We start from the raw sequence: 143,609 nt of genomic DNA on the forward strand, positions 1-143,609 counted from the left end.
ACCATCCAGTGCCCTTGGCAGCTGGCTTAGAGCCGCCCAGAAGCTGCCAGCCCCAGGATGGAGGCATGCATGAGGGCAGCTGATACCCTCCTCTGCCCCCACACCCAAGCGGCACTTAGTATGCAGCTCTGGATCTGGCCCTCTTCCCTGAATAATCCCAGAGACGATTAAACCCAGGTCACCAGGCTCAGCTACTTGGTGCATTTCCCTCGGCTCTGATGCACAAACACACTTGTCAGTTTCATTTCACTCTACGGCATGTTTCGCTTCCCTGGTCCTTGTGCTCCGGCCCAGCCAATACCACTGGGGACGAATGGTTTGTTTAAAGAGACTCTTTCCCTTGGAATGAAAAACAAACTCTGCACACATCATGGAAACATTGCTGTCCAGCTCTGCCTCTGTGACAGCTTTCTACAAAATCCCAAACGTGGGTGTAAATTTGACCTCTGAGTGTTGCTTTAAGTGCTGTTATTGTTAACCATTATTGTTACACTGCAGCTTTCCAGCAGGCACAGCTAACTAATGCTCCATCTTTTCATGGCCTAAGACCATGTCTACACTAGAAATGCTACTGTTGTAGTGTAGACACTCCAGTGATAGGAGGCGGGGGGGTCTTCCAAACCCATCTCTCCAAGAGGCAGTTGCTACATTGGTGGAAGAATTCTTCCAGCAACCTAGTGGTGTCTACACGGGGGCTTAGGTCAGCTCAGATGTTGCACAGGGCATGACATTTTTCACAGGCCCGAGCAATGCAGTTACGCTGACCTAACTGTGTAGTGTAGACCAACCCTCAGAGAAGTTGTGGCTTTCGTGGATCTTTCCCATCTGTAAGTCCCTTGCCCTGCAAACGCAGCAGCATTCCTTGTCTGTGCTCTCGTCACGTGTGTTATGTCGTGTAATGTCCGGAGTAGTGAGGATGCAGCCCTCTGGGTTACTGCCCAAACTCCCCCTTCTTCCTGGCTTTATTAAGAAACAGCAGTCCAAGCCGTCTGCCCAGGCATGGCTGTTTCCAAGGGCTTCAGCTCCAAGACGAAGCTGGGGCTTCCCTGGGGCAAATCCCACTCCTTTTGCTTAGCCAGCAACTACCACCTGCCCCCATGAGCCAGCAGGGACCAATCTGCAGCCACTGGGAACAGGGGCAGCGTCTGCCTTGCATGCGGCAGACACACAGTGAGGGTTACTGCATGACCTTAACCAGAAGCAAAGTCCTGTCTCATCACAGGAGAAACAAACAGCAGGCAGTGTCCTTGCTCAGGAATCCCCAGGCCTGCCCCTCCAGCGAGCTTTGTGCCCAAGAAGCCCACTCCCGCTGCTCCGATGCAGGGTCACATTTCTGCTGGCTCTCTGCTTCTAACACACACAGCCTGCAACCTATATTCTAGCCCCCACGTTTGCAGCCAGGGAAACTCCCGTTAATCTGCCTGGAGTACCTCTGACCTGCCATGCAGCCCATAGGCTTGGGCCGTCACCTCCCTTGTCTGCAGCTGTCTTTACTACCTAAAGGGGCTTGAGTGCTCCTTCTGGTGAGTCTGATGGAGGCGGCTTGGCCAGATCCATTGGCTTTAACGAGGTCTGTGGATCCAGGACTCCCCAGATGGCCATTCGCCCCTTCCAGCATAACCATATTAACAGTTAAACTGGAACTCTCTCTGCTCCTTGCTGAGGGTGTTCTGGGCTGCAGGATGTGTGGTTTGCTCACAGGGGGATTGTTTTCCCATCACAACAGCTCCCAGCTGGGCACATACCATCCACCTACTTCATCAGGCGTTATCTGGAGCAGAAGGGCTGCCGTTGAATAAGTCTGCCCTGAATATGCGTCGGTCTGTGCCTTGCAGACGCCTCCCGCCCACGTGCTGCAATGTGGTTCGTCACTCCCGCAGGCTGCCAGCCTGCCGACCAGCGCCCCGTCCAGGAGGCGCTCTGCTGACCCAACACGATTGGAATTAGTTTTTCAGTTAAGCTGTCATGAGACACGGTATCAAATGCTTCAGTGCGATCCAACGTCCGCCACCCGCAGCCTTCCGCTGTGCTCTGGGGCTGCGAGTCTACCCAAAAAAGCACCCTCCTTTCTAACCCCCCGTATAAACGCAATGCAGCTGAGGGCTCACCTGTTCCCCTGGGGATGCTCAGCGACTCGCCGCGCGGGGTGGCCTTCCCCCAGGGCAGCGGGTGTCAGTGGTTAGTGATTTGTCCCTTGGGCACACTGAGCTCAGGTTAGATATTGGGAAGAAGAAAGATGCCCCACTAACTCTGGGTATTCATGCTCCGACTCAGCTGGGAGATATTGATGGGCCCCCCCAGTGGGGCGAGGAGGCGCAGGGGGCGCAGTCTTGGCTTGGGAAAGGCTGGAGAGGGGAACAGCTGAGCTGGGAACGCTGGCGGATGACGTCACTCTGTAAACTGCTGGCACCGACCCAGCTCGCCTCAGCTGATGGGACACACCTGCCCCTTCGAAGCATGTCAAGTCAGAGAGGCGCTGGGTGGGGTGGCAGTGGGGGAGGGGCACCGGGTGGCAGTGGGGGAAGGGCAGAGTGTGTCCCTGCACACAGGAGAGTGGAAGGGGAATAAGGATCCCACCCCTGTAGGGCGGGGGAGCTCCCAGCCAGCCGCAAACACTGCAGAGTAATAAGCTGTGCAATTGTATTCCTGCCCGGTGTGCAGCTGGGGTTGGCATGGCATCTCCACAGGCCCCTGGGGAGCCCCGCCACGACAATTAGAAAATGCAATTTAAAAAAAACCCCAATGCTTAAATGCTGCAGCCACGGCCGAGAGCGGAGCCTGCGACTAACACGGCCTGGCTCAGTCCGTCCTGTGACCAGAGCTGGGTGACGCCCAGCCTCAGCCCAGGCACCGGCGACCAGCAGTCGGTACGATGTCAACGCACTAACCCGCCCACTCTGCCGCTGGCTCTGGGGGCAGGCTGTTGGTGCAGAAAGCAAGATAATCCCGCTGCCTCGTCCTCCGGACCTTGGCACAGATACCTTTCCTCTGGGTACGGCCCACGCGCGCGCCGCCCTCGCTGGGGGACTCAGGAGGAAATTCCTGAGTGTGCGGGCAGCAGCAACCAGGGACCCCTGTGAGAATGGCACTGTCACGCTGTCTGGATAAGGGGGGCCCTGAGGTGTATTCAGGAGCTCCGATTACTCCTTTCCACACCAGTCTCGCCTTGGGGGTGTCATGCAGGCTGGCTTGAGTGGGGGGGCATTTAGTATATTGGGTGACATCCGTATGGCAGAATCATAATGATCCATGTGGGCTATGCCATGTCAGGTACTGTTCGGAAGGTTGTAATGTGCTAAGTAAGATAATAATACTTGTGTTCATGTGTGATATTTGAAATGGAAGTTATAGATGTATTGGAGATATCTGTATTTCAAATTGTGCTGCCTGGGCAACACCCCAGCTAGGAAGGCTGCAGAACAATGGCCTGCATAATGGCCCATTAAGGCATTCCCAGGTGCAAGGGGCCCTGAGGGAGAAGCCAGCATCACCACTGAGTCACCAGAACCTGCTTACGTGACTCTGGACTCCATTGCAGGCGGCCTACCTGATGAAGCATCAGGACTGTCCCATGTGACTATGGACCCCAGGCACACTGGAGGAGTCACCAGGATTGGCCCATGTGACTATGGACTCCATTTTGGGTCTGGTGACTGCCCACAGGCTGCATGGCCGGAGGAGGGGGTTTATAAGGTCAAGCCAGAGAAACCATCTTGTCTTTGCTCCTGTCCAGCTGCAGACACACACCTACCTCTGGATCTATTCATCTTGCAACTGAACCGAAGGACTCAGACCCATCCAGATACTGGATGTGAACCAGAGAGAACTACACAAGCCTGCAAATCCACATTTCTTCCAGAAACCTGATATATATGGACTTCTAATCATTTGTAGATCTGTGATTTACTTTAACCCTTTAACATTTCTCTCATGGTTTATTCCTTTCTTTTTACAATAAACCTTTAGTTTAGACACTAAAGGATTGGCTGGCAGCGTGGTGTTTTAGGTAAGATCCAAACTTATATTGCTCTGGTGCTGTGGCTGACCCTTTGGGGTCAGAGGGAACCTTTTTAGTAGAGCAGAGAGTTTAAATAACTGGTCTCTTTGCTGGACCTAGTGCTGATTTGGGAGCCAGGAACTGGAATGCAGTAAAGGGGGCTGTGGGCATTTGTGGACTGGCTTCGTGATATCCAGTGTGGGGAAATCAGAAGCAGTTCGTGGCTGGTTGGGAAGCCGGGCTTCAGTGTCACCCACCAGCGTGGGGAGAATCTGCTCTCCTTTTGCAGCCTGCCCTGACCTTGGCATTCTCAGTTGGCAACCCTGGGCCCGGGTCGTATCACAGGCACAGCAGTGTCAAGATGGGGGGATGGAAGAGCCGTGGGGTCACCTGCTGACAGTGCCATGTTGTCGGGTCTGCTTGATCCCCGGCACCCTCTTCTGCTAGGATGTGGGGGGCATTCATTAACTGTGATCACTGGGGTTAATTAAATAACTTCAAACTCCCCCGGAACAATCTCTGATGCTGGGAACTACTTTATTGTGCCCCATTGAAGTTACTCGGGGCGCCTGTGTGAGAGCTACAGAGGAGCTAACTCTCTCCTTGCTGGAAACCAGCTTGAGCCTTTTCACCCTGCTACATGGTGACCTGCACGTGCTGCATCTCCCAGCGCCCGTCTCGCTGACTATGCTCTCCACACCCTGTGCTGCGCTTTGACACTGAGCGCCTCTGACGCCAGGTCTCCATCTCCGCTCGGGGGGGCTGTTACGTGCACTGTTCACATGTCTCTGACTCACGCCTGCACAGAGTCAGCTTTGGACACCATTACACGTGCTGAATGTCTCCGTTCTCGTGTCCGGTTCGCACCCTGGACAAAGGAAATGGGACTGAGAGGCTGTTCCAGGGGCAGTTTGTCATTTCTTAGGCCTGATTCACATCCTGCTTGGAGAGAGCTCGGAGGCATTATTACGTGTGATTAATTTCCCACTTCTCAGACTTGGCACGGGGCCACGCGGCATCGTGCTGGGACTTGTGATGCTCTGCCAGGAGGTGAACAAGGCGACGCCACTGAAGAGTGGGAGGTTCTCACTGCCCAAGTCTCTGGCACCCGTACACCACAGAGGGAGCGTGGCTGCAATGCTATTACATGCACTGAGTGTCCCAGTGCTCTCGTCTGGCTCCCATCCTGCACATGGGCAGCTGCAGTGGTTGTCCTGTGCTCTTCTCCCGCACAGGAGCTAGGCATGTGACATGTACTGACCTGGGAGAAGGCTCTAAGTTTCCCTGTTTTCCACAAGGTGATTTATTCTGAGTCTGTCCCCCCTGTCCGGAGTTTCCCAGGCCCCTTGTGACTGGCTCGTGGCCCACACGCAGCGCGTAAAGCCGGGACATGGCAGAGTGGGCCGCGCTCCCTGTTCACCCGGCGCTAGCAAGCGGTTCACTCTAAACACTGGTCTGTGAGCTGGTGCTCTCTGCGCTCACGCTGGGCTGCTTTCTTGTGGATGAGAGCGTGCTGGGAGTTGACTAGCCCAGTGGCTCAGCCTGGATAGAGAGCGTTCGATGGGCTGTGTCCCAGCGCTAAGGGCACACGCAGGGCGTGTGGCCGTGACCTGTGCTGAGTTTCTCCCTTGTCTCACGTCTGGTTTCAGCACGAGGTGTCTCAGCTGTGCCTGGCCCCTGTCATCCGCAGAGGAAACGATTCCTGCCGGATGAGTCAGGGCCTGTCCTGTGCTGCTCTCAGCACACTGCTCTGTGGAGCACTCACAATGTGGGCCGGGATCCTTTCACAAAGCCAGATTCCCAGTGGGCAGGGCTGGCTCCCATCCTGCAGGCTGGCAGCTTTGCTGTGCCACCTGGGCAGACCCGCCCCTTGGTCATTGCCAGCACGGAGGGCCAACCCCCTGCTGGTCACACCTCTGGCTTTTATCCTGCGCAGCAAGTGATGGTGGGACTCTGTGAAACATCCTGAGCCTCTCGTTTGTCACATGCTGCCCCGGGGAACGGTGAAGAGCACACGTGTCTTCTCCCAAGACAGCCATTCATTCACCTTTCCCAACATGCCTGCAAGCAGGCAAGCAGGCAAGAAAATACCAAACACTTCCTGCAGCACTGGAATGCGGCCACCTCTGGGATGGAACGTACCAGCTGTGAGCAGCGTACAGCAGCACCAGGCAACGGTTAACGGGCAGGAAGCGAACACACTAACATTGGAAGTGCCGGGAATTTAGGGAGGCGACTGGAATGGAGCTGGATTTTGCTCAGGACGCAGTCACCAGGATTAAGGCCTGTTCCCCTACAATACAGGATGCACCGGGGGATGGGGAATGACCACGAGTGGTCAGGATCGTTAGTTTTCCTGCTCAGTCAGGAGGTGGCATTTCTGACGCTTTGTGGGGTTCCATGAGGTGGCTGGGGGGACTCCCTAGTACCTGCTCACAGCAGGAGGGAGCCCTGTCCGTGCCCACCAGAGGAAACACTCCCCGCCCCCGAGTGCTAGCAACACAGGCACTCTGCTCCGGGCTCCAGGAGCCCCGCTTTTCCAATGCACCCCCACTTTGCTACCTGGTGGCCGTCCAATGAGAAGTGCTGCAAGAACTCACCGGTGGGTGAGAAATACCTCGTTAAGCAGAGAAGTAACTTGTTAATAAGCCCAGGCTGGAGACTGCAGCTTAGCTTTGACTTTTACCCGTAACTTTGTGTTTCCAACCCCTTCTCCGGGCCGTTCGGTGAAGCTGTATCTCACACGCTGTGAAATAAACTTCCGTCTGGTTTTACTAGAAACCTGTCTAAGTGCCTTGTGCCAAGGCAAGTGTGGAAGCGAGGTGGAACCGGTGAACTGGGGGCCCCTGTTTCCATGGAGGCAGCGTGGTACGTGCAGTGCAGGCTAAGCCCCGGGGCACTCAAGTGTAACAAAGTGGGCTGTGTAAGCTGCTAGCCGGCTGGGGGAAAGAGCATGGAGCTGCAGCGATGCCACGGGCAGCAGGGACCACTGTGACCACCGCTGACCTCCGGTATGGCCCAGGCCAGAGAGCTGCCCCACGCTACTGCCTAGGGCAGATCTTCTCGTAAAGCATCCCCTCTTGATTTAAAAATTGCCCGGGATAAAGAATCCACCACCCCCCCGGACAAAGTGTTCCGGGGCGGACTACCCTCCCCGTTAAACATTCACGCCTTATCTCCAGCCTGAATTTGTCCCGCTTCACCGTGGTCCGGCCGCGGCAGCGCATTGGACCTTGAGCGAAGAGCCCGTTAGCGAATGCCTGTTCTCCACGTCGATGCTGATCTCCTGCTAGCCGCAGCCGGAGCTGGGGAGTTTCCTGGGCCTGGGCAGACAGGGCTCCCTCCCACGGTGGTGCCTCACCCCAGACACCTCAAACAACCTCTCAGCACCTCTAAGGCGGCTGGGCAGTGGGTCTGTGCCGACTCAGTGGTAAGAGCGCCATCTACTGGGTAACTAGCACCCCTTCCTACAGTACCAGCTGCGCCTTGGCACCCCGCAAACTCTAACTCCTGCTAAGGGACCGGCCCTCCACGGCTGTATCGCTGCAGCTCACGGTTTGACAAGGGGGCGGAGGTAATAGCTTTTCTTGGACCAGCTTCTGTTGTGCTTCCACAGAGCTCTCCCAGTCTGGGACGGGTACTCGGGGTGTGCTGACGACCTGAAGAAGAGCTCCGTGGAAACTCAAAAGTGCGTCTCTCTCGCCAACAGAAGTTGGTCCAAGAAAAGATCTTACCTCGTCTCTCATATCCTGGGCCTGACACCGCCACTGCCCACCGGTCACGGTATGGGCAGGGTAGATGTGCTGAGCTGCCCAGCTAGCAGAGAGAGGCGTGCTGCTGAGTTTCTCATGTATTCCGTTCCCGTCATGTGCTCCAATGAGTTCTGGACCCTCGGTTGCACCATGGATTGACAGTGCCAGGCTCCTGTCTTGTGTCCTGCCTGCACGGCTCTGACTTGTTCCCAGAAAGGCTCGTCTTCTGCTCTGCCTCTCATTCTTCTTGGTAGAGAGTCAGCACAGCCCCCATCTCCCGGAAGGCGGGCAGACACTGGGGGCACGTACAGACATTCCACGGGGCGACTGGATGGTAGGGCCCAACCCTACAGTTGCTCAGCATCCAGATCTCCTGCTGACATCAATGGGCAGGGGAGATGCAGACCCAAGCTCCCTGGGGTGTGAATTGTGCTTAGTACAGCGCTGTGCGCACACAGTCCCAGGGGTGTCATTCTCACCTTGCACTCCAAGGAGCCTATGCTTCCCACGAGGGGCGGCTGGAGCCAGGGCTCAGAGGTCCCACCCTTTCTGTGGGAGACCCCGGAGTTTCTACAGATTAGCACTCACAACTGCAAGAAAACCTTCTGCATGGGACCCACTGCAGGCCTGGGGCTGCAGACAAACTGGAACGATAGCTCTGAAAGGCGGGAGCTGGCGTTAACTCCAGAGCCTAACGATGATGCCACAGCAACTTGTTAACTGTCTTGCGTTAGCTCTGGGCAGAGCTGGAGAAGAATGGTGCCACTTTCCCCCTTGCCCTGCCCATGCCCAATCTGGGCCCTAGCTCTCAGCCCATGGGCAGAGCACACCCAGGGCCGGCTCCTGGGGCCTGACTCGGGGTGCGTCGCCCCCCCAGCCCAAAACCAACGTCAGGCTCCCACTGCAGTTCCAGCGGGCTGCAGCCTCTGGCAGGGAAACGACTCTTGCTCTCCCAAGTACCGCACAAGGCTTTGGCCTTAAATGCCTTTCGCTTTAGCTGCCAAGTGATTTTTCGTAGACCTGACATTCCTGAGAGGAGACTCCCCCGCCTTGTCCATCACCCTGAAGGGTGCACACGACTATTTCTCCTTTTCAGGTTACCTTTCGGCTCTCTACTTACCTCCCGGAGCTCAGAGAGCATAAATCACAAACTCTGCTATGCCCAAGAAAGGAAGGCTGGCCTGGGAAGTGCTCAGAGAGAGGGACGAAGGGGTTAAGGGAGGCTAGAGCGCCTGACTGCTAATCTAGAGGAGACAAGGATCCCACATGTTCCCAGGCTTCTCCTCATTAGCCCTGTGGGTGACCTTTCCACATGAAGCAGCCTCTGTTAATGACGCAAGCCGTTCTGCGCTGTCCCCCGCCTGCCAGAGGCCCCAGATTGTATTTTCTGCTGTCAGGCTGCCGCCGCCAAGCCAAGCACTAGGTTTATTAGACAGATCTTGAAGTTTTGTAATAAACACAAATCTGGCTGCATTCAGAGGAGGGGAAAAGCTGCTTTTTGTGAAGGGAGGGGGAAAAATCCAGAGTCACACGGAGGGTACAGAATCATAGACGATGAGGGTTGGAAGGGACCTCTGGAAGTCATCTAGTCCAGCCACCATGGCTAGGTGTGAAAAGGGAAATAACTTTGCCATAGAAAAACCAAAGCAGAGTTCTGCCTCGGATGCCCCTAGAAACCCCTACCATTGACTTCAGCAGCTTTGGACCTGGCCCGAGCCTTCCTGGGATCTGTTACTCAGCCATGCTGCAGGATGGGGGCCTGCCAACGTTGGCAGGTTCCTTTCTGCTGCCGTCCCCCCCCCCGGCTTGCCAGGGCTGAGGCTCACGGGTCCCGCTCAGAGGCCACGCATCTGCAGGGGAGATGGAAACCGAGGCCCAGCTCAGCCGTGCAAGCCCGATCACTGTGATGGCACCGTATCAGCATGCAACAACCCAGCGCCACACGAGGAGGATGGAAGTGCCATGCTGCAGGGCCACGGGCGTTAGCGGGGCTTGAACTCAGGGCCTGCAGCACCAACTCCCCTGGCTTTTCCCACTGGCACGTCCTTAGCTCCGAGGGGAAGTGTGATAGACCCCCAAATTCCTGGGCTGTCCCATCAACATGCTGCACTCTGCGCACAGGGGGACTGGATGGGATGGGCAGGCCCAGAAACACTCGCTGCTTGGGAGGGAGAACGGAGATTTACTGCAGTGAGATCAGTGGTTCGCAACCTATTCACCATCGCGGGCTGCCTATGCAGCTCTCCATGTGTTCCCTGCGCTGCGTCCATGCGATACAGACACTATCTGTAGGGCTCTGAGGATGTCACATGGGCCGTAGCTGTGTGCGGATCGGGCCGCAAGCAGCCCACAGGCTGCGGGTTGAAAACCACTGGGTCAGACAAGCCATCGCATTCAGGCACTTCCCCAGTGGCCTCCTTTGCCTCCCTAGGTTGGGTTTTCCTCTCCGCCCAGGGCTCACCCACATCGCCCGCTGCTACCTCTCAGCTGGACTACAGCAATGCCATCTCTCTGGGCCTGGAGAGTTCAGCACTTGGGAGACTCCAGCTAGCACAGACCCCGGCAGCGCATCTCCGCAGCGACCGCGAGCACATCCACCCTGTCCTCCCCTCCCTGCGCTGTCTTCCCATAGACCAGTCAAGTTCATGGTCTCAGTCCTTATCTCCAGGGCCCTCATTAGCCTGGGCCCAGGGAATCTAGAAGACAGACTAAGGCTCCAGGAGGAAGACTGCGGCGGACAACGTCACTCCTCTGGCCCCATGGAATAAGCATAAAGCTTATCTGTGTGAGAAACGGAACTTCCTCTGGGGCCAGTCCAGACAGTGCAGCAAACTTCCCAGGAACAAAGGACCATCCCACATCTCCCCTCCTTGCTCCACGTGCCGTAGGCATTCCTTTATCTTCTCTAATATACATATAGCAACGTGGGGGGGGTGACACCCCTGCACACACTTCTCTCCCCAGGGAGAGGCAGAGAGCACAAACCCACGACAGATGTTCAGTCACTTGATTAATACAGGCTGGGAAGTGCTCAGACATTGCGGCGGTGAGCCTCATATACGGCCGCTGTCGGCCAAAGACCCGCACATACATCCCACTTTGCACTAGGCTTCTCTGACTCTTCAACAGCTTCCCCCACGACGGGCAAAAATCCCAGCGCAGGGCTCAGTCGACTCCTCCACGCCTCACTGTCAGGCTTCGTTCTCAGAGCAGCGCTGGGTCTCCTGCCACAATGAGCAGCTCTCCGCTCTGGCCCAAGGTGGAACAACAGCTCCGAGTCTAACGGAGACGCCACGCTGCTTCCAGCACTGCCTCTGGGATCTGAAGCTCACCGAGCTCTGCATGAAGAAACGCCAGCGTTGAACGTCTGACTGCGTGCCTCCAAGGCCCTACGTCACTGCCTTCCTTGTGCAAACAGCGCCCTCAGCAGTTAACATGACATCACACAAAGATACCGTTTTAAACCTGCGATTTTATGGGAAATCGCTAAAGTTTTCATCTTGGTCCTGGAATCTCCAGCGCTCGTGTGATTGCCATGAGGAGGGTTCCCACCCACAGTGCTACTCTCTGGTGGCAGCTAGAATTGATTTTCAGGCTAATACCCTAATAGCTGCATCTGTATCCAGCTACCAGCATCTCCATCTGATTCATCTTGTTGGATTCCTCAAGCCCGATATCTTCTTTGCCCCTGTGGGCTGGGATTCTGGCTGGGTTCCTAGCTGGGAGCACTCCTAAGGAATTAGAAGATGCTGGTGAAGGACTTGACTTTAGTTTGCACCTGTTCATCTTTCAAGTTTCACCTTATAGACAGGATTCTCTCGCCTTCTCTCCCACAGCGTAAATTGTGCCCTTCCAACACGACCTGAATTTCCCAGGGCCACCATTGTCAGGCAGATTTCTTAGCAGGCCCCTGTCTCCCGGGTGCGAAACGCCACTAAGAGTTTCCCCCTCCTAATAATATTTTCTTCTTGATGCTGATTTTCTACTTTTCCATAGCAATTTCCTAGGCTCTTTGCCAGGCATTCTGGCCATCAGACTATGTAGCTGGCATGCCTGTTATCCGCCTTGTTCTGTATGAAGTAAAAAAGGGTAGTCTATGGAGAACAGCCATGCAGCAAGGGCAATGGAGACTAATTTGGACTAGTTTATATAGTCCTTCCCAGGTGACTGCTGCTCCTCAGCATCCAGACTATTGCTTTGCTAATACTGTCTGTCCTACTGTAGCCTTGTAGATAGTGGGTGCCATGGGAGCTGTGCGTCCCCCACATGCACACAGCGCCTTGAACAGCTGACCCTCAGATGCCCACCGGGTCTCAGTGGAGCTTTCAATGTGAAGGAGAAAGCCTCAGTCTGTGTTACAAGCAGCTGTTCTGCCGGATTTATTGGTTGTTGGACAGGCCTTTGTTAACGGACTGAATTGTGCTGTTATCACTGCAGCGGATTCACTCCCCACTCTCATCCTGTCGGCATGTGGAGACGCAGCGTGGAGGAGCGGGAAGGTGGCGCTGTGGACTGCTAATATAATGACCTCCTTCTTCCTCCAGGGCCTACAGACTCTCTCTCTCTCTCTATGAAAAATCCACATTCATGCCTGACGTGAGCCCTTTTCTCATGTAAATGGTGGCAGCCCAATAGCCTAGGTGGTTCATGTAGCACACACAGGGGTTTGGAGCCTACCAGTCTGTATAGAAATTCTCCCTTCCTAATCCTAACTTTGCCCTAGTCTTGCATCAGGTGTCTTATAGCTGGGTTCCCCTGATATCTCAATATCCCGCTGAGCTCCTCAGCTAAATTCTTCCCTCAGGGTGGGGCTCCTCCCCCTGTGTTCTACTAATTGGCTACAGGGGGTGGGGATGAAGTGAGGGACATCCACCTTTCCTTCTTCTTTTGCAGGGACCCAGTGACGTTTCCCCTCTTGCTGGGCTTGTATAGAAGACGAGCATCCCTGAACTCCCCTCGGTGCTCTGCAATATGTGTTCCTCTATATTCAGGGACATCTGGGAAAGGAGGTATGCGCTGATGTTGGCTTTCCCAGGCCTTTTTTCTGAAAACTGAAATCTGCTAGTTCTGACACCCACCAACAGTCTGTGACATTTAGCGTTGCCATAGTCATGATCTATGTAATGGAGCTATTGTCACTGTAGATGGAAGAGGGCAGAGCAATAGTAGAAGCATATCCTAAATTGTCCAAAAACAGGCTGTTTCAAAGCCAGGCTTCTAAGTGCCCTGAACGCAAGCTGCAGCTCCATAGGTGTGTGCATGGGGTGTGCCTAGGCACACCCTAATGCAGGGGTGTCACATAGCAAGGTACAGAGAGATGCCGCCGAAATGTGTGGGTGTGGATCAGCGCGATTTTTCGGCAGTGGACAAGAGGCAGTGGGAAATAATGAAGCGAAATTGACAAGCTGCCACCAAAATTGAAGGATCAGGGAGATTTTTCGGGGAAAGAGGAGATGGGAAATTGAAATGTGAAACTGACAAGCTGCCGCAGAAATTGAAGGAGCTGGCAGATTTGAGGCGTGGCTGAAATTGACACCCCTGAAAATTCCCCAGGTGCACACCCTAATCTCTGGGTGCACACCCTAATGAAATGTGCTGCGCACGCCTATGTGTAGCTCTTTTTTGCATGGGGAAGTGTTCATAATCTGTAGGCTGTTACTCACACGCTATCCCCTGGCCACTGACACAGCATTGCACCTAACCCTTTGGAGTAAGCACTGCTGTGCGAAATAAATAGTTGGTTGAAATGGGGATAGGTGGTGACTGGAAGTTGCGTGTGCATGTGTCTGTAAACTGTCCACCAGCTGAGCCAAGGCCTCCTGGTGGGTTTCTGTCCCATGGATTTTCTGAATCAAAGGTAAAGGGCAAATGTCCATTTTTCTTTTCTTCTGACTCTTCTCCTATTCATTAGGTCCTTTCAAAAGCTCACAAAAGGGTTTAGCAATGCAAGAAACTAGCCTCATGGGAATATCCCAAGACATCCATTAGTGTTTGTATTTCTTGGGCTCTGTCTGGTCTCTTTTTGCTGCACACTTTGAATGGCCACCACACCTCAAAGGTCAGCTCCAACTCCTCCACGCCATATAAATCTCCCCAGGAGTTAGGTGCTGTTTGGAAGTGGTCACACATACCCAGGTTTAATTTTACCCCACAGCCTTGCAATTTCTGAAGCACTTTTCTTACATCCTTCACACTTTAGTCTAACCCCTTGTTATGTACCAGGATGCCATTTTTCATTCCAGAAAGCCCTCAGGCACTCATTCCAGCAACACTAGAAAGCTGCTGGTGTATTTGCCAACCCAAAGGGAATGCAAATGCACTCAGAGTCCCCATGGTGTTACAAATGCTGTCAGCTTCTGGACAACATCACTCATGAACCCTAGGGGATAAGTTTTACCTTGATCAAGTCCACTTCTCCACAAAAAACATCTTGCTTGGGTTCTGGCTAGCGGATGCGTGTCTGGTATAGCTTTATGGTGTAATTCTTTGTAACCAACACACAACCTCATTGTCCCGTCCTTTCCCCAACCCCCACGTCTCTCCTCATTAGAAAAGACTGCCAGACGCAGAACCATTTCTGAGGATTAGCGAGGGACAAATTGTCTCCTCATTCCCTCACTTGCTTGTTTGGGGATTGTTCATTTTAAGGCCTGACTCATCAGTAAACACTCCGTAGAGTGCAGCGAGGGATAGGGGAACCTTGTGGAGTCCAGGGCAAAGCTGTGCAATCAGCAAAGCACCAAATCTCTGAAGTCAGTGGATGGAAGCACTGAGCCAAATATTTAGATTCAGTGACATACTGGACAATTACAATATATTTCTTTATATAAAACATTTACAAGGACATAAAAAATAAATATTTGAGAATACAATATACCAAAGCACTGAGTCACCGCAGTTCTAAATCTTTCTCCCATTTTTCATCCCCATCCCCTGGGCAAGCAGCTTCCCCATTTAGGGTTTGGAAAAGGGATCTGCTATTAATGAGCTATTCGCTAATGATGCCTGGCTAAATCCAAAGTGCACTCACAGATCACACGCTGCTTGAGTGTTGCGCATCCAAGCGGCATGGCGACATTGTAGCTGAGCCCAGCAGGGAGTACCTCCTGCTTTGGGCAGCCACATCAGGGCTGCCGTGGAAATCCACAGAAGTAGTCTAGCTGCTTTGTAACACTGTAACCCCAGGAGACATTTTGTTCCATGAAGGGCCCTGCACGGATGCATGGAGCAGCCAGAGATGCACCAGACTGATGAGGAGGCGGCTGGATTCTGTTGAGTTCTTCAGTGCAGCACACACTTTGCCACTGGAGATGGAGGAGATAAAAATAAGTGAAGTCTAAGCTATCACCACAGATTCTCCCCTCTCCCTGTGTCTGTGCCCAGTCTCCTCTTGTGATGGCCAGGAGACAGGGACCCATCAAGGAGGCTACCGAAGCAATAAATAATGATAGTGCAGTTTCCACGAGCGCTTGAAGGGAGGGGCTGGATGCCCTCTTTCCTCTTCTCCTGCTCCAGCTTTCAGGAGTCTGGTTTGTAAGCTCAGCCTGAGCATGCCAGTCCCACCTGCCCTCAGCCCTTCCTCAGCAAGACAGGCACCGCCATGCATGCACATTTCCTCGGCCTTGCTATGTACATGTGCAGCAAGCGAAATGTTGGGATTTCATGTTTTCCCATGGAGCTTTGATGGTTTTTGCAGCATGTGGCCAATTTCCTGGTTCTGGTGAGATCTGTGAAAACAATACTGACTGCAGAGCAAAACACTGAGCAGCACTGCAAAGTGACTCACAATTACACAGCCGTTATCATGAGGATTCATATTAGCAATGAAGGTGAGGTGAGCTCAGCTCTGTACAAGACACAGAAGATCTGGTCTCTGCTCTAAGAAGCTTTCAAGCTAAAGAGACAGAATTTAGAGGGATGCAGAAAACAAGTGCCAGCCCATTCGTTGTATAAATGGGACCCACAGGGAAGGTCCCAGCAGGATGTAGCAATTGGTGATGGGACAGAAGGATTGCTGAAAATTCAAGAAAAAAAGGCTGGGAGAAGATGGTGAAGGAGAGAAGTGGTGACTACCACCACAGAGAAGGGGCCCACTCTGTTACCGGGGGTTGGATCTTGGCACAGAGAAACTTTCCTTGCAGTTAAGAGGAGAAGACAGACATCATGAAATGCAGACAAATGAGCCATTGAGGACTGACTTTCTCTCCAGTAAACAGGTTTCAGGGCATCTCTATTCTGAAAAGTTTGTGTAACACCAATGGGACTGAACACGAGCAGGAAGGCATCTCGGTTCCAGGGCGGTGGTCTCCATGCCTGTGGAGACTGTATATTTAACCCCCCCACCGGACCCGAAGGAAGCACTTCCAGCAGCAGCTCAAAGCTCAAGGACGTAACGGGGCAGCTAGCTCCAGTGGTCTTATTTCTTCTGATGTTCAGGAGCCAGGTCCCCAGGCATTTCCTCGTTGAAGGGTCACAGGCTGACCCAGGCAAAGGCAGGCTGGAGTTTGTCACCCTCCACAGGGTGAATTTATAGATTGGGAGAACCTGAGGCAGTGATCTGGATATGAGGGAGGCAGCGGTTACTTAGGGACAGAGGAGACAGTTTGGAAAACTGCAGGCAGAGGGCCCGAGTGCAGCAGGGGAGGCCTGCAATGGGCAGAACCACCTTTCAATGGCACTGTGACTATTTCTCAAAATACTTAGGCTTATGCCACAGGGTTTATGCATCCTACCCACACTCATCTCAGGGCACAGTTTGCAGCAGTGATGAGGCCAACCTCAGACCACAGGGACTAGCTGCCAGACAAGCCAGGGCACCTAGTAGTGCTCTCCATGAGAATCAAAGGGCCCCCTCCACCCTATGGCACCACCTGGGTTACAGCACTTCGGAGACCGGCCAGGTGATAACAGGGCAGGACCAAGCTTTCCTTAAACCCGGGGAAACAGCTGGGGCACAGTTGCTTTGTTTTGCAGACCCCGCTCTGGCTTGGTCCAGCCTACATGAGGAGCCCTGTGCTGTGCTAGCCTGTCCTGGTGTTCTCACTTATTGCAGGTGGTGCCTCCTCCTGGCTGTTCTGGGGATTGGCTCCTTCCAGATCCGATGCCTCCCCTTGCAGTCTCTCCCCACATTGTCCTCCCTCCCTCTCACACTGCATCCCCTCTCTCACTTCCTTTTGTAACTCAACCCTCTGGCCTGGTCACTATACGGTTTCCCCTTCCGGGGTATAGAGCCTCACTGGACCCGCTGTCTGAGCAATGCCACTCCTTCAGTTGCTGGGAGGGGACTCTGGGCCTGCCCACGACTCTGGGTTCCAGCCCAGGGACCCTACAACACAAACCAAGGTCTGTTCAGTCCTGTAAGCCTTGCTGCTTACTCTCTGGGCTGCTTCCTACTCGCCTCCCACAGACTCTCTTCTCCACCCTTCTCTCTTCAGGATACGCCCTTCCCTCAGGGCCAGAGTACCAAGGCCCTACTCTTTCCCTGGGTTCCCTCCTTCCCTCTCTAATACACAGAGGCTGGCTGCAGACTTCCTCACTGCAGCCCTTTCTGTTGCCAGTTTCCTGGGTTTATACTAGCCCAGCCCTCACCTGCTCAAGTGAGCTTCATCCTCCTATCAGGGGTCAGCTCTCACATGGGGCCTATCACACTAACCTGAGCTTTCTTAACCTTTTCAGAGTTGGTTGGGGGTGAACACCCCATCACATAGCCCCAGCAGTGCTTTAACACAGTGTTGAGGGGCCCTGTAATGAGCCGTGGTCGTCCCTTGGCGTCGGCCCCTGGAGGAGGCCACAGCTCCTTATTGTCCAAGTGGTAGGGGAAGGTTCCAGAGAGAAAAGCAGGGAAGGAAAGTTAGCGGCAGTCGATGCACCTGGACCTTCTGGCAGGGCGGGGCAGCAAACAGTTAGGGCTCTGGCCTGCAACCAGACAGTCCCACAGCAGTCTGTAAACCCAGCCCCTCTGGCAGGGCAGGGCACCAACAGAGTCATGGGGCTCAGGCAGGAGTGATTCTGCCACACCAGGGGTGGGGGGTGGCAGGGGTTAGGGGGACCTGGCCCCACCCTACTCCACCAGCTCCCAGCCCAGGGCCCTAACAGCAGCAGAGTGTTCTGCCACTGAGTCAGCGGGGTTCCAGACAAAATGTGCCGACCGGGGCTCAGGCAGCACAGCCGGTCGGCACTCAGCTATCCCTGTGCTACTTCCTACACCCCCTTTGTGATGTACTTGCAGCGTGGGATTCCATCCTCTGTCTCCCGGGGTACACGTTGAGCAGCAGTCCTAGCAGCTCCTCAGCATCTGTGTCGTCTGGCAGGTCAGGCAACAGGCATCCACTCCAGCTTCCCACTCTCACAGCGGGTGAGACACATCATCCTCCTCTGCTGGCTTTCCCCTGACTGAACTGCAGGGCCTGGTTTTTATACCTCCCCTTCCTGCCCCGCCCCTCCACTTCTGGTGGGCGGGTCATGACATACTCGGTTCTGCCCACCAGATGGCATCCATTGGTCCCTCAGCGTCAGCCTCTGGGGGAGGCCACGCTTTCCTGTTACAGGTCTGAAAGGAGAATATGCCTTACGGGTGCAGCTGCACAGAAATCCTGCTCAAACAGCAACAGAAAGGTTTGCGGGGATGGCTCTTTCACAGGCAGTGGGACATAAGAACATAACATAGCAGCTGTGATACTGGGTCAGACCATGGTCCACCTAGCCCAGTATCCTGTCTCTGACAGTGGCCAGTACCAGAGCTTCAGGAGGGGTGTGCAGAAAAGGGCACTTATGGAGTGATCCACCCCATCTATCTCCAGTCCCAGCTTCTGGCAGTCATAGGTTTAATGTCACTCTGAGAGTGGGATTGCATCTCTGACCATCCTGGCTAATAGCCATTGATGGATCTATCCTCTATGAACTTATCCAGTTCCTTTTTAAAACCCTTTGTATTTTTGGCCATTGTAACATCCTGTGCCAATGAGTTCCATAGGTTACTTGTGTGTAAAAATACTTTCTCTTGTATTAAACCTGCTGCCTATTAATTTCATCAGGTGACCCTTGGATTTTGTCTTGTGGGAAAGGGTAAATAACACTTCTCTATTCACTTTTTCCATATCATTCATGATTTTATAGACCTCTATCATACCCCCTCTTAGTCCTTACTCTTCTAAGATGAATTGACCTAATCTTTTTAGTCTCTCCTTGTGTGGAAGCCATTCCAGATCCTTGATCATCTTTGTTGCCTTTCTCTGAACCTTTTCCAGTTCCACTATATCATTTTTGGGATGGGGTAACCAGAACTGGACACCTTATTCAAAGTGGGGGTGCATCATAGGGTCAAGCTCCCAAGGGACGTGGTCAATTCCCCACCTCTTGACGACATCACATTCAGATTGGCTGATGCCTTTCTGGGAGATGTGTTTTAGCCAAACACAAGTTATTGGGCTCAACGCAGGGATAAATGGGTGAAATTTAAAAACTTAATGGCCTGTGCTGAACTCGAGGTCAGACTAGTTGATCTAATGGTGCTTCCTAGCCTTAAACCCTACGGATGTATTAATACCATGGGTGGCGCAGGTAGTGGCACTATACTTAAGGTTGCCCAATACTTTCTATTATATCATGTTTCAGTTGCTTATAACTTTGCCATATATAAACCATTTGGGCTGAAATCTTCCATGCCAGGTACACGTGTGTGTCTCAGGCGGATTGTAAGTTTCAGATAAAGTGGTTCAGCCATTTCAGATAACGAGGTTAGTTAGAAAAAAAAATGCATCGTTTTGTCCATGTTAACATAAAATTCTTACAAACGTTCAGTTGAGGAGCTCTAGTGCTCCCACGCTTTGGAGCAGAGACTTGAAATTGGCAGGTCGAAATGCCCTGGTGCCAGAGATGAGTCTTTTGCCATGCCTGTGACAAACCACCCAAATTGGGTCAAATGTTAAGCCATTTAAAAATCTGTTTGCACTTGCTCAGTTGAGACGTGTTAGCGTTTAGCAGCTAAATTTGCCAACGATTCCATCTGCACTGAGCATGCTCCATCCTCTCCCTGCTCCTATGTACACCCAGACTGTGAATGAACCATCCCCACAAAGCGACTGAGCATGCTCCACCCTGGTCTGCAAAGGGCTGAGCCGCAGAGCAGGACTTTCCTGTGATTTCCCCTCCTGGCTTCCAGTGATTGCTGTCATGTCAGACTGCCTCACCCTGGCTCAAGAGTCATGCAGTGGATTGTGACGGGGGTGTACTCCCCACACTCACCCCGAAGGGGTTAATGAAGGCCAGATGGGCCAATTAACCTATTAGGCTGCAAACTGGAGAAATTAAGGCTGAGAGGAGAGCCCTACTTAGGGGAAGCTCACCTGTGCGGGAACAGGCAGAGCTTCTTTAAAGCCAGGGAGCTGGCAACAGAAAGAGGCTGCAGAGAAGTAGTTTGAAGTCACTCCCTTCTTCTTCACTCTGCTGCTGTCTTCCTCTTCCTCCTTAGTGCATGAAGCAGCTGGGCCAGACAGGCTGACATATTCCAGCTACCTTGATTTTCCTGGCCTTTAACTCTTCCTTGCTTGGCCCATACCTGTATAGACAGGCTTAGGAAAGAGAAAAGATTGTGAGTCTGACTTGTCCCAGGCTGGCCTCAGCTCAAGGTCTTCTTGAGTTCATACCATCGCAAAGGGTGGTTCCACATAGCACTTTGCAGAAGAGAACTCCCTGCTGGTATGCCCAGCCATGGTAGGATGTGGTGTGGCAGATTCTCCTCATCTAGCACCTGCTGCCAACTGCCACTCCAGCTCTGCAGTGGTTTGTCTCTTCTTGTGACTCAGCCCTCCCACCAGGTCATTTGAAAGTCTCAGCTCTTCTGGGGTAACAAGAATCTAACAAACAGAAGTCCCACTAATAGTTCAGTGACATGTCAGGTCTTTGGCCTCTGACTCTGGGCCCAGAGTCTCAGCTACCCCCTTGTCTCAGGGCTTCATGACTGTCCTCCCAGGCTCCAGGTTCACCCTTCTTTCAGAGATCCTGGAGTCCCCCCAACAAATCCCAAATGAAAATATAAACTTTAAACCATGACTGCCCTCCTCAGGCTTCGACTTTCATCCCTCCTGAGTTTTCCCCATGCTCTGTTCCCTCAGCTGAATGCCTCCCAGGAGTTCTTGCCTGGAAGCCTGGGCCCCGCCTTTTTATCAGGGCTCACCACCAAAGGTTGCTCCATCTCAGTGGCTTCTCCATGTCTGTCCTGGCTCCACTCCCTACTGTCAAGAGAGGCACTGAAGAGTTCTTTCCCGCTCTCCCTGTAGTGCCCTTCGGTTCTGGGCTTCCTCTCTTTAGAGCAGGGGTGGGGAACGTCCGGCCCGCGGGCCGTATAAGGCCTGCGAAATCATTTGGTCTGGACCTGGCGGCGGGGGGGAATTCGGCGGCGGCGCGGTTTCACGGCGGTGGCGGGGTTCCGTGGGGGGGGGAGGGGTCAGTGAAACCGCGCCGCCGCCGAATTCTCCCCCGCCGCCAGGGCCACCATCAGGCCCTTGACATAAAAAAGGTTCCCCACCCCTGCTTTCGAGTAACCACAGAGCTGGGATTCATCTTTAATTGGCCGTATCCTCTAGGTGCCCCCAGGAGTCCCAGTGGAGCTCTCTCAGCCCTTTGTGCAACCCTCTCACTCTCTCAGCTGGATCCACTCATTATCCAAGGCCACCTGCTCCGCAGCCAGCCTGTGACACACTTCCTGTCTCTTATTTCATGATGTTGCTTTGCTTATTGGGCTCTATAAAGTGTACCAAGTGAACCTGCCCAAAGGCAGTTTTACTAAGCAGTGAGTGTCCATCGGGACTTCATGCGGAGAAGCTAGTGTGCGGTAAATTCACATCCCAGCTCGCTGTGCACTAACTTCCCTGGGAAGACAAGCTCTGACTGTCCAGCTTCCACTCCACAGCAACACCTCCTTTCTGCGTTCTTCTGTCGACTAGCTTCAGAACAGTCTGTATTTTCTAACACTCGCTTTTGGCAGCCAGTATCTCAATTTTCCACTCTTGGCATCTAGACCAACATTTCCCAACCTGGCTGAATACAGTTAGGCACCTAAATCAGTAACCTGACTGTCAGAGGAACTGAGCGCCTCCAGCTCCTAGTGAAGTCCACACTCAGCACCATGGAAAGGCCCTCCGGCTTTTATTTAGCTGCCCAGCCAAGGATTTAAGCACTTGAGTTTATTCATTCTGAGCTACGTGTCTCATGGAGAAGGCTCTACTGTCTGTTTGTGAAATCTGCTCGTTCTAAAGAGGAGCATAGACAGGAACGAAGCTCCGTGTGTAGAAGAAAAGACGACATTTCCATTGAAGGGGGTTTCATGGTATTTCCCCTTTAAACTAACCTGCAAATATAAGCTGCTGCCCTGGGCAGGCGAAGGTAGCACAATGTTCTTTAGGGAGTAGCTGGGCAGACATGCCTATAGATAAAAGGAATGGGTTCGCATTCACCCAGCTGGGGCAAAACTCCTCATTAGCAGCAGTTGGGGGGAAACACTTGGCTCTTCTAAATTTCTGAGCTCACGTACAGGATTCAGACAAATCCTCAGAGATCCCACATGTGTCACATAAACTGCAGAATGTTTTCACTGAATGCTAGGGTTGCTAATTTTGATTGGATGTATTCTTGGAGGTTTCATCACATGACATAATCTTTAATTAAAGCTTAATCTTTAGTTCTTAGACACTCCAGGAGAATCCTGGAAGGCTAGCAACCCTACTGAATGCTATGGTTCATTTCTATGGGCAGAAGGGATGGGCACTGCCCATTTAAATAATACAAGGCAACCTGGGCTGACTTGTGGTATATAGAGAGCTGAGTAGCACGTTCCACTCTACGGAAGAGTTAGATTCCAAGAGGAAAGGACCCAGAGGGGATCTTGCAGCGAAGAAACTGGAGTATGGCATGACATCACGGGAACAAGTACAGCCAGAGCAACACAAGGCTCTCACTCTTTAATTATACTCCTTATTGGAGACCCTTTGAAGTTCCTCATAAAAAAATCAGGGAAAGTGAGAGCACTTCCACTAAGCTCTTCAGATGCCTGTGGCTGTGCCTTAGTTTCTCATGGGAAAGACCTTGTAAATGAGGTCAGCAGAAAAACCGCATGGGACCATAACTCTTACAACACCTACCTAGGTTCTTCCAGGAGCTCTTACATCCAAAGCCAGAGCATTAGATCAGCGATCACACTTGTGGAGAACGTTTGTGGATTTTTCAACACTTTTAATTAGTAGCTTTTTCTTTTACCTAGGTATTCTCTGTAGCACAGGCTTTTTTAGTTTAATTACATCCTTGAGGTTTAGCTATTTCAGGGTTAACCTGTGCCTTTCCTTTATAGAAATAGGTTTTTTCCCGTTTTTTCTTCCATGGAGTTTTGAAACCTGGGCTGTCTGGCCTAACAGAATCCATTGCTGGCTAGGTGTGTCTCCTTCGCTACCAGCTCTGGGCAAACCTCTCCTCCCCCACCCCCAATCAGTCAGGTAAATCACATCATTACACACATACTAGCTTGTTTACTAGCTTGTGTCTTTTCAACCATTACCAATTCCAAGGCAGGACTCTGTTTTAAAGAAATACCAACCCTTTTCATTCACATTTTGGAAACTGCGTTCTGATGTCCTTTCACTACCAATCTCTGATTCCACATGAAATCAGAGTTTGAGTCCACTAAGAGACTTACCAGACACATCCGAAGTGTCTAGTGGTAACTACACAGCCGCTCTGCTCTGTAGATCCAGTTACCCAGTTTTTCCTCTGAACCTGAGACACAGACCGTTCATTTAGAGTCAGCATGGAGACATTCATGCTCCAACAACATTGTCTCCCCAGTATACTGACCAAACACAGCCACCTGGCCATAGGGCTGTTCAAATTTCCTAACCATTTTTATTCCATAAGAAACCTTCTCCAAGTTATCCACACTGAATCCTTTTGAAACAAGGCCATACACATTTGAAAAACTCTTGCAGTTAAGAAACTGAACCAAGTCTCTCTCCACAAAAACTGTTGCTTGCTACATCCTGAGCTAATTCAATCAACTCATTGTCATGCCTTTCAATTGTAGCAAACTGCTTGCAAAAGCCACCAGGGGGTTTTATTCCTTGAGGAGCATTTTTAAACAACAAACCATTTTCCACAGAAATTCTGTCCTTTCCCTGATCAGCTAGGGATTGCTCTAAAGAAACATCTTCCTAAGCCACAACAGACTCTTTCTGGGTTTCAGTGAAGTCCAGAACCAACTCTGAGACAACTGACACATCCTCAATCAGCAGAAACTGACATATAATTTCCGCCTGCTCCACAGACAGAACATTGGAGACAAACTCTTCCCCAGCAGATAAACGGCTTTTCTGAACAGACAAGCCGCAATTTTCCACAATCCCAAAGCTAGAGAGACACTCTCTTCCTTGTCACACTGACTAAACACAGACAACTTGGAGTCATAACCTCCCTTCATAAATTTCCCTGTTGATTACCAACAACACAGAATCACATTTATTCTGGGTCTGAGTTATGATGTTACATGTATGTACCATATTATTATCTGTAATAGTTTGGGGTTGGCCCGGGGTGGCCCTCAGTCAGGGCAGGGCAGACGAGTCTGTAGCCCTGGCCCTTCCAACAAGGCGGAGCAGGCAAAATACAGAGTCTCTAGCCCAGGCCCTCAGTCAGGGCAGGCATGCAAAAAAACACAGTTTCTATGGCCGGGTCCTCAGGCCAGGGCGGGGCTGACAAAACAGAGCAACCGGCTACAGTCTATCCAGGCGTAGCAGGCTGAGGGGGCAGTAATCCCAGGGTGCAGATGGCCAGGGGGAGGGGGACGCAGGCCCCCCTAACTCCATTGCATCCCAGCCCAGGGCCCTACCAATGACAGGGCGTCCTACCACTGGGTCAAAGGGGCTCCTGCCAAAACACGCTGACTAGTGGCCAGGCGTGGGCAGAACCAGACCAAAGCTGGCTATCCCTGGGCCACTTCCTTCCCCCCCAGTACCCATAGCCCATGTCGCAGTCCAGCTCCTCGGGGTAAATGGCAAGGGGCAGCCCCAGCAGGCACTCAGGGTCACCAGTGTCCAGCAGCTCCTCCAAGTCGCTCAGGGCAGATGGCTCGGGCAAGTCACAGGCAGTTCCTCTGAACCATGGGCAGCCAGCCACTCTCCCAGTGACGGGCCACAGGCAGCCCTTCCCAGTCACTGGGGCCTGGGAGCTCGGGCAGGCCCTCTAGGCTCCCGCTGGTGAGTAGCTTGGGTGGCCCTTTAACGGGGTCAGGGTTTTGGTCCCAGCCCTGGGGAGAGAAACCTCCTTCTCCTCCGGCAGCTTTCCTCTGACTGAGCCACAGGGCCTGGCTTTTATACTTCCTGTCCCGCCCCTGCACCTCCAGTTTGCAAGTGGTGTGGTACCCGGGCCTGCCCACCAGGTGGCGTGCATCAGCCCCTCAGTGTCAGCTTTGGAGGGAGGCCACGATGCTTTGCTACATTATCAAACATACCAAAATTGTTATAAACTGGACAAATCTCTTCCAGTCTTCGCTGTTGAGAGGAGCTGGACTCCCAGGGTGATACAGTTGCTGCTGTTCTTTTATTACTTGGTGTGACGCTAGGCCCAAAAAAGCCAAGCAACTTTGCCAGTTGCATGGCCCAACTCTGACCTTTCAAGATATATTATGGGAAAATACAATGGTAGTGAGGGTCATTCCTTACAAGTAGACTAGAGCTTTGATATGCAAGTGTATTGTTGGTAGTTATTTGATGTTATTTACATATCTCTTGTTAGAGGTTAGCAATGTAGATAAACTGCTTTCCTGTCTATCACTGTTCCATTGATTAAAAGTTCAAAAAGAACATATGAACGTTTAGATGGAACTTTGTAACAATACTATTGTTTGTATTTCTCTTTGATGTTTAAGTAGTAAATACCTGTAAATGGTGGTAAATGGCCAATTACCTTGTGCTAATGTAACTAGTTACTGGTGTGCTCAGGACATAGCAGATGGTACTTCAGAGTCCCAAGTAATCATCTATTAATTGTTCAAGGAGATACCTGCGGTCAAGAAAATATCCGTCAGCCTGCATGGATCTATAAAAGACTCTAGTGGACTGATCCTTTTTATCTCAAATCTGTCCAAGCTTGTCAGGGAAAGTTTGGATCGCAAGACTGAGATCCCAGCCCCAGCCTGGAATCACCCTGCTAATTCTCATGGGAGAATTTGAACAAACTTTGCACATGGACTGTTTAGTCTTCATTCCTCTGGACTGGATTACTAACAAAGAAGCTCTAAACAAGGACTGATGACCTCCAAGCTGTTTGGGTAATTTCAGAGACTTTGCAATTCAGTTATCTCTATTCTGAAACTGACCTAAGAGCTTTATTTTCATCTGTGTATGTACACTGACCTTTTAACCATTACTCTCTTTCCTTTTTTTAAATAAATGTTAGTTTAGTTAATAAGCATTGGCTTTCAGCGTATATTTGGGTAAGATCTGAACTATTCATTGACCTGTTTGGTAATGTGTCTGATCCTTTGGGATTGGTAGAACTTTTTTACATATGATAAAGATTTTCAGCAATCCCCATCATATTTGACTTGGCTGTCTGGATGCTAGCCAAAGGGCTGGACAGTTTTAAGGGAACTGTGTTTTGTCTACTGAATGACCAGTGAGGTGATCCGAAGCTGTTCGTTGCTAGATTGGTATATCTTATGGAAGAAAAACCACCAGTGTTTAGGGCTTTGCCTGCCCCATTCTCTGCAGTTTGCCCTGTTTATGCTATCTCAGCATGGCTCCCCTGGAGGCTAACGTCACACTTAGATTTGGAGTTTAAGCGTGGAAACTTTTGCCTCCGTTTCCAGTTCCAGCCTTCTGCATTCCGGGGCTCTCTCTTCGGCTTTTCTTTCCATTCCAGCTATCGTTTGCCTTTCCTGCAATCCAAGTGCTGCCGTTCTCTCACGCTGAAGATGCAGGCTCTCTCTCAGGGCTTGCAGCTTGATTGCTTCATCTGAACGTGGATCACTCATCGTGACTAATTTTAACTTTAATAACACGCTCGGTATCAAATTTGAAATAACGTGGGGTTCTGATCCAAAACCCAAATGATCTGGTTCTGTGGATCCTGCTAAGACTATGCCACTGTGACCTGTCCATGCCTATAAATGCCAAGGTCAAGGCAGGCTGCAAAAAGGAGAGCAGATTCTCCCAAAGTGGTGGCTAACACTGCCGTTAGATTCCCCAACCAGCTACAAACAGTGCTTCTGATTCCCCACACTGGTTATCAAGAAGCTAAAACAAAAAAATTACACAGCCCCCTTTATTGCATTTCAGTCTCTGGCTCCCAGTCACCAAGTAGGTCCAGTAAAAAGATAAGTTATTTAAAAAACTCTATTCCCTTTACCAAAATATTCTCCTGATCCCAAAGAGTCAGCCACATTGCCAGATCAATACTAGTTTGGATCTTACCCAAAATACCACGCTGCCAGCCACTCCTTTAGTAACTAAAACAAAAGGTTTAGCATAAAAGGAAACAAACAACAAGAGAAATGTTAAATAGTCAAAGCAATCAGACACATACAAATGACTGTAGAGTCCATATATATCAAGTTCTCAGCAGAAGTGTGGCGTTTGCACACTTGGACAGATCCTCTGATGTACATCCAGTACCTGGATGGGTCTCAGTCCTTTCTTTCACAGCTTCAGTTGCAGATGAGTTGATCCAGAGGTAAGAAACAGTAATGAAGACCAGATGGAGATGGTGCAGCTCCCTTTTATGTTCCTTTGTCATGTGGCTTGTCCCAAGCACAGCAACCAAGCACATGGCCCTCACCTCAGAATGCCCTGTCCATAGGCATGTTCTTATATGTCCTGATGACTCATAGGGTGCAGCCCCTGGGACCTTTCACCTGATTCACTGTACATTTGAGTTCTGTTGATGGGCCATTAATCAGGCTTAGTACTACTGCCATCCTGTCTGGGGTGTCACCCAGAAACACAGCACAAGTTGAAATGTAAATATGCCAGGCATATTTAGAATTTTTAATACAAAATTGACATACTTATAAACGTGCTGATCAACCTTTCCAATGGTACCTGACATGGGCTATCTCATACGAATGATTGTAATTTCGTAATATTGATATCAATAATGTTATAAAGGGTCATCCCAATCCCAACAGTGTCACACCAGGGTCATGTGCTGGTTATTATTTGTGACCTCACGTGACATTCTTTGGTGAACTAGAACGTGCATACTAGAATCAGCATATTCCTGTAACTCCCTTGCCAATTGTTAAGAGATTCTTGGATTACATAACCTTTGGACAAGTGTCATTACCAGTGAATGAGACTCCAGTGGAATCTGCTAAGACCATCTGGCAGACTCCTGCCATAGCACCATCTGTGTATAAACTGGCAGGCAAGAAGTATTATATCTCAGCAAAAAATTCAGAATTTTTCTTTTCCCACCTGCCACCAAATTCTTTAGTTGCAGAAATGGATAACGAATGTGGCAGGCCGCACCGTGTAAAGTCTATGCCTTATGCTAAAGACCAGAAATACACCCAAGGAGATCGAGTCAAGAGCTACTCCTCAGCAACCCTGTAATTCAGGACTGCAAATTATCAACCCGTGATGGCAAAGCACACTAATTATGGTAAATTGAACAATTTTATTGAACAATTTCCTGAGGAAATTTGAGAACAGTTCAAGTACATCACAGCTGAGGGTCAGCTCTTAGCCAGGATGTCGTTGCAAGCTTTCCTACATACAGCTGACACTGTGGCTCGATCCATTTCCACTGCCATCATCATGCATCAAGTGTCATGGCTGCAGCAGTCTGGTTTTCCTGGGGAATTCCAAAATACCATGGAAAAACTCCCCATCAATGGACAAAGTTTTTTTTCCAGAATCTACAGACAAGTCTCTTTATACCTTTAAGGACTCAAGGGCCACACTCAGGTTGCTTGATATTTACATACCTGCAAGTTAGAGGAAATTTAGTAGATCTCAAACCGCACAGGGATTCTGACTGGCTCAGTTCTCTAATTATCATAGATCTATAGAACCACCTAAAGAGAGACTGAGTTTTAAAAAGAAAAGACCTCCTACCCATGACTGCTACCACCACCCAACTGTCATTTGTGACCAAGTGTCAATTTTGATGGTTTGGTCAAGGGCCCACAACATCCCTGCTTTGGGAATCTTCAGCTGCAGCCTACGTACCTCTTGCCCTTCGGAGATCAACTTTCCCATTTCCGACCTGCACAGGAACAGATTATGTCTGACAAATGGTTTCTGCAGATTATAACATCAGGTTACGCCATCCATTTTAGCTCTGTCCCTCCTCCAGGACCCATCTCATGATCATTTGCTGAGGCATAAAATCATCATTCTTCTACGCATAGGGTCATAGAACTAGTTCTAGTACAGCACCAGCGTAAAGTGATTCTATTCGCAGTATTTTCTGGTCCCCCAAAAGAACAGGGGATAGAGACCAATATTAGAGCTCAGATGCCTAAATATCTTTGTGAGATCACAGAAATTCAGGATGGTAACTCTTGCAGCTGTAATTCCTACACTGTATTCCAGGAATTGGTTCATAGCCCTCTACCTTCAGGATGTATATTTTCATGCTGCAGTTCACTCCTCTTACAAGAGGATTTTATCATTTTTCTGTCAACCAGGATCACTTTCAGTATTGAGTACTTCCCTTTGGCATCTCCTTGTGAGCGTAAAAATGCCAAGATCAGGGCAGGATGCAAAAGCAGAGCAGATTCTCCCAAAGTGGTGGCTAACACTGAAGTCAGATTGCCCAATCAGTCATAAACAGTGCTCCTGATTCCCCACACTGGTTGTCAAGAAGACCCAAAAAAGAAAAACACAGTCCCCTTTATTGCATTTCAGTCTGTGGCTCCCAGTCAGCAACCAGATCCAGTAAAGAGACAAGTTATTTAAAAAACTCTATTCACTTTACCAAAATGTTCTCCTGATCCCCAAAGAGTCAGCCACATTACCAGATTAATATTAGTTTGGATCTCACCCAAAATATCACACTGCCAACCAATCCTTTAGTATCTAAAACTAAAGGTTTATTATAAAAGGAAAGAAACAAGATGAGAGATGTTAAATGGTCAAAGCAATCAGATACATAAATATGACTTCAAAGTCCATATTTATCAGATTCTTAGCAGTATCGTGGAGTTTGCACGCTGGTACAGTTCCTCTGAGTACATCCAGTACTTGGTTGGGTCTCAGTCCTTTGTTTCACAGCTTCAGTTGTAGAGCAGTTAATCCAGAGATAAGAAGCAGGAATGAAGACAAAATTGAGATGGTGAAGCTGCATTTTATCGTCTTTGCCATGTGGTTTGTACATCCTGTGTTTCAAACACAAACTCATAGCCCACGGGCAGGAAAAGCTCTTAGAATTCCTGTCCACAGGCATGTCCCAACATATCCCGATGACTCATAGGCACAGCCCCTGGGTTCTCTCCTTGGGCTCATTGTATAGGTGGCCCTTGATGAGTCATCAAGCCGGCTGGATAGTGCTGACCTGAATCTGCCTGAGGGATGTAATCAGTAGCACAGCACAAGTTTTTGGATAGATATAACACACACATGTCCATAACTTACAATACAACGATGATACATACACAAACAATATTATCCTGCTTAACAAATTATAACCTTTCCAATGGCACGTGACATGGCATATCGCGTAAGAATCATTGCAATTTTGTCATATTAGTATTAAATATTATAAATAGTCACTCATATTTCAGACAGCATCACACTCCTCTGCTCCCTAAGGGTGTTCTCAAGGGTCATGGCTCATCTACATAAGCTAGGTATAATCGTCTTTCCTTATTTCAACAATTGGCTGCTCACTGGCTGGTCATAAGATGAAGTTCCTTCCAAAGTACAGACATTCATATCACTGTTCCACAGGTTAAGTCTTCAACTCAAAATGGAAAAGTCCACTTTGACCTTAGTATAATGGACAGATTTCATAGGGACTTCTCTGGAACCAGGGCTTATCTACCTGTGGACAGATTTATGACCCTAACTAACTTCATTTACAAGCTTCAAAAAAGCTCCCAGATGTTGACGAGAAATTGTATTTAACGCCTCGGTTATATGGCAGCTTGTACTTTCATAACACAACATACCAGGCTACATCTTTGCTGCGTCCAGGAATGGCTCAGAATAGCCTATAATCCCAAACACACACTAAATAAGGTGATGTCTGTCTCATGCTGAGTACTGGACTCACTCAAGTGGTGGACAGACTCATCTAAAATCTGTGCCTTTCCTTTCACCCAATCTCCTCCTGCCATCACGATCATGTGGGATGGGGAGCACATCTAGCCATGAACATTTTTCAAAGCAAATTGTCTGCCCAAGAGTCTATTCTGCATATCAACCTCCTGGAACTAACAGCAGTCAGGAACATCTGTATCTACTTTCTTCCATAAGTCAGGGGCAAATCTGTCAAAGTCATGACAGACAATATGGCCTGCATGTTCTACATAAATCATTTGGAGGGGGAGAGAGCAGGTGAGATCATCCTCCATTTGTACTGAAGCAATGCAACTATGGAATTGGTGTACAGCCAGTCACATCCTCACCTCAATTTCTTATCTTCCAGGCATACAAAACACCATAGCTGATGACGTAAACAGATGCTTCTCCCAAGGTTACAAGTAGGAGCTGGACTCTTGAATTTTCAAACCTGTTTCCCTGTTCTAGGGGCTTCCAGAAGTTAACCTCTTTGCCATCACCACCAATAGGAAATGCAGGAAATTCTACTTGAGAGGAGGACTGGGTTCCAAGTCTGTAGGGGAGGCCTTCCTCATTTCTTGGATGAACAGTCTTCTTCATGTATATCCACTGACATCATTGAACTTCAGAATATTGAATAAGATCAAACAAGGCAAAGACAGGGTCACTCTAGTTGTACCAACCTGGTCAAGACAAGTATGGTATCCTTACCTAATTCACCTACTTCTTGTCCACCACTGAGACTTCCACCCACGCCCCATCTGCTATCTCAGGACTCTGGTCAGACTTTTCACCCCAATCTAAGAACTCTTCAGGTCAGAGGTTGGTTCTTCAATGATTCTCAGGGATAGACTTGGTACTCGGCAGAAGTGTAGCAGGTACAGTTAAACATCAGGAACATGTCCATGCAAAACACACTAAAAATGGAAGCGATTCCACCACTACTGTGTTCAGCAACAGTTTCTGCCTGATCATTTTTCCCTCTGCTGCTCTCTTGATTACCTGTTGGAATTAAAAAAGCCAGGTCTTTCCATGAGTGCTGTCAAGGTTCACCTGGTGGCTACCGGCACTTTTCATTCACCACTAGAAAGATTCTCAGTGTTTGCCCACCCCAAGACAGTAAGAGTCATCAAGGTAATGACAACTCTCCTCAAATTAAAGAGCCCAACCCCAGTATGGGACTTAAATTTGGTTCTAATTTGCCTCCTTTTGAGCTATTGGTTACATATTCCCTGCTTCACCTCTGAAGACAGCTTTCTTGGTGGCCATCACTTCTACCTGGAGAGCTGGAGAAAAGTGGGCTTTAATGGAAGATCCTCCCTTTACAGTATTCTTCAAGGAAAAAGTTTCTTGCAGCCACATCCTAAGTGTTTATCTGAAATTTCTTCTGAATTTCATATTAACCAGGTTATTCATCTTCCATTTCCCCCCACCCAAAGCCACACTGGACCTGGGAGGAAGCTGCTTGCCATACCCTGGATGTCAGAAGGGCATTTAGCCTCCTGTGTGGATAGGATCAAATGACTTAGAAAGTCTCCCAGACTTTTTCCTTTGTGGACAGATCCAAAGGAGCCACTATTTCCACCCAAAGGCTCTCAAGGTGGATCTCTGTATAATCTCTTATTATGAGGCTGCCAACATTCGACCTCCTTCTAGAGCACTAGCCCATTCTACACAGTCACAGCCTACTTCAATGGCACTAGTGAAAGATGTTCCAGTTGTTGACATTTGCAGAGCTGCAACCTGGACCTCCAATACATACTTTCTCCAAACTTGATGCTTCCAGATCAGATCCTGTGGCTGGCAATGCAGTTCTATCCAGTTCTATCTATGTGTTAGATCCAACTCTGAAGCTCCCTCTTCCTTCTGGGAATACTGCTTGGGAGTCATCCAAAGTGGAGCACCCACAGGGACACAATTTAGAGGAGAGATTACTCACCTTGTGACGTAACTGGAGTTCTTTGAAACCTGTGTCCTTATGAGTGCTCTACTTCCTGCCCTCATTCCCCTCTGCTTTGGAGTTTTGTCCCATGGAACTTTGAAGCAGAGAAGGAACTGAGGGTGGTTTACCTGTGCAGCTCTATATATACTCTGTCCAGGGCATAAGGATATCTGACACGAAGTGGAGCACTCATAGGGCCACACAGGAACTGTATCCGACGAAGTGGGTTTCTGCCCACGAAAGCTTATGCCCAAATAAATTTGTTAGTCTTTAAGGTGTCACAGAACTCTCGCTGTTTTACAAGAACTCCAGTTACTGAACAAGGTTAGTAACCTCTCCTTTTTAAAACTTATTATTTTTCTCTGGATCAATTTATTTTTCATCAAACCACCATGAAAAATTCAAATAGTGTTCAACGTATTCTATAGTCTGTTTTTTGCTCTTTCAGTGAGATATTTCCAAAACAAAGTGTTAAAGCTCATGTTAGAACTGAATTCTGTGACACAATCTTAACTATAGCTAAGCTTTGGCAGAATTCAGTATTTGGTTGTTGATAATGTTGATGGATAATATGTTTATTTTTAAGCATTTTTCCAATGTTTATCAATCGAAATGTTCATAGTTGCACAAAATTATGGATTTTAAGCATTTTTAATTTTTGAAATTTTTAAATTTTCCATTGTGAAAAATTACGGGGAACGGACAATTATTCAATGACAGCAGACACAGATTCAAAAAGTTAAAGCTTTCTAACCATTAAAACAAATTGTCAACAACACGTCAAAATATACAAAGTAAACAGCCTTAAATCAAATTCTAAAGTGTTCTCAAGCAGTATTTTTTTTTTACTTTGCCTAAATTTTTATATATTGGCGGAAATATTTTTTCATCAGTTTGTGTGCGTACAGTGAGTTTGACATGTACTAACATAAAAATCTAATCCTTCTAAGCCTAATTATAGTGTAGGTACCATAATGTTTGTCTGGCAAAATTTGTTCTTTATACATCTGTGAAGCCTATAGTTCCTAGATCTCTAAAAATTTAATGACTATTTTATGATTTTACTAGAGATAAGCAACTACAGGAAGGTAATGGCCAAACCCACCCTTCCAAAGATCAGAACATTTGACTTTCTCTTATCTTCTTGTCCCTTTCTAGTTCCTCACAAATTTTCAAAAAATTATTAGCAGTGTAGTAGTGTTAATATTTTCAGATTCCTGTCATGGGGTTGGTCCATGTATGCTTAATTTCTTCAATTATGTCCTTACCATGTCTTTCGCAGTGGTTCTTTTTAATCATCCAATAAAATCTTTAATTTCCTAAACTACCATACTCTTCATTTCTTGTTGCAGACAATGACAGGGGGAATGGGCAGGGGGTGATGCAAGTGAAAATGTTTTGTAGCAAAAGTCGAAAAGCTCTGAAAACTTGGTTCCTGGACTAGTCTGGACGAAGCTCTTTTCTGTTTTGGCGAGTCCACGTATCTCTCGTAACTATTTGGAGATGGCTATGTGAAAACGTGTTTTTAAGGCTATAGGGTCAGTAAGAGCTAAGGCCCAAACCTACTGCCATTACATCCCTGTGACTTTTGCCATGGACTCCACCAGTGGGACAGACCCGTCCAAAGAGAGACGGGGTTTTTAGGATCACGTTTGCACCCCGCAGCAAAGACTACAGCCAGGATGGCAGGCAGCGCAGCAGGCGGCGGGGGACACGTCGGCGGCGGAGGCGGCAATGCACAGCCAGGCGTGCTGGGGCAGGGCAGCGTAGGCAGCTGCAGCACACGGCCAAGTGTTTGGGGGAGGCTTGCGGGGGGGGGGGGGGGGTGGTGTGGAGGATGCAGCCCGAGGCCAGGCACGTGGGAGTTTGGAAGGGCGACAGCCCCAGGAGGCCCGTGCAGAGCGGGCTGCAGGGCAGCCAAGGCGATGTCTAGGGCAAGCAGGCAGCTAACCCGGGGTGGGGGTGCGGGCAGCAGCGCGCAGCCAGGGGCGCTCCCCGGGTAAACATGGGGGGAGGGACCGGGCCGCAGAAGCAGCAGCGCGCAGCCAGGCACGTGGAGCGGGGGGGGGGGCAGGGGCGCGCGCGCCGGGGGGAGGGGGGCCCCTGAAGAGGCGGGCGTGGCGCGGCGCTATAGGTCGGGGCTGGCGCCTGCTCCCAGCCAGTCGCGGCGCGGCGCGGGGGTCGCCCCGCCCGGGGTCGCACACTCACGAGGCCGGGGCGCTCCGGGCCCAGCCGCGCCCGCCGCGCCCAGCAGGGGCTCCGCGGCTGTTGCGTGGCGGCTCCCCAGAGCCCCCCGCTCGGACGGACGCACGCACACACACAGGCGCGGGCGCGCTCCCCGCACCGTCTCTCTTTAAAGGACCAGTCCGGGCACGTGACGAGGGGGGGGTGACGCTTCTGCGGCGAGCGCCATGCCTCACCTGTCACGTGGCTTCCGGCCCAGCCAATCCTTGCAAAGCGGCGCGAGGCCCCGCCCAAGTGGGAGGCGGGGCCCGTGCGGGTGCGGCCTCCGAGCGCGGCGCGCGCGCGAGCCAGCCCCAGAGCAGACAAAGCGGGGCCGGCGGCGGCGGCGGGGCCCGGCTCGCGCGGCGAGGAGCAGGCGGAGGACACGCGGCGGGGCGGGGGGAGTCGCGGCGGGGGGAGTCCTTCGGCACGTGGCGGCGGCGGCGAGCGGGAGCGAGGCTCCCACGCGGCGGCGGGGGTTGCGGGGGCGTCGGCCCCCGTCGGCGGCGAGGCGCGGGCTCGGGCTCGGGCCCGGAGCGGCGTTGGCGTGAGCGGCCCCGCGCCGCATGGCGGCTCCGCCCGGGGCAGGCGGTGCCCTTTGGGACGGGCCGTGAGGCGGGGCGGGCGCGGAGGCTTCGAGGCTCCTGGCGAGGCGCAGCGCGGCGCCCGCAGAGGACGTGGAGCGGGGCCGGGCGCCCGCCACGCACGGAGGCCTTGACAGCGGGGCGGGCGGCCCACGCGAGCGCGGTCGGCACCACCCAGCGCCCTCCTGCGGCGGCCTGGGCTTTGGGGGAGGGCGGGGGGGCTGCCGGGCAGCCCTGCTGCAGCCATGGCCTTCACCAACTACAGCAGCCTGAACCGCGCCCAGCTGACCTTCGAGTACCTGCACACCAACTCGTGAGTAGCCGGCCCAGCTGCCGAGCCCTGCATGCCGTCGCCCGGCCCGGGACTGGAGGTTTCTTCTCGGCTCGCCATCGCCCCGGGCGGCCCACCTGCGGCCGCTCGTGGCCAGGCTTGAACTCTGAGCGCTCGTATGACAAAAAACCGATGCCAAATTGCCTTGCTAATCCAGAAAGGGGCCCGTGAGATTTCCTGTCTCCACGGGCCTCGCCAGTGTCGATTGAACAGAGGCCTCAGTGAGCATGGTTTGTATCCACTATAATTCAAGTCAGCTGGATCCATCTAGATCAAAACCAGCTGAGACTCAGCGGTGGATCTGAAGGAACTGCATGTTTCTGCAGTAGTCTACTCTTCTTGATCAAACAAACCACCAGCAACATAAAGGCAGAAGCCATTAGAGCTGTTTTGAGGAAAGGAAAAGAAACAACAGTTTAAAGCAATTTGCAAGAAGAATGTTCTTTGTCTCTGATTCCTGTGCAGTTGGTTTTCTCCCAAAAATAGCTTGTCTGCTGAGGAAACTGATTTTTTTCTTCTTACTAAAGTGCCTGTAAATCACAGGGGAAGGAGATATGAAATAATTTTGGCACAGACATTTGCTCAAGCACTTACAAATATTAAGTATCACACAGCTCGGAGAGGTAGGTAGGTATTATATCCATTGTAAAGATGGGTAAACTTAGGCACAAAGATGACATGTCTGAGATCATACAGTCAGTAGCAGAACTAGGAAGATAATCCGAGAGTCTTAACACCTAGGCACCTGCTTTATATACTAGGTGTACTCCCTCACTGGAGCATTTAGTAACAGGAATTGTTATGTATCTGCTTATGTATGTATTTTTGTTTTAGAAAAATACAGGCACTTTCCTACAATATCAGACATTTTGGTATAGCTGTTGGAGAGTGCAGTACATGGAGAGAGACGGTAAAAGGTGGACTTTCTAGAGTTTATAGGATGTGCATTTCTGCAGGAGGATTTGGATGAGAAATCGGTTTTCTTCTTGCCTCTTTCTTGGTAATGGCTGTTTCTCCTTTATAACATCTCCTTTGGTTCATACGTGCATATTTTGTTGTCATATTTTTAAATGTGATGTTACATTTCCTTTCTGCTCCCAATTTGCCTTCAGGGATTGTTGTCTTTTAGGACAGTGCATTGGCTGTCCACAAAAAGAAAATGTTCTGATAGCAGTGAAGAAGATTCAGCTCTTTTGAGTTTGGCTATTTTCATCTAGGTGTCTAGAACATACTCAGTTTTGCCCCTGGAGTCAAAATGACATATTGGTATTTTAGGAAAATAAAATATACCGACATCTGTTGGAAACTTCCAGGATGCAAGTAATTGGTTGTGTAAAGCTGTGTAGGAGAGAGGGAATTCTATTACAAGGCGTGAGGTTTTGTTATCCTTACAGTAACATGCTTGGGCATAACAGTGTTAACTAGTGATGGATTCTGCATTCTGGTCATTTGGCCATTGGAAGAACTCTTGACTTTATCGCTCCTTTGTAGAAGGGGGAAGAGGTAGAAGAATTGGCTATTCCTGGTTGTGTTAATAGAAATATAGTTCAGACTTAAGTTTTGGTGGTTTATCTCCTCTGGTACCTTTTTCAAATACTGAGGCAAAATGGGAGTGAGGAACCCTCAATGGGATGCTATGACATCATTTTGGTTCCTTTAGGCTTCTACTGATAGAGCCAGAGCACAGAACGTTGGCTGAGTTTCACATTACGTTTAGTTCTAAATTAAATTGTGAAGGTTTTTTGTAAATCGTACTAGGTATAATGGAAGAGATATGGACTAGTTGGCAAAGTTTTGCCTATTTATAAATAATTGTTCTTGGCAAATGGTAATTATTTTCAATCCATGGATGAAAAAACAGTAGTTATATCTCTTGGCCACAGGAAAAGATAGTAACGGCATTACGTAATCTGAGGGACAATAGTGCTGTGGTTCCAGTCATTGCTTCGATCTATAACTGCTTCAAGTGCTTTAAATGTTGGTAGGTCTTCTGGTTGGTGTATGAGAAGTTGGAGTTGAGACTCATGAGTTCAGTTCCTAGTGCTGTCACTGACTGACCAAGTGCCCATGATGTCAAGTCACTACTCCTCTGTGGCTCAAGTCTTACAAATCATGAAATAATTAAAATACCCAAGTCCATGGCAAACTGGATCTAAATTGTGCTGTGAGGTCCTAAAATACAGCAGTGCTTCAGTGTGGCTAACTGAAAAGTTTGCAGCATCTGCATTTCGGCTACAAAATGGAGACTTCTAATAAATATGAGATTGACTAGCACAATCTTTACAGTGATGCATGTTTATTTTTATATTAAAGGAATTTTATTCTGTCACCACAGTTTCAATTTTTAATGTGTATGGATTTTGCAGTGCATAATTGCATAATAGAAGTTGTTAGGCAGGAAGATGGAGATTTTGGAAAATAGATAAGGTACAATTAGGGCTTTTGACAACGAAGGGTTGAGAAGCATTTTGAGATTGTGGGATAAGTACTTTAGGCCATGTCTATGCTAGCATTTATGTTGACAAACTTTTTGTTGCTCAGGAGTTTGAAAAAACACCCGAGTGACATAAGTTTAGCCGGCATAAGGACTTGTGGGCACATCACTATGTTGGCGGGAGATGCTCTCCTGCCAACATAGCTACTGCTGCTCATTTAACTGGTTTTATTATGTCGATGGGAGAGCTCTCTCCCATCGGCATAACACTGCTATACGAGTGCTCTTACAGTGGCACAGCTGTATTGGTACAGATGTGCTGTTGTAAGCTTGTAAATGTAAACATGGCCTCAGTTGGAAGTTTCTCCTAAAATGATCAGTAGTAGAATAATTTAAATAATGATATTTTAAATTTTAATCTGTTTCCGCATTGGTTCTGAAAGATGAATGCCCCATTCATCTTAAAGAGTTATAGTCTCAGCGAGTTGCAGGCTGAGAAAGACAATATCGCATTTTCATGGTTGTCTTCACAGCCACAAAAGCTAGAAACTTAAAATGACAGCTTAAATTTTGAAGCACAATCTATAACCTGTGTAACTGCAAAATACATGACACTTTGATTATAGCTATTTACCTCTTAGGTTTTGTCCCCTGGGAAAATGAGTTGTGGTTTTAAAAAAAAGTCCTAATCCTACATTAACTAGTATGTTTTAATTAGCATGTTGCTAAACACTACTTACCACTTCACATAGTTGCATGTTTTAAAGTGTTAGCTGGTCACCGTGATCCTAAAGCTCAATCTTAGGAGTCATGGCTAATAAGTTTTTAAACATTGGCTGTCGTATTTGACAGTTTGCTAATTAACACATTTAAGTTGATATGTTTTTAAGCACAACTAATTTTCCCTGTATAGACAAAACCTAAGAGTTGTATTAAGACTTGTAAAAGTCCTTTGATATCCTTTCATGAAAAGCTCTATGTAAGGGATAAGTATGATTATAATTAATATTTAATTATGGATTGCTAATACACAGATGCTTTAAAACCTTAATAAGTTGGGTGTTTTTTCTGTTTTTTTAAAAAAAAGTTACAATCTATTACCTATTAAAAACTATTGACTAACCTGGTACAAAATTATATTTTAAAATGCTTGTAGATTTTTAAAATGAGATGAACAGAAAAATGCACATGGACCTGGCTAGTTTGTCTCTATGCTTGAGCATGCTTGTAATGCATAGTTGGCTGAAGCAATTTGTTAAAATTTGTCTTATTAAATTATCTTCGGAAATAAATCTTCTAAGTACAGCCCATCATCAAGAGTAAATGTTTGTGGCCAAGTTAAAATAAAAGCTGTCCCTTTAACTAGAACTGACTTGTTGGACACAGAATAGCAGACATATATTTAAGTGGAACAAAATCTTTATTTTTTTCTCCAAAATAGCTGTTGACTAGGATTGAGAAATAATAAATAAATAAATAAATAAAAATGCAGCTTTTTTAACTATTAAAAATACTTTCTGCCCACAAGTGAAGGGTCTGATAAACCAATGGGGGAAAGTTGTGTTGCAGTACTAACAAGAGAGGACTGCTCTGTTTGCTAACAGGGCGCCAAACTCCCAAAGTAGAATTTGGTGAGTTGCTGGGATCTCCTTTGATACAGAGAAGTTGACAGTGTGTGGTATTAATAAGCACCTATCACTTTTTCATACCTGTGGAATCAGGAGTCAGATTGGTTGTTGGGTTGGGTGGGGTACTTTCCCAAGCTTAACTCACAAAATAAGCCTGTTCACTTCAGATGTTGCTCTCAATAGATTGTGCAGATGTTCAGAATATGATCGATCACATAGGCTCTGTTGGTTCCTTGAATTTGGCTTCACTTTAGTGTTGTCTGACTAAACCACACCTTTAACACTGTTGGGTTCCTTAGGGTTTGGCTCCCTCTTGGTAGTGCTCAGATGCCCTCCTGGACTTGGCTCATTTTTGAGTGGGAGGTGGGAGAAATATTACTTTCCTAAGCCCACCCATTCATACTGTCAAAATGAATTGTCCTTCAGAGTAGATTTTGTAGATCTTCATAATATACTTCCTCTCCTTGCATGATTTGACTGAGCAGTGGAATAGCTAACAATGAAGACACTTAAGTAGAGACATCTGAGTAAATATATACCAAGGTGAACTGGATAGTTCACACCTCTCAAAGCTATTGTTTCAGACTCTTTGCAAACTTGAGCAGATATCACTGTATCTTAGATGTGATTCATGTTTTCCAACATGATGTTTACAACTGAAACAGTTCATGGGCTTTTTTTGGGTGGGCGAGAAGGCATCTTGAAAGAGAATCATTACACTGTTGAGCCTTGCATAGGACAGATGGAAGTTAAGTACTTATTTGTGGGGGAAGTAGGCATGTTGCTATGAATGAAGATATTCATTAATAACAAAGGAGATCAGCCTCTTGGCTTGGGTTTAAAGTTAACCTGAGATTTTGTAGCGATCTTTTAAGGTGATTTTAAGAAAATGCCAGTTCTGAGAGAGATAGCATGCCTTTTTTATACACACTCCAAAGAAACCTACATGTTTATATACCCTAGTTAGTGATAAATATTTTTGGACATCACAGTTTTACCAAGGTTTTGTCTCTTTTCCTCAGTTGATATGAGGGGACTGCATTGTTGGTAGACCTTCAGATACCACTGTGATGAGTGCAGTGGGAAAAAGTTATTTAGCAAAAGATTAATCATTTTGTCAGCTCCTTACATTATGGTGTGATGTAGACATAGATCTGGTTTTTTTCAGCCCTTTCATTCCTGTGATCCTTTTGTTTCTAACTCCATATTTACATCTTTTCTACTAACATAGCTTATTCTTAAATATTTGAGTCACTAAGTTTTAGTTTGAAGTGTTTTGGGATGTGTAGTTTGAAAGGTGCAGAAATATAATGTATTTAAGTTTGACTCCTCCGTTTGCTTGATATATGCACTATATGGAATGTTCTCCAGATGTATTTCCAGCAGACTGTTTGTGGGTTTTTGTAATTGTTCTTAAACTGATGGGGCAATGGAAATCTGTGCATGTGGGAATTTCCGCACTTTCTATGGATTTAATGTTTCAATGCTACTGCTATTCCTGTGTTTTTTGCAGATTAAGCTTTCATTCTAAAAAAAAAAATAAAAAGTTTCTAGCTCTTCTGGTTATGAAGAGAACCTTGCAAATATAAGCCGATACAGCTCTCTTTTCCTTAGCCTACAGGCAAACTGAGACCATATCTGACAGACGTGAAGGGCTCCATTTGTGTAAGTGCAATGATTTGTGTGCAGCCTGAATACTACTACTTTTATTCTAATCGGAGTTCAGCTGACTGGTTAATTTTAATGATTTTTGTAGTGGATGTGAAAGCTTACGTTTGGGAGACTTATTTGGACAAAGTACTGTTATAATTAATATTCTTGTAAAGTTGAAAGTCTGAGTCAATAAACATGAATTTCTAGCTACACATGTGGCGTAGTTACTGGTATTCCTGTGCAATATGTAGTCCATATGTATATCGGTCATTTAATTTAACCTGGTGAAGAACACCATTTTTAGAGTTTGTGTTTCCCATAGTTTAGATGAAGTTATCACAGGGACATAGCTAGTCTGCATTTGAAAACTGATCAGCTTTTGAAGATGCATCACCATGTTGAATGGACAGTGGAGATTTTGCATCCATTGGTCTTTGACAAAAATGTTCCCCTTTTTTTTAAAGCTTTCAAGAACCAGTAAAAGATTTTGTGGGAAAAGACCGCAGCAGAGTAACCACGTGGAGTGTTACAATTTTGAATTGGGCACCTCTTACAAGTGATGAAAATTAAGAACTTTGGACTCAAATGTTCTAGTCTTCAGGATTGTAACAAACTGGGATTCAGTCAGCTGAATTTTGACATTGAATTCCTCAGATCCTGTGATTAAACCTGCCATGCTACTCACGACCACCTTTTTCTGGATTAGCAACGGCTGCAGCCACTGATGTCGCTGGAAAATATCATCTGATTTGTCCGACGGTAGTAAGCATATGAATGCATACCAAGTTCATATTTATCAGAAATTTTACTCTTGGAATTTGAAAAGATTTTTTTTTTTAAGGAAAGGAAACCTCCAGTCCTGTGCAGTTTAATCATTGCCAGGGCATGTTTTACTTGTTAAAATGATTTAATTAGTTGTAGTTTAAAAGAACCAATTAATGTGGTAAGTAATCAAGGAGTCACATATACACATAGTCACTGTTATGACTCCTGGTAATGCGGGGGGGGGCGCTAATATAATAATTTTCTCCTTAGCTAATACTCTTAATGCCACTACACAAAGATCATAGTTTAGATTTTATTGATTCAAATGGTTAATATTATTTTCTTTGATCAGTAACTGTTTTACTGGTCTCCTGTTTTTGACAGGAGCAAAAAGAAAATAGTGAACCACTCATTTCTAGTTTTGTTACATTACCTGATGGGGAAGGGAAGTATGTTACAAATTAGTTAGACTTAAAAAAAAAAAAAAAAAAAAAAAAATCAGCTTGACATGTATATGAAATTGAGAGATCCCGTCTTTTTCAATATTGCAGTAACCTTGCTGACTCTCAGTGTTTGACATTTCAGAACCACTCATGAGTTCTTGTTTGGTGCCCTTGCTGAGCTTGTAGATAATGCCAGGTATGTATTTGAGATTGTATTTATATTGGGAGCTAATTAAATTGCTGAGGTTTAACCAGCCCATGTATTTAGGGTAAGCAGCTGAGTGACCTTCACTTCCAGTAGATCTTAAGAAGAAAGATGCAGAAGCTTATACTATAGCTGAATGGTGAGGGTGCACCTGTATCCTGCATAAGATACAGACCCTGCCCAAGAGGAGGACAGGCTCCCGTCCTTGAAAAACTGATAGTCTAAACAGCTAGAAAGGGCATTGGGAAACCAAGGAGGAGGATCAGTTTTCCCCTGGCCTTTTGATGTGTTTTGCATTGTTCTTTGCAAAAGTGAATTTCAAGGTTATTTGAATAGTTAAGGCATCTGGTGCATTGAGATAGGAAGGGGGGTTCCAGTTATGAAGGGGAGTACAGACTATAAGAATGAGAGGAGATGAGGAAGGGAGAGAAGTAAGTGGAATTGACAAAGAAGAGGTAGAGGTAGGAGTGGTTAAAAGTGAGTGCTGATATAGAGTCATAGATTCTAAAGCCAGAAGAGACCATTGTGATCCTCTAGTCTGATTTCCTGTATAGCACAGGCCATAGAACTTCTCCAAAATAATTCCTAGAGCAGATCTTCTAGAAAAACATCCTATCTTGATTTTAAAATTGTCAGTGATAGAGAATCCACCATGATCCTTGATAAATTTTTTCCAATGATTAATTACTCACCATTAAAAATTTGTCTTATTTCTGTCTGAATTTGTCTAGCTTCAACTTCTGGACATTGTATCATATTATACCTTTCTCTGCTAGATTGAAGGGCCCGTTATTAAATATTTGTTACCTGTTTCGGCACTTACAGACGTTAATCAAGTCAATCCTTAACTTTCTCTTTGTTAAGCTAAATAAGTAGACTTGAACTCAGTCACTATTAGGCATATTTTCAATTCTTTTAATCTTTCTCATGGCTCTTCTCTGAACACTCTTCAGTTTATCAATGTCCTTCTTGAACTGTGGGCACCAGAACTGGACACAGTGTTCCAGCAGCAGTTGTACCAGTGCCAGATGCAGAGAGAAAATAACCTCTCAGCTCCTACTTGAGATTCCCCTGTTTATGCAACCTGAAATCACATTAGCTCTTTTGGCCAAAGCATGATTTGGAAACTCATGTTCAGTTGATTATCCATCACAACCCCAAATCTTTTTTAGAGCCGCTGCCTCTAAAAAGCTAAGAGAAATAAAACTTATTTTCATCACTGAAGTGAGTGATTGAGAGTCAGAAAACAGAGGGCAGATCTGTTGAGTATATAGAGATGGGCAGAAGAACTGATGGCCAAAAGAGCTAGGATGATTCTGGGATACATAAACAAGGGAATCTCAAGTATGAGTAGAAAAGTTGTTTTACCTCTGTTTGGCACTGTTGCGACCGACTGCTGCTGGAATCCCATGTTCAGGTGTGGTACCCACAGTTCAAGAAAGATGTTGATAAAGGTAGGCAGAGTTTTTGTGACAAGGTGAAGAATCTTGATAGGGAAGTTGAAAAGAAACCTATGGACTGGAGGGGAATAATTTGGGACTTGAACACTTTAATTAAAAAAAAAAAAAAAAAAGCTGGAAGAACGGCTGCAAGATTTACAAGGCCTACATTAGATCCAGAAATTTGAAAATAGTCTCTTTTGCGACTGTATTTGTATAGCAAAGTATTTTTAAGTCTTCATGTTGAAGCCTCATCCACTTTTTACAAGGTTCTTGACTAGTAAATGAGCTAATGAAGTGTTCCTGTGCCTTAGCATTAAGGCAATACCGTGAGATGTGAGAATGAAGGAAGATAATTGCAGTGAAATTAGGCATTCACTAATATGGGGAATTAAGAATGAAACAGATTACCATGCAAGAACAGATTTGCAGTCCAATTAGCCCAGTAGTCTTATGGCTGTAGCTTATACTGATGTTTCAAAAAAAAAAAAAAGAAGATATATTTTACCACATTTGTTCAGTTAAACCATAACCTTGACAACATTTCCAACTAATACTTTAGTTTAATGCAACTACATAAAGGCCCTGTCTGCACTTACCTGGAAATTCGACAGCAGTCAACGGGAGTTTCCCAAGCTACGCAGAGTAGCTTGCATAGTAACTCCCATCGACTTTGTAACTCCTCTTCTACGCAGTGTCGGCGCTGCGCTGCGCTGGCGGGAAATGCGTTCCCATTGACGCAGTGCTACGCCACTTGGCGTGGTTTTAATGCGTTGACTTCCAGATCGATTGAGCGGGTCTCTACTGACCACTGAATCGATCCAGATAGATTGATCTGACGGCAGCAAATCTCCTGCCGTCAGTGAAGACATACCCAAAAACTACTCTTATTTACTCGACAGATCTGTTGTTTTTGTGTATTCTGACTCAGTTACTCACATCAGTGACAAACATAAGTCTTATTTCTCTTAGCCTTTTAGACCAGTAGAATTATAGGAGTTTGTTTTGGCTGTCATATCTTCAACAGAATTGTTAACTAAATTCTGGTTTCTGAACGCTTTACTGGTGGTCATGACAGCTAGAGAGAACTTGGATTGAGTTTGCAAGACTGGCTGGTTTTAAAAAAAAAAAAAAAAAAAAAAAAAATCTCAGCTTGTGAGGTGAGCACATTGATATGAACTCATTGAGGGACAACTGGAACACTACAGTGCTCCTTTCCTTCACAGACTGTAGCTGCACTTTAAATTCACTGACTGATAGAGCAAGCATAGGTGATTATCTGGCTTAGACTCTTGTGTGTCTAGCTCACTGAAGAACTCTTGCTTGAGGAGAAGGTAAGTGATGTAACTAAAGTATTGATGTCTTTCAAAAGCTGAAAGCAGCTCAAAGTTTAAGGCTTATTCCATCATGACGTACAAAGATATTTTTTTTTTCATGCTCTTGTTTCTTCTATGAAATCAGTATCCATGACGGAAGAGTTACTTGCATTGTAACCAGGTTTAATTATGCATGCAGCATCAGTGTCTTGTGGTGGTGTTTGGATCCAAATAATGGAAGGCCATAAATGGAACAGGACACAAAAGCTTCTTGGATTTTTTTGAAGGGTGCTGACACTTAGAGCCTTTGAGAGACATGGTGGGTGAGATAATATCTTTTATTGGACCAACTTCTGTTGGGGAGAGAGTCAAGCTTTCGAGTTTACACAGAACTCTTCTTCAGGTCTGCTCCATTACCCCACCTGCCTTGTCTCTCTAATAAGTTGGGACCAACACGGCTACAACAACACTGCATACTTAGAGCCTTATACGGTTTTTGATCCGTGCTCCTGGTTCCTATTGAAATCCTCACTCATACATGCAGAATTCTCTTGCGCTCTTAGTGCTTCACCTTCATTCGCCCTTTGGATGCTGATTTTGTTTTTGTTACTTTGTAGAGATGCTGATGCCACAAGAATAGATATTTATACTGGTAAGTCAGACTCTTGTCTTTTCCTTAGCTGCTAGCAATACATAGTAACCAGGAGGATTGCAAAATACACCTAGCAAATTATGGTTTTAGAAGTCAATAAGGAGTTTTGGTGTCCAGTACCATTTTAAGGTCGTGTCCTGTTAGTAATACCTTCAAATCTATTACATTTCTAACATCAGAAAATCATCCAGATGGAGAGATGTAGGAGGGTGGTGAGGGGAGTCTTGCATTGTCTTTAGATTGGTCTGGAATTGCATCTACTAGAGTCCTGTACCAGATTAGAGGCATTTTATAGAGTTTAAGGCCAGAAGGGATCCCTAGATCATCCAGTCTGACCACATGTATAGCACAGGCCATCAATACCACTGAGCACCTGCAACTAACCCAACAACTGAAATGAGACGAGACTATCGTGTTATAGACCAAGAATAGGAGGGACCAAGATGCATTAATGACAGTCCTCTGCAGTGGCAGGGAAATGATTCCTTGTGATAAGCCCAGATAATTCTGGCAAATGACCCACACGCTACGTAGGAAAGCGAATAACCTCCAAGGTCACTGCCAGTACTGACCTAGGGTAAAATTCCTTCCTGTCCCCACATACGATGATCCGTTAGAGCCTGAGCATGTGGGCAAGAACCAGCCATTCAAGCACCTGAGAGAGAGAGTACTCAGTGCCATCTACGAGCCCAGGACCTCCCCCCAAGGTGACCCTCTTCTGATGATTTAGAGGAAGGAGACTAAAACCCTCCCAGAATACATTGGGGGAGGGGCAAAAAAGCCTTCCTCCCTGCCAGTGGCCAGATGAAACACTGAAGCATGAGCTTTAGGAACCTAGGACATAAACGGGATGTGAGCTCCAGGGCTGCCGAGCTCTGTTCCCCACCCTGACAAACAACCCCATAATATAATTGCACTCAAATTTGTCCAGCTTGCTCTTAAAACTAATTGTTATATGCCCCTACAGCTTCTATTTAGAGGCTGTTCAAGAGCTTCACCTCTCTGATGGTTAGATATCTTCTAATTTCCTAAACAATAAATGACTAAACAAGCCAAACTCTGGGGCCCCCTTTCCCCGATCATCCTAGTAGCTCTTCTTTGCACCTGTTCCAGTTTAAATTTAATCTTTTTGGAACATAGGTGACCAGAGTTGTGCACAACTTGATATTTTCTTCTCAGAAACTTAAGACAAAAGTTTCCTCTACTTGCTTTGATTTAACATGTGAGCTTAGGCTACCTTCCTTCCCTGATGAAAGAGAGTAGTAATTTTTCTGTAATAAAAACCCCTACAACCTTATCTGCTCCTGTTTTTGTACTAAGAGTTCTTATTGATTGTGACCAACCATTCTGTAGTGGTACCACTCACAAATCAGCTTGAGTCCGGTTTGCTGTGCTGCTCCAGTCATGAAAACTATTTGGACACTTTCACGCAATTTTTAATTCCCCTTTGTATTTGAGTGTAATGGTTTTGTTAATTCTTCTCTTGTAGAACGACAGGAGGACCTGCGAGGTGGATTTATGTTATGTTTTTTGGATGATGGAGCAGGCATGGATTCAAGTAAGTGACAGGCAGGTGTATTTGCAGTGTCATGCTGAGAAAAATAAATTTAACCTTTGCTAGTATTCTGTCAGTGTTACATCCCTATGGTTGTGATGGGGCTCAATAGGTGATGCATGTGGAATAAAAACTTAGACAATTAGAGCAGCAGAGGCACAAGACGGAAATTGAATCGGATAGTCACAAGGAGTCTATGCAAATCCATGTCACATCTGCAAGGGAGACGAAGAGCCACTTTTTCTTCTGCCATGGAATCAGTGAAACTGACCAGAATAATTAAACCAGACTGCCTTGGATCCCTATAAGTCCTGCTGTGAGGAGCTCTCTGCCTGCTTTGCAGAAAAGTCTGGCTAAACTCAGAAGTGTTTCCAGGACCAAACAGATGGATTCTGAAGACTCTGTTTCACAAGTTTGACTCAGTCACATCACTACAGGATCTCTAAGCACTGTGGGAAGTCCATGCCTCCACATGAATGAATCCTTTACTGTCATGATTAGTGACACCCACCTACATCTGCTGCTGATCAAAAGCATAATGATACCAATCTTGACCATGGTATTGCCTGCCATAAAACTTGCAATAGTTTAACTTGGGCTGCAGAAGATCTTCCCAGTTAAAGCCCCATGTCTTCCCTTCTTTGGACAAGGTTATTAAGAAAGTGGGGCAAAAAAGACTCCAGCAGCATCTGACATATCAATAGCCTAGAAGTTTCTTAGTCATTTATTTGATTAGTTGAGGTTTGTACTAACTGCATAAGGGCATCCATCCCAGGCACTGGGTGTTCTTGGCAAACTCTTTACACAATAACAGACTCAACAGTCGACCTAGTGAGGATGCTGTTCCATCAGCAACGTAAGCATAATAAAAAGGTAATTATAAGCCCTATCAGCAAAACTACCTCTGGAGTCCGAACCTCAGCCTTTCTATCAACTCCCTGTGGGCCAGGGACGCAATTTGGGTCTTACAGTGTGTCCTAAAGGTTAACATATGTTGGTCTTTTGGTCATGGACAGAAGGCAAACATCTGTGTTAATACTCCAAGATCTACCAGCAGCTTTTAACACTGCCTCTTTGTATTACTGCCTTGACGTGGTGACCTGATGGGATGGGTGGACTCACACTGAGTTGTCTAAACTCATTTCTTGTGGACATATCTGTGAGGGTTATGGTGTTTGGATGCTAGTCTTCCCTGAGCTCTCATCTGTGGAGTCTTGCAGGATTTAGTCCTGTCTGCTTTTTTCAACATTTATATTGAACTACTAGAAGATATTAGAACATTATATGGGTTTCCATGGTAGCAGTTCATGACATTTTGCATCAGGCATGAATTATGTCCTTTGCCAACTGACTTGGCGCTTGAGTGCAAGTATTAGTTCAACCTCAGTCTGGGAAAGATAAATGCAATGCTTGTAGGAAGGGCTGAAGTGCTTTGAAGAATTGGATGGAACCATGTCTGTGCCCTTTGAGGGCATCTGCCGTTGGATTGTTAAGTTGGTATGAAGTTCTTAGCAACTCCTCACTGCCAGAACATGCATCTTCCTATCTTCAGCAAACCAGAAGAGTATGATTCTTTGTGATGCAGGTCTAGTCACAGTGATCTGTGCCTTCATTGCCTCCAGGCTGGGTGATCACAGTGGACTCTACCAGTAATGAAGGCCACATAGGAGCCATGTAGAAGCTCTACCTAGTTCATTATGGAGCAACAAACCTGAATGGAACTGCAGAAAAGTGCATGTTGCTGTGCATGCTGCATTGGCTCCCTATCCAATTCCGAATCTGCCTGAAGGTCCCAGCTCTTATAAATGATGGTTTAGGATCTAGCAATCTGAGATGATCTCTCTGGCATTTGCTCAGGGTGGATGTTGCAGCCAACTGACTTCAGATGAAACTTGCAAGGGCCAAAGTATAGTGTAGAAGGTCCTCTATCAGACGTCCCTACTTCCAGAAACCAGGATGAGCCTTATGTGCAGTGTAAAACACTCCTGTACAAGCCTTCCCTCATAAAGGTAGTCTTAGAATGGCTTGGCAATGTTTTCGCTGTGGACAGACCAGAACAATCTCACTTAAAAATGGAGTTCAGAAGGGAACATACGATGTGTTGGGACAAATCTTTGGCTTCCTTGGCTATTCATGTGGTTCCTCAATACAAAAGAGATGAGCATATTAGAAATATCTTCATTATTCTCCATACTGATGACGTTGCAGCCCAGATATACTTCATGTACACATTCAGCATCATGGGGAACGGAACAGAACCCTATTGAACTCTTATTCTCAGCTAGAGCTCTGGCTTCAAGTGCCGTTGTGGGAAGACTTTTTGGTTTTGGAAAACCATTCTTGAATCCAGTTAGTTGCAACGTTGTAATACCTGGCAGATATTTGGCAAACGTGGCTAAGGCAGTGGCAGATGCATCAAAAAAGCCCAAGCAATCCTTGCCTCCCTTTAAACAGACAAGAGAAGACAGGACATTCCAAAAGAACAGTCTGTTTCTCTAGTGCCTGTTCTTGTCCAGGTACCATAGACCTTGTGGCAGCAGCTATTCCCAAGAAATATGAAATAAACATGATAGGTGAGGCAGAAGTTAGGGAAAACTTCAAACCAGCTCCCTCCTCCAGAAAATGTCACACCTAGTTTGGATGTTCAGGGTCGGACGCCCCAGCCTACTTTGAGGAGAGGCTCCTAATTGTGGACTGGTGGGTGCAAATGACTTTGACAGAGGAATCCCAGAGAATGAATCAATTACTCTCTAGAACTGGCTCTCTATCCTTGAGCCATGATTAGTCTTTTTCCTTATGTCTAAGAACATCCAAGAAAGTCGAGATATGCACAAGTTGATTACATATCTTTTTTTAAATTGAGGCTATAGAAGGAGTTTCTCAAAAGAGGCTCTATTCAATTATATTTGTAGTCGCCAGAAGTTTAGTGGCATTTGGATGATGTTGGACTCAGTCCTGAAGAGAGACCTGCAGAAACAAAGGGCCGAGCTACACTGAAAACTTACATTGACATTGATGTGTGTCTCAAGGATGTGAAAAATCTACATCCCTGAGTTATGTAGCTATGTTGACCTAATCCCTGGTATGCACAGTGCTAGCGACCTAGCTACTGTCTCCTGGGAAGGTGGATCATCTCCAGCGACAGCAGAAACCCTCCCTTTGCTGTTGTAGCTACAAGAAGTGCTACAGTGGTGCAGCTGTGCCACTGTAGTGTTTTAAGTGCAGACATACCCTGAGATGACGTATGTAAACCCGGAATCCACACCCCTTGCCATCACTGTGGACGCATACTCAATTTTTACCCATCCCACCATTACCCACTTCTTGAAGGAACTGTTGAACACCTTTCCACCGGTGATCATGCCCTCACCCTTCTGGGATCTCAACCTTGCCCTCGCTGCCTTCAACAGAATCCTTTTGAGGGCCTGGCCATGAACTCCCTCTCCCATTTCTCCATGAGGGTCATTTTTCTTGTGGCTATCACTTTTTTGTTCGGTGGGATTAGCGGATTGGCCGCCATGATGGCTGACCCAATATATTCAGTCTTCCATTAGGACAGGGTCTCCTTTCGCCTTCACCCCAAATTTCTCCCAAAGTTGGTTTCAGACTTCCACATCAACCGGTTGATTTACCGCCCAGTCTTCCATCCTAAGCCATATGCCACTCCGGTGGACAGAATCCTGCACACTCTTGATGTCCGCTGCACCCTCGCCTTCTACCTTGACAGGATCCATGCATTCCATGCTTCTCCACCCTTTTCGTGGCCATTGTGGACAGATCCCGAGGTCAGGCACTCTCCTCCCAACGTCTGTCGAAGTGGGTCTCTGCCTGCATCTGTGAGTGCTACGAGCTTTCTAATACCATGCATATATAGATTATCACTTGATGAAGAAGAGGATGTTAATTTCCTCTAATTGGAGGTTTTGAGATGCATGATCCCTATTTGCATTCCAGTATTCACCCTTCTTCCCCTTTGCTGTGGTCTGCATTGCTCGGCGGTAAAAGGGTGACTGAGGTGGAGGCATCATCCTGCACAGCCTCATATAACCTCACCTGCAACACAAGTCTATGTACAGCGCACATGCGGACCAACAGACTGCTACAAAAATCTTCTGGTCCTGGCGCATGGTGCACATGTTTGGAATACACATCTCAGAGGGACCGCACATCTCAAAGGACCTCCAGTTGCAGGTAAGTAACCTCCTCTTATCTCACAACTGAATCCCCAATAGATTATTTAATCTCACAAAAGAATCAGTTGTTGAGCCATTATCTCTTGGACTTTCAGAAGCTTAAAACTTTGCTTGTTAGTTGTAAAACTGGCTTACCGTCTCATAAATAATGGAAGACCTGAAATAACATGGTGGAAACAAACCAAAAAGTCCCCATACCCTACAACCTCAGAATAATATTCTCAGTTATCCCATCACATCCTTTCCATTGCACTGTGTCCAGTGCTAATAAAGAGTATTAAATCTTACAATTGTGATTACATATTGGAATGATACCACTGTAATACCATTTAAGCATTCTACAGCCAGTGCTTTAGAAACCTACCAATGAATTTACAATGGTTTTATCAGCATACTGCTGGTTAGTAGTACTGTTTTGTTAAAATGATCATTGTTTCACAGAGGAAGGACTTTGAACTGGGTGTGTGGACTTACGTGGAGTATTATACTTTTGTATGTTACAAAATTTTGGTATTACGGAAGAAGGTTGCAGCAGAATTTGCGCTGCAATTGTCCTGCTGGGTACTTTTAACCCAAAGGTATTTGGAATTGTTTTGGACCCAAGAGCAGAAGAAGGATTTCTCTCTTCTGTGAGAGAGGATAAGTATCTTTGTAGAATTCTGAAGTGACCTGGGTCTAGTCTACACTAGAAAAGGTTTGCTGATATAACTATATGAGCAAACCCTGCTAGTGTAAACGCAGCTTCAGCTAACAGGGTTGTACTGTTTCCCTGAATGAACTAAGCGTTACTGGCAAAGGTGCTTTTTTGCCATTAGGATTGCGTCTACATTATTGCTTTTGCTGATCTAAAAATAGCTTTAAAAATCACACCCTTAACCAAACTTTTTCTGGCCTTCAGCGTTTGGACTGTGTAATGTAATCTGTGGCTATGTAATGTAATCATGATAATCTTATACAAATGTGTATGTGTGTAGTTTTTTAACCTACTTAGTAAATACCTCTCACTTTCTCTGCCTGTCATTCCAGGTGATGCTGCAAGCGTGATCCAGTTTGGTAAATCAGCCAAACGGTCACCAGAGTCGACTCAAATTGGGCAGTATGGGAACGGCTTGAAATCGTAGGTATAACAGAAGCCAGCCTTCTGAGATCTTGGGGTTTGGCTAACAGAGGGCTAGCAAATGTTGAGCTTTATGTACTTTTGTAAAAAGGAAACACTTAAAAAAATTACATTTAAAAAGCTACCAACCTGTAAAGGAGTTGTGGGTGGTCTCATTTATTATCTTTGGGTACACTCTGTGTGTCTTTCTCTCTCCTTGTAACTCTTCCTCAGGCAATGAAGTTGGTCCTAGGTCTATGACATCACAGTAACTTACTCTCCATGGCAATATCATAATGATACTGAGACTAGAGGTTTGAATGACCATTTTCAAGTAGGCGGCTTCGCTGGTGACCTCTAAAGGTGAATCCTGTAGATATGTGGCTACCAGTGCTGGATTCCTAAAGACTCTTCTGGGATGATTGTGAATCTTCATTGGGAATGAGGTTCTGATTTGCTCAGAACTTGCCCTTTTGGTTTGCGGCACATATGAAAACTTATTTTGGGGGCACCAAGACTTTAAAAGTGACTACTGGGTGTCTCAGTTTTGGGGGTCTGCTGGGTATCTAAAATCACTAGTCACCTCTGAAAGGTGTGGCCTGGACCTCTCATTTTTCCACTTTTTTCGTCTCTTAAAGTCTGTTGAATTTGGGCAGTTGGACAGGGGGAAATGTCTGATAGGATTTAGATTAATAGATTTCTGCATTAGAGTAGTTCCTAGAGGCCCCAACCAGGATCAGAATCCCATTGTGCTAGGCGCTGTACAAACAAAAACAATAGTAATAAATGGTCCCTGCTTTGAAGAGCTCAGTCTAAATAGATAAGATGGACAAAGGGTGGGGAGAGCACAAAGAGAAGTAACTCACCCAAGGTTATACAGCAGGTCATTGGCAGAACTGGGTATAGAAGCCAGGTCACTGGAGTCCCGTCCAGTGCCATATCTGCTGGACCTCGCTGCTTCTCATTTGAACAGTTTTCTAATGCAAAGACAGATGATAGAAAATCTAGTTTTCTTCTTCAAGTGATGGTCCCTATGTGTATTTCATACATGGAGATTTTTAGTAAAATATGTCCATTGGTCTGCACATGTGCAGTTGCTCTCCTTGCGCTCTGAACCAAGGGCAGTGTGGACCAACCCTGCTCCAGTTCCTTTTTACTGTCACATGGCCTGAGTTAGAATATTCTGTGTCCACAGCTTCTTCCATCATTTTCTTTAATTTGTAATTATATATTGTAAATAGTTATTAGATCCCTCCCTGATTCTGTCCAATTCGAGCGAATCCTTGCATGTGGATCCTAAGGACTTAGGCTCAGGTAAGCCTCTTCTACAGAAGAACATGGCATGCAGGAGTCATTTTTACCGATCTTGGTGCTGATATATAAACCAAAGGATAAGCATCCAGACCAGATTCTCCACCGATACCAACACAGCCCTGAAAGGATCCAATGTCCACTATAACCAGGAAAGTCTCAGATCTGGCAGCCCAACCACTGATACACCCCACACACTGAGGTGGGCTGAGACCTGTCTCTCTCGAGAATGTTTTTGGTCTTCCTGTCCTCGGTCCTCTCTCCTCTTAGGTCCAACCTTATTTAGATATAGCATCACACCTAAAAGAAACCACCTCAAGGACACCGGCATGATCTCCTCTTACATCATGAACCTGAGTAGCCATCCATAGGTACCAATGGTTCTGCTGGCCAACTGGGAACTAACCTTTTGATGTGATGAGTCAGAGGCTCCAGATGAACCTCTACCCCTACATAGGGAGGTGCGACTGGACAGAAGATCCAGGAGATTGGGGTCCTGTCCTCTCCCAAGATATCACTTTCCAAGGAACTGATGGTTCCCAGTGCCATGGGGTCAGCCCTAACTTAACTCCTCATACTGGCATTACTGGGATCCTGGGACCCTTACTCTAGGCACTTCAGATCCATGCATGAGCCTCTCCTAGCTGACATCAACTGGTTCCAATAGAGTATGAGGAGGAGGAAGTTGAGCTGGATTCAGGAGTTTCGGTGACCATCTCATTGTCCTTGCCAAATGAAGCAGTCCTCCCATCTTCACTATCTCTGCCTGATTATCACAGAACTGAACTGACTTTGTTAGCACTTGCCCTCCCCATTATGTTTCTTACCCTTGGATGTGTATATATATCTTTTATCTGTGATTTCCACTTCATGCATCTGACAAAGTGGGTTACAGCCCACAAAATCTTATGCCTGCAGAAATTTGTTAGTCTTTAAGGTGCTACACGACTCTTGTTTTTGTTTTAAAATTGTACAACGTTTTGGTTGGGTTTTTTCAGTAGTTTTATTCTTTGTGTTAGTTTTCAGGAATTAAGAGATTTCAGGGGACTCTGCTTCTCCCCCTCCTTCCATCCCACCACAGCACCCATGCCTGTGTGCTGGGATTATGCCGATGATATAAGGGTTCAAGATCTGTGTTTCCTGCCCCGTTTGTTCTTGGTCTGTGATGAGCACCAACGCTGCCTGTACTGCCTGGGAGATGTCCACTTTTCATCCAGATGCAGTATCTGCCTCTCCTTCCCAAGCCGCACTCAGGAAGGGTGGACTCCCCGCCTCAAGAAGCACCTCGAGGAGGTTGTCATGAGGCCGCAATTGGATCCAGGCTGGGAACCCCCTTACCGCCCCAATACATTGGCCTGAGAAGCTCAGAAACACCTCCAACCACAGAAAAATGCCAGTTCTGCCGGTACCAGTACTACAGACCCTGTGCTGGGGCCTAGTCAGGAGGCAAAGAAGCATGCACCCAAGCATAGCAGTAAGTCTTTCTCCAGACCCAGTGAGGATGTGTCTTTCACGAGTTCTAGCCATGGAGAAGCAGTGTGTTCCAAACTCATAAGCATGACAAGAATTGGCACAAACTGCCAGATCCACCGGTTCTGTCTACTAAGCCACATACATCTTCCAAGTCCGCGCCCCCTAAGTCAAGGGAACAGTCGGTCCCAAAGCAGTCCTCTGTTCTGCCTCTGGTTCCAACTGGGGAAGCATGCCACTAACACTGGAGAAGTTGGAGTTGGCGCCTGGGCCCCGTGAACTTTTTGCTTTGGGAGAAGCAAGGTCTCCATGCCTTGCTCTATAATTGGCACCTAGAGAAGTACGCTCTCCTACCCTGGACTTACCTCACTTGAATTGTGCTTCCGCCCACTCCCCTATGGTTCATATAGTTCCACTGGTTCTGACAGTACTGCCTTTAGAACCGGGCTGTGACTTCTTGTCATCGGAGAACTTGGATGGGGCACAGGGATCACATTCCCTTACTGGCGATATGAGCACCTTAAGGCTCTGCCGACTTGGTGGCAGTACTCTCCTTTTTCCCAACAAAGGGGCTACTGGTACCTCGCTTTCCGCAGCATCTGACAGATCTGTCCTGTTGGCCATATTGGGGATCCTGGCTGCAGTATCCACCTTTGGAGCCTTCAGAAACAGAGGATTCGCTCCTTCCCCACTTTGGCTGTCGAGTGGATGCTCAGAACCAGTGTTGGAGGAGGGGAACCTCTTAATCCAACTCAGACAATACCACTGGAACAAGAATGATACCTGTTGTTGTCTACTGACGGCTCTGTGTCCTCCACTCACCTCTGGATGACTTTCGTCAGTTCCAGGATCTCTTGCGCAGGGTGGTTGAGGACCTCCATGTTCCACAGGAGGAAATACGAGACAAACTACATCAGTTTCTTGACATCCTGCATGCATTGGTACCGACCGGGGTTGCTATGCCAATCGATGCCATCCTTTAACCTGCTCAGACTGTCTGGCACACCCCAGCTACTTGTGCACTCAGTCCAAAGGGGGCAGAGAAGAGGCTAAGAGGTCTGAGTTTCTGTACTCTCGAACCCCCCCAACCCAATTCTCTAGTGACACAAGGATCAACGGAGCAGACCAGATAGAAGCCCCCATGCTCCACCCCAGGGGACGAGGACAAATGAACAGACTTCCTGGGACAAGGCTTCTTGTTGGCTAGCCTTCCGTTTTGAATTTCCAATTACTAGGCGCTTTTAGCTATGACTTCTCAATTGTGGCAAGTTAGTAGGCTTTACAGACAAGCTTCTACAGCAGGACTGTGCCTGCTTCCAGGTTGTCTTGGAGGCGGGTAAGCTGTTGTGAGGACAGCTCTCCAGTCCATGATGAATGTGGCAGATACCGTTTCATTCACAGTGGCTATGTGAATCATCCTGAGGAGGGAATTGCAGTTGTATTTATCTGGTTTCCCCAGAGAAGTGCAGAATACTATAGAGGGACCTTCCTTTAGATGAGTCTCACCTCTTCAGTCAGAAGACTGATGATTCCCTCCACTCCCTCAAGGATTCCAGAGCCACTCCGATTCCTTGGCATCTACACCTCAGCACCCAAGTGCAAGTTCTTCCATCAGCCACCTGCACAGCGGTTCAGAGCTCATCAGTTCTTCCATCAGTGGCCCTACAAACCTCCTCACAAGTAGCAGAAGACCCAACTATCTTGTCCTTCAGGTCCATCATTGCAGTCTTCAGCATCACATCCTCAGCACTTGCAGAAGCGAAATCTGAGTGCATCTAGAGAGCCACTAACCGCCTTGCCTCCTGCCATTCACCCCACCCACCCCCTTTGGACAGCATCTAGCAGTCTTCTTTTTACCAGTTAGAAGTGTGATAACAGACAAGTGGGTCCTGGATGCCATTCAACAGGGCTATACAATCGAGTTCACAACATTTCCTCATTTAAAAAAAAACAAAAAAAACAACTTCCGACCCCACACAGTCCCTAGAATTCATTGGGGCATCCATCAATACAGTTTCAGCCCGAGCCTACTTACTGAGGGAAGGATTTCAGACCCTGCAAAAGCAGTCATCAGTATTTCTGCCCTGGTCAACGCTTACCTTTCCTTCCTTGGTGATGTTGTGACCTGCATGTATGTCACTGCCTTCACTCATTTTCACTTTCGCTGCCTTCAGCTGTCACTCCAGAAAGTCTGTTCTCCCACGCAACATACCGTGGACCTCCTGCTGACAGTGTCCCCCAGTGTACTCTTATCCCTCTGATGGTGAACAGATGCTGGTCAGGTCTGCATTGCGATGCCCTTCCTTCTGTCTTTCCTGGACACAACGATCATCACAGGCACATCACTCGCCGGATGGGGTGCCCACATGGGTGAGCACATGACAAAGAGGACTTGGACCACTTGGGAATCTAGAATGCATATCAACATTCTGGAGGGTGTCATGCATTTTCCCCCATTTATTTGCTCTCATCGTGTTGTCATTATGTCGGACAACACCGCCACCGTTTATTACATCAACAAACGGGGACACATGTTTGCAGGCACTTTATGCAGAAGCGCTCTGGTTGTGGGATTGGTGCATTGCCGACAAGCTCCTGCTTTTGGCAGCCTATCTTCCAGGGACTCAGAATGTGCTTGTGGACTGTCTCAGCAAGAAATTCGTGACCAACCATGAATGGGAGCTCCATGACACCATAGTCAGTGACATTTTCAACCAGTGGGAGACTCTGACCAGGGATCTCTTTGCCTCCCATTCCAAAAGCAAATACATCATGTACTGCTCCAGAGGGCGGGGTTTCTGCACCCATTCCCAAAGCGATGCCCTCTCTGCTGGTCAGACCAGATCCATTACGCCTTTCCCGTGCTACCACTGCTGCCGTGCGTCGTCCACAAGATAAGGTGGGAGGGAGCCACGGTTATTCTGATAGCCCTGTTCTGACCTCGCCAATTCTGGTTTCCCCACCTTCTTTGCATGTGAGCACATCTTCCCCCCACAAGACCTTTACCAGTTCAGAGTCCTCCTGTTCAGACTAGCTACAGCACCTAGGGTCTTGACAAAAGTCTTTTCAGTGGTGGTGGCCTGGATGAGAGAAAATGGCTTTACCATCTTTCCAGATTTTGACAACTGCCGACTGATGGGCAGATCCAACATGGAAATCAAATCAGTGACCTCATTTCTACTCTGCCTATTGTCTTCCCTTGGAATCTGCATCAATGAAGAGAAGTCCACTCTGATTCTCACAAGGACCCCAGATTTCATAGAAATGATCCTGGATTTGACTACAGCAGGAGCGACCTCCCGATGGAGAGATTCCACACAATGAGCAATTTGATAAGACAGGTCTCCATCAGACCTCCAACTCCAATCAGCGTCTGGCCTTCCCTTCTAGGCCATGTGTCTTCATGCATCCACGTAACACCGTTTGCCAGGTTCCATCTCCACTGCCTACAGTCTCCTCATCAGACATCAGTACCAGAATAACAATCCTGGCCAAGACGATGGCTTCTCCTGCCTGGTGGACAAACCCAGAAAAAGTTTGATAGTTTTTTCTCACACCTACACCTGAGGTGACTATTGTCACAGATGCTTCCCTCTTAGGTTGGGGAGCCCACATGAACAATCACATTCTACAAGGCACCTGGACCCTTGAGAGACCAGAATGGCTATCAACCTACTGGAATTAAGTCCACCTCACAGCAATCAGTGCCTTTCATCCTCTGATTAAAGGCCATACTATCTTCACTCATCCAACAACTGGATTCTGAAGGGTCTTACTAGACTCTCCCCACCGGTGGTAAACCCAACACTACAATGGGATCTTAATCTCATCCTTTCAGTATGTATCATGCCTCCTTTTGAACCAATAGCCACTTGTTCCATGTTCCACCTGTTGATGAAGGTTGCCTTCCTAGTTGCCATTACATCAGTCAGAACAGTGAGTAAGCTGGGATCACTCATGGAAGATCCATTCTGTACCATTTTACATAAAGAGAAGGTCTCTCTTCGCCTCCACCAAAATTCATCCCTTGAGTAATTCCTGAGTTTCACATAAATCAAATATCCACTTTTTGGTATTTTTTTCCAAAACCTCATGCTTCTGATGAAGTGAGATGGGCTTCACTCCTAGATGCCCAACAGGGCACGGGCATTCTATCTGCAGAGAAGAAAATCAATTAGGAAAACAGACTATTGCCTCAGCAAAAGTGATCAAGGGTCAAGCATCTCATTATTCAGACTCTCTCTGAATGGAGCTCAGACTGCATCATCCTTCACTACCAGCTGGCACATATCCTCCCTTCAACCCTGGGAGGGCATGAGAATCCACTCCATTAGAGCGCAAGCAACCTCTACAGCATCTCTACAAGACATACCTCTATTAGAGATGTGTAGGGTGGCTACCTGGAGCTCTGTCAGTACCGTCACAAAACATGCGTTGGGCCAGACCTCTACTGCAGATACAGTAGTGGAATGACAGTACTGCAGATATCCATATCATCTTCATCCACGCACCCACCTCTGTTTGACTGCTGTTTGCTAATCTCCCACATGTGGAATACACATAGGGGCCATCTCTTGAAGAAGATATTGAGGTTACTTACTGTAACTGGAGGTTCTTCAAGATGTGTGGTCCCTCTCTGTATTCCACTACCCAACCTCCATCCCCTCTGTTGCGTATCATGACTGGATTAGTGGTAAGAGAAGGAACTAGAGAGTCATCATTCCACACTTTCTCTTCTATCCTTGGTTCAGAGCATAAGGAGAGCAACTGTGCTTGTGCAGACCAATGGACACTGCTTACTAAAAATCTCCAGACTCAAGCGCATGGTGTGCATGAGTATCCGGGTGTGGAATGCACAGAGGGACCACACATCTCAAAGAACCTCCACTTACAGGTAAGTAGTCTCCGTTTTCCTTTATCAGGGCTGTGGTTGAATGGTGGGAAAAATGTGGAAGTAAAGGGGGAGAAGGAAAATGGCAGAGAGCGGTAGAAATGGGAAAGGAGAGGGAAGCATAATGGACAGGGTGGATAAGGTTGGGCAGGGCTGCTGGGGAGGCCACTAGGGCCAGTGCCCTGGAGCTAGTCCTGCCTGCTGTGGGCAAGAAACGCTAAAGGTTGTAGGATGCCACAGTTTGTGCCCTTTGAGCTCTTCTGGCTGCCGCTGCTGCTCCCCGTGTGGCTGGGAGAAGTGGTGCCCACTTGACCTGGTGCTGCATATGCATGAGCTGAGTCTGGAGCTGGTTTTGTGTGGAGCTAGAAGGCCCTATCTTTGACTCTAGCTGGTGCTGGATGTTTTGAGGTGCAAGCCCAGAGACCTCCATTTAATCCTATGAAAATATGTCCTTTTTTGGATTTTCATTTTGTGGGTGAATCAGGTTTATTAGGACATGAATGATTTTGGATTTTAGTTTATATAGCATGGTAAGATCTTTCTCTTAAGTCATTTTGAGATATTTGAATATTACCTCATTTGTTTGGTATTTGAAAATTAATAAAAAATTTATAGGTGGTGGAGAGGGACCCTGGCCACCAGGACTTGTAGTAGAAAGTGTTGTGTTTTTCAAACAGAATTTCCACACCATTAAAATATAACACACACTCTGAAATCTTCCTCCAGGGGTTCCATGCGGATTGGGAAGGATTTTATCCTGTTCACTAAGAAAGACACCACCATGACCTGCCTCTTCCTGTCGCGCACATTTCACGAGGAAGAAGGCATCGATGAGGTTTGCATGTCCTTTGTCACTCTAAAATATAGTGCTAGGTATTTTCTAAGATGAGCCTTTTTTTCCTCTGTGCCTCATCTGAATGTTTAAGAGGAAAAGAGCCTGTACTGAAGATGATTTTTCTTGTGGTTTACGTTGTACTTGGGGTAAAATACCTTGGTTTGAGAAGATAAACTGTGTAAAGGTAACTCCGAGGGGGTGGAAAACAAGGGGTCTTGGTTGTTGGACACTGAATAAATATTCAGCTATTGGAAGTGTAGGAAGGGGATCAATGCTGTATGTAGAGGTCATTAGAAGGAATATCTTAACCCAAGCTTGGGAGCCAATGAAGTGTCCCTTTCTCAAGAGAAAGGGTTGGAGCTTCCCCTTAATCCCCATCCAATCCTTTCCACAGGTGATTGTCCCACTGCCTACCTGGAACACACGCACCCTGGAGCCCATGACAGACAATATGGAGAAATTTGCTATTGAGACTGAGCTCATTTACAAGTATTCCCCCTTCAAGTCAAAACAAGAGGTGATGGAGCAGTTTAAGAAAATCCCTGGGGAGACGGGTAAGTGTGACCTGGTGCTGGGCATGGGGCAGTTGGAGATGAAATGGGAGAAGGAATTGGTATGGCATTAGATGGCGCTAACCTCAAGTTTGTTACCTACTCAGGGACCCTGGTGATCATCTTTAATCTCAAACTGATGGATAATGGGGAGCCAGAGCTGGATGTGACATCTGATCCCCAAGATATCCAGATGGCAGAAACGCCCCCCGAAGGAACGTAAGTGCAACAGAGACATCACAGGTTCTGGAGTTGTCTGTGTGAATGACTTGTGGTGTTTGCAGGTTATGTCCTGTTAAGGCAGGTGAGTTGATGAGAATTCTGCAGTCTGGAGTGCTTCAGGTTGGGATTTACCTTGGCTCTTCTGCTACCTGACGATGGTGCACTTAACAACTCGTAGAAGTTATTCTTGAGCTCTTCATGGAGGGGAGAGTAGCGTGCCCAAAGAGGGCAATAGAACATTAGCAGACGTGGCACTGACACTTCGTTAGTTCAGCTTGGGGGGAAGGAGCGACCTAGGGTACAGAGTGAGTTTATAATCATTTGAAAGAAGGAATTACTGGGATGGAAAAGCAAATCTGTAAGCTTCCCCCTTGAACTGTTTGAGTGTGATTGTGTTGGGTGGCTGTCGACACATTGTGACCAGACAGAGTGCTGCTGAGGCTAGCTGCCTAACCAAGTTGAGGGGAGGGGGTACTGGATTTGAATGGCGGGGGTCTCTGTTCAAAGGCACGTGAGTGGGGTCTTTTTGGGGATAGATGGGACCCACTGCCTGGGGCAGGGGTCAGACACACATGGTCAGAGCCCTCCCCTCAGTAAAGGGGAGCCTGTGAGGTGGATGGACAAGGGCTTTCTCAGTGAAGGAGAGCCTGGGGCAGGGCTCAGGGTGGCTCATCGGTGGAATGCAGATACAAGCTAGCTATGGTGTTTCATCCACCCTGCAAGCTGGTTTGTAGCAAGAAAATAAACAAACTGGTCCTAAACCAACAAAATAGAACCAAACCAAAAACCTCCAGCTGGGGGACTCGGCAAACCTAGGCCTTCACTCAGACAGGCTTAGCATGCCCCCTCTCCAGATTGCCTGTCTCCCACAGAAGCCCAGCTGCAAAGCTTGCTGAAGCCTGTTATAGCTGCCTCAGCTACCCCAGAATGCTATGCTGTCTCATTCTGACCTCACCCAAGTTCCAAGTATATGAAAATTCTGTCTTTGGGGAAAGCTTTGGTGGAACCTCATAACTTCAGTTGCCACAGTGAGTCCTGTCCTCAGTGGAAGGCTGTGTGGGAGGTGCTTGGGGATGGAGATGGGAGCTTTTCTGCTTGGGTAAGCAGAGTAGGGGACAGTGCATGTGAAAAGATGAGGTCTCTATTTTGATGAATGGGAACCTGGAAGCACAGGGGCCAGATAGAGAAGAAAGTTCTTCCTTGAAGGGAGTGTGCAGTGATACTTGTGGACTAATTACATGCAAAGGAGCTGTCTCCTCAATGAAGGAGCTCAGGGTGAAGGAAAGATGGATGAAGACAGGATCTCTGCTTGATTAAGAAGCTGTGGGGCATTGCTTGGCAGATGAATCAGCATGGGCATCTGTGCTGTGCTTTCTGGACCATGGATATTGGTCAGGGTTGGATTGGGGAGGGGATGGAAATATGCCTTGGTATGGGGAGTGTTGGGGTGATGCTCAGGGTTGGATAGGATGGGCTGTTTACTCTAGTAAGTGGTGTAAGAGACACTGCTTGGGTTCGAACAGACTACCTGGTTTCTGTAAGTTCTCTTCTCTTGCAGGAAGCCAGAGCGTCGCTCCTTCCGTGCCTATGCTGCTGTCCTTTACATTGATCCCAGAATGCGGATCTTCATTCACGGACACAAAGTGCAAACCAAGCGACTTTCTTGCTGCCTCTACAAGCCCAGGTAGGAGCCATGACCTAGGGGACCATATTCAGCCACAAGACCCCTGTGGCCCCATGAGATCCCTGGTAGCTTGCTAGGTGTGTTTGCCCTGTGTACACCCATGTAGAAGCCATACAAATCAAGAGACTGGCTAATCTGAAGTCATAGGGCAGGATTTTCATTAGCGATCAGTGTTTGCCTACCTCTGTTCCCATTAAAGTCAAGGGAAAGGCCAAGGCTTCTGAAAATCCTACCTGGAACTGATGGGGCTCAGTTCTCTTTAAGGGCATACAAAGGAATGAAGGCTTTTTGGTCATGTTCTTGGCAGTGTCACAACTCTTGATTTCAGACAGCAATAACCAGTTGGGTATGGCTGGAAAATTCTCACCCTGGGTACTGTGAAAATTGTGTCATGTGGAAATGAAACTAGGCCGAGTGTCTAGAAACACTGTGTGCTGGTGTCCTTTTAAGATACCGCAGTTTTAACTTCATATGATGTCTGGGCAGCGCTGTGTTTTCCTCATTTTAAACCCATTCAGACATCATGGATTTGAAAGTTGGAGTCCGACAGTAGGGGGAAAGAAAAGAGGGTTTCATGGTAGGCTCTACTGTCGACCACCAAATCAGGAGGAGGACATGGATGAGGCATTTCTAAAACAAATAACAGAAACATTCAAAACTCAAAACATGGTAGTAATGGGAACTTTAACTATCCTGACATCTGCTGAAAAATTAATGTGTCAAAACATAAAATTTCCAATAAGTTCTTGGAGATGCTGGGGACAACTTTTTGTTTAAGAACACAAGAATGGCCATAATGGTTCCTGTCTTTCGAGAGTTGCTGGTGCTAGATGCTTCAGAGGGAATGAACAGAACAGAGCAGTTTATCGAGTGATCCATCCCCTATTGTCCAGTCCTAGCTTCTAGCTTAGGGACACCCAGATCTAATTGAATACCAGTCTCTCAAGTTCACCCATCTTAGTATTTAGATTTCTTGCATTTATATACAAACATTTATAAAATTTGTCAATATTTAGTTGTCTGCCTTCATGTGCTGTAATTGAATAGGACTCTTTTTTTGTTTACCTGTTTCTCTTCAATTCCTATGTGTACTTTAGCAACTTCTATCCTCTCCTCTTCACTAAGATATAGAGTACCCCTTTAATAAATGCTCCCCCCTAAGGGATGTGTTTTATCTGAACCATGTGCTCTTCCACACTTGTTGGCTTTCCCCCAGCCCTTAGTTTAGAAACTCCTCTACAACCTTTTTGATTCTACATGCCAGCAATCTGGTTCTGTTTTGGTTTAGGTGGAGCCCATTCTTCCTGTGTGGGTTCCTCTTTTCCTAAAAGGTTCCTCAGTTCCCAATAAATCTAAATTAATCATCTGAACACTTCTCATCCACGCATTGGGACCCTGCAGTTCTGCCTGTCTGTCTGGCCTTGTCTGTGGAACTGGAAGCATTCTGGAGAATGCTACCATGGCAATCCTGGACTTTAATTTCTAACCTAGCAGCATAAATTTGGCCTCCTGCACCTGTCTCCTACCTTTCTGTATGTCATTGGTACCTACTTGTACCATGCTCTTCCCCAGCACCGCACAAAAATCTGTCGAGATGCCTTGAGAGAACTCTTACACCTGACAGGCAGTTCACCATGCAGTTCTCCCGGTCATCACAAATCCAACTACCTGTATTTCTAATAATCTAATCCCCCATTACTGTTAGTTGTTTCTTCCTAATAAGAGGTGTTCCATCTCCTGGAGAGCTATCCTTAGTGCGAGAGGATGCCATGACATCATCTGGAAGGATGCTCCCAACTATGCTTCTGCATGATATTCTCCTTCCCCAAGTCTTTCATCCTCTCAACAGGGGTATCAAATGAAGTAAAAGCCAAAAATCAGTGACTAATTTTGAAAATGGATTCCGTAGAGGTTTTTGCAGATCACAAAGTTAATCAGTGGGAGAGCTCAGAATAGAACTCCTTTTTTTGATACCAGTCCAGTGCACTGACCACTGGACCACATTGCCAAATGGGATTGATTTTAAATTATAAGAAATGAAGCTCACAAATTCTGGTTTTGCAAGGTCAGAAATTTGTGTGAGGTTCCCAAACCTTTACAATGTTTGCCCAGTCCTACTTTAAATATGATATGATAGTATAGGCGATGCACACTTTGTGGGGAGGATGGCTTAAGAGATCAGCATAATTTGGTCAGGAGGTTCTGGGATGGGTGGGGGAATGACTGGATGCAGGGTCTCCCTCTTGGTGAGGAGAATGGAATACGGAGACCTTTAGTTTCTGGACAAGATGGTTATTAAAGCTGATGATGGTCTCAGGCACATTGCAGAACCTGTGGACTGTCATTTTGCCATTCTTGCTTCATGTAGTCTTTGTATAGTTGTGCCTGAACTCGTGGATGGGATCACTAATGAATAAATTTTACTCATTACAGGATGTATAAATACACTTCAAACCGCTTCAAGACCCGTGCGGAGCAGGAGGTGAAGAAAGCAGAACACATGGCTCGGATAGGTGGGTTCCGGGTGTGTGCATAGGCCATGGGTTAGTACATGAGTGAAAGGAATGGTGAAGCCAGATTTGCCCCCTCTGACTTGCCCTGCATTGGTGCCTGTTGTGGTGAACACCATGATTGCTTGGATACCCCGCCTTACCTGTATGGTCATATGGATAAGCCCAGCCTTTTCCCTCTGTTGTACAGAACTAGCTTCCCAAATAATCCCTTCTGTGAGCATTCTGTATGGAGCTCACAGAGACAGAAAATAGCACTTTCCTTAAGCATACAAACATGCTCCTCTTTCTGACACTAATTTTTTAATCTGTTCATGTGTTACCCAAAGGAACTCCCCACACAAGTCATTACCTTAGTTTCCCTTGCTTGCTTCTCCTTTCCCTTGTTCCCTCCTGGGAAGTTTGTCTCCATCTACTGGGGTAAATCTGCTCCTATGTCTGGCAGAGATTGGGAGTGGGGCGGGAGGCTCTGACAATCCGTTAAGTCCAAGACTGAGGGGAAATGGGGGTGGTGATTAATCAGTCATGTTTCAATTGGAAATTTATTTTTACATCCTTCCCTGCATTTTCTCTGGCAGCATCTCTTGTTTCCTTTTCCTCTCCTGTATTACCAAACATTTGTTGATGTCTTCCAATTCCTCCACTGCTTCTTCTGGGGCCAAGTTGCAGCTTCCTCCTTGTTTCCCCATTCTGCTGCTCTCTTCTTTCACTAACTGCCATGGAACCTTTTGGTTCTGTTTTCCTCTCCCACCTTAAAGGAGCAGTCACTCCCAAGGAGACTTCTTTTTATTGTTTCAGCTAGTCTGGTCTAGAGATGACTCTAAAAGTGGCTGCAGGCTGCAATGGGGTCCCCTTCTCACTTTACAGGGTGGAAAACACAGCTTGGTCTCCCCACCTTGTCATTCTGTGCCCTCTTCCTCCTCCTCCACCTGTGGCAGCAAGGCTTAATGTTGGTGAGTATCCAACCCACTGGTTCTTAGCTTTGGCTAAACTGTCTCAAAAATCTTCTACAGAACTCTTCTGGTTTTTTGACATATGACTACTGTGATCTGTGTTGACTCAGCTGTATACTGAGTATTGATGGTTAGACCCCCTTATATAGGGCTTCTTAACACGGTGGACTTGAAATCTGCAGGCTTCAAGCCCTGTTCAATCTGTAATGGACTCACTCCTGAAGGATGGACACAGTAGATGTTTCTTCTGTGTAGGAGAGTCCCATATACAGAGATGTTTGGTGTGCTTATCATTGTCTGCAAGAACCTGTGAGACGCAAGGTTGAAGCACCATCTCTTGTAGCAATCCATGAAAGTCTTTTCAGACCCAGAGGAAAAGCTCCAGAGTCCTGCTAGTGAACAAGCCAGCCTCATCCAGTGCCCTACCCAGTGGTCATCCCCTCTCTGTCAGGAAGACATCAGGCTTTGATGTGCTGTCATCAACACAAGATAACTACATTGGCTGTACATATTCCAGGGACCAGCAGTGACCTAGTAGACTTCTTGAGCAGACCTGCAGTAACCAGCCAAGAGTGACCTGCTGCATGATAGACCAGTTTGCCACAGAGGAAAACACCAGATGCCCATAGTTCTGCTCCAGAGGCAGTATGAGCCCGGGATCTTTGCTAGATATCTTTCTTCTTGGGTGTGCTCAAGAACTCATCCTTCTCCACTGCATCCTTTGATCCCCAGATAGTATCTGAGATTAGACTCGAAAAGGCTACAATCTTTTGCTACCCCATAGCCTCTTACTGGCTGAGACAGTTTTGGCTGAGAGACCTATTGCAGTTGTCCGGGCAGCCTCATGCACACCTTCCATTCTGCCCAGCCATAATATCTCAGAAGCAAGGTCATATACTGCATCCAGATCTGCAGTCGTTGCACCTAAAGGCTTGAATGTTGGCTGGTTGAGCACTACTGACAGACTGCTCTCTGCAGGTTCAGGAAGTTCTCAGACAAAACATAAAACCTTTTGCTAGATAGACCTGCTCCTCAAAATGGGAGACAAAATGTCCATATGGGCAGCCCAACACAATCTGGATCCAGTAAAGCAGGGGTGTCAAACATACGGGCCGCAGGCCGCATCCGGCTCGCGAACCTTTTTGATCCGGCCTGCATCCGGCCAGTTTTTTTGAGACGTGCTGCCGCCCAAAGTGAGGGCATTGGCACTTAGAGATTTCTCTGCCTATGGCATTGACGGTTTGAGTCCGTGAAATGTCTTAAAGCGTCGATGCCGGACGCAGAGAAATCCCTTAAAGCGGCAATGCACTCAGTCCAGCAACACGGTCCCCTGCGAAATCCCGCTGCCGAAAAAGGCTGATGGCCTGAATTTTTCAGTGGAGGGTATTGTATGGCCCCTGTGAAGTGCAGTTTATGAGAATTTGGCCCGTCACCATCAGTGAGTTTGACACCCCTGCAGTAGAAGCTCTGCTACTAAAAATCCTTGTCTACAAGCTACACCTGTAATAAGCTGGACTAGCATTTAACTCTCTCTCATGGTTCACCTTGCAGCAATATTGTTATGTCACACTCCAATGGAGTCATACTTTTTTCATATCCGCCGGTAACAAAATACCTTAAGGGCCTCCTTCATACTTCCCTCCAGTCGAAGACCCAACTCCCCTGTGAGACCTCAAGGAACCTCCACCATTGTCAGATTGCTCAAATCACTACTGACCGTCAATAAAGTCTTTCTGGTTGGCATGGAAAGTCAATGAGCTCCAAGATCTTGTGGACAAACTATCTTACACATCCTTCCATAGGGACATGGTGGTTTCAAGATCACAGTCAAAGTTCCACCCTGAGGTGGTCTCAGAATTCAGCCTGAACCAATTACCTTGCAAGTCTTCCTGGAACTACACTCAATGCTGGGAGAAAGAGTATGACCAGAATTAGCTCTTTTACTTTAACAGGACCAAACCTTTCAGGCTGTCTTACTGCCTCTTCATGGCCATATCTAGCCTATCTAAAGGACAGCCCATCTTATCACAGAGAATTTCTAAATGGAGCACACAGTGCATTTCCACATTCCTAGGTGTTCTGATAGCTGGGCATTGGCAGTGTCTTTCGCCTACTTTGGGAACTTGCCAGTCTCTGAGAGCTGCAATGCTGCAACATGAAGCAATTCACTGACTTCTGTTGTTTTTTCCTTTTGACATAGCAACCAGATCAGATGCCAAGTTTGGGAAAGCAATACCGCAATAACTGTTTGACCATTAGAGCTTAAACTCCTCACTCCCACCATACAGGGAGGATACTCCTTACCAGTCGCCTGCAGTGGGATCCAGACTGACATACACTTGAAGACAGAAAGTTACTTACCCTACGGTAACTGTGGCTCTTTGAGATGATGTTGTCAGTGTGGATTCTATGGTCTCCATCTGCGCTTTTTGGAGTCCTCAGGAACATGGGTTTTGAATAGCAAAGGAACTGAGGGCAGGTCGTGGCCACCCTGTCCTTCATGCCTATGTGCAGCCCCTGCAGACGCTGCTGTTCAAAAAAACCTGCAATCTCACATTCATGAGGCACATACACATCTACGTGGGATCTACATTAGTTACCAAAGATACTGTAGGGTAATTAACCGTTCTCTTTTGAATGCTTGTCCATGTGCACATTTCACTATAGGTGCCTGCAAAACTGGTGTGGTAAGCAGCAGCATTTGTGGCTCCCCCCTTGTGAAAGGTAGATAGTGTCACGTGACACTATCTCTAAAGTGGTCAAATTCTTTTATATCATATATCTGCTGGTGAGTATGGCCAATGAGAAACCTTGCCAAATTAGAGTGACACCAAAGACTGTGACACAAAGAAATTAGATTTACTTGGGAGAAAAGCATATTCCTTGGTGAGATTGCAATTTAGGGTATCATACTACCAGGAACTTCTGGCCAGATATGACTTCAGGATCACTGAGAAACTGTGTCCTTTGCAGACAAGCTCCTGCCATAGATGAAAGAGGAGTTTGTGTCTCTAATGTCAGAGGGCCAAATGGTGGTGAGAACCAGTCTTCAGGCAGCTCTCGATGCAGCAGACACTATTACAAGATCTGTGACTCAGTCCCCACTCTTTGGAAATCGTTTATCCCTATTCCTGGTGGTTGATCACCACAGGCCAGTGGGCTTTGAATACAGTGACATCAGGATATTCTGTCCATTTCCAAACAACATCTACAGCCAAACCAGCCTCTCTGTTCCTTTTTAGCACATCTTCTGGGATCACCTCCTGGTAAACCTGTTCATGACACAAGATGACAAAATGAGTTGGATGTTTTGCTGCAGGGGAGAAATGAGCCCAAGTTCCCTAGCAGATGCATTCCTAATCCCATGGTTGGGAACCTCGATGTGTGCCGATTCCCAGGGTGCACCACAAGGTCAGGCAGGACTCAAGCAGGTTGCACTTGATAGCCGTAACATGGCAGAGATGATTCTGGTTCCTGGGCCTCCTGAGCCTATCAGCTGTTCAGCCCAAGACTTGACCTCTGCTTCTGGTGTTGCAAAACATAGGAGGGATCCTGCATCTAGAACTGAGATCCTTCCATCTCATGCTGTGGTACCTCAGATGTTGGCAATAGAGTACGCCTGCTCTTCTCCAGTCAGAAATGTTCTCATGAATAGCAGAAAAGACTCGACAAGATGAACTTACCTGGCAAAATAGATGTTTTCTCACTGATGCCAGTGAAAATCTAACCTTTTCTCATCACTCTTCTGTATCCCAGTATTACAAGGTGGCACTGCTCTTTTAAAAGGGAGCAGGTCTAGTGCACCTCTGATTCATCTTCTCACTCCAATTGGGCTGTAAAAGAGCATAACTGGGCCCTGGACACAGAGACCTGGTGAAGCAGAGCTACCTTAGAGCATCAGGGGAGTCAGTCAGGAAAAGCCCAGGTGAGAGCTGTATGAGAGGGAGAGTTTTGGCAGGTGATTGCAGAAGGTCCCTGAAAGAAGCAGAGGGTGTCTGAAAGCAGGAGAGTAGAAAAGAGGGTTTGCCTATTGATTTCCCTAAGCCAGAGAGCCAGCGCTGAAGGCCAGAGAGCAGCAGAGGGAGTTGCCTGCTGGCTTTTAAGCCAGAGAGCCAGAGCTGAGTGCTAGTCCTTCAGTCCTCACTGGCCGAGACGGTGGGAGAGGTGAGGTGGTGGTTTCTGCTGGGAAGAGTGGGGTGACATTCCAGCTGGAAGGGCTGCGGTGGCTGTCCTGATAAAGGACAGAAGAAGAGCAATAAAAGAGCTGATGTATAGTGGAAGATGCTGGAGTATGAGGAGGATGCACTCCTAGTAGAAAGGCTAGGGGGAGCCTCTGCTGGGAAGAGTGCGGGTTTTAAGGCCTGTATGCTCTGTGTGAGAGAAACTGACTGGTTAGGACTTTCGTTGTGGCTTATTTGAACTATGTCTTGGTAATAAACTGCCCCTAAGGAGAGTATTACTGAGTCAAGAAAGCCTGAGTGGAGTCACTGGGGACTCTGAAGGAGGGAAAGTGAGGCAGGCATGTCTGTTCTGCCACAGCCTGCTGCTGGTGCGAGCCCTAGGAGGTTCTGTCTTGTCACACTCAGCTCCTAGATTATCTACTGGACCTGAAACTGAACAGCCAGTTCTTGAACTCAGTCAAGGTACATTTCATAGTGGTTTCAACCAATTACTCTCCAACAGAAAAACATAGCCTTTTCCTGTCTGACTAAAGCTTTTTAAAGGCCTGATTAAGGTATTTCTACCTGTTAGGGAAGCTGTTTCCCATGAGATCTTAATCTAGAACTTTCAGCTGTCATGGGCACATCCTTCAAAACCAGTGGCAATTTGCTTCCTATTGCAGTTGTCTACGAAGAAGACGTTTCTGTCTAGCCATGATTTTTCAGAAGGGTGTAGGTGTGAAATCCAGACACTGATGGCTCACGCTTACCCTCCCTCTCCTTTATCTGAATAAGATATCTCTGAGAACACATCCAAATGTCTACTGAAGGTGGTCATGGAATTCCCCTTAAAGCAGCAAAACCACCTACTGGTGTTCTTTCCTGAACCTCATGCACCAAGGTGACACTTGAACCCTTGGAAGTCAGAAAGACCCCGGCCTTGTACTTCCGGAGGACAAAGTCATTCAGATCCTCACCCAGACTGCATTCAGCATTGCAGAGAGAATGAAGGGCTCAGTTATCTCAATGCAAAGATTGTCAGACTGGATCTCTGCACCAAAGCCTGCTACAGAGGGTCAAAGTAACCTACTTACTGCACTTAAGGCTCATTCACCAAGGGCTCAAGCAGCATCACCAAGAAATGCACTTATCTCTGGTGTGTTGGCTCACACGTTCACAGAACGTTATGCATGGGCTGAAGCCCTCCAGGTCCGATGCTGCTTTTGGTAACATGGTAACGGTCTTTGTTTTACAGAAGACTCCGAGCTTCATTGCCCAGGATCACTTGGGAGCCCCCGTTAATGGCATGTGTATATGGACGAGCACTTGAGCACGAAAAGTTACTGACCTTGTAGTAATCTCAGTTCTTCGAGGTGTTTTGTCCGCATGCATGTTCCACTGCCTCAGAGTCCTCACACCTTGGATTCTGCAGCTGAGAGGAAATTGAGTGGCAGTGGGCATGCTCTGCCCTTGTAGGCCTTCGACATGGAGCATGAGGACTCCTGGCACATTGGCACAATACAGACACTGCTGGCCAAACGACTACAAACTGCAACACATGAGGCACATGTGCCCCATTAGTGGAATGTGCATATGGACAGCATGTCTTAAAGAATTTCTCTTCTTGTGCAAGATCGGTAACTTCTCATTTTTCTACCTGGGATATGCATAGGAACAGCTGGGGTTTTGGCTGGAATGCCAAGCAGTTAGACCAATAGGTGGTCTGAATTTTCATGCCACCAGCTAGAGTTGGGAACCATCCTGCCTCTTTTGCTCTTCTCGCAGTTCAGTCTCAAAGGCTACCAAATGGCTTTTATGCAGATGGAAGTGAAGAAGCTGGCAGTTAGGGAGGGAAATGCTCGGATTGCTGTTTTAGATTAATCTTCATGCTATGGAGTTCTTTGTGCTTTGTACATAACACAAATGTGAGCCTTTCCAGGCAAAATTAACTTAATTCCTTAAAGATTCTCCCCTCCTCAATCTTTCTAGGAAATTACTGTTACGGTAATCTTTTCCCACCACGCCATGTGCCCCCCATCACACACACACACAACGCAGGCCCCTACACTAACTTGCCTCTTTCCACATCAAGTTTAAATTCTCTCAGCTTTCACAGCATTTCCACAGTTCTGCCTCTCAGCCCTTCTCTCTACCTGCACTCTGTCCCAGTTCACACCTCGACACTCCCTTTGCCTCCTCCTTGTGCTGTTGTGCCTTTATTCTTTCTACTTCCTGCCCTCACTCCCCAACACCCTTGTCTCTGCTTACAGATCCCTCCTTTCAACTCACTCCTAACTGGATTTCCTCCACTCCCCTCAATCCTAGCACTAGCTGCTTCTCTTTTGCTCAGTCTTACCCAGAGCTTACTGCAGTGGCGCTGTAGCATCGCTACTACAGATGCTCCAAGCCGTCATCTTAATTATTCCAGCCCCTGCGAGTTGCGGTAGCTGTGTTGGTGAGAGAAGCTCTCCCGCTGACATAGCTCTGTTCACACCAGCGCTTTCGTCAGTGTAATTTATGTCACTTGTGTGGCTTATTCACACCTCTGAGCAACGTAACTTATACTGACTTAAGCCATGGTGTGTCCATAGCCTAGGTGCACATTTTACAGTCTGACCTCCCATGCACAAGATTTTATTTTGTACCTTTTTATGTTCCCTTGTCATCTCTCCGTTGCCTGTGTGAGTCAACTGTGGACTGTAAGCTCCCTGGGATCTGTATTTCTGGGACTTGCCAGCCATGCTTGTGGTGCACTCTCAGCATTAAATATTAATACCACTTCTTTGTATGTCTTCCAGCGGAGGAGAAGGCTCGAGAGGCAGAGAGTAAAGCCCGTGCACTAGAACTGCGCTTGGGTGGGGATCTCACACGAGACTCCAGGGTGAGACTTCTGCATTTCTCTGCCTGTTTGCTGAGGCTGTCTGTATGGGGGGTTCTGTTCAGAGCCACCCTTCCCTGAGCTAAGTGGAGTTTGTTACTCTGTTTCCAGTGTGGAAAGGTGGCCATTCCTACTGGAGATGCTGTTGTGCTGACTCTGTGCTCAGTCTTCCCTGGCAGCCTTAATGTCTGTTATCCTCAAGGAATGTGCTTAACATTTTTCAGGGTCTGACAATGGTTTGTTTCTACTCAGTTGCGGGAGCCATGTGCGCATTGCTTCTGCATGGGGTGAAGTACCCCAGGATGTATATGCAGTGGGCAGGTGAGACTCTGCCAGAGTGTCAGTGTAGGGTGCCAGTCAATTCCGGATGTTTCTGTGGCTGCTGCTCTCCTGTGCGGCTTGCAGTTTGGTCCTAAATTTCCCCTTTGTAGCTAGAATTTTTTTTCTTTCCTCGCAAGTGGTTTCTGCTGAAGCCGCACCTTGTGCAACACTCAGGCCAGCTCTGAAAGCTAAGCAATGGCCAGGCCAGCCAGTACTTGGGTGGGAGACCTTCAAGGAAATCCCAGGTGATCAGTAAGGTGGTACTCCGTACTAAGAATGCATCAACCTAGTGCTAAAAGTTGCTTTGATTTTTTTTTTTTTTTTTTGGTGAGAAGTACTACAAAGCCACGTTCCTTAACCCTCAATGCGACTTGTATGACTTGGCATGTTAGTCCCAGTGTCCTCACCAAATTCCATTTTGCCTTCCTAAATTCCCACTACAGTTTCAGTTGGATACGGGCTTCTTTGTTTCCTCTTCTAATCTGTTGTGTAGTGTTTCTGTGCATGGTTAAACAAGTGTTTTGCTGCACCCCAAAGATAGCTGTTTTCACTCTTTACCGTGGCTAGTTAGATGATTTCTGTGTCTAAGGCTATGTTCAGACTGACGGCAGCAAAATCGCCGCCGCCAGATCGATCTTTCTGGATCGATTGAGCGGTCAGTGAGACCTGCTCGATCGCTCAGGAAGTCGACTGAGTAAGTCCACCCCCTCAAGTAGCGTAGCTCTGAGCTGACGGGAATGCTGTTCCCATCGGCTCAGCGCAGTGAGAACAGCGCGCAGAAGGGAAGCAGAGCAGTCGACGTCAGTTACGCAAACTACTCTGTGTAGTTTGCATAACTCCCGTCCACTGCCACCGAATCGCGCGGTCAGTGTGAACCAGCCCTAAGTCTGTAAAGTGCTATGGGGTCCTTTGGAAGGAGAAGTGCTATAGAAAAATGTGTGTTAATTTTGGTCTTTCTCTGACATGCTTCACGTCTGCAGGTGACACTACGGCAGGTCCAGAACACAGCCATAACCATGCGCAGAGAGGCTGATGTCAAGCGGCGGATCAAGGAGGCAAAGCAGCGGTGAGTACAAGGTCACTTGGGGATTCAGTTGTGCTATGCTGTTACTCTGTCGCCCTCTCAGGATGCAGTTGTCCCTCTGTTATCTTGCCTTACCCCAGGAGGACCAGCTCATTGGAGGAACATGTCCAGTGCTACTCTGAAGCCCGTGTAGCTGAGGGTATTCAGAGCTTTGCCCCTTTGGTTCCCCCCAACCAATGGATAAGCACATTAGCTGGACAATATCAATATGATGCAGTGGTCAACCTAAGTGTTCATAAAAGTTTTCTCCAATTGAAGTGACTGGGGGGGGTTTCCTACTCTTGGTGCTATTGTGTGTCACAAAAAAGATCATGACATAATAGAAGCAGTAAGTCTTCCTTCGCTACCAAAAGATGATGATAGGGTTGCACTAGCATGATCAGGGGGCTGCAATCTAATGCAATAGTCACTCCAGGGTGAATTGACTTTGCCTGAGTGGATGGGACAAAATCATATTATAACCACACTACCCAGTGGTGGCACTAGGTCTGTAATAGGACTTAGGCCATTTCCATGCTACAGTGGCACAGCTACGGTGCTGCAGCTGTGTCATTGCAGAGCTATTGTGTAGAAGCTTCCTGCTCACTGTAGTTAACCCACTTCTGTGGGCGCCGGTAGCTAGGTTGACTGAAGAATTCTTTCATTGACCTAACTGAATCTACAGTGAGGGTTAAGTTGACCTAACTACGACACACAAGACATGAAATTTTTCACAGGCATGAGCAATGTAACCACCCATGACCATCTAATTTGCAGGTGTGTATACCTGGCTTCAGTAACATGGTTTGGCCCTGTCTACACAGGTAGGCCTAAACCATGTCACAGCAATATTGGGTGGCTGTTGTCTTATCACATGATCTGTCTTGGAAGTTTTGCTACTGTAGATGGGCCCATAGACAAAAACAGCAGTATGGCGGTGGGAGCTTTGTTGATCTTTTCCCCAATGCAAATTCACATGAGTTCAAAAGCTGAGACTCCTTTTTCCTCCTATTCCCATGTACATAACTTCTTTTCCCTTATTAATTATTTCTTGGTTCTAATGGAAGTATTGCATAAAATAGAATCCTGTGAATTGGAGCCCCAGGGGATGTTGTTCTTCCCTCCCTCATTAATAGACATAAAACACCAAGTGCCTCCAAGCAAACAACTCCTCTTGGAAATGCATCATCCCACTATTAAACTGTAAATCTGAAACTATAAGAAATAAAATTCAAGAAAGCTTTAGGAATAGCACCACTGCACTTAGCCCACGGTGTAGATAGGAAACCTTTAAAGCTAACATACGTGGTCATACTTCCCTACATAAAAAAAATTTAAAGAAATAAATGTTGACGTCAACCGCAGAAATAAAAAATGTATGCTTAGGCTGTGAAACATAAGCAGACATTTAAGCTCTCAATTGCAAACCAAATTTAGCTCCAGTAGATAGCCTAACACTGGTTAAATATTTCCAAAAAGGTTTCACAGGGTGGGGCAGTGAATGTGTGTGACACAAACTGAAAACTCCCAGTCTTTAATGAGACACAAAGATTTGGCCAAATTTATTTCTGATGTAAGCAAAGACATTTTAGACAGAGCAGAACTCTCCCTTGCTGAAGAACTATATAAGTCTAGAAAGCAAGATGCTGAACGAGGTCTCAGGAGGTAACAAGAGTCTGTTGTACAAAACAACATGTTCCCCAGACTCCCAATAAACCCTTCACCTAAAAAAAAAAAAAGAATTATAGGTGACTTCTGCAACCCCTGATAAATTATCTTCCTACTATGTTAACTTAGATTGGTTCTGGTTTAATTAATATGCTTAACCCAATACACCACCTCTAACATGAGTCCCAACAGCCCCGATAGCTTATGAAATGTCAACAAAAAATGTAGCGAGTGGGACAGAATTGATATTACCAACAATAATTAATAACAGACTTTGTATTATGAAGATTCACTTTCATTGTCTGCCAAGATAAATCAACCTACTCTGGCCCCTTCTAACCGGTAAGATGGAGGAGGCCTATTGTGAGCTCATATTGAAAGAGGCTTTCATTGACCAGCTTATTGCCCTAGGAAAAAATTAAAATTTTTGGCCCAAATTTGTACAGTGAGACAACTACCATATACCCTGTCCAGAAGCCTTTTAGATATTGGAAATAACTCCTGCCTCTGAACTCCAGAGAGGCACCAGGCTGCAGAGGTGCACTGTCCCTCTTCCTTTTGTCACAGAAACTCTCATCTACATAAATTCTCAAGTCACAGGAGTCTGACTGGCAGAGTTTAATATCAAAACAGTCTTGGTGTGAATTGCCTATTTCTGTATTGTCCTAACCCTGGCTTCTCTGCCTGCATTATTCAAAGCATTGGCTACCTTCAGTAAATGCTAAGGATTAAAAATTAGTTGGGACAGAAATGTTCCAGATAGCCTCCCAACAGTTGGTTCAATCAAAACCTATCCCACCAAAGAATGTCCAGTCTCTTAAATATCTGAGCATGAATGTGAAAATGAAATAGCTTTAATTTACAAAATAAATGATCACCCAACACTAGATAGTCTGTCAAGTGCTAACCAAGCGGGCATGCTTTCTGATATCCCTTATCTCCAAAGTTAACGTTAATAAAATGTTCATCCCAGTAAAGTGCACTCATCTCCTTGAAAACGTTGCTGTCTCATTAACAAAGAATTCCTTTTAAAAGGCTACAGTCTGCCATATCAGCCTTCCTCTGGGCCTGTGGAGTCTCAAGAGATGACTACAGTACATTAACCCAGCAGCTGAAGGAGGGAAGAGATTGCTGTGCTTAGCTATTGTCTTCATTACTTAGGGTACGTCTACACAGCACAAAAAAAAAACCCAACAACCCCAAAACCCCACAGCAGCAAGTCTCAGAGTCCAGGTCTTCGGATTCGGCTTCATAAGCCTTGTTCTGCAGTGCTAAAAATAGATGTGTAGGTGTTGTGGCTTAGGCTGGAGCTTGGGTTCTGAAGCCCAGGGAGGGTCTGTAGATCCAGATTCTGAGACTCACTGCTGCAGGTTTTGTTATTGTTGTATAGATGTGCCCTTAGCCTCCCAACTGTGATATCTTGTCCTTGGTTCTCCGACAGCCCAAAACCTCCAGAAAGTGAACTTAAAAAGTACTTAATGGATCAGTTTTGTTAGCATTGAAGACATACAAAATATTTCCTATCAGGCCCTGCAGTTAAAAATATCTCGTCATCTCCTACCCTGTACCAAGGAGTATAAAATTATATTAATGCTAATAATAATCAGAGAATGGACATTGAGTAAATCAATTTGTCAGGCATTTATCTAAAATGTTTGAGCAGCGTAGGATAACCTTCCATCTAACTGCAAATTATCAGAACTGACACATACATGACACATTCCATACTCACAATATAGCAAAAACAAGAAAACCTGAATTAAGATTATGAACAAATATTTGAATAGCTCTAAAAAAGGCTTCCAAATGTTCACCAGATGGGGCATGAAATGATTAATCTGGGTGAAGCACGTGATGGCTGCAAATCTTGATGATAACCTGGAAACAGAAATTGGGTAGATGATTCTCTGTAACTGTTACTGATGCAAGAGCTGAGGTAGTGATCAGTGCTGTACAAAAGAACACTCCGTCTCTTCCTGATCCTGGATTGACCAGTTTAAAATCTACAGGGTGCTAAACATGGATTGCACAGGCTGCTCTTCAACCTGCATCACTGGGCCCTAAGTAATTCACAATCTAAATTAGAGGATCATAGTTCATGTAAAACGTAGACAAGTACTTTTAAATATTTTGCACCAAATGTACATCAGTGCAACCATGATTTCTACATTCCAACAGGTATAATTCCTAGTAGTCAAAAATGTGGGGTCGTTTTCAAAAGTGCTCAGCAGTTACAACTGGAGACAGATTTTCACTGAAGTTGCTGCGTGAAAATCCAAGCACTTTATTTATTTAGGCACCTACGTGGAAATGGAAATCTCCTGAAAATCTGGCCCATAGCTTTGCTCTGTGCTATGTGGGTATATCTGCAGCTTGAAATCTGCTAGAAGGGCATTGCAAAATGAATAGCACAATAATGTAAGCCCTCATCTCTATGAAACCCAAGGTCTGTGCACTGAAATTGTCAGGCATAATGCTAGTTATATATTGAAACCTTTGAATCCAGTTTTGCCTGCAAAGCACAGTTAGCATGTTCTGGAGGCCACAAACCATGAAATAATGAATGTGTTGCCATTAAAGGGTGCGATGTGCTACAAAACGAATAGCCAAGTTACAGACTTTGATCAAATCTAATTCCTTTTCCTTGAGAACTTGAAAGAAAAATACTTGGACCAGAAGCATGAACCATGAATCTTTCATAAAAAGTCAAAAATAAGGGTGAGGCCGATCTGTAGTTAGCTCAACAGCCTTACATAACAGTGTTGCAAAATTTAACCTGTAATTTGCATTCAGTAAATAATTTAAAAAAAAAATTTAAATAGTGATATCCTTAGCAAATCCTCCTGTAAGTCCTGAATGCACAGAAATAGAGGGGTTTTCATGGCGCTGGATTTTGTGTCTCTGGTTGTGGCAAAGAGCTGGTCTAGGTCACTTTTTTGGTTTATCTTCTCTGTATACCATGGAAGTTTCTAATTCTTGCTGCCTCCTTCTGTCCCAGGGCACTGAAGGAGCCTAAAGAGTTGAACTTTATCTTCGGGGTGAATATCGAACAGCGGGATTTGGATGGCATGTTTGTCTATAACTGCAGTCGGCTGATTAAGATGTATGAGAAGGTGGGCCCACAGCTGGAGGGTGGCATGTGAGTTCCTTTCAGAAACCTTCAGTGTTCCCTTTGCTTAGGACTGAAATTGGCTTGTACAACAGAGCTAGGGAGCTACCATGAACCGTTCCCTCCATATACAGGACACGCTCTTCTCTCACGAATGCGGGGCTTCGGACACTCAGTATAAGCCACAATCATAGTCTGCTCTGTTTTATTATGAAATTTAAAGCCCCGGATTTCCCAGTAAAGATGAAGTTATGCATGCAGAGATGGGGGTTTGCCCTGCAGTGACACAAGATTTTTCTGCTCCGTGCCAGCATTTGGTATTGGGCCCTTCCGAGAGAAGCGTGCCAAATGAAAGCTGACAATCCCTCACTATTTACTAACCACCCCTGTGTCACAAAGAGGACTAACCCTTGAAGCAAGACAGGATTATTGGGACTGATTGAATATTCGGTATTTGAAAGCAAAGATCCCTTTTGTGCACGAGGAAAACAAAGACATTGACTCCTGCTGGAATTCTGTGCCACTGCACAATGCAGAATTCGCGCATAATTAAAGTTCCCCGCAGAATTTTATTTTTTCACACAATTTGTGATTTCTGCATTAAAATAATAATGGCAACCCAGCCGTGCTCCCGCTATCAGCCCCATGCTGGCCAGGGCTCCTTCTGTTTATGTTCTGTTGTTCTGACAAATAAAACATGCAGAATTTTGGTGCAGTATTCCCTGAGGAGTAGACATTTGGTACCAGAAGACTTTCTTCAGAACATAGCTCCAAATCTGTCGTATTAAGGGGCTGATATTACATTAATATTGAAAAAGCAGCATGATGGTTTCACCGTCTGAAACACATACTGCTGCAGCCGGTACTCAGTGAGCCAACTGGTTGCAGTATGTGATTGGTACTGGTTGTTCAGTGCTGCTACCTTGAACAGGTACGGCACCTTATTGGGCATTAGCAGTGGACAGTGTGTCATAGTTGTTTCTCATCCCCAGGGCATGTGGTGGAGTGGTAGGAGTGGTGGACATACCCTACCTGGTTCTGGAGCCCACCCACAATAAACAGGACTTTGCGGATGCTAAAGAATATCGACACTTGCTGAGGGCGATGGGGGAGCACTTGGCTCAGTACTGGAAGGATGTTGCTATTGGTAATGAGGCTTCACGATTTGACAGGGATGGGGAGGGGGATCTGGGTGGCTGGTGGGACAGAGGGCTGAGTTTACCAGAGAAGGAAGACTGCATATTTATGTTGCCGATTGTGACAGCTTGATGAATGTTCTTGTTTTGTTTTTTCTCCAGCTCAGAGGGGTATAATCAAGTTTTGGGATGAATTTGGCTATTTATCAGCAAACTGGAACCAGCCTCCCTCCAGTGAACTGCGCTACAAACGTCGACGATCCATGGAGATCCCCACCACAATTCAGTGCGGTGCGTCTGACCAGGCAGAGGCCAGCAGGCTGTCTGGGATTAAGAGACCATTCTGCTCTCTGGGCTCGGGAATAGAAACTATTGTTCAGGGAGCTGAGCAGCTCATGGGCAGGAGAGAGTTTTTAGTATCTTATTACTAGTTTTTTTGCTACCCAGCTAAGCCAATGCAGCTCTGGGAGCTGGATTCTTTTCTGGCTCATGCATCATCAACCAGATTGTTAAGATGTTATCTACATTGTAATTGCCAAATATCTGGTGATTATGCACAAGCCAGACACTGAGTCCAGGGAGAGGTTTTGGGCTGGCAGTTTAAAAAAAGAAAAAAGTCATCTTTATCTGTAAGCTAAGCCTACTGAGGGGCTGATAGAGCTGTACAGGGCCGTTTTTATAGTGCTTCACTAGAACAGAACTGCACCTCAGCCACTATGATTCTTGATCACATTATCTGGGTTGTACTGATCACCAGATTTGGGGTCAGGCGGCAGTCGTCCCTCCCACCCCTGCTGCATTTTCTAGGACCTTTGGGAGTGTTCCCCTTCCTTTGGAACATTGAGTGGGAATAGCCTGAGTATCAAATGGGAGTATCCCACACAATCGCCTTTCTTGCCACTCGAGACCATGGGCACTGAGAGTTCTCTGCCTTCCTGACCACCATTTCAGTTATTTTTATGATTTTGTTTGTTTCTTTTTAAAAGAAAACAAAACTTTGCAACACGGTGGAATGTCTTGGAGGGAGATGGAATGTGGTCCCCAGATACCAAGTGCTCGGGCAGCTGGAAGGAGTTTTTGTCACCAGACTAATGCCCTGGGAAGTTGTGAGGTCCTCAAGGGCCAAATGGGCTTGCTGTGCACCCAGGAGACAAGCTGTGTGTGTATGGCTCAGAGTCTGTGTGTGCTGACTGTGTAGTCTGTTCTGTGTAACAGATATGTGTTTGAAATGGCGGACCCTCCCATTCCAGCTGAGCTCCGTGGAGAAGGAGTACCCGGATGCTTGGGTGTGCTCCATGAACCCTGACCCTGAGCAGGATAGGTGAGTGTATGAGGGCCATAGTAGGGAATTGGCATTAACGTGCCCTTGCCGTGCTGTTTTGGGCGCCTGACTGGATAGGTGATGGTGTTTGGCCTACATCACAGGATTCTGCCCACAATCCCAGTGAATCAGGACGTTTCTATTAAAAATGAGCATCAGTGAAATAATTAACAATGTTGCCATTAAGTGACATCATTTGGTTTGAGTCAATGCGCCCATTGAGATGAATGAAAGAAATTACCAGTTCTATCAGAGCTTAACTGTCGGCAGACTCTGGAAGGAAGCAAAGCATCCAGTTACAGTCTGAAGGTGTTCTTCACAACAGAAAAGGCCAGAAACATAACTCTGATCTGAAACAAAACTTTAGATCTGCAGACCTTGGGTGGCCACCAGAGCAGCACAAGTGCTACCTTGCACAGAGTAGACTTAATCTAACCCCTTCTTATACCCAACTCCCGTGTGTTATCCATTCGGGGGGGGGCGGGCGAGCGATTATCTTCTTAGACAGAATCTTCCCCTGGGGGGACTTTCCTGCTTCTCCCCCTTCACCCCTCTTCCCCGCACACTTTGTTGATTTTAGTTGGGGTGTTTGCAGATCATGAGTGGCATAAACTTAATGGCTGGGAGCACCTGTAGATCAGAACTGAGGATACAAGCTAACGGTTGCAAAATACCTGATAAATTCAATTAATGTAGCTACATCGAAAGTTTGAAGTATCTGCATAATTCCATTAATATCCAGGAAAAGTCTGACATGGGTGCTAACTTTCTTAAAGGATCAGTTTTTAATTCATTCATTCTGTACTCAAAGTAAGCGCTGTAAATTTGGGGAGGATAGGCTGCATTTTTCATAAAAACGAAGTTTGAATCCCTGCTTTAAATGCAAAATGGAACTCAGCCTTAACTGTGGAGTTGCAGTTAGCGCCTCCATAATAACGCTGACACACATGCGGTCTCAATAACCGTTTCACCTTTGAGGAAAGAAGAAAATCCAGCATCCCTTCTAGAGGGAGGTGGTGGAGAAGAGAATGTTGGGATGTTTTTTAAGGAGGAGAAATTACTTAAGTGTAATTCTGTTTCTTTAAAGATGCTATTATCATAGAATTCCCGCTCTTGGAAAATAAATAGCTCAAGGGGTGTTTCAAAAGGAAACAAAGAACCCATACAGGCAGTGATAAAGCCCATATTAAATAAGCCACAATTTAGCTGTATTGATGAAGGAGAGAGATCTTCAGACAAGCATGAAGTATAAATACAAAAAGCCTTGAGGATGAGTTGAACAAAACAGCCTTCTTGTCTGGCTCAGAATAAGGAAGTTCCTGAATTAAATAAATACTTTAGGAGATGGCAGTCTTGTGCTCCCTTATTTTGAAAATAGGTTCTGTGGAAACTTAAAATGGAGGCCCATTCCTTTTCTGTAGGGTAAATTGTTACTGGAGTGCGTACCTCTGTACACTGCAGCATCCCTGGTTGGCAGGGAAGGATGTGAAGACTCCTGATATGAGGCAAACATGAATTAGGCCATAATAGTGATGAATGCGATAGAAGTCTACATACCCTAAGAACTGTCATCCAGTAAACTAAGAATGGGGCGTACTCTGGGGCTTCTAATCTGTTTCAGGTGGAACTCTTAAGACTTAACTGCGTCTGTGAATGTGGAGGAGGGCCTACTGGGAGGGGCTGTGGCATGAGCAGTTTGTTGACAGGACGATAGGCTTGTTAAGCTTGGAACACTAACACCACCTTATGGATAAAACTTAGATATGGTGATGAATCACTTATCCTTGTGAAATCTCCTGTAAGGCGGGTTCTTAGTACCTGAAACTCAGCAGCTCTTGGATCTGAAGACGCTGCCACTAGGAATAAGATCTGCCATGTAAGAAATTTGAACTTGCAGGTGCTGATTGGTGCAGCAGGAGTTGTCATTAGCTGTGTTAGATGCTCTTTGATCTAGGCTGATACAGTTACCATAAAGATTTGGGTGGAGTTAGTCTTGAAACTGTACTCAGAGGTGACAAAATAGCAAAGCAGTCTTGGTGTGGAACAAGCCTTGTGACCTCTTTGCCCCCTGCTGCAAACCTTTACATGCATGGATTTCACTTCTCTGGAGGTCTTTGCCTTTTCATGAGCCGAGCCCTCAGGGAGAGGGCGGCTAAGCCAGAGGAGCAAGGTGCACTGGCGTGGAATGAGGATCTGAGGCCAGACGGTTAGCCAAAGAGGAACTTATCGGGCAGTCTTCCACAGAATTAGGAACCAGACTGCCTAGGCCTGTGTGAGGCTGTTGGGTTATTGGATCCTTCATTTGTTCCTGAATTCTTTCTGGGACCTTTGATACCAAAGTCACTGGTGGAAAAGTAGCCAGGAATCTCCTACCCCAGTAAAGAGAAGTGTTCTGTGCTAAAACAGTCTCATCGTAAAGCCGAGAATAAAAGGCTATAAGCTTCTGCATAGAATGCCGAAGAGATCCCCCTGTGGTATTCCCCACTGGAGGAAGATTTAATCCTGATACTCTTTGATTAAGAAGTTACTCATCATTATCTCTCACTAATGGGCTCTGACTATCCGCAGCTGGGTTCTCCTTATATACAGTGTAGTGGGCTGATTGTCTGTGTGAGCCCGGGGATTACCCAGTGTCTGAGAGTCCTTAGGGCACCCGGGACTGCCCTCCTCCCCAAAACATCGTGTGCCCTCATTACCGCAACTGCAATACTCTGGGTATGGCGTGCCTTGGTATAAGATCAGCAGTGCAGGGGGGAAATATCTAATCACTGTAATCTGAATGGGCAGCATTTGCAAACCCATTCCTTATTGGATATGTTCCCTGGTCTACTTGGTGGAACACCTTTTTCATCCGCTGGGGAAGAATGCTCCCATATGCTTTAAATACAGTGCCTAAACTAGGAAAGGCCCTAGCAGAAGTTCAGAAAAGACAAGGATCCAATAAGCTGTAATAGCTTCACACTGGCCTGGTAATCAGAGAGGCCTGGAGGTCATCTGCAGAAGTTCCAGTGATGCTTGCATACACAAGGATCTCTAGGATCGAAGAGTTTTTTCTCATGCATGTGTTGGGTACTACAGATGCATTTATGGCCATGGGACAACATTCATAGTATGGTTCAAGCTGCTCACCACGCCTCCCCTTTGCTCATTAGCATGAGAGAGGATGCTAATCTGTCCACTACATCAACCGCTTTCTAATGCCCTCTCCTCAAGGCAGACTGCCTCATCACAAGTGTTTCCTTGATGTTCTTGGTGAAATTCAGCCTCCACAGCTCGTGAACTCCAGTGCAAACCACGACACACACATCTAGACCAGTCAGGTTGCAGTAAGGATTAATCCACTAGGGCGTGACAATATGCACAACAGGCCAAGTGTGGAATCTAAAACCATCCATGTAGAGAATGTGAGGACAGTCTCGAGGCAGGCAGTCCGGCTCACCTCTGAAGCTGCCAACTAGAAGCACCACAGAGACCTTTCATGGGATTTGTGGTTGCCAAGGCAGCATTTCTAGGAACCCACCTCGATATAGAAAACAGAGAAATACCAGATCATTAACCCACGAAGTATCATCCTCTGCAATAGAAATGATGGACAAGAAAATTGGTGCCAGTCAGCTTAAAATTCAGAGAAAATTCAGGAATAAATGGAAAGCAAGTTAAAAGGGTGATTTATGGTACTAGCCAGATGGATCTCCTCAGTTGTCAGCAGGAACTAACAGTTGGAGGCACCATTGCTGGAATAGTTGTCTGCGCTATTTCCCTGCATGGCCCCTGCTCTCTGAATGGGCAGCACATGCCAGTGAACTCCCATTATAAATCGGTGTCTTTTAAAGACTATGTTTCTAACCGTTAAATTGTAAGGCCAGTAAGCATCTGTATGCATTTCTGCCTGGCTAGAACTTTTGAATCTTTCTGATTGTCCCTAAAATAAGAGTTATTGCAGTAAGGAAAGGAAGTTCACAGCTAGATTTCCTTGAGGCCAATATTGCTCTCTTTAATTGTAAAAGGTTTTGTAAGTCACTTTTTGGATTCTTGCTGAGCCTGTCTATCATCCTCTATGCTGTAGGTGTGAGGCTGCAGAGCAGAAGCAGAAGGTACCCCTGGGAGCACTGAAGAAGGACTTCCGATCACAAGAGGAGAAGCAGAAGCAGCTGACTGAGAAAATTCGCCAGCAGCAGGAGAAACTGGAGGCTTTGCAGGTGAATCTAGAGACCTAGAGCTGAGCATGGTGGAGAGAATCTGAAATGCTTCCTTGGGCAAATGAATTACACTGAGTTAAATGTCTTTCTCAACTCTCTCTCATTTTATTATTTGTATTGCTGTATTGTCAGGGATCAGGACCCCCTTGTGCCAGGCGCTGTACAAACAAAACAAAAAGACAGTCACTTCCCCAAGGAACTTACCATCTAAGTATCAGACAAGACAACAGATAGACCAGAGAGTACAAGGAAACAGTGACAATACCTAGCCACTGTAAAGTTTTTTGTGGCATCTTGGAAAAAGAGAATTTAAAGGAGCATTTTGAAAGAGGGGAGTGCATTAGTTTTGTGGGTGTTTATGGGGAGCTCCTCCCAAGTGCGAGGGGCAGCATAGGAGAAAGCATGAAGGTGCTTATTTGAAAATGTAATAACTGGACAATGTAGGCATCCTGGATGAATTGGAGAACATATGCTGTGTAGAGTCCAAATCTTGTCCCCCATCCCTTCCTGGAGTTTATTTTAATAACAGAAAATTAGCAGCAGTAAAACAAAACAGCGAGAGTCCTGTGGCACCTTAAAGACTAACAAATTTATTTGGGCATAAGCTTTCGTGGGCAGAAACCCACTTTGAACTGAACTTTTTGAGCTGAACGACAAACTTCCTCTTCAGGCTTTCACTTCTTTTTGGACTCCTCCCTGTGGACGGCTTAGCCCACAGCTTATGTCCTTTCTTTATAGGGCCGCTCCCCGTCTCCCTCATGTTCAGATGGAGTGGTGAACCACCTGCCTCAGTGAACCAGCAGAATCCGTTTAATATTCCTTGGTGTGATCACCACCTGCTAACAAAGTGAGTTTCAGGCAAACACTGACCGCTTTTAAATTGACCCTGTTCCTGTTATTTTACCACAGAAAACCACTCCAATACGGTCCCCAGCTGACCTGAAGAAATTGCCTCTGGAAGTGACCACGCGGCCTATAGTAGAGGTAAGTAGCTCAGCTCCGATACTGCTGCAGACCTGTTCTCTCCAGTACCATATTGAACTGTTCTGAAGAGGTTTCTGACTTTTATTCTTCCTCTCTCCTGTGTGCTCTCTCCTCCTAGGATGCCCAGTCGTTGAGCAGACCTCAGCGCCCGCGATCTCCTCCTTTACCCGATGTGATTAAAAATGCTCCCAGTAGGCCACCGCTGCCACCGCCTCCCCCCAAGTCCTTCAGCCAACTCCGGAAGGCCCCCCTGGCTCGGCCAGCCATCAGCACCCCCAAACTGGCAAGTGTGCTGTCCAGGGAAGAAGCTAGTACTTCCAGGACACAGCAGCACATTGTGACTGTGGGCAAATCCAACAGCACAGTGGTTAGGACTCCTGCCAAACCCCTCCAAGTGGGGCGGCCACCCCCCATGCTCCTGCAGAACTCCGTGAGCCAGCGTGAGATGCCCAGTCCCAAAATTACAAAGACGCCAGTGCTGAAAAAACCTGCAGCACTCAAACCGCCCCAGGTGAGACTGTTGTTTGGTGGGATGGGAGATCATCAAAGTCGTACCCCTCAACCTGGACAGCCCCAGTGTTTACCCAGCCTCTTCCTCACCTCAGGCATGAGACTCCCCTACCTCACCCCCACTGTATTGTCTGCATAGGATGGAAGAACCTCACCCCTAGGTGAGAGCTCAATGATGTATCTTCAATGGGATCACATGCCTCAGCTGCTTCCTGAGACCCCAGTGATTACCCTGTATGGGATAGAAACAGGAGAACAGGTGCATGGTGATGGACCCTGACGGTGTTCATGGCTCTCCCTTGTGGCACAGGGTGGATATATGTGTAATGTGATGATATGTGCTAGGACTCCTGTAGAAAGTCAGATTTTCAAAGTGGCTCGGCACCTAACCGCTCCCATTGTTCTTAGCAGAAGCTGTTGGGGGCTGAGCACTTTGGAAACCCTAGCTACTTTGTTTAGGTGGCTGTATAGCAGCCGAGCTTGTCTGAAAGCCCACCCTCTTGAAATGGATGGTTGGTGGCACTCTTGAGATTCAGCCAGAAATCACTTGCTCTCAACAGGCCCCCAGCATCCGGAAGAGGGCATTTAACACCATGGAGGATGGACTGGAGGAGGAAGTGGAGCAGAAGAAGGAGAAGACGAAACGGGGCAAATTGGTGGTAGTGAAAGAAGAGAAGAAGGACTCAAATGAGGTGGTGGTTGAGGTGAGGGTTGCAGTGAGTTCTCTCTGGCAGGGAGGGAGGTAGTGAGCTCTCGTGATCGTCCCAGCAGAGGGCTAACTTGAGCTCTTTATGCTTACAGCTCACAGACAGTGCAGGGGAGGAGGAACTAGCAGATCTGAAAAGAGCCCAGAAAGGTGAGGAGCAAACCATGAAACTCATTCCCTGTTTGCCAATATGCAGAAGGCAGTGAAAGGGGCAGAGGACACACTGACTGGTCTTCCTGATTTGAGCAAGGGTCCTCTTTAAACCTGGAGTTACCGTGTTTGTGCCAGAAGTGACCATGAAACGCAACTGATTTACATGTAGTTTAACTGATTGTGGCTACGGTCACTTTGATTGTGCTGAAGCATGGCATGCTGGGACCTGTCATCTCTGGGCTGCCCTTATATTAACAGTGAAGAGGGTTTGGGGCCAGATTGCGTGAGTCGGCGAGCCTCCTCTGTTCATGGTGTACTGCAGCAGAGTGAGTAGGGCTGTGGGTGGCATGTTTCCCCTTCACTTGTTTCCAGAAAGTTCCTGTTGTGGGTTTCTCATGATTCAGGTCCCATTTCCAGGACACATGAAGGGTGGTGATAACTCTAGGTTCTTCATCAAGTGTTGGTCCCGGTGTGTATTCCGTACGTGGGGCCATGCACCTGAGCCTGGAAGCTTTCCTTAGCACAGTCCTTTACCTGCATGTGTGTCGTGCATCCCTTTGTGCTCGCAGCTGAGGGTGTAATAGGTCGTACAGGTCGAGTTCCCTCTTACTGTTGCATGGACTTAGTCGGAACCCCTGTTCCTTTGCGCTCTTAGCTTGTATAAGAGAGTGACCTTGTCCATTTGTGTAGGCAGTTGTGTATAGCGTAGTTTTAGACTAGTTTAGTGAGTTAGTTAGCATTAGTTTCTCTCCACTCAGGGACCATTTCCACTTCCCTGGAAACTATGCCCCACGTTCTGGGGTTTCCTGCCTGCGCTCATTCTCCATGAGCGACAAGCACCGGAGGTGCCTCTACTGCCTCGGTGAGGTCCACACCGCAGCTCGTTGCTCCATCTGTAAGTCTTTCCTGCCCCACACTTGGGAAGCTCAGGAGCTTCACCTCCATAAATTAAGGTTTGTTCCTAGCAGAATACTGAAGAAAAGCGAGCCTCTCTCCTGAAAAAGCTGTGTGAAATGTGCTTTCAGCATCAATCCAAACCCTCTAACGTCTGTCCCTTCTGTGTCTCAGACAAAGGGCTGCACGTGGAGGTGCGAGTGAATAAGGAGTGGTTCACGGGCCGGGTCACGGCTGTGGAGATGGGCAAGCACACCATACGCTGGAAGGTGAAGTTCGATTACGTGCCTACAGACACCACACCAAGAGATCGCTGGTAACTAACCATTATCTTTGGCTGCAGGGGCTCTGGAGATGCTCCCCCTTCAACTAGAGGAAGAGGGGGGCCCTGTTCTAGCCTCACAGATGCTGAGGAGGGGAATAACCCATTTTTGGGTTGGGAGGTAGTGTACCCAGGAATGTTTGGGGAAAGCCGCTTTGTGATTGCAAAGAGGACAGACATTGCTACACAGGGGCAGTTCTGGGAGAAGTTGTGTGCAATCTAGGATCTGGTGTTAGAGTGACGGGTGCTCTCTGGCAAAGGGCTCGTCTGGAGAAGGCTATATGTGACTCCCTGCTGACTCCTCCAGGGTAGAGAAGGGCAGTGAGGATGTGCGGTTGATGAAGCCTCCTTCTCCAGAGTATCAGAGTCCAGACACACAGCAGGAAGAATTGGTGGTTGCAGCTGAGCCTTCTACCTCAGACTGTGCCCGAATTGAGCCAGACACCACCGGTCCCAGCAGCAGCCAGGAGACTGTGGATTTGCTAGTCCAGACACTCCGGTGAGTTAATTCAGTGCTCAGAGCAGTTATAATTTCTGATTGTTTCAATCTCCAAACAAGGCTTTAAACTCTAACACTGTCTGCTTGTTTCCTCTTGGGTAGAAATTGTTTGCGGTACTTCTTACCTCCAAGTTTTCCCATCTCCAAGAAGGAGTTGAGTTCCATGAGTTCAGAAGAATTGATGGCTTTTCCTCTGGTGAGTTTAATGCCTCTGTTTTATACCAAACTTCTGCTGGGTCTACAAATTCAAAATTTACTGCTCATGAGTTTCTCCGCTTTGGGAATAGAGGGGTCAAATGGATGTTTCTTCTTCATGTGCTTGCTCATGTCCATTCCATTGTAGGTGCGTGCACGGCTGGTTCATGGTTACCGGAAAACTTTTCCCCTTAGCAGATACCGTAGGGCTCTTTTCAGTGCCTCTGGAGTCCCACGCGCATGGAGCCCTGCACACCCTCATTTCCTTCTTTCTGCCACTGACGGTTACTGGAACTGCATTCTTGCTTGCTTTGGGGAGTGCCTCTTAGCTGTAGCCTTTTGTTTTTATAAGTCCTTGTTAAGTAGTTGTTTAGATAGTTGCTAGTTACTGTTGTTATAGTAGATAAAGTAGTCCTGTTAAGGACCTCCACCCGGTGTCGGGGTTTTCCCCGATCTCCAGGCTTTAAGTCTTGTAAATCCTGCGGGAAGACCTTCGCGATTAGCGACTCCCACGAAGACTGTTTAAAGTGCCTTGGGGAGTCTCATCGAAAAGACAAGTGCTGCATCCGCAAGGTGTTCAGACCGAGGACTCAAAAGGACCAGGATATCTGTCTGAAGGCCTTGTTAATGGAGGCGGCCCTGAGACCGGCATCGGAGCCGTCCCGCTCCCTTTTGGCACCGAGCACCAGGTTGGTGCAGAGCGCTCTGCCGGCACCAACTCCATCATGGCACTGGGCTTCCTCTTCACTGCAAAGGAAGAAGCCCAGAAAACAGCACCCGGTAGACAACCACTCCCCCCATGCGGAAGAAGGCTAAGGATGCAGGGTCGAGCTCCAGGGAAGCTCAGAGCCAGTGCGCCAAGCAACCCCCGCAGGGGCAGGTTTCGCTTGGGGCAGTGAGCCCCTCTGCAGAGTGCCCCCCCCCCCCCCCCCGACTCTGGAGTGTGGCAGGAGACCGCTACACCTTGCAGTGCCGTTGACACCAGAGGCACTTCAGGCAGCTGACCTGTTGGCCCTGCCTGTCCCACACACCCCATTGGCCCAGATGGAAAGGATGAGGAGTAAGGCACCTGCATCAAGGGGAAAACCTCCAGTGGGTCGTCCCCCCCCAGTGCCTGCACACCTCACTGGACCCTTGACACACCTCTCTTCAAAACAGGTCACCGCGGAGCAGATCGATTCCCACCAAGAGGCCGATCCTCCTCGGGCATGTTCCCAGGCATCAAGGTGGTCTCTGGGAATGGAACAACGTTACCAGAGGAGCCCAGACAGCCCAAAGTGTCACTCACGCTCGTCGGCACTGAGGGACAGTGGCATTGATGAGTCGACACAGGTCCCGCTTGGTATCGAGCAGATGCTCCCTATCTGGAGCCCAGCACCATTCTCAGTCACCGGTGCCGATGAGTTCACCCATGCATGGGCGGCGCAGAACCCAGTCACCGGCAGGAGGGTCCAGTGATTCAGGGGAGGGAGGGAAGGACCCAGTGGCTCCCCCCACCCAGTCTCCACGACCTGAGGGGCAAGGGCAAGGTCCCTGCCCTGCCTCTCCAGGGTGGCCTCAGCCATCCCATTGGCAGTACTTGAATCCCTGGGGGTTACAGGTGACCTCGGGACACTACTCCCTTGTCTCGTCAAGGAAGCAATCGGGGGGCCCAGCACCACCGGCAGAGGCCCATGACTCCAAGTCAGGGAAGGAATCGGACCCTATGGGTCCTGGGTCACCCTTCTGGTACATGAAGGTGTCCTAAAATTGGCCAAGGGTGTCTGGTAAACTCCATCCTCCCTGCCCTTGACCTCCAAGAGGGCGGAGAAAAAGTATTACGTTCCCACAAAAGGGGTTGAATACTTGTTCACCCACCTTGTCCCTTGTAGTGGCGGTGGCAAGTGAAAGGGACAGGCAGGGACAGCCTGGCTCAACCCCCAAAAACAAAGACAGCAAAAAACTGGACTTGTTTGGGAGAAAAATGTATTCTATCACCAGCGTCCAGTTCCGTGTCACCAACCAACAGGCGTTGTAACCAACAGGCGTTGTTAGGGAGGTATAACTATAACTTGTGGAACTCCCTCAAACGTTTTGGGGAAGCCATACCTCCGGATCAGGCCCGAGACTTCTCCACGGTTTTGGAGGAGGGCAGGAGAGTGGCCAGAGCAGCCTTACAGGCTACCTCAGACGCGACCGACTCTATGCGCCATTACTCCAGTTGTCCGATCTCTCCCAGGAGGTGCAGCAGTCCATACAGGACCTACCGTTTGACGGTGCTGCACTCTTCTCGGAGCAGACAGATGCAAAGCTTCATGGGCTTAAGGACTCACAGGCAACTCTGCATTTGTTGGGTCTGTACACGCCTCAAGCTTCCAGGAGGCATTTTTGGCCCTAGCAGCAGCAGCAACCCTGGTTCCCGGTGCAGCACTTCGGGGACCTATAGTAGGAGAGAGAGGCAGTGCAGGCAGGGCCCACCTTCTTCCTCGACCGCGCAGCCGCCTACCTCCCGACGCTCAGGCAGTCAGCAGCACTCATTTTGATGGTGCATACGAGGACAGCATTCCAGACTCGCATCTGGATCCTGCATCCCCACCTTTCCTGAACCATCTCGTTCCTTTCCTCCCGGCCTGGGCCCATATAACATTGGACCACTGGGTCCTGGACACCATTGGAAGGGGCTATACCCTCCAATTATCCTCTCCTCCTCCCCGCACCTTCCTGTCTCCATCCCTCTTCAGAGACCCCCTCTCAGGAGCAACTCCTCTTATAAGAGGTGCACAATCATCTCATACTGGGAGCTGTAGAGGAGGTCCCGCTGGATATGAGAGGACAAGGTTTCTACTCCCGATACTTCCTCATCCCAAAGGCCAAAGGGGGCCTCAGACCATCTTGGACCTGCGGGGCCTAAACAGGTACAGCAGAAGGCAATTCCACATGGTTTCCCTGGCCTCTGTTGTCCCCTCCCTGGATCCAGGAGACTGGTATGCTGCCCTCGATGTGAAGGACGCATATTTTCACATATCTATCTTTCTGGGTCACAGAAGGTTCCTCAGGTTCGTGGTAGGGGGTTCCCACTACCAGTTTACAGCCCTCCCGTTTGGCCTATCATCAGCCCTGAGGGTGCTAACAAAGTGCATGGCAGTGGTGGCTGTGTATCTCAGGCGTTGAGAGTACAGATCTACCCATATCTGGACGACTGGTTAATCAAAAGCAGGTCGAGGGCTCAGGCCCAAGCCAGTCTGGACCTCATGCGAGTCACCTGTCACAGGCTGGGCCTGCTAGTAAACAAGCAGAAGTCTGCTCTGGTGCCTGTGCAAAGGAGAGTTTATGGGGGCAGTCCTCGACTCGACGCAGGCTGGAGCGTTCCTGCCGCAGGCCTGGTTCGAGGCCATGTCTGGCCTGATCAGGAACCTCCAGGCCTTCCCCCTTACAACGACACGTGTCTGCTTACAGCTGCTGGGCTATAGGGCAGCGTGCACCTATGTGCTCCGCCACGCCTGCCTGAAGCTCAGACCGCTTCAGCTATAGCTGGCCTCGGTTTACACCCCGAGCAGGCTCCTCATGGACAGGGCTGTCACAGTGCCCCCACAGGTCCCGGCCTCCCTAGAGTGGTGAGTAGACCTCCGGATGGTGATGGAGGGAATGCCCTTTGCAGACAGGAGCCCCTCAATGACTCTGGTGTCAGATGCTTCGGACCTGGGGTGGGGGCGCACATCAGCTCTGGTCACGGTACCCAAAGAACCTGGTCGGAAGAGGACCAGGGGCTCCACATAAATGTCAGGGAGCTCCGAGCGATCCGGTTAGCATGCGTGGTGTTCCTTCCCTTCTTGAAGGGCAAGGTGATTCAGGTCCTAATGGGCAACACCACCGCAATGTACTATATCAGCAGACAGGGCGGGGCTCGTTTCTCAGCCCTCTGGAGGCGGTGGGTCTTTGGAATCTGGCGACAGGCCACGATTTTCACCTGGTGACCTCTCACTTCCCTGGTATCAAGAATGCCACAGTGGACCAGCTCAGCAGATCCTTTGTACCATCCCATGGGTGGTCTCTCTACCCGTCAGTCACCGACATGATCTTCTGTAGGTGGGGGTTTCCCCAAGTGGATCTCTTCACCTCCAAGGTCAACAAGAAGTGCAGCCAGTTCTGCGCCTTTCAAGGGCGAGACGAGGGGCCATGTCAGACGCCTTCCTCATTCCCTGGTCAGGGGGGCTGCTATATGCTTTCCCTCCCATCCCGTTAATACACAAGGTCCTATTAAAGATCAGGAAAGACAAGGCGAGGGTCATTCTTATTGCATCCGTGTGGCCCAGGCAGCACTGGTTCACGACACTCCTGGAGCTGTCGGTCGCCCCTCCCCTGGAGCTACCAAGGTGGCATGACCTACTTTCCCAGGACCCAGGAGCACCTTCTGCACCTGGACCTGGAGTCCCTCCACCTGACAGCGTGGAGGCTGAATGGCTGAGTTTGGAGGAATAAGCTTGCTCATCTCAGGTGCAAACCGTACTGATGAGTAGCAGGAAGCCACGAGGTCATTCTGTTTGGCCAAGTGGAAGAGGTTCACTTGCTGGGCCACAGCACAGCAGATTACACCCCACCAGGTGCCAGTCCAGGTGGTCCTAAACTACCTTTTGCACCTTGAGCTTCAGGGTCTAAATATTGCCTCGCTAAAGGTGCATCTGGCTGCATCCCCCGATTCATGGAAGATCAGTTTTTTCTCACACCATGGCGGCGAGATTTCTGAAGGGCATAGAAAAGCTCTACCCACAGATCAGAGATCCCGTACCCCCCTGGGACCTGAATTTGGTCCTCTCTAGACTCACGAGGGCGCCATTCAAGCCCATGGCAACTTGCCCACTTCTGCTACTGTCATGGAAGGTGGCCTTCCTAGTAGATATCACATTGGCTAGGAGGGTGTCTGAAATCAGGGCACTCACCTCATAGTTGCCTGATACAATTTTTTTATAAGGATAAGGTCCAACTGAGGCATCACGTGGCCTTCCTGTCCAAAGTGGTATCACAATTCCACACCAACCAGGACATTTTCCTGCCAGTGTTTTCCCCAAAGCTGCACGCTTCCAAAGAGGAAAAGAGATGACGTGCTGGATGTACGCAGAGCCCTGGCTTTCTACTTGGAAAGGACAAAGCCATTTCTTAAGTCCACGCAGCTGTTCATCACAGTGGCTGAAAGGATGAAAGGCTTACCTGTCTCATCGCAAAGAATCTACTCCTGGATAACCGCCTGCATGTGCTTCTGCTATGAGCAGGCGAAGGTTCCGCTACCGGGCAACGTCACAGCTCACTCTACCAGAGCACAGGTGTCTTCTACAGCATTTTTGGCGCAGGTGTCCATGCAGGACATATGCAAAACTGCTACATGGTCTTCGCTTCATATCTGTACGTCCCACTATGCTATTGTGCAACAGGCTATGGATGATGCCAGATTCAGTAGGGCGGTGCTACAGTCAACCAACCTATGAACTCCAAACCCAGCTCCAAGGTACTGCTTGCAAGTCACCTAGAATGGAATGGACGTGAGCAAGCACGCGAAGAAGAAAAGACGGTTACTTAACTTGTAACTGTTGTTCTTCAAGGTGTGTTGCTCATGTCCATTCCATGACTCGCCTCCCAGCCCTGCTGTCAGAGTTGATGGCAAGAAGGAACTGAGGGGCTGTAGAGCCAGCAGCGCATCATGCACGCGGGACTCCAGGGGGTGCCGAAGCTGGCCCTATGGGATCTGCTAAGGGGAAAATTTTTCCAGCAACCGTACATGGGGCACGCACGCACCTACAATGGAATGGACATGAGCAACACATCTCGAAGAACAACAGTTACAAGATTGTTGTTCCTTACCCTTGGATATGTGTATATATACCTCCTACATGATTTCTGTTCCTTACATCTGACGAAGTGGGTTACAGCCCACGAACGTTTATGCCTGCAGAAATTAAATTTGTTAGTCTTTAAAGTGCTACAGGACTCTCATTGTAGTTACAAGATAAGTAACCGTCTTTTCCTGAGTGTTCATTCTCTTGAGAAAACATGGATGCAGTTTATTTTACCAATTCGTAGATGCATAGAAAAGATCTGTTGGGATATCAAATGGTGAACAATCATGGAATTCTGCTGATTTCTCCCCCTCCTCCTCCCTCTGTCAGTGAATGGGGTGTGAGTCAGCAAGTGCCTCTCATGGTCCACTGAGGGACATGCTCTTCAGGTTTAGAAATGCTAGAACTACTTTGTTGTCATAAGGCAACCTTAACTAGCCTTTGAAACAAAGCTTTTGGTTTTGTTACTGGATTTTCACAGGGTTTTTTCCACCTATCTTTCATTTTTTCTTAATTAGGCCAATGAAGAGACAGTTTCTAAAATGTAAAACAAAGGGGATGGCTGGTGACCAGATGCTGAAATAAAAGGAGTGGTGTCCTTTGCTAGGAAAATCAACTTCGTATTAGTGCTGCCTGGATTCTTCTACCAGTAAATCGGGGAGGGAACGACAGTGGAGTGGTGGGAGCAGGGAGTATGGCAATTGTATAGCCTTGGAGCGAGGAAAGATACAATTTAGAGTCCATTTCTGAGCTTTGGGCTCTCCTCTTGAAGGAACAGGGCAGTCTGTCTGCTAACTTCTGACGGTAAAATCCAAAAACAAATACTGTGACTGGTGGCTCTTTCTACTATTTCCCTGGCAGGATCAGATGTTGGCATCTATGGGCTGACTGCAGCTGCCGGGGGAATTCCGCTGGGGTGGGGCTTTGGTGTTTCTTGATGTCGCCACTTGTCTCAGCGTGTTGACTCGCTTGTTTGTCTATCCACAGAAAGAATATTTCAAACAGTACGAGGTGGGTCTGCAGAATTTGTGCAATTCCTATCAGACGCGGGCTGACACCCGGGCCAAAGCCTGTGAGGAAAATCTCCGCAGCTCGGAGAGAAAACTTAAGGAGACAGAGGAGAAACTGCAGAAGCTGAGGACTAATATTGTGGCACTGCTGCAGAAAGTGCAGGAGGTGGGTGAGACCCCAGATGCAGACTAGAATTACTGAGTGCCACTGGATCGGGGCCAGCCAAGACACTGGGGAAAGTCAGGGCTTCACTTAGCCCAGGATTTAGCTGCATTCCAGCTTTCTTTGGTCCTCATAACTCAGTGGGAGTTAAATTCCCAGAGCTTGATTCTTCACTGCCTTATACTTGTGTGTAAGTGAGTGGGGAATTGTGGTTTACACCCCTGTTCCCCAGCTGTCAATGACTACACCAACAGTTAGGCAGAGGGGAAGCATCCCTTAGGCTTTTGCTTTCTGTGCCACCAGGGGCCACCTACGTAGAAGAAGCTCTGTGCTCTGCTTCTAGGGAGAGGGAGTACTTCGTCTCTCAGTAGCAATTCTTGGGGCTGGTTAAGAAGTGATGACATGCTGTGGAGGGAATTGCTACCCCATTCTAAAGCAGAATGGTGTTTGATATGGAGGCTTGAGTGTAGGATTGTAAGGTGGAGGGGAGTATCAGGACTCTGATAGGATTTGGGGGCTGGCTGGCTGTTAATAGAGCTACAGCTAGGAAAGCTGGCAGTGCTACCTGTAAGTATTCATCTGCAACGTAAACCTGTGCAAGGCTCTTCACTCCCGGAATAGCAGTGAATCCTGCAGGCTGGGATTGAGGGGGATTGACAGGAATGTTATGGCAAGAATTGCTACAGAATCGCTGAAGAGAGAGAGCACAGCATTTCTCTCCCTGCTTCCTATTCTCTAGGAAGTATCTGCTGTAACATTTCTTCTTCTTCTTCTTTGAGTGATGGTCCCTATTGTATTCCATTGAGGGTTTATGCCTGCGCCATGCATTCGGAGCCAGAGAATTTGAAAGTAGTAGTGTCTGTTGGTCTGCGCATGCACCCTTGATTCGCCTCATGGTTTCATCTGAAGTGAAAAAGGGTGGAGTGGACTGACACTGCGTCTCCACTTCTTCTAACCGCCGCATGGTCTGGGTTGGAGCTACTAGTGTCTTTTCATCTCTGATGCACTTTAAAACATTTAGAATTGTACATAGTGGGTTTTATCCTAGTTTTTACTGCAGTTTAGTGTTCAGCAGTAATTTTTAGGAGATAAGAGATTTGGAGAATCCATTTACTGGTCTCTCCACCCCAATCCAGCACCCGTGCCTAGGTACTGGATTATGCTGAAGACGTCAGGGTTCAAGGCCTGCGTCTCCTGCCAGCGTTCATTCTCAGTCAGGGACTAACACCAGCGCTACCTCTACAGCTTGGGAGAAACCCACATTTCATGCAGGTACATTATCTGCCTTTCCTTCCCGAGTCGTATCAGGGAAGGCCGGGCTCTTTGCCTAAAGAAGCACCTCATGGTGATCCAGTTGGATTCAGGCCGAGAACCTTCCTGTACATTGGTCTGAGAAACCCAGGAGTGTGCCTCTGACCACAGAGATGGAGTATGATTCCGCCAGTACCAGTACTACGGACCCCATGCCAGGGCCTAATTGGGAGGCAAGGAAGCATGCGCATAAGTTTGGCAGTAAGTCTTCCTTCAGGTCCAAGATGATGCACTTCCCATGAGTTCCAGCCACAGAGAAGCAGTGCGTTCCAAATCTCACAAGCATGAGAAGAAATAGCAAAGATGGCCAGATCTGTCGGTACCGAGCCACACACGCCTTCCAGGTCAGCCCCCCACTAAGTCAAGGGAACTGGTGACTTTGAAACAGTCGTCCACTCCTGCTCCAGTTCTGGCTACAGGGCATGTGCCGCTGACACCAGGGAGGTTGGAGACATACCCGGACCTCATGAACACTTCCCATAGAGCAAAGAGATGTCTCTCTCCCTTCCCCCTTCCTCCACAGCTTGCACCTGGGAAGGTACAATCTCCAACCCAGTACTGACCTCAGTTGAGTTGTGCTTCCATCCATTCCCCTATGGTTTAAACAGTTCCAGTGGTACAGCCTTTTGGAACCAGAATCCAAGTTTTCATCATCAGAGGATTCAGATGGAGCGCAAAGCCACCCATCCCCTACTGCTGCTATGAGTACCTTAAGGGTCCTCCAGCTTTATGGCAATTCCCTCTTCTCCCCCAGCTGAGAAGCCCCTGGTATCCCACCCCATGGAGTCCTCTGCAGCGTCCGCTGGATCCATCCTGTTGGTTGTACTGGGGTTCCTGGTCTCAGTAACCATCTTTGGAGCCTTCCCATTCAGCAAGAAAGGGTTTGCCCTATCCCCACTTCGAGCATTCTTGTGTAGGCATTTGGAACCAGTTTCGGAGGATGAGCCACTCAGTCTGATTTTGCTGGTACTGCTGGAACAGAAATGATTTCTGTCATCTTACCTAGATGCAGCAGTGACTCGGGTTCCCCATGGCCTCCAGATGACTTTTGCCAGTTCCAAGACCACCTATGCAGGGTCACTGAGAACCTTTGTACTCCACTGGAGGAAGTACAAGACAAACAGCATCAGCTTCTGGACATCCTTCAGGCCTCAGTACTGATCAGGGTTGCTTTATCAATGATGCCATTCTTCAGCCAGCTCAAACTGTTTGGCATACCCCAGCCACTTGTGCACCTACCCTTAAGGGGGCAGAAAAGAGGTACTATGTACCAGCTAAGGGGTCTGAGTTTCTCTTTCTTCCCCCTCCATCCCCCAATTCCCTTGTGATCCAAGCAGCAACAGAATGGGCCAGGCAGCAGCACCACACTCCACCCTGGCAGACAAGGAAGACAAGCAGCTGGACCTTCTGGGTCACAAGATCTTCTCGTCAGCTAGCCTACAATTTTGGATCTCGAACTACCAGACCTTATTGGTCAAATATGACTTTCTCAACTACAATACATTGGAGGACTTTACAGACCAATTCCCCACCAGCAAAATTGAGTCCATTTCCAGACTATCCTGGATGAGGGCAAACGTTGCAAGAATGGTACTTCTGTCTCCTGTGGATGCAGCGCATACCTCTGCGCAGGGTGGCTATGGGAACAGTCACGCAGAGGGAATTGTAGCTACATTCATCTGGTTTCCCTAGGGAGGTACAGACTGCCACACAGGCTCTCCCTTTCAGTGAGTCTTGCCTCTTTAACCAGAAGACCAATGGTTGCCTCACTCCTGGAAGGGTTCCAGAGCCATGCTACGGTCGCTGGGTATCTGCACCCGAGAGAAAATTCCACCATCCTCCACCTGCACAGCGGTTAAGGACTCACCAGTTTTTCCACCAACAAGCCTACAACTACCTTGTAAGCAACAGAAGACTCAGTGATCCCATCCTCCGGGACCGCCTTCACAGCATTCAGCATCTCATGTTCAGTCCTCCCAGAAGCATCTAGAGAGCTGCCTTGCCTCCTGCCATGCACGTGGCCCACCCCCTTTGGGGATCATCTAGAACTCTTTTTACCAGCTTGGTGTAGATACCAGCTTGTGATAACAATGGACGACTGGCTCCTGGCTGTCATTTGACATGGCTATACAGTCAAATTCACAACACTAGTGCATCCACATGCCCTGCCTCAATCCCTCCTTGGGGACCACTCTCATGACAGCATCCTCACTCTAGAGGTAGACTCCCTACTGCAAAGGCTGATAGAACATGTTCCTCTGGACTATCAGGGCGCGGGATTCTATTCCACATATTTTCTGGTACCCAAGAAGAAGGGTGGGTGGAGACCAATCCTGAACCTCTGACAACTCAGTCACTTCATTTGTAAGCTGAAGTTCCATATGGTCACCTTAGCAGCAATCATAACATTGCTAGAAAGAGGCATGTGGTTTACAGCTCTCAATATGCAGGATGCCTGTTTTCACATTATCAATTCAACCCACAGAAGTTCTTGAGATTCAGGGTGGGCCCTCAGCACTTCCAATACAGGGTCGTGTTGTTCAGACTCACCACTGCTCCACGGGTCTTCCCCAAAGTTTTCTCTGTCGTAGCGGCCCACCTCCTGCATCATGGGGTCTTTCTATTGCCCTGTCTCATGACTGGCTGCTAGCAGCATGATCCAGGAATGAGGCCCAAGCATCAACCTCCATGTTACTGACTCCTCTCCTCCCTGGGGTGAGCGTAAATGTCAAAAAATCAACTTTGGTTCCCACACGGTTCCTGGATTTCACAGGGGCCTCCATCAATGCAGTCTCAGCCTGAGCCTACTTAGAGGGACAGGTTCCAGACCCTGCAGGAACTCGTCACCAGAGTCGTCAACAGTCCTTCTGTTCTGGACAGGACTTGCCTATCCCTCTTTGGCCACATGGTAGCCTGCACATATGTCGCCACCTTCACTCACCTCAGACTTCACTGTTTTTAGCTGTGGCTGCAGAGTCTGTTCACCCATGGGAATTACCATGGACATCCTGCTGTCCGTCCACCCCGAGGTGCTCACCTCCCTCTGGTGGTGGATGGACTCAAGCCAGGTCTGTGCCGGGATGCCTTCCCTCCCATCCTTCCCAGACACCATGATTATCATGGATGCATCACTTATCAGAGGGCGTGCCCACATGGGTGAGCACATGACACAAGGGTCTTGGACCCCTTGAAATCCAGAATGCATATCAACATCCTGGAGCTTCAGGCAGTATGGAGAGTGTGTCATGCATTTCTGCTATCCATTCACTCCCATCATGTTCTCATCATGCCCGACAACACCACCGCCATTTATTATGTCCACTAATAATGGTGCATGAGGTCAACCACACTCTGCGCGGAAGCAGTTAGTCTTCGGGTTTGGTGCATTGCCCACAAGATCTTTTTGTCAGCAGCCTATCTTCCGGGGACTCAGAACATGATTGCAGACTCTCTTGGCAGAAAATTCATGACCGATCATGAATGGGAGCTTCACAACACCATAGTTAACAACATTTTCAGCCTATGCGGGGTGGGGGACTCTGACCAGGACCTCTGCCTCCCACACTAACAGCAAGTGTACAATGTACTGCTCCAGGAAGGGCTCAGCCCCCATTCCCAAGACAATTCTCTTGTCCTCCACTGGTCAGAGTGGATCAGACCTTCCCCCCCCCCGTACTGGTTCTGCCACGAGTTTTCTCCACAAGATGGAGCAGGAGAAGGCCATGATTATTTTGATCGCCCATTCTGGCCACGTCTGTTCTGGTTTCCCCACCTTCTCCACATGTCAGCTTGTCTCCTACTTCCCCTACTAAGTTTCCCGGAGCTGCTTGCACAACACAGCGGCAGGATCAGACATCTTGATTTGCAGAAACTTCACCTCAGAGCTTGGTTTTTGAATGGGCATCTTTACTAGAACAAAAATGTTCATCAGCATTACAAGACATCCCTTCGAGCAGCATGAAAGAATCCATGAGGTGTTCCTATCAGACCAAGTGGAAGCACATCACCTCCTGATTCCAACAGGAAGGGCCTTGCCCATGGGGATGTGGACATTCCCCTTCTTTTGGGCTGCCTCCTGTCCTTAAAGACATCAGGACTCACTCTAGTCCATTAAGGTCCACATAGTGGTCATCAGTGCCTTCCACCCCGAACTCCTCTGTGGAAGGGCTTCTTTTTACACATCCATTGACTACCAGATTTTGGAAGGGTCTCCTCCGAACCTTCCCACCCATTCAATCTGTTGCTCTTCAAAGGGACCAAAACCTTGTTCTCTTGACATTTAATTAAATTGCCTTTCAAGCCACTGGCTTCATGCTCCCTTTCCCTCTTTTCCATGGAGGTTGCCTTCCTGGTAGCTATTATTTCTGTGAGAAGAGTAGGTGAATGGGGGATCGTGATGGCAGGGTCCCCCTTCTTACCACGTTCCATAGGGACATAGTTTCCCTGGGCCTGCCCCTAAATTTCTGCAAAGATTGTATCCTGCTTTCATCTCAACTAATCCATACACTTTCCTGGTTTCTTTCCGAAGCCTCGCATCTCAGCGTGTGAAATCTCAGCGGCACCTTCACTCCTTCGACGTCTGCAGGCATTAGGCTTCTACCTGCAGAGGATGAGACCATTCAGGAAGTCCCCTAGACTGTTTATCACTATCCCTGACGGGATTAAGGGGCAGGCAGTCTTCACCCAGAGGATTTGTAAGTGGACTTCAGGGTGCGTTACACTCTATCGATTGAGAGCCCATTCCACAAGAGTGCAGGCATCGACTGCTGCTGCCGTTCACGATGTTCCGCTCTCAGACATATGCAGGGCAGCCACCGGGAGTTCAGTACATACCTTCACTGCACATTACACCTTGGTGCAAGACTGCGATGGATACCTCATTCAGTGCAGCTGTCCTCCGTTCCATCCTCTTCCTCACTCCCCCTTCCGCATGAGGTACTGCTTGTTAATCACCCTCAGTGCAATACACCAGGGACTATCACTCGAAGAAGAGAAGGTCACTCACTGTACCTAGAGGTTCTTCAAGATGTTTATTCCACTTCCCGCCCACCTTCCCCTCTGCTGTGGATCTGTTCAATTTGCAGTGGAGAAGGAACTGGAGGCGCTCAGCCTGCCCCCACCATTTATCACCTCGGATGAACCCACGAGCAGAGACCAGGACGCATGCGTGGACCAACAGACACTATTACTTTAAAATTCTCTGTCTCTAGACGCCCAGCCATGCATAAACCTTTAGTGGAATACAGCTCGGGACCACCCTTCTCGAAAAACCTCTAGTTCCAGGTAAGTAATCTTCTCTTGTGCCTTTGGTTTCAGGATATCGATATTAATACTGATGATGAGCTGGATGCATATATTGAGGACCTGATCACCAAGGGAGACTGAGCTGTCCAGACCCAGCCGTGGGGAGCAGCATGGAGGAGTTGGTCCCTGTGCCCGCTGAGCTGTGGATTCCTGCAGTGGAGGGGACCGAGCAGTGCATGAAAGGGGAGGGCCATTAGACAGTGTACTATATTGATGTGTCAGTGTACAATTTGTTCTTGTGATTTTACATGCAAAAGACATTTGTGCTGGTGGCAGGAAAGTTTTTAACATTGTAGTTCTTCAGATCTCTTCCCTTTGTTTATAAATATTTATTTTTTAAAAGAAACAGGAACGGTGCCTGGTCTGATGGGAGGGGCTGCTGTGGTTTTTTCTTTTTCAATGCAGTAAACGTGCAAGAATTTTTTTCTGCTGGGGTTTGCTGAAGATCTAAGCCCAGCTCTAGGCACCAGACCATCCTGTCCAGCACCTTGTAGCTGATGCCTCTTCAGAAAAAGAAGGGCAAAATCTACCACCAACTTAATGGAAACACCTACTCTGAGGCCATGCCTGACTGAGCAGAAGGCGAATGGTTCCTGCACTTCAGGCCTGTGGTGACTGGGCCTCAGGAGCCTTGGAGCCAGGCAGGGCTCAGGCTGCACATTCTCCACGGATGGGGTGGGGTTGGAAGGGTGAGGGCCCTGTAGCTGAGCAGGAACGCGGGGTCTTCGGTGCCCTCAGTACATAGCCACAGCGGTCAAACACAGAGCCTGGGCTCTCTGAGCAGGAGCAGGAAGCTTGGACACAGTGATGCTCTAATGGGGGGTGATTTCTCAGGGCAGGAATGCAGGGGTTGGTGCACCAAGTTTCTCCTAGTGGTGGCTGTATTGCACGTTCATCACTGCTGCTACCACTGAGATGTGATTTGTGAGGGGCAGATGGATTCCCTGACTAGCTCAAAATAAAGCTGACCCTCTGTTCCAAGTGCCCCTCCTTCTCTTCCTTGCTTTGCTCCATTTGGACTCTTCCAGTTGTTTTTAACTAGAGCACTGGAAATGGAGCTTTTAGGCAGGGGGTCACACCCTGTCTCAACTCAGTAGCAAAGAGCCCTTCCTCTCTAAGGGGGGTTTGGAGGCTGTATTTAAAAGGGCAAGGGGCTAGGGTCTGTGCACAGACGTAGAGCACCCCAGCCATGCTGGTAGCATATTTATGTAACAGCCGTCATTGCTCACAGCGCAGAGAGGGTCTTGCAAGGTGCAAACATTTGTGCTCACTGCGCCTCAACATTCCTCTGCCAAAAGTGCTGTAGGAACTGCCCCTGCATCGTGGAGAAATGCGAATAGTGTTGACAGAAAAAGCAAGCACCATAGGCACTGGCCTTCTCGCAAGAGTGACATGCACAAGATGACCTCTTCCCCCAGCAAAAAGTCAAGAAAGGAGCTTATATTACAGCCTGGAGGGCATGGAGAAGAAACGTGTCCACTCCTGCCACATTCAGTCTCCCCTTCCTCTTCTAAGCAAATCTTCTCTCCACTCGTGTGAGCCTGCAACCTCCCCCTCCTCCAAAACCCTCATGGGCCCAGCCTATGCCACCTGCCAGCTGACTGGCAGGGCTCCTGCCTTCTCTAGTTAACCAGCGGGCAGCTGGCTTCCAAAGAGTTAGATAACTGTGGTGACTGCACTTCGAGTTTAGCCTCGCTGTTGGCTCTGCTGCAATATAAATAATTGGAGGATCATCATTTTCCTAACTCCAGAAATGGTTTACCAGCTACTGCTTTCTCAGCACGCACTGCTATCCCAATGGTCTCATGTCCTGTAGCCAACAGGGGCCGTCTGTGCTGCCCTGCTCTGCCTTTCACACGGATTCCAGTAACAGAGCTAACGGGCCACTAACTTAGCAGCTACAACAGCTGCACAATGATAAAATGATGACAGCAACGGAAACCTCCCCAGAGGAAGGACTCAATCCCGTAGATGTTAACAAGGCCTGTAAATAACATGAGGCCAACAGTGCGGCTGTGTGAAGCCGAGAGCTCCCTGGCGTTAGGGAAAATTAAAGCTTGTGTTTGGGGGGCGGGATTTGGACACGACCAAACCCAGTCTGGATTGCTGAGGGATGCACAGAGAAATGTCCAAGAGATGCAGAGTTCTCTGACCCCACAGCTGTTAGGAATGTCCAAGCAAATACTAGGAAAAACATCTTACCCCCTGCATCGAAGATGCCAAACCGGAAAGGGAAGGAGAGATTTATCTTCATTAGGGTGGGTCGGCTACTCAAACCCCACTAAAATCTGAACCTTCACCAGCCCGTTTGTGAAGAGCCTTAAAGCGTTAAACTGATGTAGACCAACAACCAGCGTTGAAGAAGCATCTGTGTGCTGCTTTGGTCTTCTGTGTCCATAGCCGTTGCTTTCACAGTTGGTGGCTTTAATCCTCTGCCCTTCAGCTAGGTTAAAAACTAGCTCCGAGGTCAAAGCTGAGTGAGTGTGCCGCACACTGGCTGGCTAGGGGCTCAAATGCAGGGACTAGTTCTGCTATTGGCAAAGAGAGGGGAGCCGGGCAGCGCTAGAGAGTGGGTGCGGGTGTGGAGTCAGTACTAACTCTTTGGATGCTCCAGACACATGCTCATCCTGTCCATTCTACACTCTGCCCGCAATGCTGAGTGACCTCCCTATGGTTAGAGCCTTGCAAATCTGCGGATATCCACAGCTATCCCCATATGCAAATGTGGACGCAGATAGTTATGGACCATTTTTGCTGATCACGGATGATCCAAATTTTATATCTAAAGCCTTGCAGATCTGTGGATATCCACTTTATATCCACAGCTGCAGATCCGAATTTTGTACCCATGCAGGGCACTACCTATGGTCATCTCTGCTCCCTGAACTATGACCTCCAGCCTCCCTCCTTCTATAGAGGTTCTTATACCAACGTCCCCATAGCATCCTAGTGCCTTCCAGTAGTGCTTGGAGAAATCTGACTGACATCTGTCAGATTTGCTCCTTTCCTCTCAGAAAGGGGGACTCTCACACGCTCCCCTCCTTGGTCCCTGATGTCACAGCTTCTGGACGTACCTGCAACGCACTGAGCCCCCCCGGCTTGTTGAGGACCTAAAATTACCTGAAAGACCAAGCAACTGTTGTGAGAAAGCAGCCAGCAGGTGGCGCCGAAGGCAAGCAGCACGGCAAGAGGCAGGGACTGGGAATTTACAGAAGGTGCAGGACTGAGCTTTTCCCCAGAGCACTTCTGCACTGTCCACTTTCTCCTAGACTTTAAGGCCAGAAGGGGCCGGCATGATCATCTAATCTGATCGCCTGTATGTTGCAGGCCGCAGCACCTCACCCGCCCACTCCTGTAATAGACCCCTTACCTCTGGCTGCGTTATTGAAGTCCTCAAATCATTGTTTAACGACTTCAAGTTACTGGGAATCCACCACTTACTCTAGTTTAAAGCTGCAAATGACACGTGCCCCATGCTGCAGAGGAAGGTGAAAAACCCCCAGTGTCTCTGCCAATCTGACCTGGGGGAAAATTCCTTCCTAGCCCCAAATATGGCAGCCAATTAGACCCGAGCATGTGGGCAAGACATGGTCTGCCAGTCTGCAGGGTGCAGCGGGAGGGATTGGCGGGTGGCTGAGTATCCAAGGCCTCTGCCTGGCTGGGTAGTAGTTTTCAAGTGAATTTAGTGCTCAGGAAAGCTGGGCCTAGCAGCCCTGGTGACTGGACACCTAGAGCCAGGAGCCCCTCATCAGTCCCCTTAAGAGGTGTAGAGATGAAGAGCAAAAGGGTCCATGGGACCATCCAGTCTGACCCCCCGTCTAGCACAGACCACCAACACTGACACCAACACTGCCCAACACCCACATGCTAACCCAGCGTCTGAAATGAGGCCAAAGTGTTACAGGCCACAGGAGATCAGTGCTTGCCACAGGCAGAGACTATTCCTGTGGGCCCCCCCACCCCCCTGATGCTGCAGAAGAATACACTGGGGTGGGAATCCCTTCCTGACCCCTGCAGGTGACTGACAAGCCCTGAATATTTGCTTCTAGGGTCATAAACCATAAACCAGGACTGAGCCCTGCCCCCCACTCTCACAAGTAACCCCATCACACAACACCACCCTAGGGCTGAGGGGCAATGAATTCTCCACAGCACTTCAGTTCTTGCAGTGGAGCTAAATCATGACAGCTGCAGCTTGCATACAGCAAACACCTCCCTGCTGGGAGCTGTCCTGAGACCCGCTAAACTCATTGCACAGGAGACAGGCCACCGAATCGCCAGCAGCTGGTGACCGTGGGTGACTGTTGCTGGCTGGAGGTAAAAGGCCCCGTTCCGGATCAGGGCTCTGTACTAGGCAGTAACAGCACACAAGGATGGAGAGCCCAGCCCAAGGTCTCTCCCACCCCCACTCCCCAGCCAGCCGGCAGCTTTGGAAACTGTCCTAACCTTGGCACCTTCACCGTCCCCATTCTGCCTCCTCTGTGCCCTGCTTTGTGGCTGCTTCTGCTGCCGGGGAGGGAGGGGGGACAAGGCACAGCTTCAGCTGCTGGGATCAGGGCTGAGCGGAGCAGAGAAGCCCCGCTCCCGAAGAAGCAGCCAGGGAGCAGGCCAATGAAGCGCTCCATTGTCCCGAGCGGGACCGCCAGCTGCATGGGTGGAGGTGTTGGCCCTCACGTGGTGCCCCATCGCCGGGGAAACCTCCTGCGGAGGGAGAGGCATCCCCAGCCCCTGCCAGGGCGGCCTGGTGCTGACCCTGCCTTTGTTGGCTCCGCTGGGTTTGTTTAGGGAGATAAGCAGAGCCTCTTCCTCTTCCTGCCAGCTCCCCACTGCAGCTGCCTGGAAGCACCCGCTTCCCCTGCCATGAAAAGGGTCAGCTGGTGCCTCCCTCCCCCCGAGGAAGGGAGAGAGCCAGGCCCAGCACACAGCCCAAGGTGCCTTGCCACACACACTGGGCCCTTGTGCTGCTGCAGGCTGCTGGCATCCCCTCTCCGCTCTCAGGGCCACTGCCTAGGGGGATGGCGCTGGGCGGAGAGGAGTGAGCAGGGCTGAGAGCAGAGATCTCCGCTGCATGCCGGGCAGTCACCGGCCCAGCCCAGAGAGCAGCATCTCCCAGGCCCACTGCCCTGACCCACTGGGTTGTGTGTGAGGAGCTCCTCCTGCCCCCTCTCGCCCTCCTCCCCCGTTAACATGGCCCGAATGCTCCTGCCATAGTGTTGGAAGTATTTGTTCCTGGTAAGTTTCTTAAGGTGAACCACGACTCAGTGTCCACACCAGCATTCCTTTACTAGGCCAAAGGCTGGTGGTTACATCCAAAATCCCAGTGTAACATAGACACCCTTAGGGTCTGTATCCTAGCAACAATACAGTTATAGGTATCGGCCAAAATATTGACAGCAGGGCCAGGCCTGGGAGGTACCTTCTCACCGTGGTATGACTCCGGAGGGGACAGGCAAAGCTCTGACAATGAACCCCCCTAGAAAACCATGGGATTTGTACCCTGTAATAAGCGATGGCACTGCTGGTTATTGGACCTTAGCTCACGGGTTCTCAACCTTTTGTCATTTGCGGACCCCTGAAAAATGTCCAATGGAGGTGCGGCCACCCTTTGGAAAGCCAGTGTCTGAGTATGTAGGTGAATTCGGTTCAGTCATTTTTCAGTCCAAGTCTTTCTCAGACCCCTTAGTCATGGTTTGTGGACCCCAGGTGTCTGCAGACTGCAGGCTGGGAACCACTGCCTTAGTTCGGGCTGAACTCTGTGTCACGCTGAGTGGAGTGGCTCACGAGCCTCCGGGCAGACTGGCAAGATGCAATGGGGAGGAATCACAGACGATGAGGGTTGGAAGGGACCTCAGGAGGCATCTCGTCCAACCCCTGCTCAAAGCAGGACCAAACCCAACTAAACCATCCCAGCCAGGGCTTTGTCAAGCCAGGCCTTAAAAACCTCTAAGGATGGAGATTCCACCACCTCCCTAGGTAACCCATTCCAGTGCTTCACCACCAGCCTAGTGACAAACGTTTTCCTAATGTCCAACCTAGACCTCCCCCACTGCAACTTGAGACCATTGCTCCATTGTTTTGTCATCTGCCACCACTGAGAACAGCCTAGCTCCATCCTCCCTGGAACCCCCTTTCAAATAATTAAAGGCCACTATCAAATCCCCCCTCATTCTTCTCTTCTGCAGACTAAACAAGCCCAGTTCCCTCAGCCTCTCCTCATAAGTCTTGTGCTCCAGCCCCCTAATCATTTTCCTTGCCCTCCGCTGGACTCTCTAAAAATTGTCCACATCCTTTCTGTAGTGGGGGGCCCAAAACCAGACACAATATTCCAGATGTGGCCTCACCAAGGCAGGGCTGTGGCCCCTGATGCCACGTGGCATGCTGGGGGTGGGGATAGGGAGCTGCTGAAATGGTGTTCTTCATTGACGGCAAAGGGAGGCGAGCCCGGGACTGTTGGACTTGTACATCAACAAGTGTCGGCAGCATTTGTGTTCGCTGCCTGAGAAGCCCCATTATGCCGTGGTGCATCTCCTTCTCCTGCTGGGACTCCTGGGCCTTTCTCCTGTCCACTCTTCCCTTCTCCAGGCTATCTGCTCTAGTCACCCTCCTGTCACAGCCTGACGCAGCACTGGCTTGCAGGGTCTCACTGAACAATTCCTCCCTCGTCCACTTCCTTCTCCTCATCAGGGTCAGGCGTTCTGCCGGTGTGGAGGGGGCAGCTGGACCCCTGCCATGCCACAGCGGCAGCAGCCACAGATAAAGCAGACAGCTGGACCATTGCATTTACAGGCACAGAGGAAAGCGGACGCTACGTTGCAGAACGCCCTTCCCAGCCATGCCAATTGACACTTTAGCTTTGGCGCACCTCTGCACAGCACCGCTGGCCAGCCGCCGCCATGGCGAGTAGGGGCCAGCAGGGCTGAGGCGGGGAGGAGGGAATTGTTCGGTTGAGTAAAACGGTAAATTTCAGCCCCTCTTTCCAGGGGTACGGCTACGGGGCATGGCGCTGAGCGCTGGCACTCATTCCCCGAGGGGGGTGGTGACGTTAGCTGATATCTCACTCCTGAGGGGCAGAACGGCACAGCTGCCACTGGCGTCCCGACGTGGAGAACGAGCGTGAGGAGCGGCTGGGATCAAAGGTGCTCCGTTGGGCCTGGATGCGGATCCTTTGGCACACGCAGGAGTCCTTCAAGGCCCCCAAGAAGGGCACAGGCGTGACAAATGGCGTGTGACTGGGCGGGGGTTAGAGGGAGGGAGATGCTGACCCCAGGCCAGCATCGTGCCTGTGGGTGGGGAAGAGGGTGTCCACAGTGACAGAGACAGCTGCCGGGTTTGGATTAACCATCTGAAGAGCTGGCTGGTGACAGCCTCAGCAGGGAGCACAACCAGCCGGGCACATGCTCTGGGCCCAGGCTCGGCCCTCTTTCAAAATCTCCACCACCCCAGGCCCAGATGGTTCCTAGTTGCAGGGAGAGCTGGAGTGCACTTGGGCAGGAGGCAAAGGGATGGAGCCTGACGGTGCCTCCTTCCTTTCCCGGGGCTTTCTGCCATGCGATGGACGGGCAGGATTTCTCTCAGCTCTGCTGCCCTGGTCGCAGGGCTCCCCCAGTCCCATTGGCTCTGCCCAGCACGGGAGGAGGCTGGGAAAGGCCACGCCGTGGGGATGCCTGCTGGCCCCAGCTGCCGCTTCAGTCCCTCTTTGAGGTCTCCCGCTAATGGAGCTCTAACGCTCTTTTAAATGGTCGCAAATTGCTCCTGTTGGCGTTTCCCAGGCCGCCCTCCCTTTGAGGCGAGCAGGGAGGGGCGAGGGGCGCCCTCTTTCGCTTCCATGTGTGAACTCCCCCCCCCCCCCGACTCTTCCCAGGCTGCGAGGGGCTAGCACAGTAACCAGGCCAGGGGCAGGCGCCAGATGGAGCCATGGGGCTAAGCGATGGTATGGGAGTGGGGACGGGTGGGGGGGCCGTGACTCTGCAGGCCAGAGGGTGGGGGCAAGCCCCCAAGGGGAAGGGACACGCCAGGCATAGCCGGACATGGGCTGGAATGAAGCTCTGGGCAGCCCAGGCTGCAGATGAGGCGCGCTGGGCCCAAACTGCAGGACATGAGACTTGATGCCACTGAGCCAGGGCATCCCACGCGGGGGGAGATGGCTGGGACTAGACCTCAGGAGTCCTCACTCCCAGCTCTCCCTGCTTTAACCCGTCAGACCCCACTCCCCTTCCAGAGTCGGGGGTAGAACCCAGGAGTCCTACAGGAGCAACAGGCATCTTACTACACCCCCCTCTATCCCTCTCTCTGCAGACCCCCCGAGTTCACTGCTCCTAGAGATTCAGTCCTTGGTTCTGACAGGCTGGGGGTTCTGATACCCAGTTCATCCCCACCAGCTGATCCAGGACAACATGCCAACTAAGGCCTGAGACCGGGGTAGATGGGCCTATGGGTCTGATCTCGAGTCGCAGATACCACTGGTTGTGTCCATTGATCTGATCTAGAGGGAAGTGGAGGGGGTACCAGGCTGCCTGGGGGCAGGGGAGGGAGAAGGGGATGCTGAGCTGTCTATGGAGGAGGGGGTTGATACTGGATAATAGGGGGGATACCAGAGCGATTGGCCCCTGGCTTTCATCCTGGCACCCCTGGCAGGCCCCAGGGCGTTTGGCTACAACACGTTCTCAGAGGGGAAGGTGTAGGAGAAGCAGCATGATCATTCCTCCCACGGCCTCAAGAAAGTGCATCACGGCGCAGCCTTCGCCCAGGACTAGTCAGGTACAAAAGGCGCCCAGGTCTCCATCTGGGGCAGTAAAGGCACAGGTCAGGTGGCTCCAGGGAGCGGCCAGGCTGCAGAGCACAGAGTTAACCCAAAGGCAAAGGCAGAGAGATGGGAGCGGAGAACAGGCGTCTCTGCAGCAAAGTAGACAGAACTGGGACTCCCCAGAGCCAGAGGAAAGGGGAAGGACAGTCACTCACGGGCTTCCCAGAAACAAGAAAGCCAAGGGACTGGGGGAGAAGGGCATTCCCCTTGGCAAGGAACCGGAGTATGGGACTCTGCCGAAGGGAACAGAGCTGGGATTGGGAGAGAGGAGAAGGGGTCTGCCTGGGGCCAGAGGCGAAGGCACTACTGCGCACCTCTGCGTGCTTGAAGGAGCGGAGCACATTCTAGGGCAGCCCGGAGCGAGGCGCTGGCCCCGAGTACACGTTGCCAGTTTGTAGGGTCCCATTGCAGGTCGGCATGTTGTTATGGATAAGAACTGCTGCTCCGTACACCCGTGTGTGTGCTTTTGCCTGAGCCTGGCCTCTCCCAACCCTGCATGAATGTTAATCCCGCACCGGGAGGAGAGCTGTGAGAGGGACGTATTGGGCTGAGAAGTCCTCAGCAGTCTCCGCATGGCTCTGAGCGAGCTCAGGGCTCGCTTGCCCGGTGCATTGTCAGCCTGCCGTTGGGTAGGGTGGTGACAATGGAAGGGACTGGGACTCTCGGGTTTGGGAAGGGGTCACTCCTGCTGAGCCACAAAAATGAACACTTCTGTAGTACTTCCCTGGGCAGGAGGGGCCAGCACATGCTCCATCTCCCGCCCATCTCTTCTCTCAACCCTGGAGCTGCACTGCATCCTTCAGTGTCAGAAACACCCCCTGTTCCCATCTTTAGGCCTCCTAGATCTCCCCCCACCCCTGGGTGCTTGCCCACATCTTCCTCCTACACACCTCCTCCTCCCCTTTCCAGAGCCACCGACACCCAGACCTTCCTTGCCTTCACTGGATCGCCTTCTCTTCCCGACCCCGTGGCCTTTTCCCATTATTTAGGACCCTCGCCCCACCCTCTTAACCTTCCCCGGGCCTCCTTACCCCCAGCTCAGTCCTTTGTACAGCCCCAGGTCCTCCCGGCTGATCTCCCCGTGAGCACGGGTGTGGTCAGCCCTGCCCGTGCCCGGTGCTGCTGCCCATGTCCCTGAGGATGGGCTCTGAGCAAATGCAGGGCCCTTCTCCCACCCTGAAGATGGGTTCCTGGTAAGCAGGGAGCCTGCTGCCTCCCGCACACTGCTCATCCAGTGGGACACGGGCATGCAGAGGAATCTGGTTGGAGGTGGATCCTTGCACTAGTGTCAGAGACGGCCAGAATTCGTGCGTGTGTCTGCGTCCGTGCGCACGCAGTGATCATTAGCAGAATTCGTGCGTGTGTCTGCGTCCGTGCGCACGCAGTGATCATTAGCAGAATTTGTGCGCGTGTCTGCGTCCGTGCGCACGCAGTGATCATTAGCAGCGGTACAATCCCAGTTTCTTTCTTCTCCCCCTGCCCTCCAGAAGAGCTAGAGGGGCATTTGAAAGCCAGATTCCGCTCTCTGTCACACTGCTGTAAATCTAGTTAGCGACCTCGGTGGCGTTACTCTGAATCCAGCCTCGCTAAGGGCAGAATCTGGCCTTGTGTTCCAGTGTCTCTTCTCTGTGCGCATTTACCGCTCCAGAGCAACGCGCCCAAAGCTCAGCAGAGCAGCCTCTGGGGGAGGGGGGACAGTGACACATGGCATCTGTGCAGGTATAAACCACCCGCAGCCCTTACCTTTAGCCCAGGGCTCGTGGTGGTCCCCACTCTGGAGAGAGGCAAAGCACACTGTGCACAGCGTAGCCGGGAAGGTGGGACTGTTTAATGGCACCTCAGCACACAGAGACACAGGAATTGCTAGATGAGCTCAGACCCGGCCAGCGAGCCCAGGGCCTGTCTCTGACACGGGCCGGCACCGCCTGCCTCGGAGGTTGCCTCCTGTGACCACTCCAACTCCAGGCAGGCAGGAGTTGGCTTGTGCCTTTACGGGCAGCTGTTCGCTGTACTCTGGCTGGCGTAAGTACCCCGATACAGGTCTTAGCCGTGTAAATGCCCACTCCTGTTACGTCTCCTGCTAAGCCCTGGGCCTCAGCTGCACCTTGTGGCAGAGAGTTCCCCAGGTTAGCTGTGCGGCTGTTTGCTCCCCTTCCACTCCTGCCGCCTCCCTGGATGAGAATAGCAGCCCCTGCCCCTCTGCCTTCCCTGCCCCGCCATTGCTTTGTGCCATCTTCCCAGCCCCAGCGTCCCATCTGCCCCAGTGGAGCTTCCCTCCGATCACGGCTGGTGTCCTCGGCTGCCCCCTTTCTCTGCTACACTTTGTAGGAGTGCGGTCAGCAGGACGGGCAGGGCGCTGGCTGGGGATCTGCGCCTACCTTCTGTAGGGAGGGAGGGATGTTGGGGGGATTGAGCCACCCCAGAAGAGGGGCACCGCAGGCGGCCAGGCAGCTGCCTGCCCCAAAGCTCCCTCTTGCAGGACCGGTCCCTGCGGCAGAGAGGGGCCCGGCAGAGGTGGGAGGCGGGGGATGCCCAGGAAAAAAGGGGGCAGGGTGCGCTGGGGGGGGGGGGGAGGACTGGGGAGAGGGCTCCAGGGCTGGCGGCAGTGGCAGGAGCAGTTCTGCCCCGCACCCGCCCTTGAGCCGCCCGGGACCGGACCCCGCTCCCCTCCCTCGGCCGGTTCCGCGGCTTCTAGTGGAGGGGATCAGCCCGGAGCCCACCTCGCTGCGCCCCCGGAGGGGGAATCTCTGCCCAGGGAGCCGGGTGCCCCGTTATTGCGCGCGGAGCCGGCCTCTTCTGAACAGACCCAGCACAGGGCTCCCGGACCGGACCCCGCCCGGGCCCGGACCCAGCACTCGCAGCCCGAACCGGACCGGACCCCGCCCGCAGCACTCGCAGCCCGAACCGGACCGGACCCCGGCTGGGGACACTCGCAGCCCGAACCGGACCCGGCGCGGCTGGGGAGTCCGACCGGCGCGGCGGAGTTCCTGAAAACGATTTTATTGGTTTACACGGAGGGCGCCGCCCGCAGGGACCTGCCCAGCGGAGCCCGGCCGGGCGCTAATCGGAGCGGCGGGGAGATCGCGGCGCCCGGCGGGGGGAACCCGGCGCGTCCCGTCCCGCAGCCCCCCGCGCAGGCGAAGCGGAATCCAGGGCTGCTGCTGCCGCGGGCTCTGCGCCCTAGTGACCCCGCCGCCCCCCGCGGTCCCCCTCGGAGGAGGAGCGGCCCCCTCCCCCAGCGTCCGCCCGCCGGGCTCAGTGCGTCCGTGGCGGCGCAGCGCTGCGCTGCTTTTGCGCGCCGCCCGGCCCGGGCTTTACACCTTGGTGGCCAGGGAGTGGATCTCGGATTTCTGCGTCTGGCCGCTGAGCGTGGAGGAGACGGAACCGGCCAGGCCGGGGCCGGGGCCGGGGCCCGGTTCGGGGCCGGGCCGGGGCCCGCGCAGCGCCCGGCGCAAACCCAGCAGCAGCAAGGCGCGGGCGCGGAAGCGCAGGTCGAAGAAGGCGTAGAGGAAGGGGTTGAGGCAGCTGTTGACGTAGGCCAGGCAGGTGGCGTAGGGGTGCAGCAGCACCACCAGGCCCAGGAAGGCGCAGGGCAGGTCCAGCAGGCCCAGGCCGCTGAGCACGTAGAGGCTCTTGAGCAGGTGGAAGGGCAGCCAGCAGAGCGCGAAGACCACCACCAGCGTGACGATGACGCGCAGCAGCCGGCGCCGCTTGGCCTGCTCCTTGCGCAGCTGCGCGAAGTGGCGGCTGACGGCGGCGCCGATGCCGCAGTAGCAGAGCGTCATGAGCAGCAGCGGCAGCGCGAAGCCCAGCGCGCTGGTGGCCAGGCTGAGCGCGCCCAGCCAGTAGCGCTCGGCCCGCGGGCCGGCCAGGCCGCTCAGGTCCAGATCGCAGACCGTCAGGTTGTCCGGCGGGCTGAGCTGCGTGTCGCGCAGCAGCAGGGCGGGCAGGGCCAGCAGCCCGGCCAGCAGCCAGAGGCCGGCCAGCGGCAGCAGCGAAGCCGGCGAGGCGCCCGGGCGCACGGGTCGGCCGCGGGGCAGCGGGCGGGCCACGGCCAGGTAGCGCTCGAAGCTGAGGCAGGCCAGGCAGAAGGCGGAGGCGAACATGTTGAGCAGCACCAGGTAGCTGCTGAGTTTGCACAGCGCCGAGCCGAAGGGCCAGTGGAAGCGCAGCGCCGTGTAGGCGGCCCAGAGCGGCAGCGTGACCACGAAGGCCAGGTCGGCCAGCGCCAGGTGGCCGATGTAGGTGTCGGCGGCCCGGCGCTTGGCCCGCGGGCCCCGCCAGACGGTGAAGATGACCAGGCCGTTGCCCGACAGCCCCAGCACGAAGACCAGCATGTAGAGGACCGGCAGCAGCGAGAAGGAGACCTCCCAGTCGGCCGGCCACTCGCACTGCGCGCCCGGCCCGCTCTCGTTCCCCTCCCCGTCCCCGTAGTAGTCGTAGGGCTCGTCCCCGGGGCCGGCCGCGTACTCCATGGCCCGGACTCGGCTCTGCGCCCCGCCGCCGCCGCCGCCCGCCGCCTATAAAGGGAGCGCCCGCCGCTGCCCTGCCCCTGCCCCGCGGCGCGGCCGGAGACCCACCCACCGCCCCGCTCCGCCGGCCCGGCCCGGCCCCACCCCGGCGTCCTGCCCCCGGGCCCTAGGCGCACCCCCCCCTCCAGAAACTCCCCCCGGCACCACCCCCCCGCGAATCGCAGCCCCCTCCGCCCAGGCACACGTCCCCAGCCCCCGTCCGGAACCCCGCATACTCCGCCCCCTACAGAATCCCGGGGCCCCCCCCCCAGTCCCAGGCATACCCCAGCCCCCGGTCCAGAATCCCAGCCACACCCCTCCCTGGTCCAGGATCCTGCGCCAGGCACAGCCCGCCCCCTCCCGTCCGATCCCAGCTGCCCCGCCCAGCACAGCACTGAACAGACAGAAGGGGGGGGGGGCTCCTGTGTGCTCGGGCCGGGCTGGGGGGCGAGTGGGATGGCTCCAAACCGGACACTGCGGAGTGAAGCGATGGGCCGGCGGCAGGGAGAGAAAACCCCATTCAGCGCCCACGGAACCACCACCACCCCCAGCAACAACAGCAGCACACACACACCTGCAACAACAGCACGTGTGCATGCACATACACATCACAGCAACAACAGTACACACGCACATCCCAGCAACAACTGTGCACGTATTCACACCAATAACTGCACATACACACACACTAGCAACCGATGTGCACATACACATATCCTGCAACAATAGCATGTGTGCACACACAAGAGCACACCCATACAGCCTCCAGCAACAACAGCGTGCAAACACAAACCGACAACAACAGCACACGTACGCACACCCCAGTGACAACAGCATACTCATTCCCTCACAAACAACACACAGGCCACATGCACTCACTCAACACACAGTCACCCCCACAAACCTTATTCTTCCCCCCCACAACACATCACATTCACTCACAGACCAACACCACACACACTCACTCCCACACACCTTACCCTCTATACACATACACACCACATACCCCGGTTCTCCTATGCATCACTGAGGTGCTGGTGCCCTGACTTAAAATTCCCCCAGGGAGTTTGGGGTGATCTCTGGGCATTGGCAGGAGCCCCCTCGCAGTCTGGAGGGCCCCTGCTATGGGGTGGAGGGGGCGGAACCTTTGTCCCTGAATCTCAGAATACCATAGTGCCTTTGGAATGCACACACACAGCAGGGACCCACACACACACACACTGCCATGGGAGTCACACACACACACACTCTGCCATGGGAGTCACACACACAAACACCCTGCCATGGGGGTGTTACACACACAGATACCCTGCCATGGGGGTGTTACACACACACACTCTGCCATGAGAGTTACACACTCAAACACCCTGCCATGGCGGTGTTACACACACACACACACACTCTGCCATGGGTGTTACACACACACACACACTCTGCTATGGAGGTGTTATACACACAACCTGGGGATTCATACACCCACACACAACACAAACACTCATAGCACACCCACATACCCACACACAGCACATACCCTGATATCCCCACACAACATAACACACACACACTTTTCTTCCACACACATCATAACACGCACATTCATCTCCCAACACATCCAAACAAATCCACCCTTTGCTCCTTCACAGAACATACACTTGTCCCATCACACACTCCATGGCACACACAGCACCTCCACGCATCCCCCGCACAGCACCTCCTCACACACACGTTTTCATAACCCTGTTGATCCCCGCACACAGCATGTAACATATACACTGCCACTACACACACACACCCCTGTTCTCCACATGCACACATACAGTAAATACCCACACAAATCACACCAGATGAACTCCAGCACATTTTGTCTCACATACACACTACATATGTGCACACACCTCATTCTGCTCCACATATACATTCTGCCTTGTGCGTGTAATCATAGATTACACACACACACACACACGCAAAGAGACTGTATCTAAACTAGCTTTTGCCCTAGATCAGTGTTTCTCAACCTTTTAAGTAGCAAGTCCCCCCTAACTTCTGAAAATGTTAATAAGTCCCCAACACTCCATTTTCCACGGGATTTTATAGTCACAGACTAATGTGAGCCGCACCTTGGAAGCAGGGCTGAGTATACAAGGCCGTGATAGGACAGATGTCAGATCTAGTGTGGGTCGGGTACCACCTTTACACCAGGGGTGCACAACTCAATATGTAGCTGGGCTAGAGGTGATGTTGGCCAAGCTAGCAGGCTTTGAGTGGGATGCCAGTGCTGGGGAATATAAAGCGCCGCACCACATTTTATGCCATAGATTTGAGAGGAGGAAGGGGTGAGAGAGAGAGAGAGAGAGACAGGAGAAGAGGGTAACTGGTGACAACTGGGGCTGTCACAGCTGTCAGTGTCACTGCCCAGCTAGAGCAGTGGAATCTGGGCACTGGGCTTTGAGCCAGGGAGGGGAGCTGCCACCTGGGCAAGTTGCAGGCGGCTGCCCCTGGCTGCCAGCCCGGTAGGTGGGCGACTGCCACCCAATCCGAGCTGGGGCAGAGGAGCTTTCATGCCAGCTTGGACCCAGGGACGTGGGCAGGAGGCTGCTGCCTGTCTTCAAGCTGGAGCGCTGGAGGCTGTCCCTCGGCTTGGAACCGGGGCGCGGGTGGCTGTCACCCAGCTGCGAGACCAGCTCGCGAGATGCAGGAGGCTGCCGCCTGGCTCCCACCTGGGAGCTGGGACCCAGCGGGAAGCAGGGGGCTGCTGCCCGTCTCCCCCAGAAGCTAGTGGCTGTGCCTGCCTCCCAGCTCGGAGATGGGACCGGGCAGGAAGCGGGCGGCTGCCTCATGCCTTCCCCAAAAGCCAGTGGCTGCCACCCACCTCCCCTTCACTCTGTTTTTCCCCAGGTACCCCCTGCCTGTGTCTCACACCCCCAGGGGTACACAGGTTGAGAAACTATGCCCTAGAGGGTCCCTGCATTGTCATCACTATTTCAGCTCTGTCCAGAGCAGCGGTGGAGAGAATTACTGCAGAGGGGGGCCATTCTGTTGAACCCTGCTCGGGTCTGAACTGGAGCAGCAGTGTGAAGGGGTGTTAGTGTAGGCAAGGCATGCATGTAACCCTCCACGTGCAGCACACCCACATCTTAGTGTATCCAACACACAAACACCCACACTAGACACACACACCACAAACACCCAGCCCTTTCGCGGACATGCATCAAGCCAACACAGTGGCTGTCTCCGCATCCCAGTGCAATGTTCTTCTCGCCCCGCCTTAACCGTCTGCTGCGGGGAGGAAAGGGTTGCTGTTCCTTTTCCATCCCAGGGGACCTGAGGCCTTAATGTGTTTTCTCAAAGCCAGGAGAAGCACGTTTGTTTTTCCTTTCCTTGGTCAGTGTTTTGCTAAGAGCGGCCAGCCCCGGGATCTGGGTGATAAGGGAAGATGGCCACTGAGAGGATAAATCTGTTTCTGGAGCTTTTATCCTCCTGCGGATTAGAGCGAGGGGTTAATGAAAGTCCGCACAGCACAAGGGGAGCCCTCTCGTTAATGTGCGAAGCGCCCCAAGGGGGCCCGGTACAAGGTGTGGCCCCGGAATGTATTATTCTTGGTGCCCAGCCACTGGCGTTAAATGGCCAGGCTGGCTTGGAGCAGTGGGGGGAGCAGGAGGCGTGTTGGTGGGTGACCTGGCGTTGGACTCGGTTGCTTTGACAATCAAGATTTGCTCAGTCACCAATTTTAAAGTGTGGAGATTTCAAGCAGCTCCATAATTAGCCTCAAAGACAGTCAGACAAAGTATGTGGAGCCCCTATGGCTTTTGTGTCCTTCCCGGCCAGCCACTGCAGCTCAGCATCTTTGAAACGGGCCAGTAGCGTGCACGGCCGCGGTCCTGCCGTCGGATTCACGGGATGATCCTGGCAGCCATGTGTGTCTCTGATGGCAGGACGGGGGCCTGGACGTGCAGCTTGTCCGAGAACAGGGCACTGGCTGGAGCCCGTTGTGCGTGGTCGTTAATTCTTATCCCCAGTCCCAGATTTGAAAATCAGGCCCACGGGGCCATAAAGTGATTCAAAATAATTGTTAGCATCCTGCTTCCTCCCCCTCCTCCTCCTCACTTGTCTGTCTGTCTGTCTGTCTCTCCCCATTTATTTATTGTCCTGGGCGAAGGCTTCAAACATTTTTAAATTAAATGTATGCATTGCTGCATAAGAGCAGATGCTCTTTTTTTTACCCTGGCTGTAGGGAGCAATTAAAATCCAGACTCCAGCCGCGGCCTGCAGCAAGCTTGGAATGAAAGCCATGTGCCCTGGCTGCCTTTGAGCCGACAGGAACAGCGTGGGGTTATCATGCCTCTTTTATTCCTGCTCAGTGGAGCTTTGCTAACATTCTCTAAACAAGTTGACTTCACTAGTCACATTCACCCTGAAAGGCTTGGAGCCCCCGTCCCTCCCTCCTGGGCCCCTGCCCATCAGTGGCATCTCCGAGTGGTTTTCCATCTGTCCCAGATTGGGAGCTCCTGGGGGCAGGGCTTTCTGTGCCCATGCAGCGCCATGCACATCGTAGCTATGAGAGCAGAGCTCAGCAGCTGACATGCTTCATTCCTTGTAGCTTCTCTCTCTTTGCTTAATACCCATCTATCCTCCTCTATCTAGTGGAGCCCCTTAGCTCTTTGATGAGCAGCGCCGGCCACTTATTGACGTGCGGACGTGGGAGCTGAGCTCTTTAGAAAACCTGGCCCCCGGCAATGGGTGCTGAGTCCTGATAATTGGACCCGTAGCAGTTCTGATGGACTTAAAAGTCCTTGGCATTATAGTCTGGGACCCCAAGCCAGCGGGATCTTGGAGACCCCCGGAAGCAGGCTCTCCCTCCCTCGGGCTTGTTTCTCATGCGCTATGGCTCAATGTTAACTCTGGGGCTGCTTTTTTCCCATACTCCCGACAAAAACCTGCTTGTTCAAGGAAAGCCCTGCAAAAGATGCTTCCCTTCCTGTCTCCAGGTGGCGCTTCCCCAGCTGCAGCTCCTCGGGGGGGTCTGGGGGGAGAGGGCCGGGTTCTTGGCAGGATGTTAGCTATCCCTGCTCTCATCACGGCTCCCCTTCATTGTTTATTTCTTATTTCACCATGTGCTGCCCTTTGGAGGAAGCCCGGCTGCTTGGGGCACGGTGCTGAGCCTGCACTTTTTCACCATGTCTGAAGGGGAAAGATAACGCGGCCCCCGAATCAATCACAGCCTTTCCTGAATCAGCAGGACCCAGCTCTCGCCAGACACCCCTCCCTCGGTGAACAGTGCCTCTCCTGGGTCCAGCTGGCGCTCCTGGGGCCGTGCCCCCGGCTTCCCCATGATCCCATGACACAGTCCCCATGGAAGCTGGTGCCTGGCTGGAGCAGTGACCTCCCAGTCGCCTGCAGGGGAGGGGGTTAATCCTGCTCCCACTGAAGTCAACGATGAGGTTCCCCTGGCCTCAGGATCAGGCCCGGCATTCATCACTGTCTGCAGGAAGATGGTCTCTTCCCATCCTTTCATGCCCAGGGGCCAACACGTGGGCTCTTTGCAGAGTCTGTCCCATTGTGTTGGCTCCGCAGCCCATCCCAGGTTGCAGGGAGGGGACACACGGTTCTCCAGCTGCCTGAGGATTTGCTGGCCGTCTTCTGGGCAAGGGGCTCAGCGCGGGGGGTGGCAGGAGAGAGCATTGGCTGAGAAGTGCTTCATTTCTGTCCTTTCCCCACTCCCTCGCCCTCCACCTATCCGCTGCAAAAGGCTTATTCCCCCACCTTGCGTCACAGCCCTTGGCTGCTGATATCAACGTCATCTGCAGAGCAACTCGCTGTGACGTCGCTCGCCAGCACAGGATGAGGGGAGTGCAAAGTAATGCCAAGCGGGGGTGGAGCGAGCAGAGGAGAATCTGAAACGCTTAATGGCTAATGACGCTGGTTTCATGCCAAAGTGCCTTAGCAATGAAGCACATGGAGCGAAAGGGTGGGACACATGGTAAAAAAAGGAGATCTGGGTATTTATCTAAATAGAGGGCCTGATTCTCCACTCACACGGGGGTAAACCAGGAGTAACTCCACTGAAGTGAAGCCAACAGAGTGTAAACGCAGAGAGCAGAGTCTGGGTTGCGAATGTGTGCCTCGAAACATCAGCTGCTCTTTAACAACCACTGTAAATACGTCCTGTGTTGTAGCATCAGGGGTTATTCTGTTGTTCTCTGAAGTAGGATCAGGCCCATGGCTGGGCTGGACATGTATGCATGCAGCTAACACCGTCTAGCTCAATGGGCCAGGGCGGAATGAGCCGTGGAGCAGCTGAAGAGAAACGGGCGTTCACTATCCAGCCATCCTAGACATTGTGCACATGTCAGTCCCCAGCTCGTGTGCTGATACGATTCTGGGTTGCTGCACTGGGGATTAAGTCTGCTAATGTGTCCTTTCTTTGCTGGGTGTTTCACTGGTGGAGATTCAACCAGGAGCAAATTTGCTGAGGCCACCAAAGCTGGAGGGGTAGGAACTGCCCAGGAGCTGAGCCAGGCTGCCCGGGACCTGGAAAGGGTGGAGCACAGGGCTCTGCAGGCAGAAAGGGAAAGTCCCAGTTAATACAAGGTCCAGGGAGGAGCGTTAAAGAGCCCAGATATGGGGGAGGGAGGGAGCCAAGCAACCAGGCTTCAGGTACTGGGACAGAGTCATAGAGCAGCTGGGTTTAAATCCAGAACACAGGCCTGAGAGAAAATGGCGGGGGGGGAGTGGCTCACACACCCTCGTGGTCCAGCGTGTGGGGGAATCTGCCAGGAGCAATGAGGAAAGCACAGCAGCTCACCATTGGCCACACAACGGCCTTGTCGGCCCTCCGACGACTGCCAAGCTGAGGTAACTAAAGACTCCAGAGGAGCCTCGCATGCCCCTTGACCAGCTAACGCGTGACAGCGGCCCATGGCTGTGTCCCCACAGGGCACCCCACGGGCTACGTTGTTCACCCACGCTAGCTGCTCAGCGATGCGTCGCCAAGACTCTGGAGGGCATGCCCAGACGGGCGGTGGGTGCCAAGGGGCGGTCCCAGCGGAGAGTGGCTCTAGCCTGAGCCATGGGGACTGCTGCGGGGCTCAGGAAGGGAAAGGGAGCAGACGGGGACAGTGGCAGTTGCTCCAGTCACAGCGTTGCCTGATTTGGGGTGTCTAGTAATTGCGTGGGGTTCTAGCTCGCCAGTGGATCTGATCCGAAGATAATGAAGTTCTAGTCCCGGAATCAGGCTACACAGCGTTTTACAAGGCCCCCCGCAGGACACGCCAGGAATGCTCACCCCGAGTCTGGATCATTTTGCAGACTTTTATTGAGAGAGCGTAGAATAATAGACAACTGACTAATCAAATGGATAATGATTAGAATTACGGTCTTGTCCTAAAGACACTCGTGATAAATGTATGCTGTACGCTTCCGATTAATGTACTCACACCCTTCCCCCGCGACCTGGTAGGAAGATATCCAGGCTCCTCAGTTCTCGAGTGGGAGCTGCAGAGCTAGACGGTGTTTGAGAGCTAAGAGGTATCAGGCTAAGATTAAGACTACTTAGTAGTTGATGCCATTAAGTAGCAACTAAGAACAAAGGATCCTAACAAGGTAACGCTCTCTATCCCATTGGTAAATATTCGATTAGCCCGATTCCTACCAGAAATAGCCCGATTCTTACTAGAAGAAGGCACAAGCCCAAGTGCCAGCACGAGCACAAGGAGCCAAGCACTAACTGATGAATGTTATACCCCGAGCAATATGGGTCTTCCTTCTAAGTCCAGACTTGGCTTCTTCACCCACAAATGACTAGGGTACACTTATTCTACAGGCTGGCAGATTCGTGTGTATTACTGCCACATCCATATCCTGTCCAGACCGTTCACTTATCTCATCTTTCTTATTTCTGGCTATTTCTGTGGTTTTTGGGGTGTACCTGTGAAGTTTACTCGGGACATAAACTGAGGCAGCTCCCCCTGTCTTGATGCCTCTTGACTTATCTAGGGTAAAAGTTACAACCACATATGTACCTTATCCTTTAATTCATCATTACTTATCTGGGCTAAAGGTCCCGAACATACGTATGCTAACGGCCTTAGTCTTTCACACAGGAAGTGGCCTGTAGGTATCTTGCGTTCCAGCTATACCACTTGGACATGAATCTATCATCCTATTATAATAAAGCAAATGCAAAGAGTTATAAGGCACAGTGTATGTGTGCAAGCAAGTGGGCTAGTCCTACAGGCTACAACAGCCTTGTCTCCCTGACACGGACGAGACTCAGGCGCACCTGACGTCAGCTTCTCCAAGCTGCCCCGCCCAGGCAGGGTGCCTCTGGTGCTCCCCATGAAGGCCTGAGACTGTCCTGTCCTTGAAAGAAAATCCCCAATCCCCATGGGGGTAACTGCACGGGGCTCAGCATTGGGGCCAGGTCAGGATGCACAGGGCAGCATCTGCCGCTGGAGACTAGGGACATGAAGTAAGCGGGATGCTACTCACCAAGGAGGCTGCAACCTGGCTCTGCAGAGCAAACCTCCCTTCTTGCGTCTATAAAAGGCGCCGGAATTTGCTGGGGCGAAGGAAGCGCCCTCGTGTTTGTGCCAGGCTCGTCCTCTCCCGACCCGTCCTGCAGCACAATGGCAGGAAGGCAGCACTAACCTCCAGAGGCATGGTTTCCCCGAGTTATTTTTTGTATCTAATCTGTATCTCTCCCTTGTGTGGGTTTTGATTACAGCCCTTCCCCTCCGCCCAAGTCTTTGCAATTAGATGTCGCTATCATTGCCCACACCCCTCTCCATGGGTGTTTGCTCTGCTCTCAAAGCCTGTTAGCTGGACCTGCCCTGGCCGGGGCGTACCAGGCCCTAGTGCTAGTGCATTTATCAGGAAGGGCCAGGTGGGAGGAAAGGGCGTTGCACTGGGAAGAGGAGACCTGTCGCACACACGCACCAGGGGCTGACATCGCGTCTCCAGGGCTTTGTCCAAATGCCCCACACAAGGATGCTGCTCTTGGAGGCTGCTCCACAGCCTGGCTGTCAGAGCATTGCCTGAGAGCCATCGTCCGTCCCCGTTTCTAGCTTCAGCCCATTGCTCCTGCTGTCCAGCAGGCCGCCCTATGCAGTCCCTCTCCCTCCTTGGCACTGACGCCACAGACACTCGTCGATGGTTGTCATGCCCTGCTTTAGCCATTGTTTAGCTGAGCTACGTGCTCTGTTTAAGCTGCCTCATCAGTCAGCCCCATCAGCCTTTCCGTCACACGTCCTGCTCTTCTCCGATGCCCTCCTGCCTGCCGTGACTGCGTTCGGGCGCTCCTTGCGCAGCCAGGAGTGATGTGTTCTCACCGTGGCTTTGCCAGAGCTGTGTAGGGAGAGAAAATCCTGGAAAATCCCACCCTGGAATCTGACGCCTCTGCATTAGCAGCCCCAAACTGCATCCCTTGGTATCTGCTTTGCTGACCCAATCACCCTGAGGTCTTCTCCAGCCTGGCAACTTCCCAGGCTGTCCGTTCCCAGGGAGCCGCTCTGCATGAGTGCGGAGGGGCCATGCTAGCAGATCTGACTGCAGGAGCAGGGTCTGATTCAATTCGGTCTCTCTTCTTACAGCCCCCTGGGGAATCCAATGGACCCCTGCCCAAAGGCCCGTGCTGCGATGTACGCCACCACGCTCACTCTTGCATCACTCCAAAACCAGAGCTGGCTGGGGGCACGCTGGGCCCTGCTGAAGGCTGGTGATGTTCTTTCTCTTCTGACAAAGGGAAAACCTGCTTTCTTTGTCTTTCTTAGAACAGGTCGCCCCTTCCTAGCGCAGGAGATATGGGGAGAGAAGCAGCGACAAGGAAAACCTACATGTTCTACCAAAGGGGAAAAATCATCACCGTCTTTCAGAGTGGGAGTCAGTCTAAGGCCTTCCTCCCTCCATGAGCCTTACACTTGTCACAGACCTAGCCGTATTAACCTGGGCCACGTGCTCATTTGGGCAATTACCTTGTACTTTCCCAGCTGTTTCAACTGGCTGCAATCGTTATTTACGATTAGAATACACGCTTCTAAGGCGCCCATCTGTGAAGAGCCTGGGTGACTGTTCCACAGCAGAGTTAACGCAGTTATGCTCCAAAATAAGGACCTTTATTCCCGCTCCCTCCATAACCTCAACCAGATCTCACCTGGGGCGGGGGTGACTGCGCGCCAAATCGAATGCATAGGACCTGTTTAGGAGAAAGTCGGAATTCAGCAAGCCACCGTGCATCGCCTGCTCACAGTGGCAAAATTCTGGCTCCAACTTATTTCTTTGGGGAGCGAATTCCTTTAACACGCTCTTCACTCATTTTCCCAAACTCCTCTGTGCCTGTGCTCTTTTAAGCAGCGGCCATGCCTCACCTGAGAGGTGGCTGCATTTCCGTGCGAATGAAGCATGCTTTGCATATTGCTTGTGTATTGATCTGTGGGGTTTTAACGGGTCTTGGGTGGTCTTCTCTGAAGATAACAGCTTAGGGTTTTGGATTCCTGGTTCCCATTCATTTTAATGGAAACGAGGCAGTCAAATCCCTCAGTCCACCTGAAAAATCTCAGCCTGGACATGTCCCATTGTCATTCTCAGTAAGACTAGCATTTGCTACAGGTGGAAGAACAGGTTTGGATAAAATAAGCATCACCCGCCCCCAGACCTTCCTACAAACCCTAACCTGACCCTTAGCTGAGTTCTGAAAATATCAGCTCTGTATAGTTCAGCTCACTTTCTCTTGTCCCTCCCCCACCCCATTCTGTTCCACCAGCTGGGACTGGGAATGGAAAAGCCAAAATACCATGAGAAAGGCCATTCTCGTGGAGCATCTGTCCCAGCTAGCAGCCGCCAAGAACTGCAGCTCTCAACCTGTTCTCACGACATTCCTGCCGACCCAAGGAGCTTGACTAAGATCCAGATAAACAGCCAGACTTCTGGGTCCTTATTCAGACAGAATCGCTGAACTTTTGGTGGGTCAGCCAGCCCTGCTCTGTTCTCAGACCCATGTTCCCGCTTACATCTGCTCCCCGGCCCAATGCACTTGGGGGTAAGGAGCAGCACAAAGTATTATCAGTAAAAACAGCCTCTGCACCACGAACTCACTCAGCAAATGAAGTTGCAGGTTATGTTTAATAAATTATTTTTTGTTAACGACCCAACACCCCCTGATCCAAACACCCCTTGAGTTTTGGTAAAGTTCCCAGCCAGATGTGGATCCAGGTTCCCTTGCTTGGGATCATTTCTGTTCTGTATTTATAGAGGGCCAGATGCACAGAATTTGTACAGCCCCTAGCACAGTAGGCTCCTGTGCTACGACAGGGGCTCCTAGGCCCTACTGCAATTTAAATGCATCATAACCATGGGACCCAACAGTCATTCTTGCTAAGGAAGGCCCTGGTCTAACCATTCCCCACTGCCTGATGGTATAGGGGGCTGAAAATGAATGAATGCAATAGGTGACTTCTCTTTTAGGCTAGCTTAGGGCAGCGTCTCCTGATAAAAGCATCTCTCCCAGCTAGACTTCTAGCGAGTCAGATGACAGAGGGGTGGTGGGGCCAGATTTGACCAGCGTTGCAACATCGGAGTGGGGAGCCGGGCTCAACCCACAGGACCGGGGCCACCACTGCAGGGTGAGTGTGGGGCGTGGAGCTATCCACTGGTCTCTATAGCCCCTCAGCTCCCTATATTGTTCTGGGCCCATGGGCCAGTCATGATCACCCCAGTGCTGGGTGTTCGGAAACAGGAACTGTGACTCCCTCCCCGCGCTGTCTCCCCATGTGGGCCTTTGGGTTATTTTAGGTTTCGAGAAAAAAGGACAATTGCACCTGGTGACCGGCAGTTCCGATGAGCAGGGCGGGGACACCCCCGCGACACGCACAGGGCGGTGAGATCGGAGACAGAGGCACACCTCCTCCTGCCTGAATGGTACAGAGGCCTGCAGCAGAGAGATGTTCAGATGAAAGACAGAGGGGCTGGCTCAAGTGATGCACACAGGGGCTTTTCTGGCCAGTAAAAGCTGTGACTCCCCAGCTTCATCTCTGTTCAGTGTGGTCCCTCCAGCCACAGGATGATCCAGTGATCTAAGCATCAGGCATGAAATACCTAGAACCCCTACTGCCCCCGATTTGATGCCTAGTAGAGAGCCCTCATCCTCCAAAGGGAAATAATAGGTGTCCAGGCAGAATAAACTCTTAAAAACCCAGGCTATGTAAAAGTGGGGTTTGCTCCACTGTCCAGAATTTGTCCACCCCCCCATTAGTGTGCTGCATACGGGCTGCTCTCCTCCACCCCAGAGGTGGTACTTAATGAGCATAGGGCCCGACGCTGACACCCCCTTGCCTTGCTTTGATTCCAACAGGAAGTGGGGGGATCCCTATATCTCAGGGTCATGCCCTTTCTTGGAGCATGAATAACCAGGTAGCTCCCCAAAATGATGCTTTGCTTTCTTTGCGCACATTCCCTGAGCTGTCTCTTTGCCTACGGACACACTGAGGATGGGCATCAGAACAGCAGGCAACCAAGTGGATACGGGCGAAGCAATCAATGTATTTTAAAAATCCATTTTGAAACGTCACTGTTGTTTACCTGCTGATTGTAACCATGTCTCCATTACTGACGCACAAAGCTAACTGCTGTTCTGTGCACAGCCCTGCGTGGGTTACAGAGGGAAAACGCTCGCTTACACGCGAGAGGGTTACTGGAGGTCAAGGAAAAGGTATGCTTTGTAAAAACAACAGGCTTCTTTTGCTACGAAGAGTGTCCCAGATCTGCCGCGGGGAGCAGTGTGTGGGAAAGGCAAGGCTGTGCTAGGGGCTGCTGTTAGGCCGCCAAGGGCAGTTTTGCATTTTGCTGTGAGATTGTAGCTGGTTGGACACCAAGGCCTATTTTTCCTTTTCTGTAAATTGTTTTGGAGAAGAACTGGTAAGACAACACCTGCACAAAGTGGGGTAGTTGCTGACTAATGTTTGCTGGCCAGCATTGACACATATCATATTAATAATGTGTATCATCCATCCGTGTATATATATTAGCATGCACTGAGCACAAATAGCATTGTGATGGAGTGACCACCCCGCCCCAGGCCCTGGAAAGGTTAAGGAGGCTAGGTGAGCCAATTAACCACCTAGGCTGCACCTGAAGAAGGAGCCAGGGAGCAATGAGGACTAATTAAGGGATGAGGCTCACCTGGACAGGAACTGGTGGGGCTTATATAAAGCCGGGTAGCTGAGGGCAGAAGGTGGCTGCGGTGAGGAAGTCAGTGGTTCGTCTCTCCAAGGCTATGGAGACATGGGAGCTGGCCCAGAGGGAAGGGCATCCCTGGAGGAGGGTGGAGAAGGAGCATGATAGAAGCAACATAGGAAGCAGTCCAGGGAAACAGCAGCTAGGTATGGGACAGTGAAATCTTTAGCCACTGGTTGTAGGGCTCCAGGATTGGAACCTGCAGTAGAGGCATGCCCGGGTTCCCCTGTCAGCCACTGGGGAAGGGGCAGCATTGAGGGGCAGTGAACTGAAGAGCTGGTACAGAGAGACTCTTGTGCACACACACACCCTGCCCCGGAAGAGGAAGACTACAATGACCTGGCCAGGGGACCAAATCATGAAAAGGGAGCACTCGAGTCCTGAGAGAGACAGAGAGACGGAGCGAGCAACTGCGGGAAAAGGGGTCAGACTTGCAGAGCTCGTCCCCAGATGCTGCCACACAAGGAAACACTCCTGTGGTGAGCAGAGCACCCCTTGAGGAAAAATAAGCCCAAATATTATAGCAGTTAAATAGCCTAAACCCATCTCTGGTTTTTATACAACCCTGCTCACGTACGCTAAATATCCAGACCCCCCTGCATTCACTGAAGCAAGGTTTGGCTTAAGCAGATCAGGAAGCTGTCAAGATCAGGACAGATGACAGCTTTACTATAGCAGTCGAAAGGGAGCTACTCTCACAGGCCTGGACTGGAATGTCCCAAAGGAAGACGATAAGACATGGGATTGTTTGACCCTAGAACAAACTAGGAGGTGCCGTCCCGCCCTTTGGTACCTCAAATGCGTGTATTCCGGATGAAGAGCTAAGGGGTACGCTATGGTACCAGAAATACAAGGTACAATGCCACGTGGGGAAATGGACTTTCAGATGACATACACAACACCTTCTACTTGTGAAGAGGTAGGGTATGAAAAGATGACTTCGGGACACCGCTTCTGCGTAAGGTGAACGTAACAACGCTGCAGAAGATGGCTTCCCGGAGACGGCCCTTGGATAGAACCTTTTCCCTGTGCTGCTGTGTTACTGACTTAGAGCAATCGACCTGACTGAGGCTGATTATTTGATCTCTTGATTATGTTTCATAAAGAGCCAAACCAATGGACTGCAATTGACCAACAGCCGTAATTTCAGGTGACCCTAAATTCCACATTAGTGAATCCTGTTGTAGCTGGTCTCCACCACACTTGGCTTCAACTGCAGTACTACTCAACACCGAATTGCTCTGTTTCTGGCGCTCTGCAGCGATCTCACGAGCTTTCTCTGTTGGTGCTTGCGTGGATTTGCTAAGGTACCGAGTCTCTGAGCTGACGGGTGGTATTGTGTAGACAGTGGAAACCCATTAGCTGTAAATACTCATTCCTAGCTAAACGTAATTTTTAGAGCCTGGCTAAGGAGTGTGTTTTGTTGCTTTCTTCTGTTAGTTCTTTAAATGACGTTTGTCATCGTATTAGGAAAGTTTAGGTATTTTTTCACCGGGGCCAACCATGTTGTCTCAAGGATCAGAGGAGAAGGGCATGAAAAGAAGGTGTGTGTCTCTTTGGCTGCTGGTTCCCTTCACAATCCTACCCCTGATCACTGCATTTCTGCATATTATCTGAAAGAGGGCCTGCGGTAGGCCCCTTGTCTGAGACCAAGCAAAAGGCTGTGATTCATCAGAGGCCACCGCACAATGTGACTCCGGGATAAGATTAAGAAATCCTCCATCTTGCTACAACAATGGGGGCAGCAGGGAATAAGCGGGAGGGAAATAACTGCCTGTGTGACTGCCATAGGGTCTGCTCTGGAAGGCAGACTGCAGAGATCTCAGAGGCAGGGCGGGGCACAGCAAAGACAATGGAGGAGGTGATAAAGGGCAATAAAGCATTTCATTGCCAAACGAAAACCGTAGGCAACACGCGCTCTGGTACCTCGGTTCGCTGATGGCTGGGGCTGAAGACAATGGGAGCCCTGATTTTATTACGGCCCTTGGAGAAGAGAGCCCAGACCACTCCATAGGCCATGTTCTAAGACTGTTTTCAACAAGTGAACGCGGGCCAAATGTTTCTGAAATGGCTGGTGAGAACGATTTTGGAGACCAGTGCTGGGACGTGGGGTTCCGGGTATGTCTACACTGCAATAAAACACCCGTGGCCAGCCAGTGTCAGCAGCTTCTGGCTCACTGGGCTCGGGCCAGGGGCTGTACAACAGCAGTGTGGACATTCGGACGCGGGCTGGAGCCTGCGCTCTGGGACTCTGTGCGGGAGTAGGGCCACAGCGCCTGGGCTACAGCCCGAGCCTAAACATCTACACCGCAGTTTTACAGCCCTGCAGCCTGATGAGCCCCAGGAGCCCAAGACAGCTGAACCAGACCGGCCATGGGTGTTTAACTGCCGTGTAGACGTACCGTCCGTGCTCTGCCTGGTGAGACAAACAGGGCGTCCTGAGAGTGTCTGTAAATCAAGACTGAACGTCCCTTTTGAAAAAACGCTGGCGTTCAAGCCTGAGTTCTGGGCTCAGAGCAGGAGTCGCTGGGTGAGAATCCATGGCTGGCGCTGTGTAGGGCTAAGACTGGATGGTCACAGGGATCTGCAAAGGGTACAGGAATAAAGTGTCCCTGAGTGGAAGATGTGGGACTGACAGCACTACCATGTGGGTGTGAAGATACGGTGCGTGTGGTTTACCCAGGTCAGAGGGATAACACACGTCCTGTGGCCCCCTATTGGCTTTAGTGGCACTTAGAGTGTGAACTCTTTGCGGCAGAGACTATCTTTCTGTTCTGGGTTTTGTACAGCACCTAGCACCCTGGGGGCTTGGCCTGCAACCACACTATGGATAAATATGGCACAAGAGCCTCATGCTGTCCCTCTGCACAGGGGTGAACTGCACCCTAAGGGTGCTTAAAAGTCCTTTTGAGGGGATAAAACCTACAGGACTCTCTGCTACTCCCTCTCCCCGGCAACAACACTTGAGTGTCGGTGAGCTCTCTCCTGCCATCACATGGCTGTGGGAGCCGACCTGGGCAAAGAAAGCAAAGCTGAATGGAATATGCTGAAAGGCAAAGGACAGGGAAGCCTCTGGATAAAAAGCATGGGAACCCCTGGGCACCAAAGGGAGGGTAAACTGCCTTCCCAGTGACCCCCAGCCCTGGGCTCTCTCCCTAGGGAGCAACCGTCACCGCTCTGCAGAAATGCCTCCACAAGGCCCAGCCACCGCTTCATTCCGCTGACGCCCCGGGGGCGTCCAGGCCTAACGTCTGCGTTGGCACCATGCAGCAGCCTCCATCTGCGCAGTGCAACGGGAGCCCAGAAGCCCCACGTGTGGCTGTTTGTCCCCATAGAAATCATTGCCCCTGCGGGCCTCGCAGCAGAGACGCACCAGAAGTGGGGGTCAGACGCCGAACCGGCCTCGGCGCACTGGTAAGTGACGTCCGCTCTGCAAGCAGGGGCTAGGTGGATGGCAGGGAAGGAGGGCCCATGCGGACGGCGCAAGGGGACTAACAGCTCTAACAGAGGGCTGTGACTTGGCACCAGGTTGTGTCCACACGACAAGCTGGTCATGTTAGCGGCTGACAAGGCGTGCTCATGTCACCCACGCAGTGGAGGGGTTTTTATGTGTGGCTGGGGTCAAGTGCAGAGGAGCCTCTAGCACGAGTTCACTTTGCAGCCAAGACCAGCCAGTGAGGGCAGGCGAGGCGGCTGGTGCCTGTGTGTAGCGGACGCCGTCCTTCAGCCCAGATTCCTGGATTTTTTTTTTTTGTAGCTCCCGCAGCTCCGGCGTTGAAGCCCTGCAGAAGACCCAACCTGGAGCTTTGTGGCACGATGTTGGCCCCGCCTCACTTAACGAGCAGCGACACGGGGTGAATGGCAGCAGCTGGATGGAAAAAGCTAGCCAGGGATGGCCCCCTGGTTAGGGCACTAGCCGTGTGGTTGGGAGATCCTGGTTTGCGTCCCACCCCCCCAGACTTCCTGTGTGATCGTAGGCAAGTCACTTGGCGCTCCATCTGTACAGTGGGTCTAAGAGCACGGGTCTAAGAGCACAGCTCTGCCTCACAAGGGTGTTTTGAGGCCAGCAGACGACAACTTGCAGGGTCCTAGAAACTGGGGTGTCTAGTTGCTGTGTACGCTCGCAGATGCTACAGAGATGGGGGCCAGATATGTCCCCTAGATAGCAGGTAAGAACTTTCTACTGGCACAATGCCCAGCCGGTGCATGCAGTAGCTGTTACGGGCAGGACACACTGTTATTCAGTGGAAAACCTCCTGTTTGCTGTGGCAGTTTTGCACCCCAGGGGACTGTTTTCGTGGTCGCGGTGGAGACGTCCTAGGTTTGCCCAGAGTCATGGAGCCAGAGGTCGCAGCTGCAGCCAGCAAACAGGAACCAGTTACACGTTGCCTTGCCTTCCGCAGGCTGTCTTCAGGAAGACGCCCTCATAAAGCAGCGAGCGGGGTAGGAAAGGGGACAGCTCAGCCAGAGGAAGATGCGGTGATTACTGTACTCTCTGTGGAGGTGGAGGAGGAAACGCAGACTATAAACTGACCCCAGCTACTAGGAAAACAGTCTATGCATGACCTTCCAGCCTCTGGGAAGGGCCGGGGGCAGTTTTATTTTGAGGCTTAGAGAGCCAGGCTGGGTCCATCCTCCCAGTGAGCATTGCTCTGTCGTTTCCAAGGCTTTGTCGACACTCGGGATTTGCCAGGGTCCAGCCCAGCAGAGTAGTTGTATGGCTACAGCCCGCTAGCACTTCCTGGGACAGGCCACGTCTCTTTGTGCTGTGACCATTCAGCACCTGGCACCGTGGGGGGCTGATCAAGGGCTGGGGCTCCGGGGGGTCTCCAGGAATCACTCATCGCCAATATTAAGAATGCAGACAGGCACGCCCTATCGACCACAGTTTGAACCAGTGCCGCTCACGTCGATTTCAAGCAGGGCAGAGCTCCCACCGCTGGGACAAAGAGCAACTTGGCCTGTGGGCCCCGAGGGCTTGAACCTATTCAGTGCCCTAGTGGCTGCAGTGGGGGCAGATCTCCTGTGCGGGCAAGGCCCTGGCTCTGACTGGGATCTCGCTTATCCTGGATTGACACCATGTAAAGCTATTGCCTCCAGGGGGTGTCACTCCGGATTTACACCAGACTGAGATCAGAATCGGGCCCACTAGCCATCGTGCTGTGCCGGAGTTCTCCTGTGGGTAGGCTGGCTGGATCAGAGCGATGCTCCCTGCAGGGCTCTGCAGGGGAGGGGAAGGGCCTGCCAGGCTCCTATCACACCTCTGATTAGATCCCAGATGAGCGACTGTTTCAACACAGCTCCAGTTGCAGAGCAGCCTGGGCCTAATGACACCCCCGCTCCCTTTCCCACCTGTGTAACACTAGTCAGCGCCAGATCAATCGGGCCTCCTGCATCTTCCCAAGCCCCCTTTGATCTGCAGCACCCCTCCCCGGGATACTCTGCTCCCACGGACTGACACTGCCCAGCTGCTGGGGCTGGCTTATGTTTTAGCCCCTCTGAGAACTCACACGTCCTTTAGAAGGGCTCCTCCCTCTCCTGGGGTGCAGCATTTCTGCTTTGCTTTCATGCTGGCTTCCCTAACCCAAATCCCATTATAACGGCAAATCCACACGGGCTGGGGATTTCCCTCCTGTGGCTGGCTCCAACCCCAACTGAATGAGCCTCTCATGCCCCTGACTCCTTCCGCCGGTAGCCTGCAGTTCCCTAAACGCACCCCGGCATTGAAGGAAGGTCCCTGCTCCTAACCCCACCACAATTCCAGCCTTTGGTCTGTGTCCCGGGGACAGGCCCCAGACACAGACACAGGGATGCCAGCCAGAGGTGGGCGGCCGGGGCAGGCTCTGTTTGAAATCAGATCCTGTAACAAAAACAAGCCGTCGGCAGGTCTCTCTCCTGCCAAGCAAACTTCCCGAACCTGTGTGGATCCCACTTCAAAGACAGGCCAACTGGAGATGCCTTGTAAGGAAGAGCACCAGGCCAAATCTCACTTCCTCTGCCTGGGAAATTGAAATCCACCAGCTTTCACCCAGGGCCTGGGCTGGCCTCGGAACCCTTCTGCCACACCAAAGGGTCCAGCAGACACCGCCCTGTCTTGTTTCCACTTTTTTGAAAAAAAAAATCTGCCTTTCCCTTTGTCCCCTTTCTTTGTCCGTCTGTTTGTCACACTCTATTTCTGTCTCGTCTCCAGAGCAGACAGCGTCTGCTTCCTTTCGTTAAACACTTAGCTCTTTCTCGCTCAGCCCTGTTTCCGTCCTAATTTTAAACCTGGGTTTCAGTTAATTAGGAGGAAAAGGGGTTGATACGTGCCCAAAAATCATTAGTCACTTTAGCTTTGCCAGCCGTTGTTCAAGCAGGTCCCAAACACGAGGCCTGGCCTACTCCTCAGGGCGTTGTGTGGATGGGACGGCTTCCTTCACGGAGCAGAGCTCAGCTTACAGAAGAGGTTCTGCAAACCTGTTTCCATTCCAGCTTTAGTGGACAGACCATTCTTGTTTGCATTAGATTAGTGAAATCAGGGCCCGCACAGAGGCAGAAAGGGACAGCCTCTGCCCTCAAGAGCTTTCAGTCTAAACAAATACGGCAGACAAAGGGGCCACAGCAGACCGGGCCAGGCACAGCACGTTAGTCATTGGATTCTCCCCCCCCAGACAAGCAGTGGCTCTTAGATCCATGTTGTTATTAAGCAGTTAAGGGTGGGCTCATTTTCTTTTTTTAAGAGGCAGCTAAGTGATTTGGATGCCAGCTCCTCAGCTGGGCGTTCAAATCCCAGAGGTGGCTCCTACACTAGGCCCACATGTCACATTTTTACCAGGACCATTTTGAAACCCGTGTGAATGTCCCAGTGGCTGCCATCCGGTGTCTGCTCCTGGCCTCTGTGCAAATAGTTGGCGGGCGCTGCATAACTCCCACTGGACAACAGCCCACTTGGAAACCAGTGCATCACACTTGGCATGGACTTATCCCCTTCCTGGCAGCCTCAAGGGCTGCACGAGACACAACCGGGCGCGCAGGGTTCCCACTGGCACCTCCATGGCTGGCAGGGACGGGGCAGAGGGCCGCATCGTCGTTGTCGGGGAGCGCTCTCCACACTGAACAATGTCCCACTCCTGCCTCGGCTCAGCTGGGCACAAGATTCCGAGCTGCTCACGGTAGCTGCCAAGGACAGGCCAGGCACTGGGCACGCCACTGGAGTCGCACTGGTGTGAATGTGGTGAATGAACAGAGGTGGATCAGGCCCCAGGTGTTTTTCGTGGCCCTGTGTGATTTGTGGCCCTGTGCGCTGCCCCAGTGCTGTGTTGAGGTCACTGTCTAACTGTGTGGCTGTGTGGTGGGGTTCACTTCGTGGTGCAGACACCTGCATGCCTCTTGGAGCAAGAAACAACTTCCCCATCCCCTGAAGCTGCTGGTTCCTCATCTTGGCCCGACAGGCACATCAGCGGTGCTCCAGCAGGGGAACTGGCAAAATCACTGCCATCCCCTGGCCTTGTTTTAATTAAAACCACAGTCTTTGCTGACAGAGCCGGGAGAGCGAAACAACATGCAGGTATTCTGGAGAGATCCCAGGCTTCAAAGGGACCCATCCCAGCTGTAAACAGAGCATTTCAAAGGCAGCAGAAGGGGTTTCACACCTGGTAACCCTCAGCCCCGGGAGATCGCTATCATGCTAATTGCTGTGCACTCCCGGCAGGCAGCTTGAGAATGGACAGGCGGCTGGTGTGAATGGCACCCGATGGGGCAGTGAGCATTACGGACGAGGAAATAAGGCAGCAGAGAACGCAAGCCCAGACTTGTGCTGGGCCAGATGGGGTGAGTGAAGGTTGAGCAGGCAACTTGTGTCATGCACTAGAGAGGGAAGGTTGGATCCTAGATGGAGGGAGACCAGTCCCCTAACTGGTAAGGCATGTATGGGGCGTGTCATGGGTCGCAGGATCCGAGGGTGGGTTAGTTCTGGGTCCGAGAGGTCTCGGTGATCAGTTACATGATCAAGAAGACAGAAGGGTGAGATATCTGTGTGATGGGGGTGAACAGATGTCAGGGGAGAATCCTCCTCCCCCCACTCCCCATGTTATAGCATCAAATCACAGTCAGGCTCAATGGGGAAAGATTTTGCACTCAGTGCTGGCTGCGGCTGGAGGTGAGCTGGGAGACCTGAGGGACCCTGGTCTGGGCTGGTGTGGCAGCTACCGTGCTGGAAGGAGACCTGTAGCTTTCATGTTGGAGCTCGGCCACTCAACGCTCCATTGCCAGCATCTCTCACTCTGTGTGCAGAGATCAGGGACTCGCTAGTGTTCCCCACAAGAGAACCGAGCCTGCGGGTCTCGGAGAGGAAGGTGGAGACCCCCCATTGCAGCTGATGCCCCTGGGCGCAGTCTCAGCGAAGGGGCTGAAGAGGGCGTGCGCCCTGCAAGCAGAGCTGCCCTCTTGCCCCTAAAGGTGGTCGGTCCAGCTCCGGAGTGAGCTACAGCGACCAGGCCGGCTAGAGAAGCGCCAGCCCGCCCACCTTGTCCCTGGTCTGTGGAGGACTCCAGCACATGGCACGCTGGGCAGGGCAGGGCAGGAGGCGCTGCTCAGGGGCCTGGCTGCTGTAATGTGGGGGTTGCCCTCAATGAGTCCCCAGCCAGCTTGCAGGGCCCCTGCCAAAGCTTCGGGGAAAACAACCCCTCATTTTGGCCACCCCAGAAGAGGGATCCTTCGTCACCAGGAACAGCCTGAGACGTGCGGTGGGGATGGTTTGGGGTATCACCCTCATTCTACCGCTCCATCAATTCCAACCTACTTCGCCTGGATCTCTCCAGCACTAGCCCCGCTCGGCCTGGCAGTGTTCTGCCGACTTTGCTCTCGGAACCGAAGTCTTAGGAAAACGCTAGAGGGAGGCGAAGGAGAAGTTTTCTATGAAGTTGGCTTTTCCGAGGAAAGCAACAGTGTGTTATCTCTGGCCCGGTTCTGCTATCGAGGGATCCAAGAGCTGCCAATCAGCAGGGCGTGCTGCATGCTCGGGGGAAAGCCAGGCAGGAGGGATGGATGGACTCGGGACCCTGGACCTTGCTCACCCCCAGAGGGGCCTGACTTTGATCTGTTGGTAGCCATGCTCCTGCTCTGGCCAGCATGCAGCAGGCCTGTTTGCTCAGGGTCTGTCTCCGTGTTGCTTTGGGAGATGGGACTCGGTGTGGACCATGCTCCCTTGGCTCCACTGGGAACTGAAAATCTGTGTCACAGCTGGGCAATGAGGCCAAGGCAGGTGTACTGGCGTTGCAGCCCTACTGGAGCGGGACAAACAGGATCGGCACCCCCAGGGCTCCTGGGGTGTGTATGCCGTGACACTGGGCACATTTCAGAAAGGCTCGGCATGGCCCAGCACACCCTTAATGACCAGCAGAGCGCCCTCCTAGTGCTGCACAGGGCAGGGAGTCATGGGGACCTGTGACTCTGCAGCTCCATTCTTTGTACCTCAGTTTCCCTGCCAATCAAGCCTTCAGAATAAAGGTGCTACAAAAGTGCTACACATTTTACACACATCAATACACCAGCATCACATTCCTGCTCATCATTATCCTCTTTTGCAGATGGGGAAACTGAGGCACGGAGCGATGATATGGGTTGCCCAATGACATAGTCACAGCAAGTTTGTGCCAGAGATGGGACAAGACTCAGAACTCTGGACCCCCAGTTCTCGATACTGGAATCAAACGTAAATTAATTTATTCTAGTGGTTCCTGGGATGACCAACACGAAGCATATCAATCCCGTGCTCTAGGCTGGAGAGGGTTCTCACTCCACTAGTGTTGTGGAAGCTTCTGGATCACAATAGTACAAGATAGGGAAGATTAGTGATCCTGGAGGATAAGGATACACCCCTTGCTTAGAGCAGGATACGATCCCTCAGTGGGAGATGCAGCTGGCTCTGGGGTTGGCCTGTCTGTTTCACACTGTAAATGGCTTTGAAGAACACCACCTATAACCCTGGCCTAATCGACAAGTTGAGGTCTAACACAACGACAATCTTAAAATAAGAATAATCATAATAACGCATGGGGCTTGTTTAAAATCGATGCACAGCTTTACAGGCAGGACATGTACAATGTGATCATGGCGGCTGCTACTCCATCCTGGGAACAAACAGGCTGTGCACTGAACACAGCTAGCAATGGAGCAGCTCGCTGATAGCGCCATTCACAGGGCATGGCCGGTGTCTGGCTCGGCAGGGCGTGTGTTGCTGCTGGGTTGCTGCGATCCCTGCCCAGGGTGCGCAAATTGCCTGGCTGAAAATATCGTCTTGGTCCAAGGCACGGTCAGAAACAACACTACGGTTCTTAACCTGGCGCACTCCTAAATGGGCCCTGCCTGCCACTGGCTGGGGAGGGGCCCACTCCCCCAACTAGACTTCTGCCTCCCCAGTGCTAGGACGAGACAGCGCCGACGCCTCCAGACAGCCATCTCATCCAAGCATCCCTCCAGGGAAAAGAGTGAGCTGGCGGGGTTTGCTGGCCAGATCTAGCCAATTACGTCCCATTAGCACCATGCTGATACTCTACACCACGCACATGCCTTGAACAATATGGGAGATAGGCTCGCTCCCTCGGGGGCGCTGGTTTTCCTGTCCCTCAGCGACGATGCACAATTGCCGATCACTTCAAATAAAATCCTGTCTTCTAGGCATGCCTGGAGCCGCTGGAAGGTGTTCTCAGAGCCAGCACGCTGGCTGCCGAAGCAACAGCCCCTGCTGTCTGTAGCTGCTGAGATGTGGAGCATGACCAGTTGGCCCAGTTTAGTAATACCTGGTGCTGTCCCAGCTCAGGACCCAACCCTAAAGAAAGCCTAAATCCAGAGTGGAGCAGCCCAGGCTGTCAGCATTGCCCTTGTGCTTTGGAGCTGGCAAGCCACCACTTCTCCTAGACATTGAAGGTTGGGCTCCAAGCTGGCTCTCCAGCACCCAGGGGTGAGCAGACCTCGGCACGTGAGAGAACGGTTGGCAACCCTCCCAGGAAAAGCAAGGCATTGATAATGCCTGCCAGTAATGGCACCAATGACACGCCGCTGGCTCGCGCCAGCTGGGTTGGACTAGGGAACCCAGAAGACCATGGGCATCATTATGAGAAATCACATTGAATCCAGCCAGGACTGCAGAGTCCATTCTCACACGTAAAAACCTGGAAATACCAGGCCAAGCCTCTCATTTGAAGGACCTGCCAATGCAGCGCGGCAGGCCGTGCTAATCAGATTGGGCACTACGCAGCTGCACAGTATCAATGGCCTCTCTCCCTCTGCATGTCTCCAAGAATAACATCATCCCAGGCATAAAGCAGCGGCCACTATCAAGGACAAAGCCCAGGGGCTCTCGAACCAAGGAATGGTTCCTAGCTGTGGAACTCCCTGCCGCAGGAGAGCAGGATGAGCTCATGTCTTTTAGAGCATAATGCAAGATACACCTTGTCCCACAGGTATTCCCCAGCGGT

General features: G+C 49.8%; 2 protein-coding genes across 2 annotated transcripts; one reads left to right on the forward strand and one right to left on the reverse strand.

Annotated features, from left to right (window-relative positions):
• The first annotated feature begins 35,602 nt into the window (after positions 1-35,602).
• On the forward strand, positions 35,603-106,883 carry MORC2 (MORC family CW-type zinc finger 2). Its single transcript, XM_067550190.1, has 26 exons — positions 35,603-36,078; positions 43,162-43,215; positions 46,597-46,631; positions 48,121-48,189; positions 53,406-53,496; positions 61,874-61,982; positions 62,377-62,536; positions 62,641-62,752; positions 64,314-64,439; positions 66,873-66,952; positions 74,861-74,943; positions 76,242-76,327; positions 80,991-81,131; positions 82,094-82,248; positions 82,400-82,528; positions 83,453-83,558; positions 87,625-87,757; positions 88,667-88,741; positions 88,860-89,252; positions 89,812-89,955; positions 90,053-90,107; positions 91,179-91,320; positions 91,634-91,825; positions 91,928-92,021; positions 98,815-99,003; positions 105,628-106,883. The coding sequence occupies exons 1-26, from the start codon at positions 36,011-36,013 to the stop codon at positions 105,694-105,696; spliced, it is 3,090 nt and encodes a 1,029-aa protein (XP_067406291.1). The 5' UTR covers positions 35,603-36,010; the 3' UTR covers positions 105,697-106,883.
• Positions 106,884-117,648: 10,765 nt separating this feature from the next.
• LOC137154574 (apelin receptor-like) lies at positions 117,649-119,044 on the reverse strand. The gene has a single exon (XM_067550300.1). The coding sequence runs from the start codon at positions 118,891-118,893 to the stop codon at positions 117,733-117,735; it is 1,161 nt and encodes a 386-aa protein (XP_067406401.1). The 5' UTR covers positions 118,894-119,044; the 3' UTR covers positions 117,649-117,732.
• Between the last annotated feature and the right edge of the window lie 24,565 nt (positions 119,045-143,609).

Source organism: Emydura macquarii, unplaced genomic scaffold (assembly GCF_026122565.2).
Source record: "Emydura macquarii macquarii isolate MOO-44397 ecotype Brisbane River unplaced genomic scaffold, CSIRO-AGI_Emac_v2 contig_1254, whole genome shotgun sequence".
NCBI classification, from domain to species: domain Eukaryota; kingdom Metazoa; phylum Chordata; order Testudines; family Chelidae; genus Emydura; species Emydura macquarii.

Coding starts and splice junctions, on each gene's coding strand:
- MORC2 (XM_067550190.1), top strand. CDS start 36,011: ATGGCCTTCACCAACTACAGCAGCCTGAACCGCGCCCAGCTGACCTTC. Junction 89,956..90,052: donor CAAATGAGGTGGTGGTTGAG/GTGAGGGTTGCA, acceptor TTATGCTTACAG/CTCACAGACAGTGCAGGGGA. Junction 91,826..91,927: donor TTGCTAGTCCAGACACTCCG/GTGAGTTAATTC, acceptor CCTCTTGGGTAG/AAATTGTTTGCGGTACTTCT.
- LOC137154574 (XM_067550300.1), bottom strand. CDS start 118,893: ATGGAGTACGCGGCCGGCCCCGGGGACGAGCCCTACGACTACTACGGG.